Source organism: Polypterus senegalus, chromosome 17 (genome assembly GCF_016835505.1).
Source record: "Polypterus senegalus isolate Bchr_013 chromosome 17, ASM1683550v1, whole genome shotgun sequence".
Taxonomy (NCBI): Eukaryota; Metazoa; Chordata; class Cladistia; order Polypteriformes; family Polypteridae; genus Polypterus; species Polypterus senegalus.
Window position 1 is genome coordinate 57825829 of NC_053170.1, and position 144179 is coordinate 57970007.

Genomic DNA, 144179 nt, shown 5'->3' on the forward strand with positions numbered 1-144179 from the left:
AACAACCTCTTTCCGAGCCCACCCTCTCCCTTTTCTCTGAAAAAGTCACACTTAACCTCGGCCACAATTTGACATCCCACCAATGACAGGAGCCCGAAGGAGCGATCCTGTCTGTCCCAGAGGTGGTCAGTGAAGCACCAGGCTGGACCTCGCTGATTCAGTATGATACTGTGACAGACCCGGGGGTGGTTGTCAGGGAATGACCCTACCACCTCCCAGAGGCAAAACGGGCCGAGGTGGAGCTGGAGGTCCAGCAGATGTTGGACATGGGCATTATCGAGTAAAGCCACAGCCCGTGGTCCAGTTCCATTGTTCTTGTGTTCACAGCTCTTGGAGATTTTGAAACAACTTCCGACGTCATAATCAGGTCTCTAAGTTTGACGCCTATCCCATGCCCCGAGTCGACGAGCTCCTCGAGAGGTTGGGAACGGCACGGTATTTGACTACTCTTGACATGACCAAAGGGTACTGGCAAATTCCCTTAACGGCATCTGCTAAAGAAAAAAACGCCTTCAGTACCCCTAGTGGACACTGGTATTTGGGCTGCACGGGGCGCCAGTGACTTTCTAGCGTCAGGTAGACAGAGTGCTACGGCCTCACCAGTCGTATTGTGCCGCCTACCTCGATGACGTTATCTTTTCTGGCAACTGGGAGGAGCATGTGTTGTGGGTTTACACTTTCCTCCTGATGCTAGCAAAAGCTGACCTGTGTATTAATTCCCATAAATGCTTCTTTGGGTTGAACGAGGCCAGATATTTGGGCTACCTAGTAGGAGGGGGAATGATGAAACCACAGTGTTCAAAAATAAAGGACATCCTGGAATGGCCCCGTCCGATGCTCAAGAAACAGGTGCAGGCTTTCTTTGGGTTAGCGAGTTATTACCGCTGGTTTGTACCTCGCTTCTCAGAGAGGGCAGCACCCTTGATAGGCTTGACAAAGAAGAAGGCCCCTTTGCATGTGGTGTGGAATAAGGTAACGGAACGAGCATTCAGTGACTTAAAAACGGCCCTCACATCGGCACCTATTTTGAGAACACCTAACTTTTCACTTCCTTTTCTCCTCCAGACCGATGCTTCGGACACTGGCCTCAGTGCCGTGTTGAGCCAAAGTATTGATGGTGTCAAACATCCCATGATTCACCTGAGCCAGAAACTGTTGGACCGGGAGACGAGGTATGCAGCGATGAAATGGGAAGCCCTGGTGATGGTACTACCTGCTGGGCCGGAAGTTCACCTTGGTGATGAACCATGCAGCCCTCCAGTGGATCGCCCTCCACAGGGATTCGAATCCTCGGGTTACCAGGTGGTTTTTGGACCTGCAGCTGTATAAGTTCACCGTCACTTATTGTTGGGGTAACCTTCAGGCCAACGTGGATGCCCTCTAAATGGCTCACGACCTCTCAGTTTGGACCCCCTGATCTTGAGGGTCTAGGCTGGAGGGGGGGGTCATGTCACGCATGAGCACATGGGAAGCAGTTTAAGGACCCGGGCCGCATCACGACAGTTCATGCCAAGGGACAACGGCGGCGCACTAACAACGTGGATGCCCTCTAACGGGCTTACGACCTCTCGGTTCGGACCCCCTGACCCAGCTGGGTCTGGGCTGGAGGGGGGGTCATGTCACGCAGGACCACATGGGAAGCAGTTTAAGGACCCGGGCCGCATCACGACAGGTCGTGCCAAGGGACAACAGTGGTGCACTAACCTTTCTTTTCTTATTTTCTCAGCCTGAACGAGGAATCTCCGCTGTAACAATGCTGGGACAAGCCAAAAATCTGCCACACTTCTGGGTTCCCTTCTGCCCTCCAGTTCACTATGATGATGTCAATCACCCATCCTGCATCACGATTTTCCCAGCATTCCACCTACTAATTTCCAGTCCCCCTGTATAAATTGTCCCCCTTCCCTTCATAATATGTCTTATGTTGACCTTGTAAAAAATATGTGGAGACATTACTTTATTTTTGTTGCAGTATACGGGGCTAAAACCCCAAACCTTTATGCTGTGTTGTGCTGTTTCTTCATAGATTGACGTAGTCGGCAGGATAAAGCCCGAAGTTGTCTGAAGGGCAGGACTTGAATGCTGTGTTGAACACTCTGGTGAATGAGCTCCAGGCAGTCAAGGTAGACCAGGCCGCCACCAAGGCGGAGCTCGCACCGACAAAGAGACAGCTGGCGGCCGCTTAAGCAGCAAGGCCGGAACCTGCACCGCCTCCACCACCCCCGATCGACCCCTTACAGAAACCTATGATGATGTCAATCACCCATCCTGCATCACGATTTTCCCAGCATTCCACCTACTAATTTCCAGTCCCCCTGTATAAATTGTTCCCCTTCCCTTCATAATATGTCTTATGTTGACCTTGTAAAAAATATGTGGAGACGTTACTTTATTTTTGTTGCAGTATACGGGGCTAAAACCCCAAACCTTTATGCTGTGTTGTGTTGTTTCTTCACAATGCATAACTATCTGCCCCCCCAGGGTTCCATCTGTGCAGCAGTGAAACAGGGCAAACTTTAAAAATCAATAAAAATATAAAAAAGAAATGTAATAATTTTTATTGAGAAGAATTTATACAGATAGCTTTCGTATCTGAGGGCCTCTTGATATACAATATTTTCGGTTTTGCTATCAGGGGCGAAAATGTAAAAAGTTGGCAAGGTATCTCTGGCCAAGCGGAAGGTTGGTATGCTCCAACGTCAAACGTTGCCACTGTATCTGATCGTGTTCAGGTCTGATGGGAGATCGTCCTCCGTGTGGGGAGGAGAGCATGAGGCCTGCTATCTCTGCCAATAAGCAGATACCCTCTAAAACACACATAGCTGTCATCTCTCACTCAAAAATGTCAAACGTTACTCTTTTAATAATCTCTAGATGATAATATAGATTATAAGTGGAGGCAAGGTATGTTCCAACCATGGTGAGAGGTAGAGTGACTCGAATGGAGGCTGGTGCATAACTGAGGATGGCCCCGCCTGGCTTCCTACTACTGAGGTCCCCCTCCCCTTGGCCCACAGCCTGTCTCTTGGATGCCCACAAATAAATCGGTGCCGCAACCAAACTATAATACTAAGCGCAATGAGAGTAGTCACAAAATCAACTGGAATGTTTAAACAAATTATAAAAAAAAACCTGATCTAAATCCGTTAAGTAGTTCTCTCTTGAAAAGTGGACAGACATACAGACAGACAGACTGACATTGGATTTTATATATATAGAGATGTGATCTTTACTACATTATGTGTCTAATTGTTTGAATGTTTTTCCTTGTTAGGTAGCTTGGTTTTATGTGGCTAGGAATTGCACAAAAGGTGACAAGTTTGCCACTTTTATTGCTTTCAGTACATCCTGTATGATCGATCGATAGATAGATAGATAGATAGATAGATAGATAGATAGATAGATAGATAGATAGATAGATAGATAGATAGATAGATAGATATGCTTCACTTCTGGATACAGCTACTTGATTGAACACCAGCATCAGGCTACTTGTGGTCTTGTATATCGTCGGAGCAGTGGAGGCAGAGTTATCTGATGTAAGAGAAGGTGACATCAGCGTTGTTCCAGACACACATCTTTTCCTCTAAAGGGAAAAAAGGAGAAGGGGTTAGTGATTGTGCCACCTTTCCATATAGTCAAATTACATGAATCATAAGAGCCTTAAAGATTCCTGATAAGGATGAGTATCTGACATTATATTTACTTTTCCTAACATAAGTAATTGATTAAATTGTTCCAAACAGTGGGGACACCTTTCAGCAGAGCCAATTTTTCTGAGTTACAGCATATACATACCAGTGCTTAATCATGCCAAATACCACCTTCTTCTTTTCCCACTTTAAAATGGGCTTGATGTGCTTGATCATACATTCTCAGAACTCCTCGGTCCTGCACCTCCTCGCCAGTCAAGTCCTTATTCTTCTGATCTTCATTTACTTTATTCATCCATCTCCACTTTGTCCTCTCTGACTTTCTCTTGCCCTGTACTTTCAGTGACATCACTTTTTTGTCCATATATTAATTGTCTCTGCTCATCTCATGTCTATACCAGTGATATTTCAGTTCTGATAATAATTTTAGTTTTTATTTTATTTTATAAATTCATCTTTATTTTTATTTCGTTCTAGTTTTCAGTGGAGTCAACAAGTTTTATCTTCGTTTAGTTCTGTGTTTTTTTATATAGTGCAATTTTAGTTTTTTTTTTCTGTTGCAAGACAACAAATGCTGGCCTACACATATTTCAATGCAAGTAATTTATCAACCAACAAAATACACTCACATTTCATAATGCTGTTAAAAACAGCTTGACAATGAATGAGCAAACATATTAAGTGGCCTAATGTGTACAGTCAGCAAGATCAAATGTTTCAACCCAAGAAACCAGTCTGTGCAAGCACATTGCTGTTAAACTTTAAACAAGCACACATTTCGAAAGATTTGTTCCTGCTGCAACAACATACATTGCACAGATAGCCACACAGTTAAAATATTCACTTGACAAGCACCTGTAATGTAGGTGCACAGACAAGGTCCTTGGCACTATAAGGGGCACCAGCAAGACTGTATGTTAACAATTTCTGCTGCCAGTATTGAAGCAGTGACATGCAGTGCGGTTCATGAGACACTGACTCCTTCAAAATCAGATTTACAAATATATGAACCCATATCTTATTCACTATTCAGTTGGCAGCATGTACATTGACTACTGGTTATGTTTAATATCTTATTAGCATTCTTTACACACATATTTGGTTAATAAAGAAAGTTACATTTATAGCGGCGAGAGAGAGCGCATTTGCTCTGCACCCTCCATATGTTCTACATTTGCCGTTGCAATTTCACAATTTATACTCATTCAATACAAATGAAAGTATAGATTGGTGTACAAAAAACTGATTTCAATTTTGACCTTAATTGAACTATTTATTTGTTTTTAAAAGATTTGAATTCTTATGCTTTAATCAATTTTAATACAGACTGTTCAACAAAAAGATAACAAGAAAAGCAAACAAATATTTTATTTAAGGTCAAAATTTAGTCTTTAAATATTGGATTTTTTTTCTTAGTCTGATCCCATTATTTTACAAAATTGAAAACCATTTATGGTCTTACCTTTATTTGTATTTGAAGTTCATGCACCTATCCTTCTCCACGAAAATCTCTATCACTTTCTTGTAAAAGTCCTCCTTGTTTTCCTTTAGTTTTAAAAGTCTTAATCTTCCATTTTGAAGTTGGAAGAAAAAATAAAAATAAACGGACTGCTGCAGTGCACTTGAGTTTCTGATATTACTAACTTATTGGTGCCTCTGTGTAGAAGAACAGCAACAACAAGCACCCATTGGGTTCACATTCGGTCCCTCCAGTGTGGCACAGTGCTGTCTGCCTTACCTTGTGACTTTTCACGGCGGTTTTATGTCCGATCAGCAAGACTAAATATGTTACACACATTAATTAAAGATATTAGCCAGACTGTGGAAAGTCAGGGTGTATAATAAACATGTCTGCAAACATTATACTGGCGACACACAGACAGGCAGCAACAGGCATGTGCCAATTGAATGTATCAACTCCATGCGCAAATTCAGCAATTTTGATGGTGCAAAACATAAAAATTATTGGAATCATACAGAAAAAAGATTTATAGCACAGACCAGTGAACAATTTATTTTATGTTATCATTACAGGGGGTCCTAAGGTTACAAGGTCTCGACATACAACGTTTCGAGTTTACAACGCTCACTCCCATAAAAACTTAAAAAAATTAAGACGTGAGTGTTTCAGCTTACACCATTAGCATCGTAGTTACAGACTACGTGGACGAACTAGTTTGGTTGCACACAGCTCAAGTGTTCTGTTTTTGTAACTTTGTTTGGTGACTTTTTGGCCCTTATCCTGGTTCCTAAACGAACGTCAGAGTCTTCAGATGGTAGTGCTTTGAAGAAGAGGAAAGCCATCATGATGGAAGTGAAATTAGACATTGTAAAGAGATCAGAAGGAATAAAGGTAAGGAATTTTTTTACATAAATTTTTGTCATTTTTTCTGTTAATACAGTACAGTGTACAGTACAGCATATTTATGTCCTTTTTCTTTTACTGTGGCTTAGTTGTGTTTTTATGTTCTAGATTATGATTTTGCAAATGTGTTAGGATAGGTAAGTGACTTAGGCTACGGTGTGTTTCGACTTACACCAAAATTCAAGTTACATCACTGTTGTAGGAACGGAACAGTGTAGTAACCTGAGGATCCCCTGTATTAGTTTTTTTTACTTTTCATGCCTCCCTCAATTGCACGTTCCTGTACTGAAGTGCAGTGATGGTGCCAGGGAAGTGCTGGACTTCCAGGAAGTACTGATCCAGTTGGTCCTGCACTGAAACTTCAAGAATACCACATAGTGAACAGCGCAACGTAACTGAACGCTCAGGGCGACTGAACCGGATTGAACAAAAATGCTATTGCTGTTTTTGTCGTTTTTACTCAACTTTTGTTCTCATTTTAGTTCATTCACATATCACTTATTTTTATTTAATTTTAGTTTCTCTGTTTGCCTTAATTTCAGTTCTCGTTCTTGTAAAATGAAAAACAATATTTTTAGTTCTAGTTTTCGTTATTACTGTTCTATACCACTTCAACCTGCTTTCCTCTACATTTTTAGATATTTCTCTCACTTTTATTGTACCTCTAATTGTCTCATTTCTTATTCTGTACTTTTATATCTAAGCATTCTCATTTCTACCACATCTCCTGCACTCTATTTAATGGCCATGTCTCAGCTCAGTACACCATTGCTGTGCTTACCAGTGTCTTAACAGCCTCACCTCTAATATTCATCTTAATTCTTCGATTACACAATACTCCTGATGCCTTCCATCCACACTGCACTCTAGGGGTTATCTCTGCATTTAATTTTCAGTCTTGGGCTACCACTGATCCTGGATATTTAAATGTATCCACTCATTTCAATAGCTCTCCCTGCAGGATAACTTCTGAATCCTGATCATCATTAAGTCTCATTTATTGTTTTCTTCTTATTTATCTTCAATCCTCTATCTTCCAAAACTCTTCTTCATTCTTCCAACTTCCTCTCTATTTTTTTCCTTCTGGTTCTACACAACACAATGTCATCAGGAAAAAGCCTCCAAAGACCCTTGTAAAAAAATTATCATCGTTGGTTTAGGCATAGCTTTGGTTTTTGGTCATCAATTAGCACTTTTGGTATGTTGCTTTGTAAATGTGGTGTACTAGTCTAAATTTGGCACAGGCTCCATGTACAGGTCAGTTTTCAAAATGTGATTCCCTTGTGCTTAGACATCCAGTTCTCAGTAATTTGTCAAAACCATTAAAAAATAAAAATCCAGTGTTTTACAATATGTTGTAACTCAGAAAAGCATATTAGTTATTTTCAGCTTGGTAAATGAATTTGCATTTCAGCTTCCAGTACTTCAGAATTGCATCCTGCAGTTCTACAACTGTGATATTGTCAACTCCCTGTGATATACAATAAATAATTTGCTTTGTAACATTTTTCATTAAAGCAAACAAGTACGTTGACTTCAGATCTCACAGGGAAGTCCACAGGGTGGCTATTATTTTTGATACTTGCTGTTGCAGAACATGAGTAAAAAAAAACAAAGTTTAAATAAAGGGGATGCTTATGAAGAAATGTGTGCTCTGTCATTTTAAAGTTAGATAAATTCTAGCCATGGTTGTGGGTGGACTGTAGGGCTAATCTGCCTAAGGTTCTTTTTCTAAAATGTAAACTTAGAATCTCGGACAGATTCAAAATGAGTTTTAGTTTTAAAAAAAAGATAAGCAATGCTTATGTAGCCATCGTTTAAATAGCAAAAATGCATCACTTGCTGGGGCTGCATTTGCATAGCATTATGCTGCATGTTTGTTCTCAGTGCCATCAAAATGACTATAATTGGTGCACTTCTTTCATTTTATAAGCTCTCCTGGTAGTTGAAAATATGATGAAAATTAGGTTAGTGGACACTTTTTATGATATGTTCTCAAATTAAAATGTTACAAAATGTTATTCCACTGATGAGTGTTTAGACTGTGTAAACATTTAAAAATATTTCTTCAAAGTCAAATTACCAAGTGAGAATTGCTATTTGTACAGCCATCGGAGCAAGAAGGAGCAGATGTCGTATCAAAGCCTCTCCAAAAATGAAAACATTTTGCAGAAAGTCACACTACATTGGCCAGTTAATTAATTTCCTTTTGATAGGAGACGTACATTGATAGAAGTGGAAACTGGTTCATTTTGACACAATAAACAATGCATTTCAATTTTTCCCTTTTTACAGTAAAAAATCTTAATTTTTGCTTTTTTTAATTAAAAATTTCTTATATATGTAAGAATAAATTTCCACCTTTTTATTTTTCAAGATTCAAACATGATGAGTGTTTTTTTTTTAAATAATTGATACTGCTGCAGCAAATGCTTGCAAGTGAGTGCCTACTCCATAATGAGTACCAAATTTTTCAACACAAAATTCAAGCCCATGTTGTCTGGTTACACTGTAACACTTTATCACTAGTGTTGAAAATATAGAAGGACATGACATTCGTTTTAATGAAAACAGACCATGGCACCCAATTAAATTATTCATCTAATATCTACATAATATAATAAAGGTAAATTTTTTTAAATAAATATTTCAAGTGTGTGTATATTTCATTGTGTTGAAAAACATTCTAACACTTGTGTGAAATGTTTCCTAACCCAACTCATAATTTGAGTTAAAGGTCGTGCATTTATTTATGCTGTGGCCCCATCACTTGCCTCGAAAAGAGACGACTGTTCTAAGACTACGAAGGAAGCTCCGCCTCCTCAAAAATATCACGGAAAAATGTGTCATAATATGTACTGTTGTATTTACATTTCTATTACAAAGAGCATGCTAGAACATGTGCAATTTCATGGCTAGTTCATTCAGAATCAGCAATAATTCTTGTAGGTCTTCTAATGTGAATTTTTTTTCTCATTCAGTCAAGAGACAACACAACCCCCTGAATTGCAGCTTCACTGGACTTCAATGGCACTTCAGAATATGTTTGTTTTCACTGCAGCAAAGTTAGATGTTTATTGGACAAATGCTTCAAAACATCATTATCAGGGAAGCTCAGTATCTCTGGGAGTAAATGGGGCAGTGGACGGACTAGCACGCTGGGATAGTGCATGATGATTGGAGGAACTGTCCAAGTGGCTGGTCCTCTTTTTGATTTGCAGGGTTTTGGCATGGGAGCATTTCAAGTTCAGTCCCATGCTGTCTTTTCAACTCTCCTGGTATAACAAGGTGAGCTGGCTGGCTGGAAGTGCTGTACTGTTGGCCATGCCTCTTAATGAAACCATCTCAGGTTGTTTGGTCAAAACTGGGTTTTGGGGATGTGGATAACTTTAACAGGGCATACAAAAGACAAGAGAAAAGCATTGAACACGTGAGTTCATGTGCAGGGTTAAGTCGTCTTGGCAGGGTCAAAGTAGAACATGCAATTTATGATGGTGTTGACATTCAGGTAGCAAAACACAATGAAACAGAGAAAAACAAGTAGGGCCTTTCTTAACTGCCTAATCGATGTCACTTCACCGCTTGGCTGTCAAGAGCTGGCATTCAGAGGGCATGATGAATCTGCTAACAAGGGCAATTAAAGAGAGTTCACTGAAACATCATCCATATATAATTCTGTCTTGCCCACACACTTTCAGTCATCTTCTGTGTTTTCTGGCATGTCCTGTTCCATTTGGAATGGTATGATTTCTGATATTGTAGCCACGGTTGATGAAATCAAAGGTCAAGTTCCCTGTTTCTCATGGCAAGTAGAGAAGACAACTGACATTTCATGTCATGCACTGTCTGTCATAGTTCGATACTGCAGGTCAGATTCATGAGTGATTTGTTGGATTTTTTGATGCTTCAGGCAGGTGAGATGCCCAGTGTGTCTTTGTTTTAAATGAAAACATGCGGGGGTACAATTACAATGAAAGCCTTGAGGCTCAAACCTATGATGGGGCTGCTATCAGGGCTTCCTCTCTAAATGGACTTTAGGCTAAATTTAAAGCAATAGCCCCCAGTGCAATGTCACGTGTACACTGCTATTTACATAGACTGAACCTGGTGTTGTCTCAGGGGGCAAAATGCTTCTCTGAATCCAAAATGTTTTTTTGCATCTGTCTCTGGGTTTTCCACATTGTTTTCTAAATCTACCAAGAGAATGTCTTTTCTCGAGTCTGCAGGGTGTTCAAGGATACCCAGAAACGCTCCTACTCAGTGGAACTTTTTGTCATGAATAGTGAGCAATGTGGCAAACAACTATGATGGGCCCCTGCAGTCTTTTAAAAAGATTATCGAGGATGAAACCATAGTCGATGAGGACACACTCAAAGCTGCCAAAGACTTCTTAAGGGCACCGGAGGATTTTGAGTTTATTTTCATGTTGAACACATATAAACAAATCTTCTCAAAAACTGATGTGGTATTTGGTATTGTGCAGCAGAGGGCCATGGATGTTCTTTACTGCAAACAAAGAATCGAGGGTCTCCTTGCTTTTGCAAAAGAGATGAGGTCAAAGGAGGCTTTAAAATCTGTTTAAGCAAAAGTGGCAAGTATCACGTCAGACTCGTAAATGAGATTACCCAAAAGTGTCGGCACCTGTCACAATGGCAGGATCCCCAGGAGCGTTAGAGAAATCTGTACATGCCCATCCTAGGCAATCTTATTGAGAATATTTCTCAGCGTTTTTCAAATTTGGAAAGCATACACTTCCTAGAACTAATCAAACCATGGATATTTGATGAAATGAGACAGGTGCTCCCTGAGGAGGCATTCCAAAGTGGCATGAAAAGTTATGGCCATTTCTTTGATTCAGGGAGACTAAGATCTGAACTCCCAAGTCCTATATTCAAATCGTGACTTGCAAGGCAACAGCAGTAAGCTGTGTGATTTCTTGGTGTTTAATGGAGTTGGACAGTGCAATGCCTCAGTTATAGAAACTATTGTCTTTAGTAGCAACATTTGGAGCTGCATTAACAGCTGTAAAGAGGAGCTTCTCCTGTTTAAAGTGAGTCAAGTCATACAGCTGCAACACAATGGGCCAAGACCATTTAAACAACTTTGCTCTGCCTACCATTGAGAGAAAACTGGTTTAAGTCTCTGGAAAAGACTCCCAGTTGGTATGACAGAGTCACAGATCATTTTCTACAAAAAGAAAGGAGGACAGAATTTACATATAAATTGCACAATGCAATAATCAACTAATTTTATGATGTAGGCCTAAAATGTGTCTTCTCTGTTTGAAAGACCACCAGCCAGCACTGGTGTCTAAGTAGCCCCACTTTTACAATAACCTAATTCAGTAAACATGTTTCATTCTGCATTTAGATCCATTAGTACACGGCCCATGTGGTATATTTTTTGAAAGATATTAGAAAATAAAATGTATAATGTCACTAGTCTTTTTTTTCTGCAAAGAAATATATATATATATATATATATATATATATATATATATATATATATATATATATATATGTTTCTGATGAAGTTTTTATTAGTGAAATGACAATCATTAACAAACACAGCAAACCAAACAAAAGAGAGAGAAGGGAAAAAAACAACACTGCTACAGTGCTGCATATAAAAGGTATTCACCCGTTGGAAGGTTTTTTTTATTCTTTTACAACACTGAAACAAAGTGAATTCAATTTGGCTTTTTTGAATGTGATCAACATAAAAACACTCATATAAACACATATAAAGCTCAAAATAATTGATTGTATAAATATGCACACCTTTCGTTCAGTATTTACTAGATGCATCTTTGGCAGCCATGGCAGCCTTGAGTTTATGTGCACAGGTCTCGCTCTGTCTATGTAAGCTTTGTGTATCTGGACACTGCCATCCTTCTGCATTCATCTTTGCAAAAACAAGTCAAGCTCACAAAGTCCCAGATAGATGGAGATTTTGACTCTGACTCAGCCACTCCAGAACATTAACATTGTTGTTTGTAAGCCATTCTTGTGTAGCTTTGGCTTTTTTCTTGATGGCTTTCTGTTGCTGGAAACTGTAAAAGAAAAATTAGACTTAGGGGCCACCAAGTCATTTGGGGTTAATATAGTGTGGTCTTTGGCTTACTTGTCATCCTGGCCAATACCCCCAGGCCGCCAGATGGTGCCCTCCCTGCAGTATGGAGGTGCCCTGTAGACCAGCAGGGAGTCATGGACAATGTACTTTTTATACACAGCCCTGTTGGATACCACAGGGGCCACAAAAGGGAGCTGCAGGGTGGACCAAAGAGTCATATGTGCCCTATAACCCGGAAGTGCGTCATAGAAGGAGCGACGACAGAAGTGGCATACTTCCGGGTTGAAAAAAAGGACTTGTACCTGACCCGGAAGTGATAAAGAATCACATGGACTGGGGATTGGGAACACTTCCGGATCAGGGAGAATAAAAGGACTGTAAGAGCTCCCAGACGGAGAGCTGACCTGGGTGGAAGGGTGGCAGCGCGTCTGGGAGTGGAGGATTGTTTATTGTGATTGTTTTGAGTAATTTAATGAGTATAGTGGAGGAGAGGGTGCTTTCTGCACTGTGCTGTATTAATAAAGTCAACATCTGGACTTTTTCCTGGTGTCTGGAGTCTTGGACAAGGGTTCAAGGGAGCAATAAGGCCCACTATCTGTCACAATAGTTACTGCACATAATGTTTTGGTAAACTTTCCATATTAAAAGGTAAAAGTAGTTAAGTATTTTGGTTTCCAGTGCACATTGAAATATAAAAGCATTTGTTTTAAAAAATGTCATGAAGAGACTGCTGAAATGGTCAAGTAAACAAGCAGAATGTTCCAGGGAGACGGTTCAAGAAACAGGCTGATGTAATGTTCTTTTATGCACCTAGTAAGACTTGCTAGTTTGCATGTACGATTTTCATAACAAAATAAGAGCTGAATTCAAGTGATTTTGAGAAGCAAGGCTATAATGAAGAAAGACATTTATTTTAGGCTGGTTGTGCTCTATGCTAAAGCACCTTGTGTCTTTTAACCAAGAGTATTAACATGAATTCAGCACTGCTAAGCAAATTCATTTGTTTATAAAACAGATCTCTGCTTTTACCTATTTAATTATTTTGTAACAGACTACTGTGATCTGTGCTCCCGATTCATTGCTGAAGAGATAATTAAACACGCAATGGACAAGTTTTCTCCTGCATGGTTCATAACTCAAAGAGGTTTGTCCTAGTAGATGATAAGTTTCTTTATTTAATTAATAATTTAATTTCTACCACAAAACCAAAACTTATACCAGGTTACATGTAGACTGCATCAGGTTGTCCTTCAGGAATTCCCTGTGCTGTATTCATTTTAGCTTTTGTCCTCACAAGCCTTCTGTGCCCTGCTGGAGAGAAGCATCCCTATAGCAGCTACCACCATGATTCACTTTAAGGAAGGTGTCTTTTTGTTAATGTACAATTTTGGTTTACGCAAAGTATGGTATTTAGTTTGATGGCCAAAAAACGTAATTTTACTCTGATCAGACCCCTTGCAGCTAACTTCAGAGTCTACCATGTGCCTTGTGGCAAACTCAGGCCATGATGTTGTGTGTGTGTGTTTTTACCACTTTCCCAAAAAGCTGGGTCTGGTGAAGCACCCAGGCAACAGTTGTTGTATCCACAATCTCTTCATTCTGAAACTCTGCAGCTTGTAACACCTTCAAAGTCATCATAGGTCTCTTGTTACTAATAAGCCTTTTTCTTGCATGATCTTTAAGTTTTTATGGATGGCCTGATCTAGGCAGATTCAGAAATGTGCCATACTCTGAATGACTGATTTAACTGGACTCCAGGGGATATTAAGTAACTTGGATATTTTTTGTATCCATTCCCTGACTTGTGTTTTTCAATAACCTTTCATGAAGTTGATTGGAGTGCTATTTTTGTCTTCATTGTGTAGGTTGGGCCATGATGCCGACTTACTGTAAGTTGGACCTTCTATTGAAACCCCTTGACTACAGACAGGTGATCTCCATTGAACTCATTATGCAATGTCTGAAACCTGCTTGTTGCACCATTAATGGTTTAAGTGTATCACCACTCTCATTGATGTAGCTCTGGGCAAGTCTCGCAGGGGACTGCCATATTGAAATACAAGAACGAGATGTGCCACTAATCCAGACAGTTCAAATGATGTAAGATTAAAAAAAAAACGAGACTTCTTAAAAATCTAAATATACTAAATAGGGATTTCCAACAGAAAGTTAAAACCAGTTTAAAAGCAATTGTGCCTACAGAGAACAGCCTGCGCTGAAAAGGAGAAAGAGAGAGACAGAAAATTTGAGGCGAAAAAGAGATCTAGTAGAACAGAATAGAAGAATAGACAAGGAAAACTTTGATACAGTTTACCTTTAAACCATTATTGCAGGGCATTCACTGAATATGAAGAAAGGAAACACAAAACCCATAGCAAAGTGTCTGCAAGGATTAAACTGGGAGGTAGCAATGCAGAAAGTCAGTCTTTAATTAGGGCATGTCGGTGATGGGGTTTCTTAAATGGTAAAGTAATATCTTTGAAAATCACATTCCAATCAAAGTGGGAAAAACCACACTCCGAAACCAACTGAACAGATGTTCTTGTAAGAGTTACTTTTCAGAGTGTTACTTATACTGTAATACAGAGACATATTTTGTTTACAGAGAGAGAAAACAAATGAAGGATAGCAGAGGATGAGAGGAGAAAGTAAAGAATAAAGAAACACGGTGAAATTTTGAAGAGACTTAATTTGAAAATAAAAGAAAAAAGAAGCGAATGGTACAGAGAATACCGACATTAGCGACTACAATGTTCCAGATACCAAGTTATTAAAAATAGTGCCAAGCTTGGTGATTCCACATCTTATAAAATTATGTCATACATATTATCTAAATAAGATCTTTTATTTCTAAACCAATGTCGATTGTTCACTAATACACCTGTACTTGATCTGTGTTGCACTGAGTTGTGTTATTAGCTGCTGCCATTGATTTTCCTGCAATACATAATAAGCTGCATAGCCTGTACCTTCTGGGATTGACATAATTGTCAGTTTTATTTAATAAGGTGAAATTTGTTAGTTTCAATTTTTTAGGAATTTACTCAGAGTGCACAGATTTCTGAAAAATATATGTTTATGTTTATAATATGTATTGTCTAACATGTCAGTATAGGGATTAATAAAGTTTTTTAATCTAATCTAATCTATTGTGCACATTATTAAGACTGATTTAAGTGGGTACAGCATAAAAGGGTTAAGATGTAACACTGCCACTTACCTGTTCTCCTCCTCCAGAAAGACCCCTCACTGGGAGCAGTACAATGACCTTATCCCAGAGCAACATGTGTAAGTTCACCAACCAAATTTTGTGCACATCTTATACCTTGTCAAATGAATAGACAGGAGCCTTAAAAAGGTTTGGGGTAGCCTCTCATACACGTGAAGCTTGGCTGAAAATTTGAGAATTGAAAGTATAATAGTACAGGTTCGAGCCCACAATAGGACTGCCTGGATGAGGCAAAGATGGCGGCTTTAAGGGATGGCAGAGGAAGTGGCATCATCAAGGCCATATCCGGAACCTGTGTCATCGGACTCATGACTGGAAGTGTCGTCATTGGGCTCATGAACGGAAGTGACATCATCAGGCTCATGACCAGAAGTGGCGGTATAAAAGCCAGGCGGAATTTCCGGTAACTGGCCTGCCACCCCCTGGTCTGGCATGGAAATGCCCCCATTCAAGCCCTTTAGCTGCCTCCCTTGCGTACATGTGTGACAACCTTTAGATAGGTAGAAAGAGGGAAACAGGCGAAGAAGAAAGCTAATACTACTTTATCTTTTCAGTCCCACATCAATAACATCTCTCAGTCTGCTTATTTCCACCTGCGTAACATTAATCGTATTCACCCCTCCCTCACTCCCCACACCACTGCTATCCTTGTTCATAGCCTTGTCATGTCTCGTCTGGATTATTGCAGTTCCTTTTTCTTTGGTCTTTCTTGCAAATCTCTTTATAAGCTTCAACTTGTCCAGAATTCAGCTGCCCGCATCATTAGTAGAACCCCAGTTAAGTTCCACATTGAATTCAAAATTCTTCTGTTGACTTTTAAGGCTATCCACAACCTTGGCCCTCCATATCTCTCCAACCTCCTCCATGTTGCCGTTCCCTCCCGCACACTTAGATCCTCTTCCTCCATCCACTTGACTGTGCCCTTCATCCATTTTACCACCATGGGGAGTAGAGCATTCAGTTGCTCTACTCCCCAGCTTACCTTCTGAGCTTAGAAATATTAATTCATTCTCACTTTTCAAATCTGAACTTAAAACTTATTTGTTTAAGACTGCTTTTTCTCTTTGAATACAATTGCTCTGCCTGATTTTGTATTGTTAGTTGTTTATAATGTGTGTTTTATCTATTGTGTGTATTACCTATATTTATCAGTGTCCTTGAGTTATTAGAAAGGCGCCTACGAATAAATAAAATGTATTATTATTAGTAGTAATAGCCATGGAACAAACCAATTCATGGTGATCTGAAGAAGGTATTACACCATTAAACAAACATGTCCAAAACAATAAAAAGGAAAGAAATTAGGGAAAAGACTGCTATTCATGGTACAGCCAAATTACATCAACTAAACCAGTTATTGTTGTATATACATTGAAGTTCTGTTTTAAAAAGATAACTATGGTTCATTGTTATGAAGAGATCACAAGAATAATTGTCCTCTCCTTAAAATCAAAGAAAATTACATATTCAAGAGTATCCAAGGAGTTGGTGCTCTAAAAATTCTTTTTCTATCTCAGAAACAGACTCTTTATCGTTGACTTATTTGAAGTAATTGTTGCATAATTTATTTCCTGCTGGGATGATTCACATTCCCAAACAAAATAGACTTGCTCATTTGGTCCATACTAACCCTCCTATCCTTTTGTCACCCCAAAGCCAATATGTATTTCAAAGTTATAAATGAAATAAATTAATACTGAATAGTCAAAGACAGGAGAGCAAGGCTGGAGGCAATGTGTAGCCAATACAACTTAACTGCCTCTAACAATTTATTCTGATCTCCATCATCATTGCGAAAGGATCCCTTCTTCTCTCCTTTCCTCTTGTTTCAAATATCATATTCAGTCAGACAGATTTAAAGATAATTGATTTTCAACTTCATTTTATTATAAACTAAGTCAAAGGTGGATAGCGATCACTACAAGTTAGTGAGGCTTAAATGTGGCAGGGTGACAAGTCACTGAAGAGGTTTCTGTTGATGCTGGGAGTCAGAATGTCATTGCATGCTTGAAGGAGAGCCCTGCTTCACAGACATTCCAGCAAAGCTTTTATCTTGACTATATTTTTTGCCAGACAAACGCTGTTAATTTTCTTGCTGTCTCTAAGTTTATTTCAGCATAGTGCAGACATCTGCATTCACACAATTTTTTAACTACGAGGTCTGGAATAGAAAAAGAGAAGAAAAGTTTTATTATTTATGTATTCATCCATCAGTTTCAATTTTGGATCTGTGGCAAGATAGTGATCTGTCAGAGAAATTAAACTTGAATTTTGATATGAAAAAGTATGAGTTTTGTTAAGCAAGAAAAATGTTACCATTTCACAATAATAGGCAAAGGTATGAGACTGTCCATGTATAACAATACTACATGTCATATATGTTTTACAAATAATTGCTTTCTGTTTTCTCAAGAGTTATTTCTGAGACATTTAAAAGAAAATGGCAGCTGAGCTAAAATGGGTCCCAGGTTGGATGATCTTCATTTTACAACGCTACTATTGCAACTGAAGGAGAATTTTTACATTTATTATGGCTGTTTTTTTTGGTTTGTTTTTTTTTTAAAGCTCCAAGTAGAAAAACGATTTCCATCAAAATCTCAATACAGAGCTTAATCACTTGTCACTTCAAAATATAAAACTGCAACACCAGATGTAATAATATTTGAATATTTAGTGCACTGTCCATCGTGGCTTAAAATAAAGTTTCTTGAAAACATTAATGTTGTATTTTAGCCATGGTTCCTCCCCTGCCTGGGTTTCAAATTCTATTTGATTTACTTTTTTGTTTCTTTTATTTACATTAATACTACTTTTCTTAATTATTTGCTTCATTCCTTAAGTCTGTATTATTTCTCTTCTGATTTTTCTCACTTCATGAGTCTGCCCTAGGCCCTGTAAAGTCTATGTTAGTCCCATAGTTCCTTGCACTTCGTTTGAATACACACATAGTGAAGTGAGTTTCTCTAATGATTTTTTGAGTGTTATTGTGATTTACTGGATTTTTGACCTCTGTGGTTTGTATTTTGACTATTCCTTGGATTTTTAAATGGGACTTGTTTGCCTTGGATTGTTTTTTTCCTTTCAGGCATTCCTTGCTATGATTTGCAATCTTTGCAGCATCACTGTTTAACGGAGCCTTTTCTAAAAATAAATCTTTGAACCAGAAGGTGGAACTGTTACCTAATCAATCAATCAATCAACATTTATTTATATAGCACATATTCATACAAAAAAATGTAGCTCAAAGTGCTTTACAAAATGAATAGAAAAATAGAAGACACAATAAAAAATAAACATAAGTCAACATTAATTAACATAGAATAAGAGTAAGGTCCGATGGCCAGGGTGGACAGAAAAAACAAAAAAAACCTCCAAAGGCGGGAGAAAAAAAAAAATATATATATTAAAAAAAATAAAATCTGTAGGGGTCATCACCTAAGGTCATTTTCTCTTTCTCCCTCTCCTTCAAAGGATGATTGACATTCTTTCCACCTCTGACATCACTTCTGGTTTCCAGCCTTACAGGATCGTTACATTGATAACTGACTGAACCACCAATTTGCATCAGTCTGAAGAAGGCTCTCATCTGAATAAGATGTCATTAGTTATTTCTCATTTTGAAAAGTCTTTTTTTTGTCAATCACAATATATGGGGTTCACTTTGGTGTCCCAAATGTTTTTTATGTGTCTCTTTGTTTTCATTGCAGTAGGAAGTGTAGAACCCTCCCCAAAAAAGCACACATGAACAAGAGAATAACATATCTATACTAATAAAAGGCAAAGCCCTCACTCACTCACTCACTCACTCACTCACTCACTCACTGACTCATCACTAATTCTCCAACTTCCCGTGTGGGTGGAAGGCTGAAATTTGGCAGGTTCATTCCTTACAGCTTCCTTACAAAAGTTGGGCAGGTTTTATATCGAAATTCTACACGTAATGGTCATAACTGGAAGCAGTTTTTCTCCATTTACTGTAATGGAGATGAGCTTCAACGCCGTGGGGGCGGAGTTTCGTGTGACATCATCACGCCTCCCACGTAATCACGCAGTACGTAGAAAACCAGGAAGACCTAAAAAAAGCGCTGAAGAAAACATGCATTATATAATTGAGAAGGCAGCGAAACAATAAGAAGCGAGCGAGTGACATATACAACCATATTCATGACTTCTGCTACTTCGGAAACAAAGCACGATGTAAACCTACACTTTAAATTAAGTTCATAGACAGGCTGCCGCTGGCGTTTGTAATTTAGTGCCTGCCCATATAAGGCCGTCCGTCAGCGGCAATCCAATAGCAAACTCCCACTAAATATTCACGGGTTAAGGACTGTGCTTATGCAGAGGAAGATGAGATGGTCAGGGTGGTGTTTGGTACAAACTCAGCGAAACTGCGAGAGAAAGTTTTAAGTGCCAGGACTAAGGTAACATTAAATACAGCCATGGACATAGCACGAGATGGCACCAGCACAGCTGGGAAACTTCGATGCATGTACACCGAGCGGCTCACGTGAACTGACACAGTGCACAGATAAAAAGCAACAGTTCCAAAGAGCTGAACAAAACCGAATTACACAATTGAAAAGGCAGCAAAAATATGAAGCGTTGATACATACAAGCATATTCATAAATCCAAAACAAAGCACACGTTGGAAAAAGTCAATGTCCCGCTAAAGGAAGACAGTGTAAAAAACGTGCATGCAGTGTGTCAGGTCTCAGATAAAGAAGAAGACGAGCTGTTTATTGATGCAGTAAGAAACGAATCGATGAATGAAACCTGTCATCTTTACAACGATTGACAAACACGGAATGTAACTTGAACACAACACATCCTACAAATACGAACCTGATTGAAAGAAATAATGATAATCAAATCCTTGATGACAGCAACACTCAGTAACACTCACAAAACAAATACTGTATATTGACAGTCATGTTACGTTATTTTTAAAATGTTCCCTTTTCTTTTCATAGCTTTTTAACACACTACTTCTCGCTGCGATATGCGGGTATATATATATATATATATATATATATATATATATACCCGATCTACATACTCGAATAATGGATACTTTATTCGCCATCAATGATTGTTTTGGTAAAGCCATACTCAGTGTATTCATTAGATGAGCGGTAAAAAGTAAGAGCGAGGAAGGATGACTTATTGAGGCATGCAGGCTGTAGTCGCGTCAACTCTATCTGAATTGCGCGATCACATTTGAAAAATATATCTTTTCAAGTTCTATTTAGTCCATATGTGTCAAACTCAAGGGCGGGCCACATCCGCCCGGCGTAATTATATCCGCCCACGAGATCATTTTATATACTGTATTATTGTTATTAAAGCCCGGTATATGAAGCGCTGGTAACACAATAAACTACAGATCCCATAATGCAGCGCTTCAGCTGCCTTGCGAACACTTACGCGTTAATCAAGTCTACCTTATGATGCTGCAAGTTATTGCGAAGCTAGCTCACACGATGCTGAAGAGAACAGTTGATTCTGAAAATAGAGCCTTTAAAACTCGATGGGAGGCTGAGTATATGTTTACTGAACCCGTGTGTCTCATTTGTGGAGCTAATGTGGCTGTAATTACAGAATTTAATCTAAGGCGGCACTATGAGACAAAACATCAGGTTAACCTGAATGCAATGCAGAAGATACAGAAAGCAGCATAATTAAATAAGAATCTGACACTTCAGCGGACGTTTTACCCGTGCACAATCACAAAGTGATTTCAAGTGAAGCTGCTTTTATGGGAGACACAAATGCACCAGTGCACCTTGCCCCACTTTCTCTGTTGCCAAGTAATGTTAAACCAAGTCGTCACTACGGTGTTCCCAAATCGCACTTTGCTGATAAACTGAGCGCACTGAGTTTGCACGGCGCTTTGGTGACTTCGAAGAACAAAAAAAGTCCGTCTACATGCGGCTCGAACCTTGTGCATGTTTGGTAGCACATATCTGTGTGAGAAGCTCTTCTCAGTGATAAAGACTAACAAAACAGCACACAGGAGTCGCCTCACTGATGAGCACCTGCAATCCATCCTGAGAATCTCCACAACACAGAACCTCACACCAAACATAAACGAACCTGTGGCCAAAAAAAGATGCCAGGCGTCCAGCTCTAAAATGACATGAGCAAAGAAAACTGAATGATTTGATTTGTTATTGCTGAAAGAACACATTTCATTTATATTTCTAGGTTTTGTTATGCAGCATGTTCATATTTGAATTTGTATCATTTTGACAGGATATATTTTTATGGAGAGCAAAATCTTTTGGGATATTTAAAATCTAAGTTTATTTTTTATATAAAATTACATAAGAGTAAAGAAATGTGAATGTTTGTTCTTTTAACGTTTACTTTATTTCTAACTTGTATAATTTAGACAGGATAAATTTTTATGGAGAGCAAAATATTATAAGTTGTTTAAGGTTTGAGTTGATTTATTCACGAATAATATTCCTGTCTGTTTTTACCATTCCTACCAAAGATATTTCTGTCGACTAAATAAAAATTCCTTCTATTTAAAATTTAAATAGAATTTGAACAAATCGATAGTTCATAATATCCACGCAGACTTGCACGTAAGAGCGGGAGTTATCCGTTTTAACAAGCAGCGTATTGCACTGATACAAAATAGCTGTGTGTGTATATATGTAGATATGTATGTATATGTATATATATGTTTATATGTGTGTGTGTATGTATGTATATATATATGTATTTGTGTGTGTATGTATTTATGTGTGTGTGTATATGTATGTGTATACTGTATATGTAGATATATATATATGTATATATATATATGTGTATATGTATAGATATGTATATATATATATATATGTTTATGTATGTGTGTGTAAATATATATATATATATGACAACAACACTCATCACTCACAACAGTGACAAAACAATTACATTGACAATCATGTTACGTTATTTTCAAAATGTTTCCTTTTCTTTTTCATTGCTTCTTTAACACACTACTTCTCCGCTGCGAAGCGCGGGTATTTTGCTAGTACTGTATATACTCGCGTATAAGTCAGGTCTTGAAACCCGAAAAATCAATCATAAAATCATACCCGACTTATACGCCCATTGAAAAATGCAATAGTTTTTTTTTTTTTACATCTTCTTGCTTCCTTCCAATCTCTCATCAGTTTCTCAGACACATTGAATTTTGTTGCAGCAGCTTAGTTACCAGTTTCTATCGCTATTTCAACGACTTTTCATTTAAAACCAGCTTCATTATTTCTTCTGATCGAATGCTCCATCGTAGATAAGGGATGCTCTTATGATAAAGGTGTATGAGGATGTGAGATACAAAAAACACAAAACAGTGCAAACACCACTTTGGAATATTTTAGGTATTACCATGTGGTCATGTAGGTACAATACACAGAAAAAAAGGCAGTGTGCTCCAGGATTACTCTCTTAGGTGGGCGTTAGCATATCATAATCTCTTGGACCAATAGTGTGAGTTTTCCGCATTCAACTTATACGACCGACATTATAAAATACCAGAAATTATAAGGAAAAATCAAGCCATGACTTATACACGGGAGAACATAAACGCGAGTATATACGGTATATTATTCCCATGCAGTTAGCTGTTTTAAATGTTCCTTCTTTGACTATTAAATATTGGGCATTTTCAGATATGTTCTTCCAGCCAGATAAGATTTTGCTAAACTCTTTGCCAGTTCAACATTTTGATATCCTGGTTGTGCTATTTCATAATATTTTATCAGGGAATTGGACTTTTGTTTTGGTAAATGTCCTAAGGAAGACTGATAGAGTTGTCCTTAGATAACATTCAGCAAGAATTGACTATATAGACTTTACTCTTAGCCGTGTTGTCAAATTCACTTTCTGTGTTGATTAATATATAAGGTACTTTTTAAACTAAAGGTGAATAAATGAATACATTAATTTGTCTCTGCCTTTTGCAAGACTGTATTGAGCATGCAAGGAAGTAAATCCAACATTGGTATTGAACAAACAATTTACAATACCTGTTTTATTTATTTTAAAGTTCAAAGTTAGTACATTGTCTTTTTTTCTGCCAAAAATTAATTTGCATGAATAGTATAGTAGTTGTGACATTATCCTTTAACTAAGGTTTTGCCAGAACAGCCTGAGCAGCATTTTGTCTTGTAATTCCTCAATAAAATGCTGTGAAAGTGACAGTGACAGCATAATAGTTCCTCTTGGGTAAGATTGTATGATCATAGAGGAGGGGGAGAAGGAGGAGGAGGAGGAGGAGGATGAGAGGAGGAAGTGGCAGTGCAGTTTATTTCTATTGCCAAATTAGTTTAGAGTAGGGAAGATGAGATTCTGGGAGCTCAGCCAACATCTCTCTCCTTTATTTTCCCAAAATGGAAAGAAGTGGCAGCAATTTTAAAATGCTTCACTTAAATACAGCGCTGTTTCTCCAGACAATGTTACATAATTTATTTGAATTTCTTTTAATGGGAAAAATTAAAACTATTGGCCGTCTGTCACCGTTTACCTTGTTGTGGCAAAAAATTTATCATCAGAAGGCTTTTTACTTAAAAATAAAGGCTATTAGGACTTGGGATAGACACAAAAAACAACAAGGACTCAACCCAATACGGCCAAATTGAGCTGAGCCCTGAACATTGCAGCAATCAAAGTTTTTATAACAATTTCTTATCAATTTGACCTCGTTCAATTAGCTCATTCTGCACCTGGCTATACTGTCTATTATTCACTCCAGTTTCTGTTTTGCTTATTCTTGATCGGTTCTTCAACTGGGCAGATGTTTTTTATTCCATATATGGTCTTTCATGGTGTCACTTCCTTTTCTAGCCTTTCAAGCTATGTTATAATGGTGCCCTAAAGCTAAGCTTTTATTAAAAAGAAATATGGTATATGCTTTTATTTAATCATTTGCTTGGCATACTTGATTTGCCTTAATTTCTTCACTAAAGTTAATTTCTAATATATTCTTCTATATTTATTGCTAATGCCTGAATATACTAGTGTTTCGTTCATGCATTACATCAGTGCGACCTTGCTTACAGCACAAGCCTTTTGTTGCCTTTCTGCTGATTCAACAACCCAGCTGGTTTCTTTACATGCCTACCATAGCCATTTTGTATCTGTGGTATCGTTTCTTTAGCTTCCTAGCCTTGGACACAGGTGTTCTCAACCTCTTATCCTGTTCTAGCTGGTTTCTGTACATCATTTTTTGTTCTCGTTTTCTGTTTTTACAATCCTGATTCAAGCTTGAAAAATAATGCAATATGACTGATTTTTTTAGTTAACTATTTGCTTGACCTATCTTATTTGCTAAACATTCTAATTTATGCTTAATCTAATGTTTTAGAAGCTTTTAATTACTTTTTATGGCTCTTTATGTTAATTTGCTATTTTTAAGCTAATATACAAAATGTTCCTTCTACAACCTCTGTATGGCATGCATCCTATTCTACATTATATAAATGTACTTGAAATGTTCACTTGTTATAGGTCTGCAGCAGTACATTGCTAGCATAAAAATAAACACTAAGCTTTCTCAAAGAATTGTTTAAAAAGAAAAGTAGCATAGTGCAGCATGAGTAAGCAAGCCCTTCCAATATATTGGGCCAAAGCTCCTTTTTACTTTTTTGTCAGTGATGCAGTGCTATTGTCTTTACGAAATTTGTAGAAAAGATTATATTCTAAGAGAGCAAAGACCACAAAGGAATGAAAAAAGAGAATTCTCAATGTTAGTTAAATGTGGACACATATGCAAGCAGTCCACTATGCACTGGGTGGTCCATTTCATTTCGTCAAGTACAAATATCTAGAAGTGAGTGTCACAAGAACGAGACATGGACAGATAAAGAGTTGGGGCAGCCACCCGTATAATATAGTATCCTGGCTGCAAAAGGTCGTTTTCTCAAAATAATCAGCACTGAAGTGCATTCAACAGAGTCCAGTACAAGACTGAGGAAACAAAGGAAAAGGGGCAGGTTTTAAAGGGGGAGACAGGAAGTGAGGTCATATGGATCTGGCACGTGGTCTTCCACCATTGGTTCGTAGCCGGAGGTGACATCAGAGGGACTGGAGCTGGTGTGGCCGACTTCCATTGGCTCATTCCCGGAAGTGATGTCAGGAGAGCCAGGTGAAATCCCCCGGGGATGGTCTACAGGCAAGGGAGAAAAAGAGTCAGTGCACTCTGCCACACCCCGGCATGCCTCCGAACTGCCTTCACTCAAGCCCTTTAGCTGCCTCCCATGCGCACGTGTGTGACATGAGTTAATCCTCCATTTTCCCAGACGCAAACCTTTCAATTTTTCAGTTCATGGGCTCAACAAAATAATTACACCAAACAGTGATGTGCAAGGTTGCTGGCCAAGGGCTACTCCAATACATCCTTTTAATGGACAAGCTGATTCGTATCCTAAATGATTTTGAGGTGCTGGTTGGGAGAAAAAAAAAAAGTTAAAATTATGGTTGGAAACCAGACTAGAGTCAGTAACAAAAACTTGTAAATGAAGCAAACAAAGCCTAAAGGACAGTCCAAAGGCATAGACAAATGAAGATCAAGTCAGAAACAAAACTACAACCTGTATTAGCTTGGATAAATGTTACCTTCACTATAATACAACTTTGTTTTCACATGTTTTCGATCCACCAATGGATGCAAGTGTGCCTTCATGCCACCATTTTATAGAGGGTAATATCATGCACCACATGATGATTGCCACATATAAGTGCACATCTATGGTGAAGAGGGTGAAGGGCTCCAAAATTATCCACACACAAGGCCTACCCCAGACAGCCTGACCCAAACTCCACATGCTGGTTTCAGCCTACTCAAGCCTAAAGGGGGCTTTTAAAGTTTAAAATACTTCTAAAATATATTAGACTCTGAGCCAACACCTCAATCACACGACCAGCCTGTGCCAAAACTTTTAGAGCCATGAAAAAGACAATGATTTAATTTACAAACAAATTTTATGAAAAATCTTTAGCAGAAGCGTATACACATGCCACAAAATCTTTTAAGTCAGCCAATAAGTCTTCCAAGTTCATTATAATAACTGATATAAAAGTATTTCAGTAAAATCTAAAAAGTTGAAACTTTTAGCATTTGCAATGCAAGAGCCTAGTATGTTTTTACACCCTCAGATATTATCAAAGTATAAAACTGGCCTCTTCCAGTGTTAATGGATTTATTTTCTAGAAAGACTTTTTCAACTTTATGTGAAGTTATTAACCTGCCAAACATACCAACAGTTACAGTAAATTTAAAGGTGGAGATACAGTTAGGGTGTCCAAATGCAAACATCCTTTTTCTAAATGTTAAAATCCAACATTTTCAAATGAGATTATATCAGTTTCTGAACTTGTGCCTCCAATTCCTCAACATTAAAACTGAAAGGTTATAACGTTAAAGAGATCAAAGTGCATTTCATGGCACTGAGATGCAAAAGCTTCACTCAAATGTTACCATCATGTTCAGGAGTGGTTTGGGTAGACAGGGAAGTTTATTGTCTGGATCCTGGAGAGCAGGGGCACCTCCAGAAGATTTTTAATGGGATCGGCCAGACAAGGCCAGTGGATATCATGGGGTGGCTCACTTAAATTCTACAGCACAGGCAAATTAAAGGATATACCACTTATTAATATACAGTAATAATAGGATTGCGTATTTGCAATCCTATATTAAAGAGAGCAGAAATCAGACTATCCATTGGCATATTAAATACCAATTTGAAGGAATCATCTGCATAGCCTACTGGTGATGAATACTGTACTTAATAATTATAATATCATTGGGATATGCATTCTGTATATAATTATTATATAATTAAGAGTGAATTATGACTAATTAGTAATTATAACTAAAAGACACCATAAAGCAGATTTCATTTTCAGTCTATTCCACGGTAAACTACTCACAGTAAAAACATATCAGACATTTAAAAAAGGAGTAACTGAAGTATACTAATATACAATCATACTGTAATATGCACATATTTATGTTCTCTGCATATCTCCCTGTCAGTCAAGTAGTCACTCATTCACAAATGAATCGGTGAAGGCGTAATTATTTTATGTGTGAAAAGAGGTTGAGTATAAGTTTATAATAAACATTAAATGCAGCAACATTATACAGGCAACTTGTGATTTATGTAATGTACCTAAACATAGTTTGTCTGTTACACAAACTGACTAGATAAAGTTACTGTATTTAGATTACTAAATTAACATTACATTTATTACTGCATCTCTTCTGTTACTGTAATTATTGTCATAAGCAGCCACTATTCAAGCAAACTCACTTCAGCACAACTGTCCTCACAGAATAGCCAGCATTTTCAGCAGCAGCACTCACAGCACTGTGAAACAAAGGGGTTTTTAAACTTTTTCATTTGAGCAACGAAATAAGCAAATTGCTGCCATGCTGGAGCCAAAGAAGAGGTTTATTCCCTTAATGACAGCAGAGCCAAAAAAGAATGGTCATATACCGTATATACTTGCATATAAGCTGGGTCTTGAAACCCGAAAAATCGATCATAAAATCAGAACCCAACTTATACGCCCATTCAAAAATATGACACTTACTTTTTTTTTAACATCTTCTTTCTTCCTCCAATCTCTCACCACTATCTCAGATACATCGGCTTTTGTTGTAGCAGCACAGTTACAATTTCTTTTGCCACTTCCACAACATTTAATTCAAAACCAGCTTCATATTTTCTTCTCATCGAATGCTTTATTGTAGATAAGGGATTCTGTTATGATAAAGGTGTATGAAGATGTGAGATACAAAAACATGAAACAGTGCAGATGTCACTTATAAATAGTTAGGGGATTACCATGTGGTCACATGGGCACAATACAAAAATAAAAAGTCAGTGTGCTCGGTGGTTACTCTCTCAGGTGGGCGTTAGCATATCATAATCTCTTGGACTAATACCGTGAGCTTTCCACATTCGACTTATACAACTGACATTATAAAATACTGGAAATTATACGGTAAAATCAAGCCCCGACTTATCAGAGGGAGAACTTAAATGCGAGTATATATGGTAATAATAATTTCCATTCAAGAATATTTCTTACATAAATAAAACCAGATGAGAAAGGCAAATATCCACTTTAATGAAAAGGGCAAGTGTCTGTGTGGTTGTGTATCTATGTGTCTGTCCAGGGCTGTGTTTCTGTTATATGCCATTTGGCGTGGGATTCGCTAAAGCAGTGCTAATATGTGTGATGTGCCATCTGTTGGAATGAAAAATTGCTACATTCATTAACAAATACATTCCAATAGATGTCGCATTGCAAAAGTTAACGCTGTGTACACTGAGGTCTATGTTGATTATTTAAATTTCAACCTGTCTCAAATAGGTAGAACAGCTAGTATTGTTAATAAAACAATCCACAATTAAAGCAGAATAGTTTTCTGAGGTATATCAGTGCCAGTGTAAACGTTTAGTTGTAAGCTTTAGTAAAGCAAAGACAAATAAACACTTTATAACAGGTGGTATGATACGAGAATATTATTTTTAAAAGGGCAGTATGAATGTCACTTGAATCTTGGTGCTGGCTAAGGAATAAAGTAGTCAAAAAATAATTACAGGTAAAATAATGCAGCTTATTTATCTTCTCGTAAATAACATTGTTTTCTTAATACAACATTTTCAAATGACTTTTCAAGTTGTTTAGCATATCCCTATTATCTTTTAACTGAGTACAAAAGCTGAGTCATGTAGCTACATTATTCTTAAAAAATGCTACATTATTTTTAATTTCTACGGGTGATAGGATAAAATGTGATGAACAATTCAATGAACAATCCAATTTAAATTCTTGACGGTACAAACCCACAATGTGGTGAATGCCAAATACTTCATTTTACAGCCCGTCTCATCATTTTTATATTTTCTGGTGCTCTTACCATTATCAATTGTCAAACAAACGTGTCCTTCACACTACCAGGAGACTGATATGTATTGAACCACATAGTGATAAAAAGGAATGCATCCTCGCAGATGCATGTTAAGCTTAATACACAATCTCCTTTGTAGGTCTGTTGCTGATTTGGATTCAATATACTGTAAAGGTGAACGTGCAGTGTGGCACAGAAACTATGTTTAGCATGCAATGATGGCATGGCCTGTGCCAAAATATATAACCCCAGGCAAATGTCTAACCCCCATAACATGCCAAAAAGTGTCACATGCTCAAGCTGCATTTGTTATGTTCATTAGACATTTGAAACGATTGCCATGGTAGCTTCATCTTGTACTAGTGTGTCACCCTTTTCCTTTTACATGTCTTCGCCGTTAGATTGTTACATAGGTTGGGTGAGCAATGTTGTTGCTGTGGAGAATATTAATTAGACCTTTGTACCAATGAAAAGAAAGCTGCTATATTGTGTAGGCTTCAGAATTCATTGCTGTTGTTAAAGCAAGGGTTTTTTTCTTGGCTTATATTTATTTCATGTTTTTCAGTTTCTTTTGTTTTGGTTTTATTTTTCAGTTATTAATTTTCCTGTTTTTATGTAATTTCTGTTATGTTTGTTTATGATTTAGTAATTGTGTACTGTTACTTTCAATTTGCTGCCATTCTGTAGGTGAAGCCCCAGGAGGCAAGGTCACCCTTCTGCTATGATCTCCCTCTGATTGTTTATTGAGTCAACAAGAGAATATCAGCAATGAATCATGGAAAGTTGTTGAAGTCTTTTTGTTAGTTGGATAGTTCTTTGAATTTCATGTTTCTTGTGATTTTTTTTTTGCTCTTTCTCCTGCATTTGCAATTTGGGACTTGTTTACTTTAAATTGCCTTTTAGGCAAATTCTTTTTTTATCTCCTTAAAGTTTTTTTTTCTATAGTTTTTGGTTCATTTTTCTAACAGATATTTTCTTTTATAAAGATTCTTTATTTGGATTGTTTTCACAAGCTATAGCTTTATAGAGTATCTCTCCCTTGTGAAACATTTTTGTAGTTTTGGTCTTTCTTTAAACTTTAAAAGCAACCTCCTTGTTGTTAAGCCTGTGAAGGCCGCAGCCTGCAGGTAACAGTCTGAGAACTTATGCCTTCAAGTAAAGCTCCTTTGGTCTGACTGCCTCACACTCTTTTGCCATGTATGTCACTCCTGTACTAAACAACTGCATTTTGACCAGCATGAACTCGGTCATTTCAAGCACACTCACTTTGAATGAACCTGCCTATCTTTCTAACATTCAATGGAATTTATGTAGAATGCTGTGGAAGGAAGAGTAGAGTATGTAGAGGTAGTGTCCATTTAAAATGGTGACATTCTATATGTTAAAGAACAGTGGAGTGAAAGAGTATTAGAACATGCTGAAAATACTGAAAGCAATGATTTCAAACCTCCTCACCTCAGTGAACAACAGAGCTGGATTTTGTACACTGCAGTCTCCCCAATCTCAGACACGACCACATGGACACAGTACTCAGTTCAAATAAATGATTTATTTATTAGCTAATTCCTTCACAATTGGGTACAATAATATATCTTCTCTCTTTTCTTTCCTCTCCTCCACACCTCTAGGTGAGCTTTGTCTTCCAACTCGACTCCCAGAGGAGGTTGGGTGGCTCACTTTTATGTCAGATCCGTGAGCATTTCTGGTTTTTCAGGAGCCTCTTTAAACAGGGAGTTCCTCTCCCTGCAGCACTCTCTGGCAACACCCAAGGATCCTGACAGGATTGTCCCTGAAGAATGCAGCTCCCATATATCTATGCAGGCATCCTTACTGGGTCCATGCCAGTGGAGCACTGCCATCTATTAGAATGGGGAAGGAACTGCCCCGAATGCATCAACTTCCCCTCATTATCCATTAATTCATTCCTTTGTTTCAGTCCCATCCCAGCCGTATTATGCCTCTTTCCATGCTGTCCTTCCATTATGGCATCCCGATTGAGAACGGTTCCAGCACAGCACTCAAAATAGTAATATGCTTTCACATCAATGATCTGGTGATAGCCACTTACATACATGACTGGTTACAATAATATATTTTTTTTTATTCTTTGCATTTATATAGTGCTTTGCTCACTACTCAAAGTGCTCAGCAATTGCAGGTTAAGGGCCTTGCTCAAGGGCCCAACAGAGCAGAGTCCCTTTTGGCATTTACAGGATTCGAACCAGCAAGGTGGAGTGGTGGCTCTGAGGCTAGGGATCTGCACTGGCAATCGGAAGATTGCCGGTTTGAATCCCGTAAATGCCAAAATGGACTCTGCTCTGTTGGGCCCTTGAGCAAGGCCCTTAACCTGCAATTGCTGAGTGCTTTGAGTATTGAGAAAAGCGCTATATAAATGCAAAGAGTTATTAATTATTAACTTTCCAATTGCCAGTGCAGATCCCTAGCCACTCCACCGTTGACTAACGTAAATGCCTATGATGCATTTAAGAAAAATGGCACACCCTGGGAAAATTCTTCACAAAATGCTGGAACAACATGCAGTCTACTGTATACTTAGAAAATCATTTGTCCAGGAATAAATTCAGGTTTCTAGAGCTGTGAGATAGCCAGGTAGTAAACCATTGTTATCCATACTTGGAATTAATTATTATAAGTACGTCAACCTTCAGAGCCTTCAGGACAGCAACAGTCTTCAAAAAAGTAGATGTGAAATTAGATATATATATATGCTTCTAATTATCTGTTAAGTATGGCTACTAGGCATTGGTGAATCGAAACATTCCACATTTTTTCACTTTGAATACCTTTTAAAAGCCAGCATATGCTTGGTCTCTTTAAAGGTTACTCTAAATCCGTGCTCTGCCATTTTCAAATGGGATGTAATTGTAACTATGTTTTTTAGATCAGTGCTTTCAGGTTGTCATCAGCTCAATAAATCACTGCTCATTCACATGGAAGCTAAATATTATGTTAATACATTGTCTGTGCATTGCTGGAAGCCCTTCAATGTATTTAAATGATGATGACAGAGAAATCATGTCTTTTGAAAAACAAAAGACAGTCATTAAAATTTTAGTCAAAACAGGGGCTTTTAATCTATGGATTTCAGCCAAGTGAAGATAACACACCTGCTGTGGTCTTTCTAGCTATCTAACTCTACCTTAGTATCAATTGAAAATGAAATAACATAAGCAAATTAAAGGTATAAAAATAGTTACATTTCCACTAAAATAGAAAAGAAATTCCAGCAAACCCACTGGCCCTATTTAAGAGGTCTTCTTTGCTTGGTCTCCCCATTAGAATAGCTTTACTGCTTTCCCACTGGCTAGTGCCACAAACTAGTCTTTGACTCTGTCATAAGAATAAGTCATAGACATTAGAAAGGTTTGAGGCCGCCACCTGTATATTGTTTCCTGGCAGCAGAAAGCTGATTTGAAATAAGCATGATGTGCATAGAACAGAGTCCAAAACAGAACTGAATGGCCTTGAGACAAAATGGCCATTTTAAGCAAGAGTTGTGGAAATTATATCACTGGCACTGGAAGTGACATCTTCGTGACCGGAAATGACATCATCATTGGTGCCAGAAACTGGAAGTTATGTCATTAGTGGTTCCGGAATCAAGCAGGATTTCCCGGGAATGGTCTGCAAGAGACTGAGAGAGACAGTTAGCACATTCCACCGCCCCCTTGTCTGGCGTAGAATTACTATTATTTAGGCCCTTAAGCTGTTTCCCCTGCGCACATGTGTGACAACTCACATCTGTTCTCTTACAGTCCCTCTATCTCCTAACCATGACCTATCACTTAACTCAGTGACTCTCAACAATTTGGTCCCTGCTGCCAGGGGGTTGTGAGTTGCCTTTATTTATAATGGTAGTGTGGTGTTACAGGTCCACAGTTCGCTCAGCAAAGGCCATTTTTTAAATAAATAATCACCGCGCTCGCGGCTTCGTGAGGGGGCGTAGTAGTCATAGCAAGCCGCGGGGTGATCTGCGGTGTGGGCGTTTCTCACCTAGTGCACAGGTGAGGGACTGCCCACATCCGTGATTGTTCCCGTGGCTAATGTGCTGCAGCTGCTATGGCCCCTCGCAATATAAAAAGAAGCGCGAGTCAGTTGGGAGGATGAGAAAGAACGAGAGAAAGGAAAAGAAAGGATGGAGGTTACAGGAAGCGAGGAAACAAGGCGGTGCAAGAGAGGGACAGACACGCGGAGCGTGTGGGCGAGCGAATGAGCGCTTGTGGGCAGCTGCAAGAAAGCTGGGTGTTAGGCCGACACCCAGGCGTTGAAGTTGAAGTTGCTCCCGCTGAACGATCAGGTAGCGGGAGTGACCAGGGAAAGGCGACTGGCCGCAGAAGGAAGCGGGAGTCGCGAGGCTTGGTGTTGCAGTCCTTGGTGTGAGCGTCCTGGAGACCATGGGGTCCAAGTCTCAGGTCTGGGATGAGTGCCAGACCGACGCCAGGATCAGGAGGTCTCCAGACCTGTGTTTGTGATAGAAAAGGGCAGCTGCAGAGAGAGAGCGTCTCGCCTGTTGAAGAGCCCATATGGGAGAGCAGGTGAGACGCTAACCGAAAAGTAGCACCGAGCTTAGTATTGTCGTTTGTTTTAAAAACTGTTTCCTGTTGAACGTTTTAACCTCGTTTTGAAGGATTGTGTTTTTTTCTATTGTTTTTACCTCCACGTGTTTCTTTTACGGATTATTTATTTAATGACTCTTTTGATGCACTGCACTTTACTTATTGAACACTTTGTTTTTGGTTGTCTTTTTAATAAAAGCACTTTGCACCTTTTTAAACTATCCCCTTGCTCAATTGTTGTCTCATTGTCTAGCTCATCTCGGTGACATTATCGATGGTGTTGGGTTCAAGGGCTCCCGAACAGCAATGGGAGCATGGAGCAGAACCCGCATCGTCACATTTGGTGGCAGCGGTGGGATGAGCTAGCAGTGGAGCTAGAAGAAGAGATAGAGCAGCAAGCGGGATTGGTACCAGACTGAGGAACCCATGTACCCAAGCTGGAGGAGGACATTTTAATGAACAGAGGTTTTTAAGGACTTTTATTGCTGAGGTTTTTAATTGTCTTTTAAAGTTCTTATTCTTTTAATGTCCTGTCTGGGGTTGGTTTTAAGGTGGGATTTGTTTTAGTGCTTTAATTGTGGTAGTGCAGAGTATAGAGTGGCCAAGCTGTGGACCTGAGCTCCAGTTGCACTGGGTTGGCAGTGGTGTGGAGCGTTCCCGTGCAGCTGGAGTCTAATGGGAGTGGAATGTGGTGTTATGGGTCCACAGCTCGCTGAGAAAAGGCCATTTTTTTTTAAATTGCTTGCTTGCGGTGGCTTCGTATTCTAAAAAAAAGAAAAAAGAATGAGAGAAAGGGAAAGAGAGGCGAGGTGCACATGACCAGCATTTGGAGTGCCTTTGTGATTTAGAAAGTAAAGGAATGGTATGAAAGGTGAGGAAACACCTAAATTGAAATTTCAGAAGTACCAAAACAGAATTCCTCCCTGTTCCCATCTGCTTTGAACACTGGTCCTACTATGTCTCCCTAGTGGAGTCATTCTATTTCCACAGTCTGATAGCTCTTGCTGATTTCTCTGTTGCTAGGAACTTGAGGTTAAGATCTTATCCAGTATCCTAATCATTTATTTTGTATTTTTATGTTACTTTGATGCCTTTCTTGTGCTACTATTTTGTTACCTATTTTTTTATATGGGCACCTCCATTTTCTGAATTGGTTTAATGATCATCACCTTATGACCTGATTTGCTCAACATGTAACTTGTGGCTTGTGATATAATTTAATTTCTCATATAAAAGATGACAGAGCAAGCAATAGTTTGTCCAAATTTTAGGATGAGGATCTACTGTAAAAACAACCAAAATGCTAGCATCACTGAGAAAAAAAGATAATCAGTTAACTTTGGTATTTTTATGATTATTTTGACTATACTGTATATGTTTGCCGTTTTTCTTGTTTTAATTTGCTCTTACAACTACATGCCTAGCAGCAATTCTCTTACTTTTCAATTATAAAGGCCATATTCACACTTTGATTCTTTCCTTATGCCAAAGATTATTTCACAACAACTCCATTATTTGGAGTGTCAAGTTCCCTAAGGATATATTAGACTGTCTTCTGAGAAAATGAGCTCTAACGCTTTATAGGTAGTCTTCATCACCCATCTCTTACTGTGGCGTTCTTGGAGAATTCACTGTACTTCAGTGGCACCATTCACAGTTAGCGGGCGTACTGCCCTCATAAGCCACTGAGAGTTAAAAGAACCTAGAAATGTTAATATGAGTTTGTTATTTTCTATCTTTAGCCCTGTTGGGTCCTACCCTGCTGCTTACTATCCTGTTGCTGACTGTGTCTTTGGTAACATTGACTAAATCAAGTACACATTATCAGTACAGAGTAGTGTTAATGAAAGATGGCTCACAGAGCTTTAGGGACAAATTGATGAATAATCAGTTGCACTCCTTGAATTCTTTTTTTTCAGCCCGTATCTGCTCATGTCTATTTTTGTTGGCTAAAATGTGTAGCTTCCGTATGGCTGCAACTTAACACAAAATTTGAGAAATAAGGGCAAATGACAGCATTTAGTGTAAATTTGTGCATTGTAGCATCATGAGTCCCAAATACTGGACACAACTGACATAAACACAGTCACGGGTTCTGTGGCTGCATTTGACAAAGCTTTCCAAATGGTTCAAAAATCGTTCAAATGCGACTACCAGATAGGCATAGGCACTAGTAAGACTCGCCATGCAAAAATATCTCCACAGTCCAAATCTCTTCATTTTTAAAGATTTTAGTGAAATTCAAAGTAAACAGTTCACACAAAAACAGCGAAAAAGGTTGAGAATGCACTCAAAAAAAGAAATGGAAACATAATATTCAGCTTAAATATGTAGGTTACATTCCTTAAAGTTTCTTTGTAGTGTTCTAGCAACGGACAGTCAGAAAACGTATGTCCTTAATGTCTATCTGTCTGACCATTCATGTTTCTTTCTAGCTGTCTGACTTCAATCTACGGCCTATTCCACTGTCACATGGAGTTACGATTATGAATATTCCATTTTCAGTAGTTTATAGCGGGTTAAACTGAATTTTCCATTATCTGTGTTAAGCTATATTATATTCATATTGGAGGTAAGCTGACTAAGGAAAATATACCATTAACATTAAATTAAAGGGTTTGGCTCTTACAGGTTTAAATACAATAGATTTATTTGTTTTAAAGACTTTTACAGGTCCTCTAGAATTGGTGCCCAGAGCACAATATACATAGGGACAATGAATCCTTCCTCTTCCTCCCTGCTCCTCTTTCTCCTTGCAAGTGTTGTCCGCTGCCTCCCAACTCCAACTCAATAAGGATCCTAGAAGTACTTCCGGTTTTCAACCACAGTCCAAAGGAAGCAGAATATTTACAAGAAGATTAGTTCATCCCTGCAGCTCATTTGGTGGTACCCAACATGCCCCTGTAGTCTCAAAAATGGCAGCAGCATCACAGGAACGCTGCCTTGTAGTGTGTCCGGAGAGTATATGCTCCAAAATGTTTAACTCCCCATCCTTCCATTGTTCTGCCCTCCCTTCCTGGCAAGGGATCATTTCCCAAACTGGTTGGTCAGTTTATTCTTGCCACTCCACTCTGGTCCCCCTTTTTGGCAAGGAAGCACGTTTCCTTCTGGACAGGATGCCTGATAATCCCGCATGACACTTACAGTGTATTTCATTAGCAAATGTTTTAGATGTAGGAGGAATACATTTTCAAACAATTATCTGTTCACTTTTTATACAATGACTATTACCTAGACTTACAGTCTGATTGTGACAGTTTGTGAACCAAAACTCAGTGTACAGCCTCTGCTAACATTTGCCTCCAGGTTAAAATAAATATCTTGCTGTGTTTGGCCTATGTGTAGAAAGTCATTAAAAATAAATCCTAACATGAATCCATTTTCTAATCTTACTTTTTCTATTCCATGCTCACGGAGAACTAGAGTCTATCCTTGTAGCACTGGAAACAAGACAGGAGCCAGCGTTGGGTAGAATGGCAGTTGATAACGGGGCACACACCTAGTAACTCACACAATGCCACCTTAAAGCCACCAGTCAATTAAACCTAAATATTTATTGGTCATGGAGTGAATTCAGAGAACCTAAAGACAGTGGCCTCAAATTTGAACCAAGGATATTCTTCCGCAGCATCATTACAGCAATCTTTAAAGAAATTCCATGACTGTACTTATGCCTTCTATCATGCAATACTTTGCCATTACCTATTACAGTCACTTCTGTTGTTATCATGTCAGTATCTGCAGTGGTGGTTCCAGACCAAATTTACCAGGGGGGCAGGGGGGGGCCTGTGATTTTTCATGAGGGCACAGAACAAAAAAAAAAAAAAAAAAAAAAGGGCAATATTTAATTGTTTAATATATTGAGTGAATTTATTTGGAGCACAAACAAAATGAATTGAATATTTAAAAATAAAACATACAAATGAATTTCAAACAAAAGATTTCACATACTGTACGTATGAGAGATGTTAATTGTTGGAGGGAATGACGTTGATCACAACAATATTCTGTCATCGTTTAATTCAGTTGGAATCACCATTAATTTTACTGAATCAGTCCGAAATCTCGTTCTTTTGACTCTAGCATGTAATTTAAAGCACATATTACAAAGTTGTCCAAATCATGTTTCTTCCATCTTAAAAATGTTAGGAAATTAAGGCGCTTTCTAAATAAACAGGATTCTGAGAAATTAATTCATGCATTTATTTCTAGTAGGATTGACTACTGCAATGCGGTGTTCACTGGATGTTCAAACTGTTCTTTATACAGCCTCCTGTTAATCTAAAATGCTGCTGCAAGAATTATCACAAGAACAAGAAAATATGAACACATCACTCCAGTTCTTAAATCCTTAGTTATGGCAGATTTCAAAGTCCTCCTTTTAACAAATGGGGGAGGCAGCTTGATGGATGAGGTCTCCAGGATCCAAATCCAAATCATATTATGTGATGTCATCCATTGTTAAATTCTGCTACGTACTTCTAAAATTTTTATTTTTATACTGTATTGAGGTTTTGTTCTGTTCATTGTATTGTATTGACCCCCTTCTTTTTGACACCCACTGCACGCCCAACCAACCTGGAAAGGGGTCTCTCTTGAACTGCCTTTCCTGAGGTTTCTTCCATTTTTTCCCTACTGGGGTTTTTTGGGAGTTTTTCCTTGTCTTCTTAGAGAGTCAAGGCTGGTGGGCTGTCAAGAGGCAGGGCCTGTATTGTGGCACTCCTTGTGTGATTTTGGGCTATACAAAAATAAATTGCATTGTATTGTATTGTATATATGCACAATAAACCTTTAAACAAATTTTACTTTTACTGTACAGTAACATTTCTCTTTTTTATGCAAAATATTTTTCTTTTTATGTAGGTATGTATTTATTTTGTTATAAAGTGACTTTTTTACAGCATGAAACTTAAATATACACTCACATTTTCCGTTCAGTAATCTCTCATCCTCTAGCACTGGCAACACAGTAGCCTGTAACATTATAATAACAGTATTCTGCCTTTGTGATTTCTTGCAAAACGGTCCACAAATGCATCAAGGTTCAAAGCCTTGGCTCTTCTGGATTCAATGCTTATCACCCCTAGATTGCTAAGACGCTCATCAGTAATGGTGGACCGGAGGTAGGTTTTTACTAATTTTAATGTGGAGAAACTCCGCTCACAAGTGGCAGAACTCACTGGGAGCGCAACAGCTATTTTGCACAGTCTAAAGAGCTCGTAAAATACCTCTTTGTACGGCTCAGTGAAACGGATCAACTCCACTGTATCGGATGGCTTTTGAATCACACCGCTCTTTATTTTTCTTTCCAAAAGTCTCCTGAACTGATTGCAGTTCATGCCCCAGGTTATCAATATTGGCATCATAAAGACAACCAAATTCAAACAAAGTGGTGTCTTTCAAAAATGCATCACTCTTGGGTTTAAGAGATCAGATACTACTCATCAGCTCACAACTGGTCTTTGAAAAACGTCTGCTCAGTTCTTTAAGCATACAGTCAATGACAGGATACTAAAAGGAAGACCGATATGTTGCTTTATCACAATCTAGCTCCCTCTGACCAACAAAGTATGTGGTACTCATAGAGTCTGGAGCTTGTCTTCCTTTGTCGTTTTGCCCTTCGACTGTGTGGCAGCATTACATTGCTCACAAATGTTCAGTACTTCATTCCACAAGTTATCAAAAAAGGACTCCTGCCTGAAATCTGTCAAAGTTTGAACTAAACCTTCCATTAAATCAGCTGCTCTTGAGAGGTCAACAGTTGATGACTGCAGCATATCAGAAAGAAGCTTTGTTTCCCCAAACAATTTACGGAGCGTAACTAGATGCACAATAAATTCTTGATTGGTCTGGGCCAGAAGACCATGGGCCTAAGAAGATTTTTCTCCTGTGTGCTATTGTGCCATCTCTTGCAGGATACGTTTGAGGGCAGGTAATCTGTCCATTATATTGCATAGAGCTATGAATTAACATGCCCATCGTGTGTCACTCAATTGTTGGAGCTCTCTTGTGCTGCCATACATCTCACTTTGTACAGCCAGCCATTTGGGCTGCACATATGAGCCAGAAGTGAAAACATAAAGACTCTGTAACACAGCAAAGAAGTCCTCTGCTTCTGTGACTGCTTTGATTGCATCGACTAGCACAAAATTAAGACAGTGGGGACTGCAGTGGATGTAAAAGGCATATTTAGCTTTCTCTTTGATTCTAGCCTGGACCCCTGAATGCCTACCACTGATTACAGCAGCGCCATCATATGCTTGGCCTATAAGGTTGTTTTGTAGTCTACGCCATGGTGTTCCAATAAGTGGTCAATCTTTTCAGTAAGTCCCACTGCATCTAGTCTCTCAGCAGATTCAAAATGGAGAAAACTCTCCAAAGACTCACAGACACACATTATAATAGTACCAGAGTACAAATGAAATCTGCTCTTGTTTTGAAACATCCTTTGTCTCATCTGCCATGATGCTGAAATATTCACTATTTTTTACTTTTTCAACAATTTCAGAATAGACCATTTCTGCCAAACAATCCAGAACCTCATTCTGGATTATCTTGCTTGTGTACTTTGCGTTGTGAATGGTTGTCAATCTGTGTTTAACTGCTGCATCATGCTTTGCAGAGAGAATTTCCCTTAAGTTGTCTTTGTTATTTGATTCCTCAGACTCATCATGTCCTCTCTGCGCTATATTTTGTCTGGTTGTAAGCAATATCACTTCACCAATTGTTTTAATATATTCACGATTTTCTTAAACTTGTTTACTGTGTTCCTTGTTAAGGATATCTGCCAATGTTGTATTAGTTTTCACAGCCCTCTGATAGTCCCTCCATGCTATCATTGCTTGCTTGTGCCTGTCAGATTTTGCATGTACTGAACAGTTGCTTTTTTCCAGTTCCTGAAGCCAGATGTTGAGTCAAATGCACTGCCTGACATATTTGGTGGACTGAAATGTCTGCATGCATGACAATAGGCAGAGTCCATAATTACAGAGTATTCAACCCAAGGATGACTTTCATACCAGCTTGGCTGGAAGCTGCATCTCCTGCCCCCCATTAATGTGGTCAGAAATGTCCTCAAATTGGGTTGCACTGGTGGATCATCCTTGCATTTGATATCTGAAAAGAGATGAATGTAGAGTAAACATAAGGGTGTAACTGAGAACAATATTAATTGATCATCATTAACTTATTACTTTATTTTTTCATTATTATTAATTAAATTGAGATCAATAGTCAACACACTTCACAGTGTATGAACTGTAATCACACGACACTCACAGACACACAGGTTTGTTCAACATCACAAACCTGATGGTACTGTACATGGTGCACATGATGGATGATCCACTGGTTGTCCCTCTTTCTGTTCCTCACTCTCTCCTTCACAGCCTGTGTCTTCCTCCTCACACTCAGGATTGACAGTCTCTGTTTCTGATCCCTCACTCTCTGCATCCTCTCCAACTAACTCCTCTGTCTCTCTTTCATCCTGCTCCTCAGCTCCCTCATGATCTTCATCCTCTCTCTCTCTACGCTGTTCTTTGCTAACAGGGGCAAAAAGGACGTAATGTCTTTTTTTCTTTTCATGGCAACTGATGTTGTTCCCATCTCTGTGAGAAAGCAATAGATAATGAAAATTGTGATCCTATCTCATTATGGCTGAAGCTAAAAGTGTAACAACTTCATTTTTAATTTATTGTTAAAGTAAAATTATGAAAGGAAAAAATTAAATTGGTTCCTAACCCTGTAAGGACTGGATTTGTTAAAACAATGAAGCTGAATTTCATTGTAATGAACAAAAGCAGTAACACGCGAAAATGTGCTAAACATTGACGTTACGAAACTGAATCGTATTGCTTACCTCTGTCTCTTCACCTCTTTTCACTTAAGTCGGCTTTAACAATTTGCGCTAGTGGTCTTCTTTCTCCTTTTTTCCTCTTCTGCTCCGAAACCCGCCGGCAAAAGAGCGAGTGTGAAGAGCCCTAAAGAGACCGTGTGGAACGCTCAAGAATGTTAGTTCCGGTTTCCGTGCCAGCGCATATCACCATAAGTAATTACTTAAAATTTTATATCTTCAGCACAGGGGCCATAACAGGAGCCAGGACCAGTTCTACAGGGGCACTGGCCCTTGTTGGCCCCCGTCTAATCTGCCTTGTCTTTATTCTTGTTTGTAAACTGCCTTTTTCCTTTGCACCTCACTTTGCCATACAACTAGCCAGTGCTATGCTGTACTGTAGAAATTTATGGTCTAATAAGAAATTTCTAAACACACAGTTCTGCTTTGATTGATGCACACAGTAGTAATGGAGAATGAATTCTTGCCAAACTCACAGTTTTGTAAATGGCACAAAATTGATTCCCGGTATCTCAGCAAAGAGTCAAAGAGGGCTTTACAGGAATGAATCTGAATATTTTACTTCTCCAAGCCCATCCACTGAGAAGCACATTATATAAGCATAACAATGAACTAAATTTCACCTCAGCTAGAAAGAATCTTACAGTATTGTTCATAGACCGATAGAACTCTTCTTGCACAATGCAACCCTGAATCTAAAAAAGTCATTCTATCAGTCCTAATTCTAAATAGCACCTTTCACAAAGCATATCCTCAAAAGGAATGCAGAAACGAATACATTTCAAGCCAAAGAAATAACAAAGTGTAACAGGAGATAATTAAAGTAAATGCCAAATCACATGAACAAGTCTAAATATAAAATGGGGTAGATTGACAGTAAGAGCTGATAAATATCACAACAAAGTAAACATCAGTACAGAAGAAACAATAGAGAGAGAGAGAGAAATATATAGTTATACCTGGAAAAATTAAAAAGAAAACAATTACGTTTTTTTATGAACCAAAGATGAAGTCTGATTAACAGAACAAATAGTTCCAGAAAGTAGAAATTAAATCATTGAATTTGATAGCAGCTGTTTCCGACATTTTTTTACCCAATTGCTCTCCTCTATGAATATGCATATTTTAAGGTGTCTGATATTATAATGTTGTTGTGTGACACTTTTAAATGTCTTTAAAAATGCACGCTTAATTAAGAAAGCAAAATATGAGCCATATAGTATAACAAAAATATGAATGGATATTTTAGTGTTATTTTCTACAAACATTATTTAATTGGAGGAGCAGCGTAGCAATGATATAGACATATATATACTGCTGTAGTGTTCTTTAAACATAGCATAAATATTGCCTCTTTTACATGCAGATATATTTGTAATTACAATGACAGGTTAAACTAAAAGCATTACAGTTTATTGTGTAAGGCAGCTCATTCTTAAGCAGTGTTTAAATTGGCACCTGAACACCTAGAGGGAAAGTGCCCCTTGTAAATTTTGCATTTTCTATATTTCCGCATTTAAAGTCGAAGGGGAGCAAAGAACAAAAATTGCAGTCAATTTCCAACAAATTAACCACTTTGGCAGCTTTTTTAATGTGAGCTGCCTAGTCCTTCGTACTATCGTTTAAGTGTCCCCCACCTTCTAAATCTCAATTTAACCCCATCGGTTTAGGTCATGAAATCTAATTTAAATTCACTTATTACATAAATTACATTGCTTCAGGGTGCAGTCTTATTTTAGTTCTCTTAATTTTAGTTAAATCTCTTAAAGCTAAAAAGCCCTAATGGAATGGCACTCCAGATTCTGGAACATTTACTGTATTGCTGAGACTGGGTAACTGAAAATTTGGAATTCATTATTCTGTGTTTCACCACAGATTGGCTACAATTACATTTTTTAATGCCACATCATAGTAGAGGGCTGTATTCCTGCAGGCCCCACCGAATCATGGGATAAGCGATTATGTCACTAGAAGTGAATAGGAGTGGATGTTCAGAGAAAAGTCTGTGGGAAGCTGTGCAAGTGAGAAAATGGACATTTCATAAAAATTTCAATCAATATGCAGCTGTTAATAAATGATTCAGAAACAATAGGTATTGTTATTGAGCAAATTGTTCCCCCGGTACAACAACCAATCTAGATGACAATGAGCTTTGTCATGCATGTGCTTCAGATGGTCACCCGCCGTGTTCCACCCAGATACGTAATTCCATCCCGAACCGTGAGAGGGTGGTGCTACAAACTGGGTTGCCTTCCTTTTCCTCTACAATACAGAGAAACCACCTAGTGAGGACATCTGATTTCACCCTTTCTGGTCCCTGGGCCATAAAAGCACAACCATCTGGAGAGAGGTGTCACTTCCAACTGAGTAGCCAGAGAGACGTTGCTCCTATATAACCCAAGAACACATGATTACTTTACCCCCAAGATTACAGGAGACTATCATCTGTTATACTTTTGACACCATCATGCATTTCTTTTCTTTTATTTCATTTCAAGTAAACAGGGGCCATATTTATTTTGTCGAGACATGTCATTACATTGGATGACCACAGGTTATATCACATACTTTATTGCTCTGCCCCTAAGCATGTGCTCAATCGCTATATTCTGAAGCAGGGATGCACTGTTAAATGATAGCGTTTGGTATTTAATGTGTTTAATCTGTAGGTGGATGTCTTTTTTTTCAGTGTCTTTCTAAGAGTTACCTAGTCAAATATGATCTTTCTAACTAAACAGTAGGGTCATTTTTATTAGGCATGAAGAATGAGACACACAATTTTTTTATTCAGGCATAGATTGTAGAGTAGCACACACCTTGGCTCACAATGGCATACCATTGTTTCAAACTCTGCTCTGAGATTTTCCAGATAAGGAAGATAGAATTTTAGAAGTAAGATTATTGTACTCAATAATCATGACATGAATTTAACATGTTAAATTTTCACTATAAACAATTTCCTATAAATCTATATAAATTACCTTGGCTAAGGGATGAGTTTATGTCACCCTTGATGATATTTTACTGCAACTGATGTCTCCTCACTTAAACAAAAATTGCTAGAGGGCTTATCTTTGCAGATTTTTGCCCAAAACTAAGACCATTAATTTGTGTTCTATTAGTGGAACATTTGTAAATGTACAAATTAAGAGCACACTCTGAGCACCCCAATACCTGCACCTATGGTAACAGTGCTGTTTTGTTCTTCACTTATGGAACTGGACGACTGCTTTAAAGGGTGGCAAGCTATGGATCTATTTACATGGTAAACAAAAAAAAATGACAAATGCAGACTCTTTTGATCTGCCTAAAACTTTTCAGAATTTACACTGTCACCCTTTACTGTGATCACTATCTGCCAGCAAGATGTGCCGCTTTTAGATTTTAGAAATTTTCACTCACTTGTGGCAGCTTATCTTCTGCTCAAAATTAAATATTTATCCTTGAGTCCTGAAAGAGCCTAGTTTTATATATATGTATATAAAAAACTTGTTAAAGTGCTTTGGGCATGCACTCAGTTTATAAAAAAATAAACAGAATTGAATTCAATAGACAAACCATTAAATAACTTCATAACTAGCAAATTTCTGAATACTGGAAGCTAGCAAACAACTAAACTAACCAATATTTGAAAAAGATGAGTGGGGCAAATTTGGTTATAATATACTAAGTAGTTCAAAGTGTATTGCAAATAATTAAATAGAAGCAGAAGTAAAAGGAAAGATACCAATGAGCTGTCCAGTGTTAGTGGAACAATAATGGCTGCATAATGTTACTCTGCCATTCAAATATTTTTGATAAAATTCCTCATGAGTGGCTAGTCATTGACATATCAGAGGCTGGAATGTGAATGAGTGAAGGATGGGTTAAGGTACAAAGACCACTTTCTGAATATGTGGACAGTTACAGATACAAATACTGGGGCAAATGCTATTTGTATTTTATATAGATGATAAAAATGTAACACATTATTAAAATTTGCAGATGACCTAGACTTAGGAAGATTTGAAGATGTTCCAGAATGAATAAAATCCCTACGAATCAAAAAAGGACAAACATTTGGATGGTACCAGCTTTATTCAACTCCAGCAGTAACATTTCCATTGTTGCTCACTGCTTGGTGTTACCGCGATAATGTCTTAAAATTAAGACCAGTCTAACCTGTGTACATGGGGGTGTCCATCAGTATAAGTCTGCCTCATGCTATATCAGCTACGAGAATACTGTAAAAAACCTGACGGTAGTGATGATTTAAAACCCTCAATTCCCCATGATACTGAGCAGAGACTGGTCAAATAGTAAATGCGGTTTAAACCTCAACACTTCTAAACAAACACTGGCCCTAGTAATGGACACTGACACTGCGTCCTCAGCTGCCTCCACACTGTTTTCTCAGCCGGAGGTCAGCCTCTAACAGTGTCATGGAAATGCCTGGGACATTGTGCACTGATACGTTATGTCCAGATGTCACGGTAACCCAGGAGGAAACCACGCCACTTGAGGTCGTCTCTGATCCTCTCACACAACAGCACTTTCAATTTAAGCAGAACTAATGGAATAATGACTCCCTTAAATTTGTGAAAAGTGCCACAAGGTCCTCATTTTCTGCTAAATAATGACCTTCTCTATCGAGTAGCTGAACACGAGGGGGAGGTATGGTCCATGCTGTTGGTTCCACTGACTTACTGATGACAGGTCTGTGAACTGGCACATACTCTCCTCCACGGAGCCCTCCAGGGCCCCAGAAAAACTCCAGAGTGTATTAAGCTCTGATTTTTTGGATGGGAATTAATGAGGAGGTCTGCCTCTTTTGCATATCCTGTCCGGAGTGTCAATTGCGACAGATTCCTATGAGGGGCCGTGCTCCTTTAGTTCCCTTACAACTGATTGATATCCCATTTGAACATATCAGGGTTGACCTGGTAGGAACCCTCAGCAAGGAGACATAAATATATAATGGCCCTGGTAGATTATGCAACCTGATATCCTGAAGCTGTTCCATTGCTCCCAGTGAAATCTAAAGCTAGGAATTGGCAGGGGTCTTCATGCAAGTCAGCATCCCTAAACAAATGCTAATGGAGCAAGGGATTTTCCATAAAATACCAGAATTGGCAGGTCCACCACTGGTGCCCTGTGCTTTTCACAGATGAGAGCAGGTTCACCCTGAGCACATGTGACAGACGTGAAAGGGTCTGGAGAAGCCGTGGAGAACGTTATGCTGCCTGTGTCATCATTCAGCATGACCGGTTTGGTGGTGGGTCAGTGATGTTCTGGGGAGGCATATCCACGGAGGGATGCACAGATCTCTACAGGCTAGGCAACGGCACCTTGACAGCCATTAGGTATCAAGATGAAATCCTTGGACCCATTGTCAGACCCTATGCTAGTGCAGTTGGTCCTGGGTTACTCCTGGTGCACAATGCCTGGCCTCATGTGGCAAGAGTATTCATGACAGTTCCTGAAGGATAAGGTAATTGATACCACTGACTGGCCCCCACACTCGCCTGACCAAAATCAATAGCACACCTCTGGGTTTTGGTCCATCCGACGCCGCCAAGTTGCACCTCAGACTTTCCAGGAGCTCAGTGATGCCCTGGCCCAGATCTGGAAGGAGATCCTCCAGGACACCATCCATTGTATCATTAGGAGCTTGCCCCTACTTTGTCAGGCATGCATACAAGCACACAGGGGCCATACAAACTACTGAGTATGATTTTCAGTTGCTGCAATGAAATTTCGGCAAAATGGACTAGCCTGCTGCATCATTTTTTCAAACAGTTATCCTGTCTATCCAAGACATAGTGAGTGAGAAACCTGGATGAACCTCCCTGAATGTGCATGACATTGTGACAGAGCCCGGAGTGATAGTCTGAGAACACCCATTTCGGTTTTCCGAAGCAAAAAAAGCTGAAGTGGAATTGGAGATCAAACAAATGCAGGAACTAGGTGTGATAGAGGAGAGTTATAGTCCCAGGTCCAGTCCTATTGTATTGGTCACAAAGCCTGACAGAAGTTGAAGGTTTTGCAGTGACTTCCATCGGCTTAACCAAGTCTTCCAATTCGACACATATCCAATGCTACGTGTTGGATGGCCTCCTCAAGCAGCTAGTACAAGCCAAATTCTTGACCACACTTGACATGACAAAGAGGTACTGGCAGGTTCCCTTACCACACTCCACAAAAGAAAAGACTGTGTTTAGCACCCCTAGTGGGCACTGGCAGTAGTGTGTCCTTCCATTTGGGTTGCATGGGGCACCCACAGCATCTGGTGGATGAAGTGCTCCATCCTCATAACACCCAACTGCTGCCTACCTGGATGATGTAATCATCTATTCCAGTACGTGAAAGGAACACCTACAGCAAGTACAAACTGTGTTGTGGTCATGTGTACTAACAATTCATTGATTTTTGCAGCCTTATTCAAGTATATGGGTGGCTGCCTCAAACCTCTTCCTTTGTCAAGGCCTATTATTTCCACAAGGTTTTTGGGCTTTGGTTTTAACTTTAGCATAATCTTGATTGCTATATTGATTCTTGTTTTGTTTTAGTTGGTCCTATTTGACTTTCTAGTAATGAACTTCAGTTTAGAATTATCTGTTTACTAGATATTCTCTGGTATTCAATGTTAAATAAGCTATGTATGGGCTATTTTTTACAGACAACTATAGTAAATATAGACGACATAACAGCCTTAAAACTACTAGACAAATTCTAAGGTATGAGATATGATGAAAAACTGGAGGATGTAATTTTTTCTTTCATTCATTTCCTGAATGTATGTAAATACATTATCAAACCTACTCAGTCAAATTCAGAGCTACATGGGGTAGCTCTTGGCAGCACTGGGCACAAGATGGAACTAAGTTGTGTAGTTGAAAGTAGAACCTGAAAGACCTGGAAGACCTTAAATTGAATTCTTCTAAAAGAAATTCTTATGTTTTCATATACATCTTAAGTTTGTACACTGTATTATTTAAGCACACATATCTGCTTTAAGATGGTATTGTACAATATGTGCAGTGTTCATTTATTAATCTGTGGACCCTTCTACGCTCCTGTATATTGATTGCAGATTTATTCTCACTTAATTGCATTGGTTCCAGAATATGTTTTTCATTTTCATCCAAAGTATATTCCACAAAGGTAAAAAGTAATGTAAAACTAAATAACTGAGAACATATAAATAATTAAATAATAAAAATGTAAATGTAACAAGATATTGTTCAGTGCGATACACAAGTGTAAATCATTGGTTTTCTTTCACAGGTTCAAAATCTGTGGCGGCTGGTCAGATTTAGAAACAGCATTCTGTGTTAGGGCCTCAGCTTACATCTTTACAAGCACAGGTTTGTGTGTGTTTTGTCGATATTAAGTGTTCACAGCTTGCAAAGCCAGCATTTATTCCAATGAATGCACAAGCCTCGCTAGCCAGCATAGCACCTGTAATCACATGGATGTACTGTAAACTGACCAAGGCAAATTTATCACAACTGTCCAGACTTTAATGTCAAGTGTTGTTCATCCTCATCTCCCATGAATAACCTTAAGCCTCTCCACGGACTAAGGAGCTGACATGTTTACAGGCTGGAATGAAGATATGTCTGTTTGACCTCCAATAAAGCCACCAGTCAAGGCTTTCTTTTGATTCATCTGAAGGAAAGTCACCTGACTGGAGAATAAAAGGGTGCTAAAGGGTATATATTTAATAGTTCATTTTGTAGTAGTGGACTGCAAGGTGACCCCTGGGAGGGATTTAATTTTGTATGAAGCAGAACAAGTTATTTCATTCGTAGATTTATTTATTTACTAAGGAATTTATTAAGGCTACCCTGAAGGATCATCCCATTTGCAATATAGTCCTAGTGGATGCTTCTGGAGGACATTTATTTACCCTGAGAAATTTCAAAAGCTCCATTTATATATCTATCGATGTGTTATCATCTCCTGAGAGAACTAAGAAACTGATAATACTTTCTCGTTATCATTGTGCTGATTTACAGTTAGACCTTGCTTTATCAATGTTTGTAACACTTTATATAAATTATACATCTTATTGCACAGTGTTAGTTAACATTTCATATGGTACTGTTAATTACTGAGTAGAACGATATGTGATATTGGTCACTACTCACGAGTGTTATGTAAAATAAATTTGAACTGAGTTTATTAAGAAACATGCCGAAAACTAAAATGACTTTTATTAACTTTATATACAGGGGCTTTAAGGGTTTGCTGAAGTATTTATAAAAATTATTGTTATGCAATACAAACAAAGCATTTCCTAATGTCTTGTTACATTCCAGCAAATGACAGATTCATGGTAGATAGTCCCTACTCTAAAGTGCTGCATAATATTTCTTATAAAGGCCAAAGACAGTGTTAGTTACAAAGCTGTAACTAACAGATGCACCTGTACAGCCTCATTCTGATGTGTTGCCAAAACAGGATCCACGTTCAATTTAAAGGTTTAGAAAGCAGCGAATCTCAGTGAATGGATAATGTCTGCACCAGACAAAGAATTGCCATTTGGAGAGCAGCTTTTCAATGTTTATCTACATGCTATTAACCCTTTTGAGCTCAGCTTTGGGTGAGTTGTCATTGAAAAAGTGTCAAGAGAAAACAACTGTTGGCTTAAATAAAGAAACATAAAATTGTTACCATGAGACACTCTGTATTTTGGAATTCCAGAGGAAAACTCATAGTTCATTAGGTATCCATCCACTTTTGAAACCTTCTGATTGGAATTACAGAAATCACAAGCCCATCCCGAGATCACTGAGTATCATCTTTTGTAATGAGGACTTAAATTATGCCCAAAAATGAAGAAACGTGAATTGAGTTAAGGACTGCACAAAAGGCATTTGTTTTCTGAAACACTGTTTGGGTAATGTTCATTTTCTGCAGTTTCACTTTGTTGCTCTGTATTTGTAGCATCTAGCATTTTGTAATAATTGTCTGCACAATGTCTTTACAGGATGAGCTTCAACTGGTTAAGGAAGCAGACTGCTGATAGTAAGCTTTCTGTATCCATATAACTGAAAAGAGTAAAAAGACTCTGAGGCACTATAAGTCCAGTGTTTTTATGAATGTGTGTTTCACTGAAAACAGCTGATGTGTTTTGTGGTTTTATAAGCCACTTTACTATCACTTGCCACCCTCTTGTCCCCACCCAAGTGCGAGGTCTACTTCTGACTGGTTTCTTAAGAGTGCTCCACTATGACCCCTGATGCAAGGCTGTGATAACACTTTCTGAATGCAAGTGAAATGAACAACAACAACATTTATTTAATTAGCACATTTTCATACAAAAGATGTAGCTCAAAGTGCTTTACAGGATGAAGGAAGAGAAAAATCAAGAAAACAAACAAAATATAAAAATAAAATTAGGCAATACTAATTAACATAGAATAAAAGTGAGGTCTGATGGCCAGGGAGGGCAGAAAAAAAAAACTGCAGACAGCTGGAGAAAAAAAAAAACAAAATCTGCAGGGGTTCCAGGCCACAAGACCACCCAGCCCCCTCTAAAGCACACTACGCATTCCACTTCTGACTTTGTTTATAAGAACCAGTGCCACATCTAAGGGCAGAGCAACACAATTACATCTCAGAAGTGAATGAAAGGTGTTGGCTTTTCTGGAGACAAAGTCCAGGACAGGAGAACAGGGATTAGATTTATGAACCCAAGATCAAAAACACTCTGAGGTAAACTTTATAAAGTTAGACTGTGAACTGACTAGAAAATTGCTGACAGCTGATGAAAGTTTTCAAGGCAGAGCACAAGTAACCGAAAATGATCTAAGTTACTGCCTAGCCTTCAAGTAACAATCAGATAAGCGGCGCCTGGATTCAACTCAAATATTAGAAGGATTGCTAATCTTTGTCTCTTTTCAGAGCTATATGCCAGTCCAAGTTGTTTAGTATGAAATGCCACATTCTGTGTTCAGTTTTGCTTATGGCACTAGCTGCTTGTTCATATAATATTTAAAGATTAAAACTTATTAAGCTTGTTTTCCTGCTTGCATTTTTTCTTCTAATTTTATCTCCAGGGGCTAAAGTCTATCAAGGTTAAGGGAGAGAGAATGCTCCTAAGAAATAGGCCACAGTGACAGTGACAGCCATACATGAGTATGAAAGTATAAAAATAAATGATATTTGAGTTGCAACAGTCAATCTGATAAAACAGGATTTATGTTTTAAGGAGCGTTTTTTCCGTAAAAATCTTCCACATTATAAAACATTAGTTTCTGAAGCTTGGTATAAAGTGAGTGGGATCATTTAATTTTAGAGTGCAATAAAACAGCTTCAAACAGGGCATGTGATTATTTTTCATCCATGCATTATCCTACATGATTGCGTTTTGCATACACTCATTTATAACCATATACCAAGGGGCTTTCATTAATAAAAATTGAAGAAATTCTAAAACATATTTTCAAAGATGAAATAATCATGTAATGAATCATTGGTTAGAGAAGAGAACTCTAAAGAATGCCAAATTAATTCATTTTATGTTCCTAGGGATTTAGAGCTTATATTGGCAGCACCGGGTACAAGGTAGGGTTTGAGTCCAGCCAGCCATCCCACCTCCTCACATCTTTTAACTGCAGAGCAAATTAAGCAAATCAAGTCACAGACATTCATAGGTGGGCCTTGTATACTATTCTACAGGCAAAATGTACGGTTAAAGGTGGAGTCTTGACCCAGTTCTGGCAGCCATTTAATGATAAACTCAAAGATTATATAAATAGAATAGGTGAATTTTTATTTAAGAAAAACGTAAAATTTATACTAAGACACAGGTGTCTTATAGGATTTTTTTTCTGGTTCTGTCACCAACAGCATGAGCTGCCATTCCATCTGCTGATCACAACCTGCTGACATTTTAAAAGGACTCTGCCAGTCTCAAGAAACCATCTTTGTGATTAGTGGAAGTAACAGGGCACACTGTGTTTTGTGTTAATGCAGCAGCCCCATTCTTCCCTTTGGACCTCAACCACTTTCTTTGCTTTTATGTTTCTTTTTCACACTGCCTACAGCACTGTATCAAATTCCAGTATATGCTGTGTTCTCCAATACTATCAGATAAGATGTGCTTAACTATTTTAGTGCTGCTTTACTGCCTAAGTGGTAAGTTGTTATGGAGTACAAGACAGAACAGAGGGATTCTTTAAGAGTGTCCAGCACAAGGTCTATGTGCTTGCTTACTGGAAGTACAAAGATCCCACTGGTGCTTTTACTCTCTGATTATACAAGGGATGTCACAGCCTGAGTATTTTGGAAATAGACCTTCAACTCATTTCCACTGCTTAAGAATCTCATCCCAGCCATAAGTGAGGATGGTACATGGTCAGTATCTACTGCAGTCCCTCCGGTTGGAGCCCTTTTTTGTATTGGAGAATACCCACTTCTACTTACAGAGTGAAAGAGATATTTAGTGTAATAAACAGATATTTGGTTGCAGAATTACTTACAAAAGCATTACAGTACTTGTAAACCTATGCCCATAGGCACAGAAGTGTAACCCGAATGTGCCATTCTTAGTTTATAATATTATTGCTCCAATAAGAGCAGGTATTTGGTGTAACTAGGATTCAGGATATATTGGCTATTATCTAAAATTCTTTTTTCCCTTGCCAAACTGCACTGTAGGTCTCTTCATTTTTTTCCGAAGCACAATCTACTTAAACACTTGCAATAGCGGTAATAGATTAAACTGTTTGGAGTTGTGTGATCATTCATTCTTTTTTTAGCTCATTAAAGTCATTTCTAGTTACCCTTTTTAGACAAGGCTGTGGCATCATCTTTTAATATTTTATTCGTCTTCAGTGACAGGCTCTCATTCTGATTAAAAATACATGGTTTTAGAGCTGGCATTTCACTGCATAATAAAAAAAAGGTTAACAACTTCAACTGCTTAACGCAGCACATATACAGTGGCTTGCATTTCCCAGTTTTAGATAAAACCTGGCTGTTTAATATTTTGGAGGCAGACACTGAACATAAGGGCTCATTTTACAACATTTAATTAATTCTAGGTATGTGTCAGCATGGAAAATCTGTATCCCTATAAACATGTTGTGATTCCCAAGGTTGTTTCAAGGGTAATTATCTTTAGATCAAAACCAGAGAAATATAAAGTTAAAATCAAAAAGAATGTAGCATGCTGTAAAAGTAAGACAAAAGATGGGCAAAGTTAATTTAGATGCATGAGGGAATTCAGTCTCTGTTGAATTTCATACAATGATTCTGCAGAAGACCGTCTAGGCAATAAATTCCTTACCGTTTCTTTTACTTTCAGATCTGAGGTTAACAAGGAAGCTGGCCCCGTAGCAAGTGATGCCAACAATTAATGTATCCAGCAATAGTCAAATATCTTCATGACTTTACTGTGTTATTAAACATTCAAAAGCAAAGTAAAAGGCTTACCTGCAAGAATACAGCATGTTGGGAGTATACAGTATATCTTTAGCTACAGACTGACATTAGGCTTAACTGCTGGCTCTCAATGCCATGTTATGTGCTACTGAATGGAGAGAGAAGTAGCAAAAATCTGAAGGAAAGAATATAAATATTACAACTGTACTCCAGCAAACATCAGCTAATTCTCAATATAAGCTAAAGCATTATGTGGAATGCTCAACTGCAGAGTCCATCTCTTAGATTGTAGAATTGTATTTCCTGGATAATTGGCTTACTAACTCAAATTCTGGAACTTAGTGTAAATACCTTTCGCCTAAAGTATAAAACACACAGTCATTAATAGAAAGAACCAGGAGGCAAGTGGGAATGTATGAGATCAGAAGATGGTATATACCGTCTATACCGTATATAAGCATCTCTTATCTACGATGGAGCGTTCGAAGCTGGTTTTAAATTAAAAGTTGCTCAAGTGGCAAAAGAAACTGGTAATTGAACTGCTGCATCAAAATTCAATGCATGATTGGAGGAAGGAAGAAGATGTAAAAAAAAAAAAAAATTAACTGCCGTATTTTTGAACAAGCATGAAAATCGGGGTCTGATTTTATGATCGATTTTTTGAATTTCAAGACCCGACTTATACGTGAGTATATACAGTAGTCAAAAAAACAAAACAAAACAAAATTCCAGACCACCAGACATTTGTCATATCCTTTCACTTAAACCCATACAGCAACCAACATTCATAGTCAACAGCCAAAGCCCAAGGTCAGTGCAAGTCAAACAAAGAAACACACTTGTTAACTTTCAGGTTTTAACTGTATTTTTAGATGGCCAGCAAGATGACCTCTGAGACCACACTCCTTCAATGCAAACAGTACCATCCAGCCATCTCTGTTTAGGAGTAAACTCTGAGATATGCAGGTGGATGAGTTCTGGATAATGGACTATCTGTCGGGCATACTGCAGTTTGTGAGACTCAAGAACTGTGTTTCAGACCACAAGGAACAGTCCTGTCTCCTTTTCTCTTTACTCTATACAACAAGTCAAGATGGGGAGCATGCACCGGTACAGTGCGTTGCTGCACCCACTGCACGACAAAACAACTCGGGATCCTGGTTGGCAACCTCCCAGGAAGACACGCGGTTCAGTCCCACCCTATTGAAATGACCCTCTATCTGCCACAGCCAGGTGTTACGTGGGCGACCCCTTGGCCTGGTCCAGCCCATCAGGTCCCCAACAATGAGGATCTTACGAGCTGGATCACCGTCGGGAAAACACACCACATGGCCATAGTGCCGTAACTGATGCTCCCTCACAATGCAGGTAATGTGCCTCATTCAGGACTCCATAAGCAACCCCTCATTCGACACAAAATCAAACCAATGGTACCCAAGGCTTTTCTGGAGAGACACAGTACCAAAGGTGTCCAGTCTTCATCTCAGGCCACTGGATAGCATCCATGTCTCGCAACCATATAGCAAGACAGGAAGCACCAGGACGCTAAAGACTTGGACCTTCGTCCTTTTGCATAGATATCAGGAGCGCCACATGCCCCTTTCCAGAGACCTCATGACCCTCCATGCTCTCCCAATCCGTCTACTGAGTTCATAGAAAGAGTCACCAGAGATATTAATGTCACTGTCAAGGTAAGTAAACCTCTCGACAAAGTCGACACTCTCTCCGCAAACATACACATTGCTGATGGCTGTGCCCAAGAGGTCATTAAAGGTCTGGATCTTGGTTTTTATCCAGACACTTGCAAGCCCTCTCCTTCTGTACAACTCCAACCATAAAATTAACACCAGGGTATGTCAATTGCAGAAATTCTCAGATGATTCTGCACTTACGGGATATATTGATAAAGGAGATGAGACAGACCATAGGAGTCAGGAGATGTTTGTTTCTCGGTGCAGCAAGAATTGTCTGCAACATAAAATCAGAAAGACATTACTTTTACTGGTCAGTTACTTTCTTTGTATCTGTGTATCTTGTCCTGTATACCAAGTGTTTTTTGGATGGTATACTGCATGGTGACGCAGTAGTTGTGCTGCTCCTTCATAATAATCAGTAATGATGAGCAAACTCCATGGTATTCGCTTTGCCTTGCGTTTAGAGAAATCACCTAAGTGTGTTCAAGAATATCAACAAACTCGGCAAAATGCATTGAAGGCAATGGGGATTTGACAGTATTATGATGGTGCAAGTGTCCTTAAAGCCTAGGGAAACATCTGCCAATCATACTGGACAAATTACTGTAGCCAAAAAGGTGACCTGAGCCGTACAGCAGTATTGCCAACTGTTGCACCACTGTGCCGCCGTGAGATCAAAGAAGAAAGAACGCAGTCAGAGACACCCAATCATATATTTCTTCAAAACAAAGCAGAAATGCAAAAATCATGGTCAAAATTTCAGGAAAAACATGTAAGTCTTTTAAAGGCAGAAAATTCAAAGTGGCTTGTCATAACTGAAGCAGCATGCTGGCTCATTCTATTTTTTGAGGTCATGCTGAAGGCTCTCCAAACTGTCTGTACTGATGCTTTGTACTCTTTCTTCTATCAAAAAGATAGAAACATCTTGTAAATAACAATAAGTATTTGGCAATTATTATTATTTCATAGAGTCTCCTGTGTTTATAGGGGGGAGGGGTGTCAGGCTCTTTCAAGGTTTGTTTTTAATTTGTTTAATTTGTTTTTTATGTCCACCTGGCTAATAATGCATGCATAGGGCACGTGCCTCCTTATCTTATACTGATGTGGGACTCAAAGATCGACCTGGACATTTGGCAAGAAGCAGAGATAACTCATTATACTAGCTAAGTCCCATAGAGTCTGTAATGCAAATGATCGGTATTACATAATCAGAGGACGGTCCCATGCACTGTTGGCTGTTACAGCTCCAGGGGATGTCACGCTGGCCTTGCAAAGCATTATGGGGCACTGGAGAAAAAAAGTTTTCCTAAATCAACCTTATTTTAAGTAAGTAACTCAATCAGCAAGGGCAAGTGTGAATACAGCAAATTCACTGCAAATAACCCATCCATCCATTTTCCAACCCGCTGAATCTGAACACAGGGTCATGGGGTTCTGCTGGAGCCAATCCCAGTCAACACAGGGCACAAGGCAGGAACCAATCCCAGGCAGGGTGCCAACCCACCGCAGGACACACACTAACACCAGGGCCAATTTAGAATTGCCAATCCACTTAACCTGCATGTCTTTGGACTGTTGGAGGAAACCGGAGCGCCTGGGAGAAACCCACGTAGAGAACATGCAAACTCTATGCAGGGAGGACCCGGGAAGTGAACCCAGGTCTCCTAACTGCGAGGCAGCAGCGCCACCGTGCCGCCACTGCAAATAACTCTTTGGCAAAATTCGCTGATAAACACAAGTAAGGACTCCAAGAGTTGCCTCCTGGGGCAGATACCTTTTTCAGAGATTGTTCCTGCCTGTGCACATTGCTTGCTAGGATAGGCTCCAGCTGCCCATTCACCTAAATGGGGGTTTTAAAGGATGGATGGATTAATGGATGAATGAATGGATGGATGAACAAATACTATAATCTGTAATTCCCAGAAAAACTTTGCAAGTTGCCAATCCTTAAATGGATAGAGGAATACTCATTAATTACAGGTTAGATCACTGGTTCATATTAAGCGTGAGAGAGGTTATATAAACTTGAATATGTTGTATTCAGTATTTTCCTTCCAAAAGATGCTGTCAGCAAAACAGATCATTAATAGTCACTACAAGTGATTGAAGCATTAGTGTGCGTGGCTTTGGCTTATGCCTGCTTGTACAAACAGCAATGTGGTGGTCTGAGCAAATCTGCATCACACGTCAAACATACACCTGTTGCAAAATATTAAAAACACAAAAATGTGATATCTGTCTTTTTGATGAAACAAATAATTAACAGAAAACACTCCAACTTTAAAATCAATTACCTAAGTCACCCAAAAGCTATGTGTACATTTTCTAGCTTCTTAAAATAAGAAAGTGGTTATTTTTCCACAATTGAAATACGTAGACAAACTTAAAAACACAATGTTTTCTGTCACTTAAGCATTGTTAATGGTATTTGTGTCCTTATTCATGATGATGCCACTTACAAGTTGATTTAGATGGCCTAAAGCTGTTATGTGCTGAACTGGGGCCTAAATTACAGAGACCATCACGCACAAATCACACGATCCCTGTTCTGTTACATTCTAACAACTGCATTTAGAAAATGAATGGATAGATGAATGGACAGACATCAGAATATGACTGATGTGTCATTCAAATATGCAGTGAAACAAGATTTTGTAACCACAGATTACTTACACCAGACCTCAGCAGAGCTTTAGAAAGGTCTATGAACAAGTCCATATTTGAAGACAATGTGGCCACTTAAAAATGCTGTTCACACAAAAAGACAGAACAACAACAACAAAGAGAGAGAGAGTGAAAATAAAAAAGTCATATTAAAAAATTAATTGAACAATCATTACAATTATTAAAAAGCAACATGACTAGGACTAGTAACGGCTCTATCAGTATTATACTACAATAAAATAATGAGCCTCCATCTTTAATATAGTCTATTCAATATTGGTGGGTGGATCACTGGGGCCCTGTAAAATGTGATGAAAACTGAGCAAATTGTTATGCTGAACTGTAACTCCTAATATAACACAGTTTTGATCATGTTGGTCTACAAAATGGAAAATAAAATCCCAATTAAGCCTGGATTTATGTTATCATCATAAACAAGACAAAAGCTGCTGTGATCATGAATCCCTAGCATGAATTACCGAGGAATACATCTCATGAAATTACAGATACAGAACTGCAAGGTCCTAGAAAATGGAAAAATGCAACTGAGGTCTGTTTTTCTAAAATTGTGCCTGACTTTTTTCTCAATCAATGACAAATTTTAGAAAAAATTTAAGATTGGCTATGAAATGTATAATAATTGATTCAGTGCTCTGCTGGACTGCTACATTTACAACATTTCCCTTGCAATGCAGTGATGAACAAAGGTGTATGCCTGATTTGTTTCAACACAGCAATAAACCTATGAGTGGTGAACTTGAAGACAGACTGTGGCTACTATTAGGCTTATTGGTTTCCTCTGTAATTTCCTTTTCTGGTATTTAGAAGACATGGTCTTCTAGTTCAGATGATCCGCTTTTTTGAATAGACTTCAAGAACTGAATTATTAACAATCGCCCCATTTTGTACCAGCATTGCAGTGTCATTAGGCCTTGTGATTCTCAAGCATAATGTTACACTGGCCCACATTTTACCAAAAAATGTTTCCTTCTAAATTTTACCCTAACTAAAGATCTATCATCTAGTACCACATCTTTGTAATATTTTTGTATTGTGTATGACATTTTTCAACCATTATGCCATTCAGAAATGTTAATCAGAATGAATTGTTATTCATTATACCTACATATGCAACAACAGTGGCCATCACCCCAATGCATACATGCTTGTCCACAGCACTCTACTAGTCTGGATGCAGCAATTTAGAGTGATTGAAAGATGAATGATGATCCAGTGGAAATCATGAATGACTTCAACCAGTCAATTAGACAAAGTAGTTCTCTGCAATAAATGGAAGGCACTACTGCATTGTAGATAGTGTAGATATAGGTAACGTAGTGCATTTCAGTCCTACCACAGTTTTGTTTCTCCAGGCCTCCAAGACCTTTCTTGACTTGAGTCTGTTTTTACCCGTATTGAGTTATTGTGAAAATATACAGTCCAGCTTGTGCTTAAAAATTAGTTAAGAAGTCTTTATAACCCAGCCTACCCCTATGAAACTCGACCAGTTTTTCAGTACAAGTATCCCAAATTCCCTACAGGTTTTCACCCTGATTCTATAAAATCCAAAGTATCCATATGTGTACTAGTGTGGGATTGGTACAAAAATTTTGACATTGGCATTGATACTGGCCTTCGGACCACAGTACCGGTACAAAAGAATGAAATACTCCAAAACCACCCTGTTTTACTGCAGCCTCCCTGGTGCAGCGCACCATCGTGCCACACTATACACACTACACTACACACTGCTTCCCTCTTGATAGACTTGAAGTCTTGATTGTGTTGAAGCACATGCTTTTACTTCTGTAAAGTTTGTTAGTTTTTTCAACGTCTACAACTGCAAGTGATGTTTACTTCTAGTACTGAAAAATTCTGAAATGCTGGTACTGTAACGTTTAAATTTTTTTTTTTGTTAATTCTTTTACAGTACTGGTATACCACACATCCCTATGCAAGAGTTTTACAGGGTAGGAAGGATATCTATGTCTGGTTCCTTCATATAAATCTTTGCAAGACTTTTACTGGGTAGGTAAGTAAATATAGGACAAGGCAAGAGTTTTATAGTGTAGGCAAGTAACAATCAATTCAAGGGTTTTACTAGCCAGGTAGGTAAGTATCAGTCAATTAAAGAATTTTACAGGGTACTGTATGTAGGTAAGTAACAATCAAAACATGAGTTTTACTGGGTAGGTCAATGCAGGAGTTTTACTAGATAGGTAAGTGAGCATGTATATTTAGTACCTCTATATCAATCAGATAGCACATACCTTCTACATTCTAGCCTACTACTTCTTGGTGTGGATCATGACACAATATCTATATGTAGAGTGAGCCCTGTATAAATGAATGCAGTATACCGTACATGTACATGCATTGATGTGAATGATAGTGTGAAAAAATTAGTTTTCATTAAATCAAAATGGTTTCTGCCAGCTCACAACAGTCAGTCTGTAGTCAGTAGTGATGACACCACAACAATAAATTCTGAAAGAAGTGACACTCTTTCCAAAACAACATGGTGCCTTGGCTATTTTTTACCAATTAGCCACCGCTTCTGCAATACATGACTCTAGAGCCAGCATGCTTCATTTGTGCTGCAGGCTTAAGTAATATCTCATAAGTGGTGTCATTAGAATAAATGACATGTCAACCCAAATTGTGCCTACCTATTCATACGGAACTCTCAGAATGATTTTCATTTGAACTGGAACAATGCTTCCTGCTCCAACCATTTTGTTTTTCACAGATTTAATATGTATTAGTGATGGAACTCACCAATCCTGCTTGACTGAAAATTTTGATTTTAAGTAAATACAAAATACCTACAATAATCGAATGGCTACTAAAAAAAGTAGATCATTTACCCCTAGCTGGAAAGTTTGACAGCATAACATTAAAAGGCAATAGTCAAAGAAAGGGTTGGGATCCTACATTGGAAAATTTTGTTTAATTGCCATTTTTGAGGCATCAAAAATTGATGTAAAAAACACATAGTCATTACCACCAGTGCATCTTTCAGTGTTATCCCCTCAAGTGATGATGCCTTCCTGTCATTGCTCATTTTTAGCAGTAGGCACTACAAATTGTAGATTCAGCGGCAGGTTGGTGATGACAGCTTTAGTCCTCTTTTGGGAGTGGAAGAGGAAATTGGGTCAGTGAAAGTGTAGCATCTCATTGACTCCCTTGTATAATTCCCAAAATTGGTTCCAAGCATGTTTGCGTGACATCAGTTATTGGGTATCAGCTGTCACCAGACTGCCCTGTACAGTAACATTTATCACAGAATTGACTGTGCTATAAACGTGAGCATGTCCTCTGTGTAATAAATGTGTTTGTCCTCATGGATCAGTGTTTGTAATGAATCTCTCAGAGTTCCAAAGGTGATGTACAGGTTATGTGAAACACAAGAGGGTTCCTTTTCTTGCCTGCACAAATCCATTCCTTAGCCCAAGTGAGTGTACTTTATTTAATAATAAATGAAATGATACCTAGGATGCAAGTGACTGAATTTTTGCCTTAAATAAGTCAGGAGCTGGATTTGCTAGTGCAGAAAGGTTTCACAGCGAGACATAAGTTCAGCCTCGCTTGCTGCAATGTTTCAGCCAGCAGGAAATAGGAGATGAAAAATATTGAATTATAAATGATTTCTCTTACAGCTCATAGATCAGAGCAAGGCACTGATTAGTATTCAGAGTGGTCCCAAGTCTTGTGGGGGGAAAAATCCCTTAGCAAGCTTTAATAGGCTTTATTGCATGTGGAAAAAAATTAGAAACACAAAGCTTTTCAGCTTCTCACCTTGACTGCAGACAACTGTGGGATTTTTATGGGTGATGCCTGTGGACAGAAGAACTAAAGTAACTGAACAGAGCTGCCAGTGGAGCTGTTAACTGTGAGTTTAGCCATCTGAAACGAATAGCTGAGGTGTCAATGTAGACTCATCACAGTAGCCCATGACTTGAATCTCAACTACCTAAAATATGAGTTTCTCCTGGTTCGGCACAATCAATGTTTGATCATGGGTTACAGAGCAATGCAGTGCAATTCACAGTTGTTTATTTATTTATTTATGGCAAATGAGTATGATGAGTGGGCAGAACTGGCAGTATATATGTCCCATTTACATATGCCACTTAATAAGGCAAAATAAAATAAATGCAGTTATGGGAGCTACAAAAATCATCTGTAATGTTGACATAAATAGAAATACACCTTAGAAATTGTTACTCAACAATAAATGTGCCATATGTGATACAATTATATAATATCATGTGAAAATTTACACATATAGAAGTATATACTTTTCAAAATAATCATTGCTTATGACAGGGGACCTCAACTCCAGTCCTGGAGGGCCACAATGGCTGCAGGTCTTCATTCTAACACTTTTCTTGATTAGTGACCTGTTCTTGCTACTAATTAACTTCTTTTGAATTAATTTTATTTGACTTGCTCCTGAAGATTCAAACCCCTTAATTGTTTATTTCTCCTTAATTAGCAGCTAAACAATAACGAGATACAAAATGAGCCAAAACATGACCAGCAAACTGTGACCTTCATACAATATCTGAAAATAAAGAAAGGGATCTGCTCAGGTCCCCAAAATGTTTTAACAGTGATCTTAGAAAAGAAAAAATCAACAATTTCAGAAATGTATGTTATTGCCCAATGAGAGAAGCAGCAAGCTATGAAATTAAAGAACAGGTTTAACTAACAACAAGAATCAGAGCCTAATTAAGCAACTGCTTGGAGTGAAATTGGTTGGAGTATGAGGGCCTGACTTAGTTGGTCTTTTGTTGGCTCACTGGCTTCACATTTAATTTCTGTTTGGGTGCCATTTAAGGAAAGTAATGAAACAATTCAGTGGAATGAAGAAAAAATTCAGGGGTACAAATCTTACAAAACAAATCAATTAAAATGAAAGGAAAAGGAGTTAATTAGCAGCAAAAACTGGTCACATATTAACAAAAGATTTAGAATGAAATCCTGCAGTCAATGAGGCCCTCCAGGACTGGAGCCGGAGACCACTGGCTTATGATATCACAAGGTGATTATATTACCAAAATAATAACTACCATGATGCTATTGCTTTAAGAACCAGCACTGCTGCGGTACAAATGTAGTATAGGAGAGAATCCAATAAAGTGCTCTGAAACCAGAAAGACTGGAAATTACTTGAATACTCAGCCTTACCATTTTTGGTTTTCTTTGTGACTACAGAGTAAAGACTTTAGAAGTAAACTCAGTGTTTCTTGTAATATAACTCTGCTTTACTGCTCCATTCCAAAACCATTTAACCTGCTCCTCTTCTTTATTGCAGGTGATAAAGATGGATGAATTGGTGGAAAGATGGATAGATTGATGGATGGATACTTAGGTATGCATCAGTGCCATGTGGTTCTATAATAGAAAACACAGATGATCCTAGCAGATCATAAGGAAAACTCATACATATACCCATACTCACCCACACCAAGCTGATTTAGAGTCTTCAATTGAAATGAAAATCACTGAAGGCGAATGGAGAATGTGCAAACAGCAAGTAGAAAATGATCAGTCCTGGTAGTGAATCTGAATCATTGGTGCTGTGTGGCACCTTGCTAAAGAGTATGGTTGTTTTGTGGTAAGGAATATATAAAGCAACTGATCACCAGGGGCCTCATGTATAAACGGTGCATATGCACAAAAATGTTGCATACTCCCATTAACATGGTCAAATTTTGCAAACTGGCAGCACCCATAATCAAACCAGTGCTACTGTTCCTGTGTGGTTTCCCTTTCTTTTTTAGAGCTACGTCCCTGACGCAGCTTTATCATGTACACTGAAATTAACTGCATATTGTTTATTAGTTTAATTCATCTGATTGTAATTAACCTATAACAATATAATGGTCCACGGAATAGCCAGACTATTCCAAATACAATAGCTGCTTTAGTGTTGTTACTCTCACTGCACCTTCTTCTTCTTCTTTCAGCTGCTCCCGTTAGGGGTTCCCACAGCAGATCATCTTTTTCCATATTACTCTCTCTGCACCACTCAGAGTATTTATATCACTGTATCTGAGTGTGAATCACAGCTGAACAGCAGCTGATTGGAAAGAGAATTATCGATATACAGCATCAAGCACACGCTGCCTCAACCATGCTGTCTATTGAACTACTCCCATACGGCAAATGCTTCAAAGCCTTTCCTGTACTGACCTTGCGGTTCAGAAACAGTTTCATCCCAAGAACTATAAACGCAATCAATCAGTCCATCAAGTGCTCCTTGTAGAACTGTTTGTACTTATTATTACAATTACCTCACTATAAACTTGCGATACTTATAATATTGCACAACCTGAGCCACTTTATAAAGCGTATATTTACATATGATGTCGATATCATTTTTAAGATGAAATGCAGCAAAATATGTATATTACATTATATACAGAAAATGTTAACATCATTTAAATAATCTATATTGTTAATAATTAAACATGTGAGGACACGGTGTTGCAGTGCTAGCAACAAGCTGGCGCCCATTCAGGGATTGTCCCTGCCTTGCGCTGTATTCTTGCTGGGGCTGGCGCGACACTGGATGGATAGATGGATAGAATAATTAAACATGTTCTACAAAGATAGTTCAATGTTCCATAAAAGTTTTGAAGAATCTGCGTTCTAAGCTTACAGATGGCTTGACATCTACTACACAGCTGATTGTGTGGCGATTGGGTACTTGGAGAAAGAAAAGGAAGGACAGGAATAGGGGGTTAGTATATTTGAGAGAGACAGTACTGCTGCAATAAATTATTTCATCGAAGGTCCTGTACGATACAGCAAGCATCTTGCATGAGGCAGGAACAATCACTGCGCCACCGTGTTCCCATGTTTAATTCCTATCATCATGAAAATGATATCAAGTATACATCTCAGTATTTAAATTATTCAGAGAGCTATAATATCATGAATGTAATGGATTCTGTATCCTGTCGGAGGAAGAGAAAGCCTGTTTAAGAAGCATGTACTGCTTCACACACATAGAGCACACAGAAGAACACATACAAAACAAAGTTTTTTATGTGCTACTTTAATTATGATGGCATTTGAGAAACTAGTAAATTAACGATTGTAAGATGAAGTTTATGATGTTCTGCTTTAATGACAAAATAAACTATGTGATTAAAGTGGAAATTTCAAGATTAAAGTTGACATTTTGAGCTTTTTTTCCCACTGTGTGCCTAGTTTTTTCTTTTCTCTGTACCCTAATAAGCTTCCATATGACTCTCAGACGATGGGCTATGACTCGCCTTTTCAGACAACTTTGATATCTGACAATTTCTTTTTTATTTCGGGCACTGTGCAACTTTGTGAACTTGAGTATTCGAATTTCTCCAACACTCTATGTCACTTGATCAACTTCCTTTTGTTGTTTATACCACTGTTTAAGCCAACAAATAGTATGTTTTTCCTTACCTTCACTTAGTATTCTCTGAAATTCTTCTATTCCCTCACCCCGTGCTTTTGCCATTCCCTTTTCACAGAACACTGAGCTTAAGGGCTATTTATATTGATTTGCATATTCAAAGAGGAATAATTCTGGGATGAGTTTGGGGAGTGGCAGCAGGCGTGGGCATGTGTTACTTTTCTTGCTGACCTGGATTTAGGTAGCAGAAGAATGTGGAAGATGGCAAATGCACAGATTTATGTATCTAGATTTTTTTGTGCGTACGAACATTTCCGCTTTTGTCCGTACGCCATGTTTTAGTGTGAAGTCTAAGCACAGCATTATGCATGAGGCCCCATGTCATTGTGCACAAAATGCTCTACTTCACACACCCAGACCCTCCTCATATTAATTAACATGAACTCATACCACAACGTATTTCAGTTAAAAGAACTAAATGGAGAGCTCCTTTTAGTCAGCTGCAAAGACTGTCTCTGAACACTGTGAGTGGAGCACATCCTTGTGATGGCATATGATCTCTCTGTCTGTGTCAGCCCTCACCTTTTGCTTTTCTTTGCAGCTTCAGCGCTACACTCCAATCATCCACAGTGCAAATCCTTGTTGACAAGTGAATTGTCATGGACTTGCACCAGGAAGCATTTCAGTTTGAAGATTTGCTCTGTGGTAATTCAAGCTGTAGAGAGTTTGCTTCTGATTCCAATATTGGTTCCTGGTTGGCCACCGACAGTTACCACAGCATAAACTGAGATGCTTTGTGGTGTGTGCCCACGGCAATACACCAAAGCTCAAAGGATGGTTTGGTCAGGAAGTGCTTATTATCCGGACTTTTAGCTGCAACGTCAGTTATGAGGTACTGACCAAGCTGTATAGCTTATGCCAGTTAAAAAATTAGTCAATGTGCTTTTAAGAATACTCTGTAAATGTTAAAAGTTTTGAATACTAAAAGTGATATTCTTCTTGAATTTTGAATAGGATTAGCAGGTTTGCCTTTTCAGCAATCTTCCACATAAAAATAAAAATGGAATTAAATGGGCTTAGACCCGGTTAAGACTACATTTCCAATGTATTTCTCAACTTGACTTTTCACTGTAGATTTCAGTTCTGTTATTTTCTTTACATTCTTTCAAACTCCACTGGAAGGCTGGCTTCTTTGTTTCTCCATTCATCCTCCTGTAATATCTCTGTTGTCAAGGACAAAAGAAAAAATACATGGTGACAAATGGAAGAAAGATATGGTGAAGACTTTTATTGCAAAAGGAAATTACTCACAACCAGGCAGAATATGAGAAATGAAGGACCACAGGTCACTTCAAGCTTTAGGGTGAACTGTAAATATAGTGGAGATGCCTTAAAAGGGAACTGTTTTCACTTTATTATACCTTGTCAGGTGAGATTTTCTTGTACTTGTATTTACAACCTGCTATCTCTCTTTACAGTGAGAATATACCGTATATTTTCTGTGTTTCCCCTAATGTTATCATTAATGCAAATTCTTATTGATATTTCAAAACATAAACACATATATATCTTTAAAGCATGGTATTAATTATCCTAAAACTGGAATTTAGAGAAGTTGTATTATAGATTTAAAATATTACTAAGCAAGGATGTCAACAGAGAAAAAGCTGAAATGTGCACTAAACAATACAAATAGTGTCACACCTCCGTATTTTTCTCATGTACAATCCTAATCTGAAACAAAGAGCTCTAGAATCTCTTTTTTTACCATAAATGGATGTTTTATTAATTAATAACAAATAATTTAAGGGAAAAAACAAACAAACAAAAAATAAATAAATAAATAAAACAGAACAAACTCGGTCCTCCCCATGTACATTTGGGTCCTTATCTGTTAGGTGGGGTGGTTTGCCCACTTATTCATTGCATTGTCTCAATATGTTACCTATACGAATTTCATTCATTTCGACTACATTGTTTGGCAGTCTGTTGCAGATTCCAACGATAGTTTTTATGTTTATCAGTTTTTATTTTAAATGCAGTTCTCAGAACATGTTTTACTACTTACCTGACAGATTTTTGCTGGAACTACAGTATATATGCTGATCAGCCACAACAATAAAACCACTGACAGGTCAGGTGAATAACATTGATAATCTTGTTACAATGACGCCTGTCATGGGGTGGGATATATTAGCCAGTAAGCAAACAGTCAGTTCTTGAAGGTGATGTGTTGGAACAAGGAAAATTGGGCAAGTGTAAGAATCTTACTTTGTCAAGGGCCAAATTGTAATGGCTAGATGACTGGGTCAGAGCATCTCTAAAATGGCAGATCTTGTGGGATGTTCTGAGTAATCAATGATGAGTACCTACCAAAGGTGATCCAAATAAGGACAACTGCTGAACTGGAATCAAAATCATGACTGCCCAAGGCTCATTGATGCACATATGGAGTGAAGGCTAGCCTGTCTGGTTCGATACTGCAGAAGAGCTACTGTAGCACAAATTGCTGAAAAAACGTAATGCAAGCCATGAGAGAAAGGTGTCAGAACACACAGTGCATCACAGCTTGCCACGTACAGGGCTGTATAGCTGCAGACTGGTCAAAGTGCCGGTGCCAGCCCCCTGTCCACCACAGAAAGCACCTGCAATGGGTATGTGAGTGTCAGAACTGGATCAAGGAGTAATGGAAGAAGTTGGCCTGGTCTGATGAATCATGCTTTCTTTCATATCATGTGGACGGTTGAGTGCATGTGCTCCTTTTACCTTGGGAAGAGATGGTAGCAGGACAGGAAGAAGGCAAGCTGCCGAAGGCAATTGGAAATGCTCTACTGGGAAACCTTGGGTCCTGGAATTTATGTGGATTTTACTTTAATACCTACCCACTTACCTAAAGATTTTTTGCAGTTTATGTACACCCCTTCATGGTAACAGTATTCCCTGATGGCATTGGCCTCTTTCAGCAGGATAATGTTCCTGACCACACTGCAAAATTATTCAGTAAGGGTTTGAGGAACATGACAAAGAGTTCATGGTGTTGACTTTACCTCCAAATTCCCCAGATTACAATTCGATTGAGCATCTGTGGAATGTGCTGAAAAAACAAGTCCAATCCATGAAGGTGCCACCTTGCAACTTACAGGACTTAAAGGATCTGCTGCTAACATCTTGGTGCCAGATACCACTGGAATCCTGTAGATGTCTTGGGTAGTCCATGCTTCAGCGTGTTAGAGCAGTTTTGGTGCCATGTGGGGGACTTACACATTTATAGACAGGTGATTTTTGTGGCTGACTGGTATATACCTTTAAGAAAAGTATGAGCACTCACTTGGGCCATAACACACTAGAGAATTCAAAGGGGTGACAAAGTGGTCAGGTGGCCTGGATCAGATACATATTGATTTGACATTTTCTTATAGCCAGTGGCCTCAAATATTTATTTTATTTATAAATATTTGTAGAATGAAGCTTTGTTTTCCTCATCTCATTTACCAGTTAGCTTAGATTATGACAGAGTATTTAGTTATTCCATTTAATTTGTATTGTTACTATTAGATGCTCAAAGAACCTAATAAAAATCAATATCTATTGTAAATGTATACTGTAAATTTAGGGCCTAAATCAGTGTTTTTCACCCGTTATGCTGGAGTGGAACCCTGCGCTAATGGTTACCTTGCTCACAGAACCCTGTGCATTTATCCACCAGTATGCCCTATATCATTAGGACTTTTTCAGCGGAACCCCAGTTGAAAAACACTGGCCTACATGATGGTACACCTGTTTTGGTATCTATTCTTAGCTTGGCCACTGTCTGTGTGGATTTCATATATTCTCCTCCAATATTTCTCCATGCACTTCAATTTCACCACATCACAAGTTTACAAGTTAAGCTGACTAAACAGGCATAGTTGGAGGGAGTGTGTTCTGTGATGGACTGGCGTCCTTGTTCAGGACTGAACTCTGCCTTGTGGTCAATGGCAAAGGAATTGAATAAAGTTTCCCTTGACCTTGTATCAGACAAATTCTAAGAGTACTTAATTTTCAAGGAATTGCACAAGGAAGATTTAGAAAACTAAAGATAAAGTAGAAATAGAAATGTTCTTAATGCGTTCTTGTTATTTTCAAGAAGCAAGAAAAATAGTTATTTTAAAATAGTTTTTAAAATGGCTAAAAAAATCCTTTTAGCTTGCTGACCCTTTCAGTTCATGAAGAATCACATGCAAATTGAAAGGAAATGAAAGGTATAAAGCCTGTTGGCTAACATGATGACAATTTAGTCTTTAGCAGTGACTCATTGTGTGTCCCTGTGTGTCACATAATCTGCCTAGACTGCATTTGTGGAATAATATATGAAAACAAATATAGTAAGTTTATAATTCAGTTCTTGTAAAACAGTTTGTTCACATGAGGAGGTGCAACATAAAATGAAGTAGCCTATGTGATTACAGTCTTCATTTTTGTATGATTAATCTTAACCAAAAAAAAAAACAAATAAAATGATGCCTTAAATTAGAGGAGGTTGAAACCAAGACAAGGAGAAAGTCTACATAAAAATATAGATATGGATCTTTTGCAAAAAGTGAAGCAATAATTAGATATGCAAAAGTATGGATCAGGTGGGTATGGAGCAGGTTGGATTTTGATAGCATTTACTGTGTTGCCATTTGGTTTTAGTTCAGCAAAGAGAAAGCAAAGTGTAAATACATGTTTTGAAAATTAAATATTTAATTGTCAAAATATCAAGAAATTAAGAAAGAGTGCAGAGTTACATTAAGTAAAATTTACTGTAAGTAGTATTATCACATCATTAAGAGCACAACCTCCCTTTCTTGAAGTATATAATAATTTCTGAGGGTCAAAGGTTTTACTTTTCCCAGTACTACTTAGATGCACTGTATTCAATATTACATGTCTAGGATGCAAACATTAAAACTAGCAGCACCTTTGGACAGCAACAAGAAAAAGGCCTGTGCTATAACAGTTCAAATTAGAAATAAATTAAGACCTAGAGCAAAAATAACAAGTAAATGCAACAACAAATTTTAAATAAAAGTTAATTATATTTGGGTAGTTGCATTAAACTTAATTTAAACCAGAGTTTGGCAATGATGCATCTAAAATGGATTCAACAACTAAACTGGTTAAAATTTGACCAGCATTTGTTCACAGTGGATCACTACCCCACTGGCATTACTCCCAGCAATATAAAATACACAATACCTGCTGAGCGTCAGTAATTGTTTTTCAGTGCATCTTATATCATATTCCTATTTTCAGTGCATCTTATATCATATTCCTATTTTACTGGATCAAATCTACAAATGCTTCAGTTTGCATTTTCTCTGGAGACTTTGTCCTGAGCAAATGGCCAGGCTGGAATACTCGAAAAAATGTAACATATTGCTATGTTCAAAATAGGGATTGGGAAGTCACCATGCAGTGACTAGGGAGTTCATCAACACTATCTGTTGTGAAGAATGCCATCATGCTCAGTCATTCACAAGGGTGTCAATGTGCTATATCTATATATTGAAAAAACCTTGCCAGTGATAAAATTATAGATGTAAATAGTTCAGCTAATGCAAGTTCATTGTCCTTTTCTAATCCTCTATATCCTGCATTTCTGTCTAGCTTCTTTTCCAAAATTGTACCAGAATTCATCTCCATTTATCAATGACATGTTCTATAAAAGAAGGTTTGCTTCTTGTGTACTGAACCCCATCTCCTTCACAGTCAACAATATCTACTGTACCTTCATGTCATAGTCCAGGCCATTACAATACATTACATCTCTTGACTCTAGGCCTGTGCCACCTAGTTTGAAAATTGCTTCTGTAATTCCAATGCTAATCAAGTCTTGTCTTAATGCTAGCAGTCTAAACAATTTTCATGCCATCTTCTCAAGCACATTGTGGTTTATCAACTCATCAGTTACATAACTCGAAATAGAGTGGTGAAACCCTTTCAAGCTCGCTTCATGGCATATAACAGCAGTGAGTACGTACTTTCAGCCAATAAATTATTCAGAAGAACTGTATCAAGAAACACTAATGGAGCTCCTTTATGCCAAAGGAAATACACTAACATAATGTCTCACTGTGACTGTTCAATTTATCTTTAGCTAAGTCAAAAGCTTTGCTTTGTTTCTTTTCAGTCACTTTGTTGTGTATTTATTGTTTGTCATATTTATTTATTTATTATGTTTCTGTAAAATGCCAAATTTGACTTACTTACTTGATTTACTTTTTGCAGCTATCTCTGGACAAAACACATATTAATTCTGCTAGACCTTAGTGCACCATTTCATAACATAATTACAGTATTCTACTGTCCAAAATGGAGAGCATCCTAAAAATGAAGAAAAAAGAATACTTCACTCAAAAATAATGTTTTTTTTTTATATATATATTACTTTCTCCATGTAGTTTGTAGTGGTGGGTGGAGAAAAGCTATTAATTTCTTGTTTTCATGAAGAACAAGAAAAAAAGGAGTTTATAATGAAATATAATGGAAACTGCCAAAAATGTAAATCAAATCATAAAAAAATAAAAATTCTCACGTAACTCATGTTGTATAATCCACATGTCCATTGTCTATTTATATGCTCAAAATGTTGAAAACAAATTTATGTTTTAGTAAAATATTATTATTACTTCTAGAAAACGCACCATAAAGAATAAGCAGGAAAGACACATTACCATAATACTACGAGTCTGAATTGAAGACAGGACTCTTGACCACTGAATGAGAAAAGAGGTAGATCTTTAATTAAAACGCTTTGTATATGGACATGTGGTCTTTTTGTTTCACAACTAGATAAAAAATGAGCAAGGTGCAGTTTGTGTTTGGTTAATTATTTTATTCACAAACCTTTCTTAAAGTGAGAGTGTTTTAGTCCTAATTGACTGACCAAGGAAATGTTCAGATTTGTACAAGTGTTTATAGTGTTTACTTCTTCTTACTCTTCATCTCTTCCACATCTATGTGGGGTTTATGTGCTTGATCAACCTTCTCCAAATAGCTCAGTCTTTTGCCTCCTCCCCAGTAAGACTTTGTTCCTTCAAATCTTCTTCTACCTCTTCTCCACTCCCCCTTCTCTGGTGATACAAACTCAAACTGCATGCAGTCATCTTAACTGTCATTGTTTCAGTGAAGCAGCTTGTAGAATCATTATATGTTCTCATACATTTATTTTATTAGTGCAAATTATCCACTTCAATCTGGGATACAGCAACATGGGCTGCAAGTGAGAAATCAACTATGGACTACTGTTTTATTGTAATATTTCCCTGTACTTACCCTTTACCTTTTTTCTTTAAGGGTAAGTGTACTCGTCAAGTACCGAGTTGGTCTAATGTCGAACTTAAAGATTAACACACACATACATAGATATACGCATAAACAGAGCCCGACCCCTGTCTGCACCCTCAACTTCCTCCACACTGTGTATTCAGCCAGATGAGAGACGGACTTCAGCCTCTAATGATGACGGCGAAACTCCGGGACGTCTCAGCAGGACACATCATCAATGAGCACTGAGCCAACTCAGAATGAGGTTAAATCCGATCCTCTCACACGTCTGCAGTTTCAATTTAGGCACTGCTTCATTTAAAAGGGAGCAGTGGAATGATGACTCCCTTAACTTTGCAAAGAATGCAGTTGTTCTGATAGACGGCCAATGCACAACACTTCCTATGCCACAAGGTCCCCACTATGTATTGAATAATGACCTTTTATATCAGGTAGCTGAACACGAGGGAGAGATGAGGTCACTGCTGTTAGTACCACGGACTTACCAGGTCTGTGAACTAGCTCATACCCATCTCCTGGGAGCCCATTTGGGCCCTGAGAAAACATTGGAAAGGATTAAACTCCTATTTTTTTGGCCCAGAATAAATGAGGAGGTACGCCAATTTTGCACATCCTGCCCGGAGTGTCAATTGCGACAGATTCCTAGGAGGGACTGTACTCCTCTAGTTCCATTACCCCTCATTGATGCACCCTTTTGAGAGTATTGGAGTCGGCTTGGTGGGACCCCTAGAACCCTCAGCCGGAGGTCATAAATATATAATGGTCCTGGTAGATTACACTACCCGATTTCATGAAGCTGTTCCGCTGTGCTCAGCTATTTCAAAAGCTATCATACAGGAATTGGTGGGGGCCTTTTCGCAAGACAGCATCCCTAAAGAAATCCTGATGGGTCAAGGGACACCTTTCATTTCGTAGAAGTTCAGGAAGTCTGCCAAGCTTCTACAGAGAAAACGTGTAAAGACCTCGGTATATCATCCTTAAACCGACGGTCTAGTGGAGAGGTTTAATCAAACTCTCAAGCAGATGTTATGTAAAGTAGTCAACGAGGATGGAAGGAACTAGGATCAGCCCCGCCCCCTCGTCCTTTTTGCATATCAGGAAGTCCCACAAACCTCCACGGGGTTCTCACCTTTTGAACTGCTATATAGAAAAAAACCCAGGAGCATATTAAACATTATAAAAGAAGGCAGGGAGGAAGAGGCCCTCCCTTCAACAAATAAATTGGAATATATCACGTAGATAAACGATAGATTTGAAAAATTAGACCTATACTAAAAACACACATGGAGAAGGTACAAGCAGCCCAGGTATGATGTTATAACTGGGGCACGTCTCTTTGGAAGTTCTGCCTGGGAGATCGTGTCACGGTTTTACCTCGCACTCTAAATTATTGGCTCATTGGCAAGGCCCTTATGAAGTTAAGGAGAGGAAGGGGCTGGTCGATTATATGATTAAACAACCAAAGCGTTGTCCCAGCGAGCGGATTTATCATGTCAATTTGCTAAAACCGTGGAAGGATAGGGATTCCGAACCCGCCTCTGGACAGCACCTCTCTCTTTTCTTATAAATTAACCCTTAACTTTGGAGATAATTTGGCTCGCCAACAATGACAGGAGCTCGAAGCAGTTATCCTGTCCATCCCAGAGGTAGTCAGTGAAAATCCAGGATGGACCTCCCTGGTTGTGCATGACATTGTGACGAAACCAAGGGGTTATAGTCAGAGAACGCCTGTACAGAATTCCCGAGGCAAAAAGAGCTGAAGTGGAGCTGGAGATCAGATGAATGCTGGACCTAGGTGTGATTGAGGAAAGTTATAGTCCCTGGTTCAGTCCTATCGTTCTGGTCAGCAAGCCCGACGGAAGTTGGAGGTTCTACAATAACTTCCGTCAACTTAACCAAGTATCCTAGTTTAATGATAATCTGATGCCGCGAATAGGCAACCCCCTCAAACAGCTAGGACACGCCAAGTTCTTGACTACATTAGATATGACAAAGGAGTACTGGGAGGTTCCTTTAACACTAGAATTACCAGAGCCTACAGAAAAACTCGTAGATCTGTCCCACCTTAAATCGCTTCTTAAAACCGTTCTCACCTCTCTGCCAGCGTCTTTTGTAATCTAAATGTGCTGATAAAGAAAATCTGCAAGTAGCCGGTTATGCCATCCCCCCACCGACTTAGAACATGCACAAACTTCTCCCAGCTCATGCCTTGATTGATTATCTGGGAGTGAAGTGGAGTTTTAGAGTGGAAATAATAGATCGTTATTTGGAATACACGCATTTCACATGTGTTCCGTTTCTACAGTAATCCGTGTAAACACATTTTTAAAACAGAAATGTTTTTCATATTGTAGTAGTAAATGACAAAATGTAGGCATAAACTATATAATGTATGAAGCCTGAAGTCCAAATATCAAAGAAACACTTTCACAAAAGGTACAAATATAACAGAACAAGTATGCTTTTATTCAAAAATTTAACTGGAGAAAAAAAGCCGCCTTGGCATGCGACATTGACACACACTTAACACAACTGCCACGGTAGCGTAATGGTATCAGCTGCTGACTGGTAATCAAAAGGTCATGAGTTTGATTCCACACGACTCAATTTTGAGTCTTACTATTTTAGAATAAAAACATATATTTGATTTCAGTGTGTAACAGTCAGTATAATTTATGATACTTGTAAAGGTTGGCTTTGTTTTTTTTTTATTCACTTTTCATTCTCTCAGTCGTGTTCAGGATCCTTCCCTACCCCTCCCCCCATCTGACACTGCTGTTTTCAAATAAAGGTGCGCTATAGCTCTGCAGTGTACTTGTGACTGCATTCTCGTACCAATGCTTGTGAACTGAAGTGCCTGCGTGCACTTTTCATGGCATTACATGTCTATTTTTTGAGCATGCCCGTGTCACTCAAACTCAGGAACATATGTTGGTGTACAAGTATAACAAAACAAGTGCACTTTTATTCAAGACTATAACCGAAGAAAAAAGAAAGCAAGTTACAATAGGCGGTTGATACGACAGCTTGTGTGGGGCAATGCTAAGAACTGCTGATTTCCGATCCATGCTATATAAAATCATCACATTCAAATATTAACAGTTCCCACACACCCTTCCTACATTTACAACATGTGTGCTTGTTGAAGTGTACACACCTCTATGTGCTATGGTTTCTATTACACTGAATGAGCACCTGACACTGTACTTTCTTCCCTACATAAATAACATTCAAGCTATAGCACGTCTCCAAATAAATCACATTCGAGCTATAGCGCATCCTTATGTGAAAACAGCAGTGTCAGATGGTGAGGGGGGGATCATGAACGCGACTGAGAGAATGGAACCGAATTAAAAAAACCTTTACAATTATCATGCATTTACACTGGCTCTTACAGACTGACTGAAATCATATGTATGTTTTTATTCTGAAATAGTACAGTACATGCAATATTATTTGAAAACGAACAGCGTCAGATCGGATTTGAATACACGTTGATGCTGTTACAGAAGGCATCAGCTTATTCAGTGCAGCTGCTTCAACACACAGTACAAGCAATATTATTTGAAAACGAACAGTGTCAGATCGGGTTTGAATATGCACCGGATCTGACGCTATTCGTTTTCAAATAATATTGCATTAGTGCGATGATGTTTTTACATATATTGTCTCTTTCATTCATCTTGCGGTTTGTAATCAGTGGCCGCGTGTTTTTTTCCCCGATCTTGCCAGTTTGCACATGCTGCTGTATGGTGGTGTTTCTTTTGTACTCCAGGACATGCAGAGGACAGAATAGTACAGAGCAGTAAGTTCAGCGCTATATGCAATCAGACAGACAGACTGGCAGAGAAGGCACTAGATATATAAATAAACAGGGACGGCACTGTATAATAGATATATAAAAATAGAATAGATAAAATATATAGATAGATAGGAAGGAAAGGCACTATATGATAGGCAGACAGGGAAGATCCTATATAATAATAAAATTACTGTTATTACTATATAGATAGACAGGGAGTTCTGGCAAGCAGAACACCGAAGGCTTAAAAAAAAAAAACATTTTCTCCCCAGTGAGGAATCAAACTCAGGTCTCTAGAGGTGCAGCAGTCTGCTGCGCTCTAAGTGACGAAATATTACCAGTACACCACAGATGCTGTTGTAACATTCTTGAACCTTTTATGAAAGTGTTGATTTGATCTTTGGCCTTCAGGCTTCACACATTTTATAGTTTACGCCTACATTTTGTAACATCCATCCATCCATTTCCTAACCCGCTGAATCCGAACACAGGGTCACGGGGGTCTGCTGGAGCCAATCCCAGCCAACACAGGGCACAAGGCAGAAACCAATCCAGGGCAGGGTGCCAACCCACCGCAGACATTTTTTAACATGTATTACTAAAATATGAAAAAGTTTCTGTTTTAACAATGTGTTTACACAGATTATTGTAGAAACAGAATACACATGAAATGTGTGTGTTCCAAATAACAATCTATTATTTCCACTCTAAAACTCCACTTCACTCCCAGACAATTAATCGAGGCATGAGCTGGAAGAAGTTTGCGCACGTTCTAAGTCGGTGGGGGGATGGAATAACCGGCTGCTTGCAGTTTGTTTTTATCGGCACATTTACAGGACAAAGGAGGCTGGCGGAGAGGTGAGAATGGTTTTAAGAAGCGATTTAAGGTGGGACGAATCTACGAGTTTTTTCGTAGACTCTGATAGTTCTAGTGTTAACAGACTCCTCTAAGGAAAAGACAGCGTTCAGCACCCCTAGCGGACACTGGCAGTACCGTGTTCTCCCATTTGGATTACATGGGGCACCTACGACATTGCAGCGTCTGGTGGACAAAGTGCTCTGTCCTCATAATTCATATAGTGCTGCCTACTTGGATGACGTTGTCATCTATTCCAGCACCTGGGAGGAACACATACAGCAGGTCGGCTCTGTATTGCGGTCACTAGCAAAAGCCAGTCTTCATATTAATCCGAAGAAATGTTACTTTGGGTTAGTTAGTCGAAGCCAAATATTTAGGCTATCTAGTGGGCTGGGGTATGATGAGACCACAGTGTTCTAAAATAGACGCCATTTAAAATTGGCCCAGTCCTTTGAACAAGAGGCAGGTGCAGGCCTTTCTTGGCTTAGCGGGTTACTATCGCCGATTTTCTGAGAGAGCCACGCCCTTGATTAACCTTACAAAGAAGGGGAAACCTTTCAAAGAAAGGGGAGACAGCAGAGGCTGCATTCATTAACCTAAAAATGGCGCTTACATTAGCTCCTATATTGAAAGCACCTAACTTTTCTATGCCTTTCATCCTCCAGATGGATGCTTCGGACAAAGGTCTTGGAGCCATGCTGAGCCAAAGTGTTGAAGGAGTGGAACACCCTTTTATGTATCTGAGTCAGAAACTGCTGGATTGTGAAACCAGGTATATGGCATTGGAGCGGGAAGCTTTGGCCATTAAATGGCCGATTACTCAGCTGAGATACTACCTTTTGGGGTGTGAATTCACTCTTCTGATAGACCATGCACTGTTACAAAACCTGATTCAACCTTGAAGACATCACTTCCAGTTCTGGCGCCTAGAATGATGTCACTTCTGGTGCCTCGACTGACATCACTTCTGGGTCCGGCACCTAGAATGATGTCACTCCCGGTTCCGGTGCCTCAACTGACATCACTTCCAGTCGGACAATTTAAAATCACCATCTTTGCAACTCAAGTTCAGTTCTGTCTTGGACTCAGTCTTGTGAATATCTCTGTTCCTTTCAAAGCCTTTTGCAGCCAGGGATATTATATAGATGGTTGCCCCAAATCTTTTTAAGTGTGTCAAATCTGATCTTTTTACACCATAAAAAATTGTATGAAAGATTTATACACATCCATGTTATTCGCTAGAACTTTAACCTACACAAGTACCGTATGAATAACACATGCACAGTCTGCATTCCCTTGTACTCCAAAAGACTTACTTATCATAGGCGTGAACAACATGCAATGTCTTAGACATATCTCAGACCTAAACATTACCTTTGGTCTCAAAGAATATATTCAAACATACAAAGGCTCAACATCCCTGTCTACAGGCCATTTACCAAACAGTGAATGTTTTACTTTAACACACTGTTCATTACTGGACAGAGGTCTTCATCCGCAGCTTCATAAACCTTGCAGCTTTGATCATATGGCACTTACACACTGCTCCAGGTACTCAAAGAAATGTACCTTATTACTTCAATCACTCTAAATATGAAGCCAAAGTATAGAAAGTTAAAAGCAGCGTGTTATTTATTACATGATTAATAATACCAGTAGAGAAAAGCGTAAAAGGAAATGTGGATAGCAAAGTCTGGATATATATATAGTCTTCAGAAAAAGCTGATGAAAAAGTAAAGATGACAAGGATGAATGTCGCAGACGGCTTGTGATCTAGCACTCGCAGTTGTTTATTAGATGCTTTTCTGATGATCACATGGAAACAGCCGCACATTGTAAGCACTCCCCTCTGACATTTTTCTGTTATCTTCTTTTCTTCTTCTGTTCTCTTCTCTTCTTTAGCTCAGATGAGGCATATTAATTATAAAATTCTTGTGGTGGGGGGGTCACAAGATGCGATTGTTAGATATGGCGCTTGTCTGGCTATTAATATGATAAATGAATTCACTTGTTCGTTTTCCCACACAATAAAACTTTTTCATGTCGCTTAGAACCTACTAGCATGTCTTCCTTTCCTAGGTTGTAAACCCATTTAGCAAATTATTGTCCCAGATGCCCATCCTTTCTCAAGTTATAAAGTAATTGACAGCCTGAGGAATTGCCATGTCTTTCTCTTTTTGTCTGAACAGCTGTTTTAAAATTGAGGTACAATTCGGGAAGAGAATATGCTTTGATGTGTCCTGTATTTAAGTTTATCTAATGTTGTCTTGAACAAAGTATAATGAAAATATAGACCAAAATTTACAGATTTTGTACCGCACAACAACAACAAACCAGGTGGGGCTTTAAAGTATAAAGAGCTATACATATTCATGGGACCCTTATGGGGAAATATACCATAAGAATTGAAAACCATTTAAAAAAATGTTCCAGCCTAAAAAGACTCATGTTTTCAGCAATCTTACTGTAGTTCAAGTCGTGAATCTCACAGGGTGTAGGACTTTCCAATATGGCATACACTACAGAGATTACAGGAAACTTCTAAAATATAACGTGGTAATTACGTATATGTAAATGTTTAAGAATAAACTTGAATATCAAAAATAGAACTCAAAACTGATAATGCCTTGGATGTAGGATGCAATTTCTGTTTCAGTCACACTGTGCAAATCCTGATTACTGGGCATTCAGCACAAAAAAATACTGATTTTTGTTTTTTTGTTCAGTGCTGATTGGATAATCCTTGTGTCCTCATTATCTCATACTTGAATAAGGAAACTAATGTGCATCTGTTCTATGAATATCTGTCTAACTGATAGAAGAAAAAAAAACCAAAAAAAAAACCTTGCTCTATGATATTTTGTATTGTTGGTTAATTTGTTGTTAAATTAAGATTAATTGTTGTATTGACTGCAATACGTGATTGTAAATTTATTAGTCATTACATCTTTTCACTTGTGGCAACCAACTTTTGTTACCTGCTGAACAAACAGGCCCAGGCCAAATGTTACTCAATTATGTTTTCCTCTTGTTCAGATTAGGCTCCAGGCCCTAGGCTCAAAACTAAATTAATTTGTTTAAAAAATGGATGGATGCATGGATGAAACATGCTTTCATTTTAACTAAAATTGAATTCCGATAGAAACAGATGTGAAATTTTGTAGCAATGTCACAGTTCCAGTATTAAAAATTCTCTCATCACACTGTGATAATAATGAAATCAGTGCAAGTACTGTACGCTCCTTTAAAGACTTGTTAAAATTGAAGTTGTATAAATCCCATAATAGCCATGAAACTATTGAATGTATTCAATCAAGCATTCTCTCTGGTCTGAATCTGAGCTTTGCTTTGACAATACTACTTATAATTACTGTTCACATTTAATATTAATAATGTTTTATATATAGATATACAGTATATATATATATATATATATCTTGTCACACACGTGTACATGGGAGGCAGCTAAAGGGCTTGAATAAGGGCAATTCTGAGTCAGACTGGGATGTGACAGAGTGCACTGACTCTTTTTCTCCCTTGCCTGCAGACCATTCACGGGAGATTCAACCTGGTCCTCTTGACGTCACTTCCGGGACCGAGCCAATGGAAGGAAACCTTGCCGGCTCTGGCCCCTGTGATGTCAAGTCCGGGCTCGCACCAAAGGGCAAAAGACCTTTAGGAGCCCGAACCCTTTGACTTCACTTCTTGTCTTCCCCTTTAAAAGCCTCCACCTTTTCACTATTCCCTCAGTTCTGTTTTGGACTTAGTTTTGTGCACATTAGTGCGGTATTCATTTGATCAGCTTTGCAGCCAGGATATCAATTCTATGGGTGGCTGCCTCAAACCTTTTTATGACTCTTATGTCTGGTTTTTGCGACATTGGCACAGTTGGCAGGATGGAGAAGTCCCAGAAGAGAAGGGGACAGGACCTGCAATACACCCAGGTGGGAGCATACTGGGGCTGAGTTTTCAGGGGGGAGAGTGAATAGAGTGAGAAACTGGAGGTTCGACTCAGAGCGGCTGACCCCTCAATAAGCCTGGTCCTTATGGGCAAAGGTAGGGCAGTGGTTACGGCCACAGGAGAACAAGCCCTCCCACATAATAGAACAGATGGCCTGCTACCTGCTCCTGAAAACATTACCTTGTGGCTTCACCTAGCCGGTCTGGGGTAAACAATTCCAAAATATGGCAGAGCTCATAGAGCTCATAAAGACACAAAGGATGGCCTCGCAATCTGGGGGAGATGAACCGTCGCTTAGTAAAACTCGACCAGAGTACTTCCAAAAACCTAGCCCCCCTGTACAACCCAGAGCTTGTGCCGACGTCCCTGGAGTCACGGGCATGCAAAGAGAGCAAGGAGGAATGCAGGTGGAGGGGGAGGAGGGTATGGCGTGCTCTGACTAATCTGTTGGCGGTCCCACACACAGGCGTGGTGATCGTAAATGGGCACAAAACTATTGCTTTATTTGATTCTGGCAGCAATATTTCCATTATTGCCCGCCGATTTGTGCTACCACGACAATTGTTATAATTTTAGACCAGTATAACCTGTGTCCACAGAGAAATCCACTGGTACAGGTAAGCCTGTTGTGTCATGAGCTACGGAGGATCAGTTTAGAAATAAACCATGGCGGTCCTTCCAGATCCTCCACACCCAGTGATACTAGGGCGGGACTGGTCTAAATTAAAAGCGGTGAGACACATACCAATCCTGGGGTTAACTTGGGCCTAGATACAGACGGGAATGAGCCATCTCAAGCTGCCTCCACGCCATCTAACCAGCCAGCAGAGAGAGATGAAGCGGCCGCCTTGAGTGACGTGGCAACTCCCGGACCATCGTGTGCCGATACGTCATCCACCAGCGCCGAGACGAAACAGGAGGAAACCACACCCCTTGATGTCGGCCCTGACCCTCTCTCCCTTTTGCGGTTTCAATTTAGAGAGACGCTGGCTTCTTTTAAAAGGGAGCAGTGGAATGATGACTCCCTTAAGTTTGCCAAAAATGCAGTGGTCCTGGTCAACGGCCAGCGCACGGGGTCCTCACTTTGTGCTAAAAAATTACCTTCTCTATTGCGTAGCTGAGCATGACAGGCAGGAGAGACAGCTACTGCTAATCCCGCGGACCTTCCGGCGGCAGGTCTGTGAGTTAGCACATGCCCACATCCTAGGTGGTCATTTGGGCACCGAGAAAACCCTGGAGCGGATCAAGCTCCGTTTCTACTGGCACTTCTTGCCCGGAGTGTCAATTGCGACAAATTCCTAGAAAGGACCGTGCTCCTCTTGTTCCTATTCCTCTGACTGATGTTTCCTTCCACAGAATTGGGGTCGATTTAGTCGGACCTCTAGATTCCTTAACCCGAGGACACCAGTACATTTTGGTCCTCATGGATTATGCTACCAAATACCCTGAAGCTGTTCCGTTACGCTCAGCCACTTCCAAAGCCATCACACGGGAATTACTAGGGGTCTTTGCGTGCGTTGGCATCCCCAAGGAAGTCTTGACGGACCAGATTATACGGGTGGCTGCCCCAAACCTTTTTATGACTCTTATGTCTGTTTTTTGCGACGATATATATATATATATATATTTAAATATACTGTATACTGTATATATGTATTACTAGCAAAATACCTGCGCTTCGCAGTGGAGAAGTAGTGTGTTAAAGAAGTTATGAAAAAGAAAAGGAAACATATTAAAAATAACATAACATGATTTTCAATGTAATTGTTTTGTCACTGCTATGAGTGTTGCTGTCATATATATATATATATATATACATACACACACACACACACACACATATAAACATACATACCTTGTAGACTTATCTCACAAAACCAGAGGCTTAACCAAGACCAATGTCCTCTACATGTGCTAAATCTATATGCTGTTATCTTTGCTAGAATTCACTTAAAACCCACTTCCATGTTTTCTTTTCTACATTTCTCCAGTTATGTTGGTGCTATGACTGATGAAACTCTCCAGAGTCCTGGGTTCAAATTTCCACCCTGGCACTGTCTGTGTGGAAGTTCCATATTCTCCTGGTGTAAAGCTGACTTTCCCATGGGATCTGTGGTTTCCTCCCACACAGTATAGATGTTAGGTTGATTTCACTGTAGGAGTGAAAGACAGTGTTGTGCAATGTTACTTTTCTTTTTTGTTTCTTTCTGAGCCCCTTTCTTTCCGACCATGTTTATGTATGCCTGCATATACTGTAGTAGAACACTCAGCTTGGATAAATACAGGATACCTTGGGATAATAGGAAATGATAGAAAAAATAACACCCCTGCTAACGGAGCTCCGCTTCAGACGTCCATCTCCTGTAACAGACGAGACCTAAATGTTACTTTTAAATATAACTTAGTTATACTATTCACTACTTATCAAAGAAAGTAACTAAATATGTGATATATTTACTTATGATAAAATATAATGTGGTACAGTGTGTTACTTTTGTGTTAATTTTTCTTCTTTTGTATGAAAAACTGCACATTTTATTGGCCAGCATTTGTTATTATATCTTAAACCTTCATGAAACTGACCAGAAACATATTTACTTTTGATAGTTTTCTTGAGTTTTTCAAGTACGCTTAGTTCTTCATATGCTGTGAAGTAAATAACATCCATCCCATTTCTCCAGTCCCACCCAGAGCCCGCAAATAGTCACGTTATGAACACTGGCTGCTGTGCCAGCTAGTGTTAAAACATCTATATCAAATAGCTGAATTAAAACTAAATTGATCATTTATTTTTAGGTTTTTGTTACTGGTGCGCACACAACACAATCTTTTCTGGTTGTGTGTGTGATTGAGCCCCTCAAATGACTGGTGTTGTGTCCACCACATTTGCTTTTAACCTTACACTCAGTGTTGCTACAATTCTCTCTGTTTCTTTGTGACCCTAAACTGGGTCGGATAAACTTACCCCTCAGCACATGCAGAATAAATGTGCACTTGTAACTTTTGTTCATTTCTTTTCACTTGATTGCACGCTACACACATGCTTAACCTCTTCCTCAGCTGCCATCACATGACCAGCAGCAGGCAATTTATTTGCAAAAAAATGCAACACTTCTACAAATTAACTTAATTTATTTTTGTTTCAGAATTGCAGAAATAAGTTTCTATAGTAATGTAGTCATGCATACCTATATCTGATTTTGTTTTCTACTTCAGTAACATAAGTATTACTTTAGATTACTAATTACTTTAAAATGTAATCTGACTACATAACACACTTTTACTTTTAACACATCACCCCAACACTGGTGAAAAGTTGTGTTCTGTGATAGCATAGCCTGGCATCCCAGTGAGCATTGAAACCTAGACAAAATTGTATGGACAACACTGTTGAGATTAAGAAAGTGAGTAATTGAATTAAATGTATAACTGTGTTTTTTATGCAAGATTATTTTTACTGTGAAACCCATCTTCCACAGTCCTGAACCTCTTGTTCTCTTGTCACTTTTTTCCATACACTTAATTATTACTTTTCCAGTCATGCTTTAAGTGCCCATAAATCAGGCATAATTATTCAGTAGCTACCTAAGCAAGTATAATGTTAGCTATATAGTTTTATATTTGTAAACACTATGGGGCTCTTCCCCTTGCCTGCTTTGCTCGCCAACCCCCGTGCGGGTGCTACACGCTAGCCACTTTGTGGCTCTTCCACTCGCGTATGGGGAAGCGGATGTACAATTTAAACAGATTGTTATTTTCATGGCAATTGTTACATATGCATAATAGACCTAATTTACCATAGTAAAAAATAGTAAAACGTAATAAATTTCATGTTGTGTTAGAGGTATTTGTTGCATTATACATTTTCATTTCATTTGGCTTTGAAATTAACACGCAAATAGTTTTTAAAATTACACTTTAACTGTAAAACTTCAGTAAAAACAATATTTTGAATTAACTTTTTGTGAATATCGCTTTGAATTTTGATTCCATGTTTAGAGTTACATCGTGACAACGCAACATATAACTGCCCATGAGTGAATATCATTTCTTTCTCTCTAATAAATAAACCGAATTTTTTGAATGTTTGTCCCTGTGATTTGTTAATTGTCATAGCAAAAGATATTCTAATGGGAAACTGTAAAAGTTTTAATACGAATGGCATATCAAGATTTTCTTTGGTGTCTAATGTTATCCTCCTGTCAAAATTTTACTTGTCAGAATTGTTCGACCAATTTTGAATACAACTAATCTTCTCCTATTGCACAGACCATCACGCTTACATAAATTATGCAATAACATTACGATACATCCTTCTTTCAACAGTAATTTGGCCAGTGTAAGACCGGACAGTGTTAATGATTGTAGATATTCTAGGTGATATTGTAAGTTGATGTTTTCACCTTCTGCACAGTCACCACCAACTGTTTCAGCATAGTCTATTGATGCACATTTAGCCAATTTGCCGTGTAACCGATCAACAATTTTCACATTAATTCATTTGACTTCATCGTTTCCCAGTGCTAAGATTGCCTGTATACTCATTTCTTCTGTTGATAACCCTTCGGGATGAAATTCTTCATTAAGGTTTGGACTTAATACGTATTCTTTTATTGGGAACTTAAAGTGAGGAAAACATAAAATTTATAAGAGGTGAGAGCACAGAAACTATTTCTGAGAAAAGCATTGAGGTGAGAGGACCGTGGGCATGGGCCAATTAACAGTAAATGGTTGAGAGGAGGGCGGGACTTGAAAATATCTCTTGGCAATGGTCTCGTCTTGCAGGACCTCAAAAAATCTCTTGGCAATAGTCTTGTCTCGTCTCAAGATTTTCCTTTATAATAGAGAGACTAGAAAGAATTATTGTACTATCCATGGACCCAGAGTAAAACCAAGGAAGCTGAAGTATGCAAAAAAGAGACCTTTGTAGTAAATTTATTTGAAACTAGCTGTGTATACCCAGCCTTGCCTTGGAAGTTTTCTAAGTCAATGGGCCTCAGGAGCTACTATTATTAGGTCACTTTAACTGCTTACTGTTGAACATGCTACATACAGCCCTTGGTGGTGTTGTTGTGAAAAAGTTTGCAGCAGAGCTCCATATAAAAGCAGTATTCAGTAATGTTACAAAGGTGATTTAAAGTTAAAACCTGCTAAAAATCTTGACTAGCGATAAGCATCAAAGCCTAAAATTATTAGTGCCTCAGTATATTGTGGACTTGAATATATCTACCAACAAATGAAAACAAAAGTTACTAGTTAGTTTTATTTGTTCAAAAGCACCACTCTGTTCTCTTCTTACCACATTCTGCAAAACATCATCTCTGTCAGCTCTAGAAAAAATCATGCTTCATTCTGTTCAATTGTATCTTTGGCTCCATCAGTTAATTTGCAGTGTTTCTATTCTTTTTGTCTTTTTTAACTTCACTAATCTTTGAATGGTATTGCAAACATAATGACAATATGCATGTGAACAACAGTGTTGGCTTTTTGGAAAATGTAAGGCTATGCACTTAAAAAAGTAGTGTAATTATTGTATGTCAGATTTATGAGTACAAATCAACAACACAAAGAAATTAAAAACCCTCATCCTCCCTAGGCCTTACTAACCAGGGGTGAGGGGTTACCCACTTTCCCACCTGCAAGTATCTTACAGGTCAGTTACTCCTTCCTTTGCTGTTTTCACCTTGGTCACTCTAACTGTGAAAAGCTGAGTGTTTGCCAAACTCTTCCTTTCAACTCCACACTCCCTGGAGTTCTGTCTAGAAGAGGCTATCATCTCTAAGCCCAAGACCATGTCATTGCTTTTTGTATCAAGAATGACTTCTTGAACTCCTGGGATCATCTGGCTAGAACTCCATCTAGTTGTCTTAGATGCCCCTGCATTCCTGAATCACAGGACCAGCTTAAAGGGCAATTCCTACTTCAGGTCACATAGCCATAATATTATGGAGCAGGGACCTATAGAGTATAGCTGACAGGGTGCTCACATAGAGTGTAGAATGGCCTTCCTCACTGTCCTTATTCAACATGATGGTTTTAACTATTACAACTTTCAAAGCACCTTAAACAACTAACAGGTGTTGTGCCCTCTCTTGGTGGCTACCTTTTGCATACTACAGGGCCAGACAACCCCATAAAGTATTAGACCAACTGGTCTCTTCTGTTCTGGAAGTACATGCTCCTAATCCCTTCAGGGGTCATACCTTTAACTACTTTGATGGCACTTTCACCCATTAACTTTTACAGGCACTCATGTTTATGGGAATAGCAACCCTTGCTAGTGGCAGTCCAGTGTCAATGTCATTACCAGTGTACATGACCAGGATATTTTATGGCTCAACTTCTGCCTAGAAAAATGTATCAGTTGTTGCATGTCCAATTCTAACTTTGTCCACAGTCAGACAATGTATCAAATCTATTTTAGTACTCCTATTAACTGTGTGGAGGACGGCTGGGGATGCCTGAAAAGTGGAAGGACCAGGAGAGGGACATTACATCCCCTGGGCCATGAGAGGGCAGCCATTCTGGTCTGCATCGGGGTCACAGGATTAGAGCTTAGCTTAGCTCAATCCTTTTGGGGCCCATGTCCACCGCTAGTGGGTGCCCAGAGTATTACAAAGCCTTGGACTGCAGCACTTCTGTCACACCAGGAAGTGTTGTTGGAAGATCATCACAGAGCACCTGGAGCACATCTGGGGCAGTATAAAAGGGGCTGCCTCACTCCATTTGGGGGCTGGAGTCGGGAGGACAAGGGTGGAGCTTGCAAGGAGAGGAGTAGAGGTGGCAGAAGAATTGAGAGAGGGAGTGTAAATGAAAGAAGGGACTGTGAGCAATTATAGCAGATCTGTGCATTGTGTGGTGTTGTAAAGCCAAAAGGAATATTAAACGTGTGTGTTTTTGGACATCTGTTGTCTGTTTGTCTGTGTTCAAGGGCTGAAACTCCACAACTGTCTTTAGAAGAATGTTGAATTCATGCTTTACACTGACATGGCAAATCATGCTTTGTTTAGATTCACAATTAAAGATGAATCACTTATTATGCCAAATCTATGCTGAAGAGAGAAAGCTCATTCTATCAGTCCACAAAATATTTATGCACCCTAGATCAAAGATAGTGCTCACGAAAAGGAATCTAGATCAGAAAATCTAAAAAGCTGTCACGGTTCAGGGAATGAGTTTTTGTTTTTGTATATCTATGTGGCTTTTAGGTGTCAGAATCTGACCTTAATAGACAAAGGTCACAGTCCTGTCTGCTTTCACAGCTGTTCGATCGAGTTGTGTAATGCTTTCATATGGGATTTCTTAAATGAAAGATTCTTGGTAAAATCTTCATCTCTCATGCTGAATTAAAGTAATGAACATACTTGTCTACAAGTGATTCCACACTCACAATATGTTTAATTATGTTTTGGGAAATGCTTGGTTCATTTTTTTTAATGAACTTCATTACCATAAAAGCAGTGTAACTATGAAGTAAGCATAGAAAGATAAGATTTTGTGCAAACATAACTCATTGTTATATTTTCAACTAGCAAAATACCCACGCTTTGCAGTGGCGAAGTACTGCTTTTAAATTTTTATTAAGAAGAAAAGTAAACCTTTTTAAACTGAGGGAAAATATACCAATAATTATTTGTTAAGGATCTCTTTGTATACCACGTTGTCAGTTCGGCCCGCCGGTTGTAATATGACCAAGCTGTGCGCTGAGCTTACTCTTGAGCATGCAAAGTATAGTTGGCCATGTGAAAAGCAATCTTGCCTCAAATCAATGCCAACCTTTTGTAGGGTCTGTCCTTGGGACTTATTAATTGTTATTGCAAAGCAGAGCCTTACTGGAAATTGGAAGCATTTGAATTGAAATGGGAGATCAGAGGGTATAATGGGGATGCGAGGAATACAAACTCTCTCCCTAGAGCCACTGCCACTAAAAATATTTGCCTCAGTTAGGTTCTTTTGCAGGTCTTCTAATTCTTTAATTAATGTATTATTTAGCTAAAGTACAGTGACCAGATTTTTCTGGGGGCAACCTGGGACACCAGGCAGGGGGGCTGGGGGGGGGGGGGCCCCATAAGCCAGATAGACTTTAATAATGGAAATGCCTATTTTCGTGTTTCCTGCATCTTATTCTGTATGTGTTTCTTCCATTTGAAACAATCATATTATTAAACCACAAACATATACCCATTTTCAAAGTAGGGTTCTATACCATTGTATGCTATTTTTCATGAAATTACAGGCTAGATCTTACCAAAAACAGTTCGTGAAAATTGACTGAAAGACACGCTTTCCTGAAAAGCAAATAAACTCATTAGTGTACATTATTAGGTCAGTTACACTTGCAGGATAAACGTGCTTCATTCACAGTATTGCATCCCACGTACATGTGCTACTGCATGTCCCGACTTCAAAAGAAGAAACAGCAAACCAAATTCTAAAGAGGCAAGGGAAGAAGCAATGTCACTCTGCACTCTAAACTAAAGGAAAACAAAGTAAAATACAGCTGTTAGTGTAAGGAACAGGAAAGCATCCGCAAATGTAGTTGTGACTTGTGTCAAATATTCATTCATTATTAATATATAAATTAATATTATCAGATTCACAACTACGATGAAATTTACAGAGAGTACAGTCTGCAGACTTGAGACTATACAGTAAAGTGTGTACAGCAGTACTTACTTAAAGAATAAAGATCTAAAATTAAAGTAAAAAAAAAAAACTTTGTCAGCACTTTCAATTTTGTCCTACAAAATAAATTGGCAAGTTTAACTCTTTTAAGTTTAAGCTTTAACTTCAGTGAAAATGGCTCACCTCGAACGCTGTATTGACGAGTGAATGACTGAATCAGGCATCAGCTCTTACATCAGGCTCAGAGCAGGAATAATAAGATAATTCCTGGCTCAGAGCATAACATAGCCAAAACGTGTCGTATCACAAGGCACGGCCAATACCATCCGACGATGCGTCTGCTTCTGCCTTCTCAGCTTCCGTGCGTTTCCATATTGCAAACAATGGCCACCTGCAGGCGTCAGACTCAGAAGAAGGTCGACTAACCGTCTGAAGTCATGATGGGTAGAAAGTGTGATTTGGAATCAGAAAGACTGAATGGAGTCTAGGCCTCTAGGGAAAAGTATGCATTTCATCGGAAAATGCCACAGGCCGAGACATTTCCTGATCTTTCGGGGATGCCGCAACGGGTGATCCAAAAATAGGGACTGTCCGGGGTAAACCTGGACGTCTGGTCACTGTAGAAGTACTTGCAGCTGTTGATTATTCAGTGTTGTTTGCCAGCGTGTCTGCTCTGCTCGTTTAAGAGGACGGGGGATGCAGGACGCAGGACGCAACCGCTCCTCACACGGCGACCGAGCTGCAGGTTATGGACTTATATATGTATGTAATTAGGATTCAGTTATGGTCGTTAAGCAGGTTTAATTTTGAAATTCCATGCGTAACTTTTGTAAGTAAGCTGTAAGGAATGAGTCTGCCAAATTTCAACCTTCTACCTACACGGGAAGTTGGAGAATTAGTGATGAGTGAGTCAGTCAGGGAGGGCTTTGCCTTTTATTAGTATAGATGTGGGAAATTTGAAAACTATCTCCTGAACCCATGCTTTTTAGGTTTAATCTGCTCTTATGACATTTATTTTTGCCTTTGATCCACTATAATAATAACAACTTTAAATACAGTAAGTATTATTGAGGGGTGAGCAGAGCTCACCTAATTTGTTATGGGTTGGCTGACTCTGTTGTTCAACTCTCATGCTTAAGCTTAGCATTCTCACTCAGAAAGACACCCAAGACACCCTATCCACCTAAGCACTGATTATGAGTGACTTCTGCACAGCCCATCACTCCTCAGTACTCTACTAGACCAGATGGCTTTCTCTTAGATACTGTAGGGCAGTGTTTCCCAAACTTGGTCCTGGGGAACCACTGTGGCTGCAGGATTTTGTTCCAGCCAGCTTCTGTTTTTAATTGAAGTCCTGGGCTAATTAAGTGAACTGATATTTCCCAAGTTCTGTGTTTAGGGAACAATATAGAAATTAGAAAACTAAGTTTGCTAAAAAAAATATATTAAAATGTACCAAGCAGTTATATAGGAATAATGTATGTTTTTTTTTAACAGTATTTTCATCTTGATTTTCATCCTACTTTTCAAGGTGTTCTAATTGTTTAATTAATCCATTATTTACTAATTAGTGGGTCTAACCCTAATGTAGTTGCAGCCTTTGATTATTCAGTGATGTTTGCCTGTGTGTCTGATCTGCTCGTTTTAAATTCTCATTAATAAGATACAACAAAGGGGGGAAAACTGCACAGAGAAAAGGGCAACGTATAATGAAATCAACAAAAGAGAGTTAAGCATTAAAATCTATAGCAAAAGCAGAAATATTTATAAATGTCTTATGAATGTAAAAATCATGCTGCTGTGCTTTTCTGAATGTCGAATAAAAGAAAAATAAATACCAGCTAATTAAATGAGCTTAGTGTTATCAAGTGTTGTCACTGATTAGGAATGTGGTTGGAACAAAAACCTACAGCCACAGGGGTTCCCCAGGACTGAGTTTGGGAAACAATGCTATAGGGTGACACACCTTAATTATTACCACCTGCTAACAGTCTATTACTCTTTTTGGTGCTGCTCACTATTGAAAGTGTCTCTCCTCAGCTGCTAATTCATTGGGAAAGAAGCTCCCATCTACCTACACCTTGTGCCCTCTATTTACATTATTACCTTACTCACTCAAGATAGACAAAGTATTGAAGTATAAAGCAAAGTAATATTGGTTAAAATAGAATAATAGCAGCAAAAAATATAAATGAAATAAAGGAAAATTAATAATAAAAAAGTTTGGACATAAAGCTGTAAGGAATTTGGAAGCTGAAGAACAGCACACAAGGTTATATCTTGTCATGGTTGGGTCACAAAGTTGCACAGATACACACAGGAGATTCTAGAGACAGAAACTTTATTCAAACACTTCAAACAAACATAAGTCTCTTTTAGGAGTGATCCGAGCTCCATGTGTACCCGGAGGGCACAGCTCCGTCTCTCAATTAAAAGAACAGAAAATCATCCTCTTCATAGGGGTGCACCGCGGGAGTAGGAGCCCCAACAGGAGCAGAGGATGTCTGGGGGAGAAGAGAGACAAGGCAGTGAGACAAAAGGATAGCTGCAGTACAAGCTTGTAAATGTTCAAAGTGCCGCGCGAGATGTAAATCACACAGCACGGCGGCGGCGGCGGCGGCGGCGGCGGCAGCAGCAGCAGCAACCCAGAAGCTGGTTAAGCAAAGAGGAGGTAAAAAACTGTATTTGTTTCCGATTGAATCACCGTTTAAGAGGGGGTTTCGACCCAGTCTCCTTGGAGTGCGTTGAGCCCCTCTGTTCACAATCTGTGTGCAGGAGGAAGCAAAAGAGAATGAGAAGGAGAGCTTGTCATCCAGCCGGCTTGTCTTGGTCACAAATTTAGGTGTAAAACACATTATCTTGTCAAGAGTGTTTATCTATATGGAACCCAGTTCTTTTCAGATAGATACTCCCACCTGTCATTCTAACCAAAGATTACAATTTGAGGTATACACTGAGATAAAGTGAAAAGAAATATAGACAAGCTATAAAGGATTATAAACTAAGACATGAAACAGAAATTCAGTGTTTCTCCACATGAAAAATCTGTGAGTAAAGTTCCAGATTTGCAGGTTAAAAGAAAAGTTCTGAGTTCAAATACAGTTCACCACAGCTCATCTGAGCAAAATCATCCACTGTGGTTTTTGGGCATGATGTCTGCAGTTACAAAATAGCGTTTTGTATCTCCATGACACCATTTCTCAAAACACAAGATATTAAGGCAGTGTGGATAGGGTAAAATGTGATTAACGCCCTGCAATTTAATCTTTCTCTCTCTCTCACACACACTTTTCTTCATAATCAATCAAAAATTGATCACTTGTAATGATTGTTTTAAAATTGAACTTCAGCTGCAAATCTCATTTTTTTCACACTAATATTACAGAAGTGTTATGTGTCAACTTCTCTCATAGTCAATAATAAGTTACTGGAAAAATAATTACATTTTTATAGCATGGAATTTCAATACCTCTAGACCAGTGGTTCCCAAACTTGGTCCTGGAGACCCCCTGTGGCTGCATGTTTTTTTTCAACCACCATCTGATTTTTATTGGACTCCCAGCCTAATTAAGTGAGCTGTTATTTACCAGTTTCTATGTTTTGGGATTAATGTAGAAATGACAAAGCTAAGTTTGGTAAATTCTTATTAAAATACACTGAACAGTTGTATGGGGATAATGTAGTTATATCATTTACTAATTAGTTGGTCTGACACTGAAGTAGTGGCAGCCTTTCACCATCAGTGCTGTTTGCCTGGGTATCTGTTCTGCTTGTTTTTAATTGTCATTATTAGGAGACAATGAAGAGAGCAAACTACACATAAAAAGGGCTAATGTCTTATAAAAGTAAAAATCATATTGTTGTGCTTTTCTGAATGCAAAATAAGAAAGAGAATAAGAATAAGAAGAGAAAAAAAAAAACAAGCTAAATAAATAAGATTGATAATTATCAAGTATTATTACTGATTGTAAATCTGGTTAGAACAAAACCCTGCACTCACAGTTGGGGTCCCAGGACCAAGTTTAGGAAAGAGGACCTCATGCATAACGTTGTGCGTAAAATTCATACTATAACAAGGCGTAAGCAAAAAAGTGGAAATTTACTTATGCACAAAAAATATCCAGATGCATAAATCTGTGCGTTCGCCCACTTCCACCTTCTTCCACCTGCTGTCCCACCCCATCTCCTCCCAGAATGATGCCTCTTTGAATATGCAAATCAATATAAATAGCCCTTAAGCTCAGCGTTATGTGAAAAGGCAATGGAGGAAAGGAAAAACGTACTATTTGTTGGTTTAAACAGTGGTATAAACAACAAAAGGAAGTTGATTGAGTGACACAGAGTGTTGGAGAAACTCGAAAGCTCAAGTTCACAAAGTCGCACAGTGCCTGAAATAAAAAAGAAGTTGTCACATATAAAAGTCGCTGTGAAAAGGCGAGTCGTAGCCCACCGTCTGAGTTTCATATGAAAGCTTATTAGGGTACAGAGAAAAAAAAGCATGAAATGTCAACTTTAATCTTGAAATTTCCACTTTAATCACATAGTTTATTTTGTCATTAAAGTAGGACATCATAAACTTCATCTTAAAATCGTTTAATTTACTAGTTTCTCAAATCCTATCGTAACTAAAGTAGCACATTAAATGCTTTGCTTTGTATTTGATCTTCTATGTGTGTGAATCACTACGTGCTCACAGAGCTCTAGATCATGAAATCTGGAACCTGATCTCATGAATAATTAATCAGGCTTTTAAAGAGTTTGTTTCCATATTACATGGCAAGAAACGCCTTCTATTGATGAATGTTCTGAAAGCAATTTTTCAATAACTCTGAGTTGGATCTTTTCCTGGTATTAGACAGAAGGCTAGAATTAATCCTGGAATGGAGGACCGTTCATTACAGGGCACACATGCATACAGCTATACAGTATTCACTCAGTCTAACCATTTACTTAACTAACCGTTTTATCCAACATTGCACGGGAGTCTGACAAAGTAGCATGAGGTAAGATGCTGGAACCACCATTAGATGGAGTGGCAGTTTATTACCGGGAATACAAACCACAGTCCCTCATACTTGCTGAAGTCCTCCTCCAGTCAATGCTAAGAATGTCATTATCCTGTGAGAAGAAGCCTCAGTTCTCAATAGAAATCCTACATGAACACTGTGAGTGCCATAATTTATATTATTGTTTGGGGAACTACATTATAGAGCTGGTTATTTTTCCTCCTTCTGCCAATTGTTCTGCCAATTGTTTTGGATGACATTTTGTGAGATTGATTTCATTTTCAGTAGCCATTTTGGTTGTGACTTAATCATATCATTTTATTCACATGACCTCCTCATCTCAAACCTATGAAATGGCAGCTTGTGGCAAGGATACACATCCTATATAGCAGCAATGACAGCATTAATTATTTGTTTATAGTGGGAGAAAAAAGTTTGAAGTCCTCTCAATCCTGTTGGATCATCTGTTTTATGTTTTGGAATATACAGTTAGGTCCATAAGTATTTGGACAGTGATACAGTTTTCATAATTTTGGCTCTGCGCGCCACCACAATGGACTCGAAATGAAGCAAACAAGATGTGACTGAAGTGTAAACTTGCCATTTTAATTTAACAGTGGAAATACAGAGCCTATGAAAAAACTCGTAGATCCGTCCCACCTTAGATCATTTCTCATCTCTCTGTCAGCGTCTTTTGTCCTTTAAATGTCTTGATAAGTAGCAAGCAGTCTGCTATCACATCCCCCACCGCTGCACAGTTTTCTCAGCTCAAGTCTGTTTACCTGCGTGTCAGTTGCTTGGAGTTGTATAGAGTGAGAAGTCAAGCAAAATCATACCTTTTATAAATACTATATCGCTATTTGGAACATATGCATTTTATGTGTATTCCATGTCTACAATGATCTATGTAAACACATTGTTAAAAAAGAAACATTTTTCATGTTTTAGTAATAGTTGACAAAATGTAGACATGATGTTTATAATGTGTGAAGCCTGAAGTCCAAATATCAAAGAAACACTTTCACAAAAGGTACAAGTATAACAGAACAAGTGTGCTTTTATTCAAAAGTATAACTGCAGAAAAATAACATGCGTTAGGGTGTGACATTGACACACATGTACTATGGCTGCTTTATTGGCGCAACAGTATCAACTGTTGACTGGTAATCAAAACTTCATTGGTTCGATCCTCAACAAGTCCGTTTTGAGAAGTCAGCTGCTTTTATTCTTACTATTTTAGAATAAAAACATACGTTTGATTTCAGTCTGTAACAGCTGGTGTAAGTGTATAATACTTGTAAAGGTTAGCTTTGTTTTTTTTTTATTCAGTTTCATTCTCTCAGTCGCGTTCATGATCCTACCCTACCCCCTGCCATATGACACTGCTGTTTTCACATAAAGATGTGCTATAGCTCTGCACTCTGTAGAAAGTAAGTAAATAAATCCAAATAAATAACATTTGATCTGGCTTTTATGTAAGTAGCATATAAATGTTGATGTACAAGTATAACAAAACAAGTGCACTTTTATTCAAGACTATAACCGAAGAGAAATGAAAGTCACAAGTACATTGCAAAGCTTCCTGTGTTTGAGTGACACGGGCATGCTCAAAAAATACACGTGTAATGCCACAAAAAGTGCACACAGACACTTCAGTTCGCAAGCATTGGTACGAGGATGCAGTCGGACTTCTTTTTAGGGCAGTTTCATTTTGTCAGTCGCGTTCACGATCCTACCCTATGCCCCCCCTCCCCATCTGACACTGCTGTTTTCACATTAAGACATTCTTGTACCAATGCTTGCGAACTGAAGTTTCTGCGTGCACTTTTCGTGGCATTAAACGTGTATTTTATGAGCATGCCCGTGTCGCTAAAAAAACAGGAAGCTCTGCAATGTACTTGTGACTTTCTTTTTTCTTCAGTTATAGTCTTGAATAAAAGTGCCCTTGTTTTGTTATACTTGTACATCAAGGGTTAGGTGGTATTATGAGTTAAGCAAATCCGTGTTAGAATAGAAGCTGGTATGTAAAAAACAGAATGGAAGCAACATAGGTGGCAGGGCTGAAGAACTGGTACACTGTCTTAAATGCAACACTATCATGGTATGAATGACGCTTGTAATTTGCCAGGAATGGAGGGACACATGCTAATGGTTTGTCCTAAGTATTGTATGGGGCAGATGCCAAGAACGTTAAAGAATATAGTGGAAAACAAAGAATGATGTGAAATGACATAGATTTAAGGAGCAAAGAAAGGGTCCAAAAAGGTATGCAACGCTGAAATTGAATGTTTAGTTATAAAAGGTAACATCTGAATTCAAGATATCTACCTCACATTCCTTTATAACAGGTGACAGCAATACATCTTCTTGTGGGGTGTGAGCCGCCACAAATACAAAGAAGAATCAGAAGAAGAAGATGAAGGAGGAGAATGTTAAATATCCCTTGGTGGACCGAAGACAACCTCTATAAAAACCTTTAGCATAGTTAGTAAAAGAATTAAAGTCATTGTTTTCAGGTTGTTGAATCCTTCTTTTATTTTGACATCCTTTGTTTTCAAGTCCCTGATTTTGACCTTCACCTGCAATTTTTGCCTTTTTTTTATTGCTTTGCCTTTTTTTTGTCACAAAATTAATTTTTTTAAGCCTGCCCTCAACGATGAGACAACTCAAACTCATGTCCTTGTCAGATATCCAACCAGGGTCCAGATGCTGTGAGGTAGCAACTTTTTTGTACCCTGCCACTTTGGCAAACATGAATAAATAAATAAATGAAAATATGTTTATGATGTACTGGATACTTGTGTTTGTTTTAATATTCCATCCTTAAAATTATTGCAGAACATTCACCATACTACTGCAGGCAACAGTCTGTGCATTCCAAAAGGTTAACACAAATTAAGCACATAAACAGTAAAAACAATGGTGCATATTTCTTTATATTTTTTCTGTGTCTTACTCATGCCTTGAATACTGTAATGATGAAATGATTTGCAACTTTCTAGTTGTCTTTTATAACTGACATGACAGACACAGTACCATAGATTGTAGAGTTTTTCTTTTATTTTTCCTGCACATTACTCATATTTTTCCACTGTGTTCATAGCATCTTTTATTTTTAAGTCCTTTTATTAACGGTGAACTATAGATAACAATTTGATTAAATGTAATCAGTCATGGGAAGCACAGTGGGTAATAGTTACTGCTGCTGCCTTGCAGCTAAAGTGTTTTAGATTTGTTTTCTGGATCAGTTGTCAGCTTCAGTATGTGCCTTTTATAAGCCAGCTCTCTGTTCTCAAAGGTTTTCTCTATATTTCTGACTTTCTCCTGCATCTCAAAGAAGTGTCTTGGGTTGATTGACAATAACAAATTGACCCAGTCATTAGTAATGAGGGTGTGGGTGTGTATGAGACATACTGGTGTGCCCATAGTTGGTTTCTGCCTTATGCCTAATACCACATGGATAGATTTTAGCTATCAGTGGGCCTGTTTTCCAGTTTAAAAACTGGAGTTCCCTTACATTCAAATATTGTTCATAAAGTCAGGTTCTTAGTTTTCAATATTAAGATTTTCCCTCACACAGTACACTAACATGAACAAAAATGGTTATTATATTTTGTGCTTTGGCAATAGGAGTTGAAATCATTCTGAAATCAAATTAATTTCTATTTCTCTCATTTTCCATTGCCTTATGGCAGCTACTGTTTTCCATTGTGGACTGAGCTGACTACAAGGGTGTCAGATGTTATTGTGGTTATTTTGTTCAAGATGGTGGGATTTTTAGTCGGCTGTTTCATTCAGGTTACAGGTGGTCCAAATGTGTTTTTCCTCATTTGGCAATTTACTAGTGAAGGGTTCAGAGATTCATGATTTCCTATACCCACACTTTCATTACCTCCCCTTCAGCATTGTGGTGAAGGACTAAGGAAAAAATGCTGATTTAGTTATATCTCATTTTTGGTTGTTTTTCACTGAAAATTCTTCTCTTTCAGCTCCCTCTGCTCTCCTATGAGGCAAAGAGAAGGCACCATTGTTAATTAGATTTTTGAAATAATTACCCTGAGGAAACTTGTCAACCTTTTTAATACTTACTAAATGATGAATTGTCCTTTGTTTAGTGTAGCAGCAGGAAAGTTTTATGACTAAACGAACGTTAACACTCAATTAAGCTTTACTCAGGAGTAAGCTGGTGACTTACACTGAAGGTTAATTGGAGGTTATATGAACCTGCAAAGCACTGATTAATTACTAACAAATAACTAATAGATTAGCTGTATGAGTTAAAATTTCAGATGAAAGATATAAGTTGTTTCTGAAAATTTCATACAATCAATTAACTTTTTACTTTATAAACCTGCATTTAGAGAAGACACTACTCAGTGTTGCTTATAATATAGTACAAAGAAGAACAACATTAAAAAATGATGTATTCACATTTTCTTTTTATTATTTCTTTTTTACCCCAATATTAAAATTATAGAATATCTGTAAGAAAGGAAATCATTTGCAAATCATATGAATTTTATGAAATCCACAATTTTTATTTGTTTTTAAAGGGGATGGTAGCAGAATAGAACGTTTGGGCCTCATTTTCTTTAAAGCCATTAATGCGATGTGGTAAATTATAAATAGTCCACACACCCTTCTGGGGTCAGGTTCTTTTATTTAGTTGACAGGAAATAAAATGCTTGCTAAAGTTATGATATCTCACAAACATTTCCCAAGTAATTTTTTCTTTGTGTATTCCTGAGACAGATCTGCAGCTCCATCATGTGGCAAATGGTAGCTCTGAAATTCCACTGAAAACCTTGACCTACTTTTTTCTGAGAGTGGTGCTTCTTATTAATCTCTCCCAATCAATGAGGTGTACACAGTGCTAATGCAAATAGATGTGCACAGCTATTGGTGGCACGATATTTGAAAAATGATTCATTTTCATAAGGCTGCTGCAAAACCAATCATCAGATCTCCATTACATTTAAAAATAATCTCATTTTCATCAAAACTGTGGCAAAGTACTGCAACAAGGCATTTTACTATCTGACTTTTTCAAATGTGGGTTATTTCATAAGTGATTCCTCCTCTTCTATTGAGTCCTGACAGCCCTGGCCATTTAATAAGCCAATAGCAGGAGGCACAGCATCACAGAACATTAAGAGACTGCTGCAAATGTGTCAGTCTTACTCGAAGTCGGAGGCAATTTCTTTTTTTCTTTTGCTAGTCCTGACTTTCAACTCCTCTTTTCTGTTATACCTGTATTACTTGTTAGGCACTGTCAGATATTTTATTGCATGTTTATTGCTTACTTTACCAGTCACCTATCTAATTCTATGCCAACTTTTACTCTCAGTAACTTGTAATGAGTGTTAGTCTAAAAGTAATCTCAGAGAGGCGACATAAAACTAAAGAGGCACCACTAGAACCCAGAGACCACATACAAAGTATTGCAATGTCAACTTAATGTAGTCCGTGAATGAAATGCTTGTGCACTGTACACGCACCAAATACATAACTGTTACCATCAATTTTTGAAAAATTCTGTATCTTATTTTGTTAAAAGATTAAAGCCCTGTTTTATCAAATATATGCTGAATAGAGATCAGAATGCCCAATGCATTCATGTTAGGTTAATTTGTTAACAGTACTGGTCAATTTCGAACCAGGCACACATGAGAAATCCTAAAGTTTTTCTGTTTTTCAGCTACTACTGCTGACCATACTGAAAGATCACCATCAAAAATAAAAGTAATCAGCAAAGACTTATATCGTTAAACATCACATTTTCATATTTTTGTTCTTACAGATAAACAGGAATAATCATATTATAACCATTCCATACTTCAGTGCACACACTGCATCATTGCTCTTAGTCCCCATTTCTCATATCATCCTTGTCATTCTCCATGTAAAAAAACATACAAGTTAAACATTCCAGGCTATTTTAACACAGCATTAGAAAATATCCCCCTGCCACTTTACTGCTAGAGTTATCTTCTTCTCCACCTAGTTCAATAGACAGCATCCACTCTCTGTGTGATATACAGAAAAGCAAAATGCTCTCTTCCATGAACTGAGCATACATCCATGCTGACAGTGCACTGGTTTCCAAATCCAGGCTCAGATCACATAATAAACACTTTCTTTACTAGTACAATTTTATCCTTATTTTAGCAGATCTTGATACTTAATATGCAGTTATTAACTAGAATATTTCTTAGTTATGCCTGCATATAGGCAGACTTTCACAAATTGACCTTGTAAAAGTCAGTCAGGGTGTAGTGCCTTTGAGTCACAGATCCCTCATACTGACCTAATCCCTGCCGTGTGGAGATAGAAGAGGATACAACTTTAAAAAAAAAAGAAGATACTGACCACGTCTTTACACTGTAGTAAAAATCTGGCCTACCCACACTGACTCTAGAAGAAACTCAAAATACCCCATTTCAATATCCTATGTGGCCACAAAGATACAGTTTAATCACGGAAAATTGTTTCTGATATCAGTTGATATCATGAAGACTTAAAAAAAGGTTGTGACTAAATACATCTGTCGGAGGAAAGAATAGATAAAGATTAATTCTAAGGACACCTCTCTACAGTGAACACTATTCCAAGGTACTTATAAGTACGCTGCTAGTAAGTTATTTGCATGTATTTTTAACCACCAAATTGCAGGAGGGCTGCGTGACTTGTTTGGGGTAAAACATTGAGTCAGTGCAGGGGATAAAACCCAACTTTGTGTCTTAAAGTCTGCTGCCCCAGACACTAGGCAACACTGTTTAGCTGGTAAAGGCACAATGTTATTTGTATTTCTGCCCACATGAGGTGCCAATGTGCTATGTGTTATGACCCTGGTTAGTTCTCACACTGATCTCAGTGCTGCCAGGACATGCTCCAACTCACAGTACCCAGAATTGAATTAGATCAATTTAAAAATGGATTCATCCTCAGTATTTTACAGCACCTTGCATGATGAGTACAACCTTAAAGCTCTTTTCATGCACTGCATATTAAAAACACACATTAAAAGATACTTGACTCTTTAGACTGAAGAGAGTGGGTGTCAAGGATTAAGCACTTGTCTTTTCAAGTGTCACTTTTCCCTTGTGTTGTAGATATTTGACACAAAGAAGCTTACTCCATTATATAATTTAGATGTTAAAGATGCACATCTTGTCCTTTCTTTATCTTGAAGCAGGTCGCTTCACCTCTTTGTAGAGCGTTTTCTTATCTTTCTAGGAGGCACACAAGGAAAATGTGGTTGAGCAGACTGTCATGTTCAGCTCTTTAACCACTGTGATGGCTAAATCTCCTACGTCCAGAGCAATATGACATGAAGGAATGTACTTTAACTTTCTTTATAAAATGGATGTTTAAACCGAGAGTAGATGCCAGTTCTAGTCCAGTACCAATTCTTATTAGTAACCAGTAAAATCAAAAATGTCTTCAAATCTCAAGCCACTTGAACTAGCATGTTATAAACTCCTAAATTAAGTATGCATTGTCCACTTTGTAGTTGACAGCATGATAACAAGTTTCACACTGATGTTATACAGTATAATCTCATAAATAATTTGTGTTGTTGCAGTGACTGCTGGACTTCGAATCTAGAGTTGCAGATTCAGGCGTGTATGTGATTTTGTTTGTTTCAGCAAGCCTGCATTTCGTATAGAACACAGCAGCTTTCTTTTTTTTCACTTCCTTGTCCACAGTCTATAAGGTGTAATCATCAGTAGACTCATGTATGGTGAAAATTAAAATGTTAGCAGCATAACCTCTTCTTCTTCTTTCAGCTATTCCTGTTAGGGGTTGCCACAGTGGCTCATCTTGTTCCATATCTTCCGTGTCTTCTGCATCTTGCTCTGTTATACCCACCACCTGCATGTCCTCTCTCACCTCATCCATAAACCTTCTCTTAGGCCTTCCTCTTTTCCTCTTACCTGGCAGCTCTATCCTTATCATCCTTCTCCCAATATACTCAGCATCTCTCCTCTGCACATGTCCAAACCAATGCAATCTCACCTCTCTGACTTTGTCGCTAAAATGTCCAACTTGAGTTGACCCTCTAATGTACTCATTTCTAATCCTGTCCATCCTTGAACTCTTAGCATCTTTAACACTGCCATCTGCAACATATCATCAAACCTACTTAAACCAATTCTAGATTGTGAAGGACTGGAATCTATCCCAGTACCACTAGCCACAAGACAGGAACCAGCCCTGGACAGAGCACCAGTAAATTGTATAAATACGATATGTGATAAACACAAATTAGTAAATATTTGAAGTTTTGTGGACTTTTATGGTATACTCAGGTTTCCTTGAAGAGTTGTGAGTGATTATGGCCACTTGAGTATTTTTGTTCTTTCTTAGCCAGAAGTCTTATCTAACGTTCACTTTGTGTTGCATCTGAAGCTGATAGAACAGCCCTCTGTGACTTTATAATTAAGAGAAAATTGGGTGCAGGAAATCATAGATGTTATAACATATTTAAACAGTACAATGCCAATATAGTTTCTTTATATTTTAAAAAGGCATAACAGTGATAATGCTTAACCAGACAACAACAGACTAATAATAATTTGAAAAAGGCAATATATCATACCAAAAACTATAAAAGAAGAAGCAATCTGTGAAGGAATTATGCAGGATGTTTCAGAAGTTTCTCTTTTGTATTACACATATGTGTGCAGTTACTGTTTTTGTAGTTTTTCTTTTCTTTTTTTTTTTTTGTCAACCATGTACTTTTTTCTCCGCAGAGAGTCTCCAATTTCTCATTATTGTCAACTTATTGCCTGGCATATCCTTGGCATGGGGTAACATTGCAATAGCAAAACCAATTCATTTGCGACAGTGATGGATTATTTTCAGCGAGTAGCCTAACAGCGGGAGAGTGTGTTGGCAAGTGAGTATATTCCTTTGTCTGGGTTACAAGGAAAGGTGACAGAGTTTTTCACCCTCACTAAAATCTTCACATGAAGAAGGACAAAGAGGCTTACGTTTTAGAAAATGTACTAATGAAACAATTCTCCTGAGCAAATGCAGGTACATTTCTGTACAAAGGTATATAAATCTTACAAGAAAAATAAGCAACAGTTTATACTCAAGCCAACAATATTTTGGGTCAGTCAAATTGAATCATACATCCCTGTTTATAGCTAGTGTGCCTTACTAAATGACACACCAATCTTATTTAGAGCCCCCTATCTCACCACCACCACAACATCCAAAAACCTACACAGTTGCAAAGAGTCTGTTCATATTTCTTTTCAACTCCATAATATCTTGGCCAACTGTGTGGGGCAGAGCTTAGTTTGTCTGTCTTGCAGCTGCAAGGTTCTCTGCTTAATTCTTTATCCTACCATTGTCTTCTCTGTAGAATTTGCATATTCTGTCTTTGTTTGCATTGAGTATTCCTTCCTAACTCCTTTAGGCGTAAACAGGGGTTTGCAACATTGGTTTCGGAGAGCTGCAGTGGCTGCAGGTTTTTGCTCCAATTAGAAACCAGTCCTCACCAGTAAGAGATTTGATTTAATTTTATGACTTGTTAGTATCTTAACTCTGCCATGTCAGATTATTCTTATATCATAGATATTTTTTCCTTTCCAGGGATATCATTCAAATGATTTGAAGCCTGAAGTATAAGCATTAGGATTTGTAGCTTGAGATGAAAAACATTGGCTGGTATGTGTGAGTCTGCTGCTTGGTAAAATGTCGTTGTGTTCTGGATTGGCCTTACCTTGCCAGGGTAGACTCTGTTACTATATGAGAAAGCAAACGAAAAACAGAGTGCTCAAATATGGACAAATGAGTAAGAAAATACTGAATCACTACTTGGATGCAATAAATTACTTGATTGCCAAATGGAATTTTAATGACACAGATATCACCTCTAATCTGGAATACATTGTTATTTGTAGCAGAGTGCCATTGTTCTCTTTTCAATGCATCAGCTGAAGCCACTCACAGCTCAGTCTTTTTGAAGCTGTGGTAAGTCCAATTATTACTTTTATTATGGATATTTTCACTTTAGTACTAAAGCTACATGTGGTTACCCTGGCTGTCTCACAATGTATGGACCTATATCAGGGGAGATATCTGTGTGGAAGTTGCATTGTCACTCCAAACTTAGGAAAGTTTCCTTCTGGGGCTCGTTTTTTTTTTTCCATAGGCCAAAAACTTGCCACTGTCTTGTTTCACCTTATGTGACAGACCCTTTGAATGTGTTTGTGTTCTGTTATTGTAGAGCTTCCCATCCAACCTTTAGTAAAAGTAGCCATAGTTAATAAGTGGAGGCATCATTTAATTTAATCATTATTTATTTTTGTATCGCGAATTTGACCAGGAATAGGCTGAGAAGGCTTACACATTTGTACAAATAAAATATTACAAACATAAAATACAAAACAATATTGAACAACATGGGGAAGGGCACTATTGTGACAGGCCTCCATACTCAGAACAATTTCAAGGAAGCTAAGGTCAACACAATTTAGCATGCATTTCAAACACACAAAGGATGAAAGAACAAATGCAAAAAAAGTGTTAATGTAAACATAAATAAAACAAAATGCTGCAGCCTATCTGTTCCATAATTTTTCAAGAGAGACAGATGCTTAGAATAAAGAGATCGGAAGAACAACAACATTCATTTATATAGAATGTTTTCATACAAATGATGTAGCTCAAACTGCTTTACAAGATGAAGAAAGAAAAGTTTATAAAACAAATAAAAATATAAAAATAAGATTAGGCAATACTAAGTAAAAAGAATAAAGTAAGGTCCGATGGCAAGGAGAACAGAAAAACAAAACAAACAAAAAAAAAAAAACTCCAGAGAGCTGAAGAAAAAAATAAATAAAATCTGCAGGAGTTCCGAGGCCACAAGACCACCCAGCCCCTACTGGGCAAGAAGAAAGCAAGATGAAAATGTCAGGGTCATAAACAAAAAAATCGAAACTGCACAATCATTAAGTTTAAAATGCTAAGCATAAATCAAAGGCCTTAATGTCAGAAAGATTGCTTGGTAGCCGTAAAGTATTTTGAAGTACTAATGGCATTTGTATCCAATACATGGATAGTTCAAAACCTCACGTGCTGGTCTTTAAATGGTCATACCAATAATGTCACAAGTTGTACATTTCATGGGGTTGGTGGGTAATTTACCATTTTCTCATCGCTTATGATAAAAACAAAATGGCATCACAGAAAGAGAATAAAATTTTCAACTTTTTACAAATGCAAGTCAGAAAGAAATTAATATCAGAATTGAGTAAGAAAACCCCAGAATAAACATATAGATTGTAAAAATCCATCCTGGATTTCTCACAGAAAAAAAATTACAATTCCAAGCTGAAATCAATACACTAGTCATTTTCACCTAATTTTGTGGGCTGTTCCATTTGTCTGTTTCTTGGGGTTTGTTTTAATTTTTCTGTCTTTTTCCTTGATGATTTAATTGCTTTCTGTGCTCTGAGTTTATACAAGCTTTCCCTTTGCTGTGGTACTGATGAACATGCATCAACTGATGACATGTGTGGCACCATAATGCTTCTGGTTGAGCGGCTGCAGGTTTTGTTGGCTTTACCCCAAAATATAGGATATACACTGGAAAAAAGAAATAATAATTTACACTTTTGTTTAATTACAGCTTCTCTACCCAGTTCTCCAGGCCATGGGCTTTTTGAATTTGCTAAATTGCAAATTTCTTTGTAATATTGATCAACCCCTGCTTGTCCTACAGTTTTGATTCCCATTGTGTTTTTAAACCCCTTTCACCTCAGTAAATTCCAAAATAAAAATTCCATCCAAATGCTGTTTTTCAGAAGGTGTTTTAATGGGGCAGACATGTACAGGTTGTGTATATCAGTATACCTGGTGAGATGGATCATTGACTGCCCTACTCACAGTATACACAAAAATCACAGCCCCCTCTTTCTCTTTCATATACTCCCTCTACATACTTACCATCCACCTCCCTATCACTGGTAACATATTACCCAACTCACCTCTTCAGTTAAGACTTAATGTATCCCTCTTGACCAGTAGTTAGACTTCAGGGGTGAACATGCCCACTATCAAGTCCTGAGGACACCAAGTCATAGCATTATCTGTAGACTCCTGAGACCACTGTATTTCTAAGCCTTCTTCGGAGAGGACATGGTTTCTTTACTGCCTCACTTAAAAAAGCAGCAATATCTGAACATTTATGCGCTGTAATCAAGAGAGTAGTAGTGAAATAGCTACCTTTTTGCCAGCCCTAATTTTGAAAAATCAATCTGGTCTCATTTGTGTTTTATTGGAGTGATGTTCTGTCCGCAATAGCCCAGGAGGTATTATATCCTCCTGGAGAAGGTTTTACACCCCAGGCAGTTACTGGGTTGCCTATCCTTTAGCATTCCAGAGGAGTATTCCTCAGTTCCTTCCAGGACTTGATTCTGTCTCCATCTCCCTATCTCTCACTAGTACTTTGGTGTATTGCCCTTCTGGAAAAACCAGTATACACATAGGACATACTGACTTTCGGGGTACTCGTCTTCCCATACTGAAATGGCAAAGTAACTTGCCACTGTTTTTTTTTTTTTCTTTACTTTTATTTTTCACCCTGGAAATTTCTTGCCTTCAAACATGAATATGCATATCAAGATAAACAAGCAAAGCTTCAAAAACCAATATGCTTTTTGTGTTTTTAGTAAATATTTTTAATTCACTTTTATTTTTATCATCAGATGTAATCAAATTAATGCTAACTTATATACCATCTAACAACAGTTCTGGCCAATGGATAACAAAGGAAAGGAACACAAAAATTAAACTGCCACCATATACAGATTTATTGTTCAATACAATACAACTTAGTTTTTTGTACAGTGCTCATCACTGATTGAAGGCACAGAATACTGTGAACAGTTCTAAGTTAAAATACAAGCATAAATTATACTAATTACTACATACAGAACTGGAAAACATATAAATACAGGCTTGCTAAAACACATTGAGAGCAACGTAGCAAATGATTACACATAAATGGAAACCAACAATATCTGTCCATTCATTAATTGCTGAACTATGGCCAATTGACAGCCAAGAAGATTAACATTGTAAAAGAAAAGTCAAAAACCCAATCACAGTCCTGGAGACCTTGGCCGACTGGCCATTTACACCATTTACACCCTCCTGGGTTTTCTCTGTGCTGGCTGTCTCTGCTGGAATGTTTTCATTCAAGGATTCCAAAGCTCCTTTATCTGAGATGACTTTTCTATATGCAGGAGAGCAGCCTGGTAGGTGAGCAGTGATGCTAAGTGCCACATCTAGATATTGAAAAGAGTAACAGAATTGAGGAGGGTATTTCTATAAAAATGACAAACAAACAGAAATGCAGTATACACAGCTAATCAGCAGCTCTAATTAGGGTATATGAGATTAAATTAGTGTGTCTTCAACAAGTCTTCAAGCTAAGACTGAAGAGGCATCTCTGACATTATCAAGCAGATCATTCCACAGAGTTGAAAATAAAAGCTTAATCTCCCATTATTATTTTATTAGTCTATGGAATCTTATATAGGGTGGCATCTTGAGATCTCGAAGTGCACTGTGGTTTACTGTATAAGTAATGATAAGTTCAGATAAATAAGCAGGGTCTTGGCCATTTAAGGCTTTATATGCTAAAACGGTGGAATCTGAAATCGGCAACCAACCTTAGCTTAACTGGGGGCCAGTGCAAGGACTTGAGATCTGTGGAATGATTTCCAAAAACATTTTTTTATTTTATTTGCTTGGATTTCTAAAAGACTGATCCCATTTTAGGTTAAGTCAGCTAGAGAATGTTATATTTTTCTTTTAAAACTGTTCCTTTTTCAAAGTGAGATAAAATGTGCTATGTACTGTTAACGAGTGTCACCACTACATTTATAATTTTCTAATTTAAAAGTTAAAAAAACACAGATGTACTTCTCATGAGTTCAAGTCTTTTACTGCTTTTGTAATATTTCCTAAGTTCAAAATGAAGTGATATATTCTGTTTACAATTTTAAACTATTGAAATCATTTATTATAAATTATTATTTTCTCGACACTAACTAACTTAGTATAGACTTAGCAGACTAAACCTAGTGCATGTCTCTATCTTTTCCTCACAGCTTACTTAACAGCCTCCAAAGAAAGGTAGCCACATACTGCTTTCCATCCCTATAGCAATGCATTTTATAAAAGGCTTTACTCTTTGTGACAGCATATTACAAATGTAATATCTGTCTGAGAAAATGTCTCACTAGTTATAATTATGATGGAGCCAGCTCATTTGAAAAATTATTAGGCTGTGTCTGCTATATATGATAGAAAACAAATCCTTTAAAGCACAACTATGAATGAAGCCTTTTTTGTCTCATGTTAGACTCTGGAATCTGATGGGACTCTGTTTGCCACCTGAGTCTTCTGACATTACTGCTATAATCACAGAGCAGTAAAAAGCAAAGGAACGTTGTTACAATATATTCAGCATTGTTTTAAATTCTGGTAGCAAATGACAGCAATTTACATGCTGTCATTTCCTACTTTTTGTTTCAAATTATGTACCTTTTAAAGGTCCTTCCCATGATGTAATTAATATATGTCACTTCAATAAAACCTATCATTCTAGTGTTGCATTGAAGAATTTGGTTTAAAAAAAAAAAAGGAATCACAGAGAACTAAACTACTTGGTAAAATTAAATGCATAATAATGTTGCTTTTTAATTCAACATATTCAAAAACAGACTTTTCAATTTATTGTAATAACTGTGTATATCCTGGGATTCATAAATTAATGTATATTTTTATAGGGTAATAAAGATACCTTAAGAAGGAACCTTAAATTGTATTCATTTATTTGTTCTTTTATCATTGTGATATCCAAGATCTGTCAATCTGTGTCATCATCTCTAAAATCTTTCATCTGCTCTGTGCTCAGCATATCCTGCTGTGTTCATCATTGCCAGTATGTCTTTTCTGATTTTCTTTCAAAATGGCTTTGATTTCTCTCTTTGATATTGTAGAGGGTCTTTTTTCTAACCCTACTCCATGTGCATTATGTTAACTAATATTTTAAAAACCCCTTTAATATGTGAACATTGTTACTGTAGCTCTGTGCTGTTAAGCATATTTGGGTGGTGTTCCCTACACCAAGGTGTTATACATTGTTTAATGGTTTCAGTAGTCACATTTATGTTTTTCTGTTTATTTAGTGTGCACTTATGTGATCCAAATATTAACTATAAAATTAATTAATTCGTGTGCATTAATGTACCATGGTGTTCTTTTTTTATTCTGTTTGAATGCACATTTTCTCTAAATTTATCATTATGTGTTCTTAAGAATATCAGCAAAAACAAATATCTTTCTCACAGATATACCTGGAGTTAGTTCTAGAAAGCAGGATTAGGGTGGAATCCAGACAAAGTAAGTCAAGATTCATGAGAGTTCAGGCTAATTCTGTTCCAGAAAACCTGCATTTCTAGAGTGGATTAACGCAGAATTGTGTGACTCATAAAACCAAAAATGCAGATAATTTGCTAATCCTACTTTTTGGAATGGGATTAGGATTTGCCTTTTCCAGAAAGGAAGTTTTGACAAAATCCAGCTCAGTTACAGGGCCAACAAATGCTCCAAAACTATCCTGAAAATAGCAGGTTTAATGTGAAAGATTACACTTTAAGGTCACAATAAAATAATTATTGAACGGAGCATCCAGTCAAAAGATCGAAGATAATAAATGTCCTGTCAGAAATGCTGATCCCAGCTGCATTATTTAAGAAACCGAAAAAGCAGACAAAATCTTGACAATGACATACCCCTTCCTGAACGAACATTCAACATAAAAGCACATCTCCTTCACCAGACTCTCAGACATTCTGGATGAACATTACCTTTTTACATCTGAAGCTTTAATATATATGAGCAGCCTTGTAGCAGTCCGGTGCTCCACAGAATCACACCACCATGGGAAAGGTGTAAACTAATAAAGCTATATATTGACCAAACAAACATATGAGCAACAAATAAAAAGCTAACCCTCCCTTTTCCACATGATGATATTAAATACTAACACAACAATAAACATATAACAATAAGCACTAACGACCCAGCCTATAAATAGTCCAAATGCAGCAGTAACAGATGAAGTGGAATGGAGGAAAAGATGACGATCCAGGGAACAGCTTTCTGTAAGTAACGTATTAAACGTCCTACTGGTAGCCCTGATGCCGTGAGGGGTGATGAGATTTAGGGAGCGCACCCTCCAATGAAGTACAATGACCACTCCAACACAACCCATACGACAGGCAAGTACAAGACAGTCCATACATCCATACAGGTTTGACGATTTAGGATAGAAACGATATTCTACAGGTGGTATTGCAGACGAGACAAATGGGTGAATACAAACATAAAACAATGGGGCTCCTTTGCTGCTTAGCCAGCTCACTTTTAAGATTCCTGAAGGCCTCTCTTGTCCCCAGCAGCCCCTGCATTCTCTTCAAACGTCCAATCAGGGCAATAGCCTCGGGGCAGCTGGAAAATGGAGTCCTTTAAGTGGTGGCGCTGCTAAAACCTTCTAAAGCGCACACACACACACGCACACACACACACAAACACAAGCTGCCTTCCAAAGATGGAAATACATAACCACGATGCCACCATCAAAGACAAATTTCACAGATTTGCAGAGAAGGCAGTCAAGTTTAAACAACATTTTGTTAAACAACACATTTTTGTATCACAACAAATGATAACAGAACTCAATGGGCAAACAAAGTTGACCTCTTTCAGCCATTCTTTGGAGTCTCTTGCCTTTCAAAGACATATTTCTGAAGACTCTCATCTCTAGGCAATGCCTATACCCAAATATACTTATTAATACAGTTTTGATTTGGGGTTTTTTATTGGAATAAGGCAATAATATGACTTTTGCTTTGTATTTCATTCGGCTGATGGCTTTTATGAATAAAGTGTACATATGTTTATCAAATACTCCGTACAAATATTGTGTTCATTCTTTAACACTTTAAAACTTTAACAGCGGAATAAAGCCTAAAGCCTACGAAAAAATGTCATAATCTTGGGCCACATTAAATCCCTTCACACCTCAAACTTTTCGTAACTGATCTTTTCCTAAATAAGGAGTGTCAGTGCACGTGTACTTTGTCAGTATGCCTATGTCAGTCAAACTGCAGTCTACTTGTCACTTTATGCTGTGGGAAGATAAGTAAATAAACATAGGTAAACAACATTCGATGTGGTGTTTATATAAGTAACATATACTGTCTTAAGACTGCTGTAGTAAAATCCCTACTCAAGAAAAATAATCTTGATCCCTCTGCTTCTGAAAATTTTAGACCCATTTCTAACCTGCCTTTCTTAAGTAAAATTCTAGAGAAGGCAGTCATTATGCAGCTAAATGACCACCTCAATAAACATGCTATTCTTGGTAAGTTTTGTCGTGGCGCAAAATTCATCATCAGAAGGCTTTTTACCTAAAAATAAAGGCTATTAGGACTCGAGATAGACAGACAGAGTTTTAAGGCTTTACTGCAATAAATCAACCACACGGACTCAACCCAATTCGGCCGAATGAGATTGAGCCCTGATCCTTACAACAATTGAAGTTTTTATAACAATTTCTTATCATTTTGGCTCATTCAATTAGCTCATCCTGCACCTGGTTTACTGTCCATTATTCCTCTTGGTGTCTGTTTGGCTTATTTTGATTGGTCTAAGACTGGGTGGATGGTTTCCTCCCAGCCTCTTCTCTGACCCCCTTCTTACTCCTGTCTGGCCAGACCTTGAGTTTCCATGGGAACCCTTATTATCTCCTTACTTTTCCTATTACTGGCCCCCTTATGGAATTTGTAATCTTTCTATGCTGTTCTATTTTCTCTAACTGACCAAGGCTCCAATTCCATATATGGGTTTTCCTCTCATCGTTTCCTCTCTTAAGCCTTTCAAACTTTTTACAATAGTGACCTGAAGCTTAAGCTTTAATTAAAAAGAAGTATAGTATGTGCTTTCATTTGCTCATTGCTTGGCATGCTTGATTTGTCTTAATTTCTACACTAAAGTTAATTGCTAATATATTCTTATAATATTTTTGCTAATGCCTGCATTTACTAAGATTTTCTCTTCATGCATTAGGTCAGCGTGACCCTGCTTATAGCCTTTCTGCTGATTCAGCAACCCAGCGGCTTTCAGAGGCATCTTCTCTATGTTATCTCTTCCTAGCCTTGAATCACAGGTTTTCTCAAACTCTTATCCTGTCCAAAACTGGTCTCGGTGTATCAATTAGCTGTTCTTTTCTTTACTTTGGAAATTTGAATGTAAGCCTATAAAATAATGCAATATAACTGATTTTTAGTTAAATATTTGCTAGACCTATCATATTTGCCTTATCTTCTAATTTATGCTTAATCTAATGTTTTAGAAGCTTTTAATTACTTTTTATGACTTTATATGCTAATTTGCTATTCTCTTATGCTAATAAAAAATTTTCCTTCTACAGTTTCAGTCAAGTTTTAGAACAAATCACAGTACAGAAACTGCACTCGTTAAAGTAGTAAATGACTTGTGGGTAAATGCAGACAGAGGCCATTTATCTGTTCTCATCCTCTTAGATCTGAGTGCCACATTTGACACCATTGATCACAATATTCTTAGAAATCGCCTTAGTCAATGGGTGGGCCTTTCTGGTAGTGTCTTAAATTGGTTTGAGTCCTACCTGGCAGGTAGAAAATTCTTTGTTAATTGTGGTAATTACAACTCAAAGACACATGATATTCTATATGGTGTTCTACAAGGCTCTATCCTGGGTCCGCTGCTCTTTTCGATCTACATGCTTCCATTAGGTCAGATTATCTTGGGGCATAACGTGAGTTACCATAGCTATGCTGATGTCACATGGCTGTATTTATCAATAGCACCTAATGACCCAGACTCTGTTGTTTCACTAACACAATGTCTTACTTGTGTTTCTAAATGGATAAATATTAATTTTCTCAAGCTAAATAAAGAGAAAACAGAAATTTTAGTGATTGACAATAATGGATATAATGGGGTTATTAGAAATAAATGATGCATTAGGATTAAAAGTCAAGACGGAGGTGAAGAATTTAGAAGTAACTGTTGACTGTAACCTGAATTTTAAATTGCATATTAATCAGATCACTAGGACAGCATTTTTTCACTTAAGAAACATAGCAAAAGTTAAACTTCTTATATCATTGAAAGATGCTGAGAAATTAGTTCATGCTTTTGTTTTCAGTCAAATAGATTACTGTAATGCAATCCTCTCAGGACTACCCAAAAAAGACATAAATTGTTTGTAACTAGTGCAGAATACAGCACCTAAAATCCTAACTAGGAAAAGAAAATCCAAGCACATTTCTCCAGTTTTGATGTCACTACACTGGTTACCTGTGTCATTCAGAATTGACTTTAAAATACTGCTTATGGTTTATAAAGCCTTAAATAATTTCGCTCCATCTTACAGTATATATCGGAATGTCTGACACCTTATATTTCAAATCATAACCTTAGATCCGCAGATGAGTGTCTGCTTAGAATTCCAAGAGCTAAACTTAAAAGAAATGGTGAGGCAGCCTTCTGCTGTTATGTACCTAAAATCTGGACTAGCCTGCCTATAGAAATTGTATATTCAATTAATTATCATAACTATTCATGGTGGCTCTAAAATCCATACTAACCCCTACTCTCTCTTCTGTTTCTTTTCCTGGTTTTCTGTGGTGGCAACCTGCGCCACCACCACCTAATCAAAGCACCATGATGTTCCTACATTAATGGATTAAAACCCAGAAATCTACATGACCATCATCATCAAGTCCTTCCATGAGAACCCAAAATACAAAGAGGAATTGTTTATTTATGTTAGGTAGAATGCCCAGAGGGGGCTGGGTGGTCTCATGGTCTGGAACCCCTGCAGATTTTATTTTTTCTCTCCACTCCACTCCAGTTTTTTTTTTTTTTCCTGTCCTCCCTGGCCATCAGACTTTACTCTTATTCTATGTTAACTCTTTCAGGGCTGATGTTGACTTTTGTCAACAGGAGGATTTGACGATAATAATCAACTGTAAACTGTGACAAAACCAACCATTGTGTTTTAGTTGGAGTCTTGTTGCTAGAAGAAAAGTTAGCTTTGTGGGTTTTGACCAAGATATCCTGCACTCCCATGAGTAGCAAGGCACAAACAATGACAAAAATGGCCCTGGCACCTGGCGAGAGATCAAAGCGGATGTATAAAACAAAATACTCCGGGGATGACGTTTTGCCTGTTGTCTATGAACTGGACTATGACTTGTCGGACTCCAATTTTGATACAAGCGATCAAAGACAAATGTGAGGTTCCGGCTTCAGCTGATTGGCCCCCAACTAGTCATGGTGCTGAGCAGGTTGAAGTAGCTGACATGCCTATGGCGCTGTTCGCCTGGGATTACTGCCATTTAACAGTAATAAGAGGTGGAAACCAGATTGCAATGCATTGCGACAGTGACCGCTGATACTGCACCAGCCACGTAAAGACAGCCTGGCAGTAAGCCTGCCTGACATTCTTGGCAAACTGGCAGCCACAGCATGCAGCAACAGATATTTTATGTTGATTTCTGTGTGAATCAATTGCTTTTCAGAAAACTGTTTTATGGAAAAAATATTCAGCCCTCAAAGAGTTAATTAGTGTTGTCTTATTTTAATTCTTACTTTGTCTTTTTTTCTCTTTTCTTCATCATGTAAAGCACTTTCAGCTACATTATTTGTATGAAAATGTGCTATATAAATAAATTTTGTTGTTGTATTTCATATAAAGATCATCAAAAAACATAATTGCAAACAGAACTTTGTACCATACCTTGGTGAGCTCTGTAAGCCCTGCTGTTTCATTGAAGAACATTCGCGTAGCAGATTCACTGGCAGAATGACACCCATGCCTGTTGCTGCATCCATACAGTGCCATCTTTTGCCTTTATACATGGTGCAGCTGCATTGTTCTTACTGTATGTATGAGTGGATGTTTCTTGTGAGGAGGGCTTCTGTTTTCTTTCTCCGATGTAAAACCCTCATTTTCATCTGCGTTCACCTCTGTTATAGTACGTCTTTAATTGAAAACAGCAGTGTCAGATTGGGGGGAGCGTGAACGTGACTAAGAGAATAAAACTGAATTAAAAAAAAAAGCACTAACCTTTACAAGTACTATAAATTTACACCGGCTGTTACAGACTCAAATCAAATGTATGTTTTTATTCTATAACTAGCTGTGTGCACGGAGTCCTAGAAAGTACTGAAATCATCAGAAAAAAAATTGAAAGGTAGAGATGTCAGGTAATTGAAAGGATCTACTTTTGGTATCTCTCTCCTAGAAGGTTTCATGTTGCCGAAATGCTTACATCATTTGTGCATTAGTGTCTAAGCTACTGTCTTTCTCTAGAGGTTTCCTCTTGCTGGTGTGCTTGCCTATGTATCAGCCGCTAAGAGAGTGACCCTTTCTTCTGAGGTTTCACTTTGCTGATGTGCTGGCCTTGCTTGTGTATCCTCAGAGGTGGAGCCTTTACCCTGACTGCACCTCTCACTTCCAGGCCAGACAGACACACACACACACTTCCACAAGTAGATTTTTATATATAAGATAATAGCAATAATATAGCTGACTACTTAAAATGGTAAAGCTAGGAAGTGCCAGGACTCAAACCAGCAACCTCTTGATTATGAATCAGCAGTTGCTGCACCACCCAAACAGTCGTGTCAGCGTCGTACACTTATCTGATTTCTTTTCTTCAGTTATATTCTTGAATAAAACCACACTTGTTTTGTAATACTTGTTTATTTAATATTTGGACTTCAGTCTTTACACATTATACACTTCCATGTCAAAATGTTGTCATTAGTACTGTAACATGAAAAAAGTTTGTTTTAGCTATGTGTTCAACATTTCTTGCCTCACATTTCCTGTCATTCTACATTTACACAGATCATTGTAGACACGGAACACACATGAAATGCATGTGTTCTAAATAACAATATATTACTTACCCTATACAGCTCCAGGTACCTCACTCCCAGATAAATGGACTTGAGCTAGGAGAACTTTTTGTCCGACTTGAGCAGCATCAGTGGGAGGAGGATGGGACAGCAGGGTGCTTGCTGCTTGTGCTGATCGACACATCTGGAAAACAAAAGATGCTGATGGAGAGGTGTGAAGAAATTACAAGTTTTTTTGTAGGCTTCAGGGATTCTAATGTTAAATAAAATGGGATGCCACACATATAATTACTGTACAAGCCATGAGGCCAAATATCTGGAGTGACAGGTTTGAAAAGGGTAACTATTTAAAGAGTGGGCCCTGCAAATCTTTTGTTGCAGATTTGCACTTAAAAGCAATTAACCTGTGTCTTTCATTTGGCATGTGACAATAAGGGGCTCAGTGCAAGCAGTGTAAAATTCAAAATCTCACACAGAAATGACTAGGACACCTTGATGTCTGCTGAACACTTAATGTCACATGTCTTAAACTTTTTTGCTATCATTGATATTGCAATATGTTCATTGATATTGATATTGAGGGCATATAATATTTCAAGCAGAGTAATATTGTCAGGGTACATTTTCAACTTTGCAAGAACATACCACACAAGGTGTACACTGATTTCTTCTTTTATGTATTCACTCTGTCAGTGATATTCCTTCAGGCCATCTCCCTTTCCTTGGCAACTCCTACTGCTGTTTTGCTCCCCCTTTATCAGATATGATAATTTTCATGCACTGCCACCAGCACCTCTTGCTCTGACTTGTAGTTGGTTGATCAGTTGTTCAATGCTCTTGTAAAGGCTTGTAAATTTTGTTGTAAACATGTTTTACGCTGATTCATCCTATCCCGAATTGCATGAACTGATTGAAATCCAGTGTTCTGGAATCAGGTAATCCCCTGTTGCAAAATTGCATTAAAGCAAGCTGGAATTCATTCTGAAATCCAGGATTATCAAATCTCTTTTTCTGGAACAGACCCCGATAATCTAAGTATTATTGGACAAAACAGATCTAAGAAAACATCATAAGGAAAATAAGGCTTTAATAGCTTTAATATTTTACTACATGTTGAAAAAAAAGTTGAAATCCTATTGCAATTAACATTGACACCAGAAGTAACCTACAAAACTGGTCCTCAAGTTGATTAACCAGACAAAAAGTGCAGATAAGAGGAGAATGATCAATGTGAAATGTGGTAATCAGTGAAGTCCCTCTGGGGTCTGTCCTGGGACTGTTAATTTTCAGATTTTATATTAATGACATAGAATGTGATACGGTTACTAAATCTGCAGATATCTTCTAAAATTGGAAGAATGGCAGACACAGAAGAGGTAGCAAAAACAATTCAAGAAGCTTGAGAACTGGGTGAACTCTTGGAAAATGCAGTTTGATGTAAAAAAGTGCAAAGAGCTCAATGTGGACAAAAGAACTGTCAATTATAAACAAGATGGGACACACTCTTCTACAGGAAGCAACCACAGAAATGGAATTAGTGGTTTATGTTGAAACAACATTTTCATCATATAAGCAATGTGCAGAGCTATTAAAAAGACAAATAAAATGTTAGGTTATATCATAAAAACTGTGGAATAGAACTTTATTCTCTGAATATTTAATACACTAGTATTGAGTATTGTGTGCAGTTCTGGTGACCATACTACAAAAAAATTAACAATCCTTGAAGTGGTGCATAGGAGAGCAACCAATTGCATCCATGGACTTAAAGACATGCTTTACTCTGACAGAGTCAGAGAATTAAACCTTTTAAATCTCCAGGAAGGATGACAGGGACATAACACATGTCTTCAACATTATTAAAAGAATTGATAAAGTAGATCTAGCAGAATTCTTTCAGCTCTACGGGTGAATTACATACAGGACATCAGTGGAAATTAAAGGGAAGTGCATTCAGGACTGAAGTCAGGAAGTACTTCTTTTCACAAACAGGTGAGGGATTCTGGAAAAAAAATCACCTAGGCATGTAGTTGAAGCAGAAACCTTGAAAACCTTTATGAAGTATCTGGAAGAAATATTGGAGCGCCTTAGCTATTAGCCAAACAAAATAGCTTGTTAGCAGAACATGTAGGTCGGCAGCAGCAGCAGAAAGACAGAAGCTGATCAGATCTCCTTAGCGTGCGTTCAGCCACCAACCCCTTCACAAAGCGAGAGGCAGGAACATGAAGTGGCTTGAGCGTAGCGTGCCCGCAGACGGGAGGGGAGATTGGGTAGCGAAGCAAGATTTAAAATTCTTAAAACTTCCCTGCTTTTACCTGTAAAGAGAAATAAACCAAAATCAGACTGTATCAAAACAGTGACAATCACTAATTTTTTGTAGCTTAGTATGGCTATGTCTGGACCTTGTTTAATATTTAATCACTGCTGATGTGGCATTATAAAAGTATAAAGTACACTTATATGCTAGGCGATTAACAAAATTTCTACCAAATTAAATGTTTTCTTTGAATAAATAATTTTGGCTTAACTGAAATGTTATGTTAAGGATCAAAAAGAACACTTCTTAGTGGAAACCACTTATGTGTATCATAAACCTAATAACATTTAATTTGTTGAAAATATGTATTTTTGCTATAAATATATATTACTCTTTGTTTAGAACTTGAATTTTAAACTTAGTGGCAGAACATTTGAAAAATATATTGTTAAGTGTCCATTCAAAATCAACAATACCAAAACAAAACAAATCAAGACCTTTATAAAACCTGGGTATATTGTTCAATTTGGCATTGTTTATTTCTACAATCAAAACATCTTACTTATCTATTAATATTTACATGATGTTTGACCTGATTCAAAATTCAGACCCTTTACGAAAAATTCAGTCCATAAATAAACTTTTACTTTCTAGGGTGTTCATTTGCAATACAGTAATCCCTCCTCGATCGCGGGGGTTGCGTTCCAGAACCCCCCGCGATAGGTGAAAATCCGCGAAGTAGAAACCATATGTTTGTATGATTATTTTTATATATTTTAAGCCCTTAGAAACTCTCCCACACTGTTTATAAATATTCTCCGCACAGTTATACAGTAAACCCTTGTTTATTGCGGTTAATCCGCTCCAGACAGATAAATGAATTTCCACGAAGTAGGATTCTTTATTTATAAATCTAATATTTTCACAGTTAGAGCATAGAAAACCTGTTTACGACCTTCTAAATACGTTTTTTAACATTATTAGAGCCCTCTAGACATGAAATAACACCCTTTAGTCAAAAGTTTAAACTGTGCTCCATGACAAGACAGAGATGACAGTTCTTTCTCACAATTAAAAGAATGCAAACATATCTTCCTCTTCAAAGTGCGTAAGGAGCGGAGAATGTCAGAGAGAGAGTAAAGTAAACAATGAAAAATCAATAGGGCTGTTGCGCTTTTAAGTATGCAAGCACCGCGATAAAGCAGCGGCAATGAAGGGATCGATGCGAAGGTAGCCTTTCAGCATTTTTACAGGAGCGTCCGTATCTTCTAAGCAAACAGCCTCTGTGCAAAAAGCCCCTCTGCTCACATCTCCTCCGTCAAGCGCAGAGAACGTCAGAGAGAGAGAGAGCGCGAGATTAAAGCAAACAATCAAAAAATCAATAAGTGTGCTTTTGGACGCACCTCGATAAAGCGGCATTTCTTAGAGGAGCGTCCGTATCCACTAGGCAAACAGCTTCTGTGCAAACAGCACCTCTGCTCACACCCCCTCCGTCAGGCGCAGAGAATGTCAGAGAGGGTGAGATATGTAGAGGCACAGACAAGCAAACAATCGAGCACCGTGCAGGAGGCATATCTTATAGCATTGAGGAGTTTTAGTTAATATGTAATACGTGCTCTGATTGGGTAGCTTCTAAGCCATCCGCCAATAGCGTCCCTTGTATGAAATCAACTGGGCAAACAAACTGAGGAAGCATGTACCATAAATTAAAAGACCCATTGTCCGCAGAAATCCGCGAATCAGCGAAAAATCCAAATATACATTTACATATGCTTACATATAAAATCCACGATAGAGCAAAACCGCGAAAGTCAAAGCGTGATACAGCAAGGGATCACTGTATTACCATTGAAATTAATAGACTACTGCAACTAATAACGTATATACAGATGATAAAAATGAATATTTATTATACTGAAAAACATTTTTTTAAAGTTTTGCTTCCTAAATTATGGCGAGTACTGTATGCTTAAAGCTAAATGCAAGTGTGATTTTAAATCACAAAGGAATGTAGAGAAATTTTATTTTTATTGAATTTTGTGTGTTTAATCACTTAATAGTACTGATATTTTGCATTAGTTTAATTGAGCCAAAAATGTTTTGGTGCTGATTTTCATCTCTACTCAGCTTCTGATGTTTCTCACTTCAATGTCCAAAAATAATCGTCCAGCAACGATTGATCCCTATTGTTCCAATACAGCTTTTCCGTTGTTACAATGTCCTTATGAAACTTTTCACCATGTTTATCACTAACTCTACTAAGATTAGCAGGGAAAAAGTTGAAGTGTGAAGGCAGAAAGTAAATCTTTAGTGACATGATGTACTTAATGGTTTTGTATGCTTGAAGCATGTTGTCATCCAGATGGAGGTATTTTTGTGCTTTGTAGCTGGCAAAATAAAATCTGAACAACATCCTTGAATGTCTACAATGCAATTTCCTCTGGTCTTATTAGCAAATAATCAAATCTGTTCTCATGATGATGTGTCATATTTGTGGACCTTAACCAAAATGTCTTTCAGTTATTCATGGAAACATCTGTCTCAGATATTAAAATCCTTCATCTTCTGTGTTCATCGTTTTCATGAAATTTTTCATCAGTCCAAGTTTTATGTGAAGATGATGACAGAAAAATGCCTTTTGTGTTGAGAAGTGGTTTATGTCCCATGTTTCTCTGCCCTAGAGCCAAATGCCACTGGTTCTATTTATGGCTGTACCATTTGCAAATGAAATAGTAGTATGTCTAAACTCCATCCCTAGTAACGGTGCCACTACTTTTACATCACCACAGACCCTCCAGTTGTAGTTGTTATACTACAAATGTATAATTATAATATAAGAGGGAGTTTCAAAAACAAACAATTGCAACAAAACAGTCTATGAAAGGAAAATTTAAGAGATTTTTATCATCTGCAGGCTAAAACCCATAAGATACACCCAAAAGTGTTCAAGCAATAACTTGTTGTCCAGTTTTATTTGTTATGGATTTTAATGGATAATTAACTATGTAATAACTGAAGTATAATTTGGGTTTCGTAATTAAAAACATTAATCAAAATGTGAGTATTTCTAATCACAAGGTGTAATCAAAAATTACGATGAATGTTGATGCAGAGCACCATCCAAAAGCAACGCAAAAGAATTCAATGCAGGTTCTGACAGGTCCATCCTAGAGCCTAGTTTGTGACAAATTTCAACTTGTTTGATACTGTGAGTCGTTTGTGAGCCACTGTTGAGTTCAAGTGTGTTTTTCAAGTTTGTCATTAATAATGGATATCTAGCAACACATTAATATGAAATTTTGTTTCAAATTGCAAAAAGTTCAGGAAACCCATGTTAAAATCGCTTAATGGTAACACTGCACCGACAGTTAAGACTGTTTACAAGTGGTTTGATCGATTTTGTAATGGATCTGACTTGGTTAAAGACGAGAAAAAATCAGGATGTCCTTCAACATCAATAACCGAGGAACATGTTGAAACGGTGTTATTCTTCATAATGACAACGCTCCTTGTCACACATCCCTTCTAGTACGATAATTTCTGTCTGTCTGAATAAAAACATTATGCTGTACCCACATCCACCTTATTCGCTGGATCTGACACCATGCGACTTCTGGCTGGTCCCTAAATTGAGAATGACCATGAAAAGCAAACTATTTCAATCCATTGAGGACATCCAGGAAGCCAAGACTGCCCAACTAAAGACACTCTCGAAAGAAAACTTACAGAACTGCTTCGCAAAGTGGAGGAGAGTATTTTGAGGGTGACTAGTAGCTGTAAATCTTTTAATGCATTAAACGTTACTTTTTTAAAACATTCACCGTAATTTTTGATCACACCTCATTAATATCAGAGATGGCTGGGGTGGCGACCCAGCCGGGATGCCCAGAAGAGGGCTTACACCTTCTCCAGACCATGTGGGGGCAACCACCCTGGTACCTTTGGCGACCATGGGTACAGAGCTTTGAAGCTCAACCCTGTAGGGGCCCGTGGTCATCGCCAGGGGCGCCCCAGTGCCTTGGAGACCCTGGACCTCAGCACTTCCGCCACACCTGGAAGTTCTGAGGGGAAGAAGAGCAGGGACACCTGGGGCGTGTTGGTGGGAGGTTGCCGGAACACACCTGGAGCACATCTGGGTGCTTATAAAAGGGGCCACCTCCCTTCATTCAGGGCTGGAGTCGGGTTAGGAGAAGGACAGAGCTTGGTGAAGGAGGCAAGGAGGCGGCCTGAAGAAAGTAAGGCATAGTGAAGAGTCCAGGACTTTGGGGACTTGATTGGGTTTGTGGTGCACTTTATGACCTTGTAAATAGCAGAATGTATAATAAACATGTGTGTGGTGAAACCAACGTGTCTGCCTGCCTGTGGCCAGGCCAGTCTCTAAAATGGCATCCCAGATAGGACTTTCTGCCTGTTCCAAGGCGGAGAGCCCCGTTACAAAATAATTTTGTGGACGGCCCGGCACAGCATGCGCCACGGGTGCAGCGTGCCCACAGCCCCAAGACTAAGAGTCGCCCAGCAGACCGCTACCGGACTGCGGAGGGATGTTTCTCACCTGGTGCGGAAGAGAGACAACAGCCAGGGCAAGAGAGCAGCGGGCTCCGATGAGTGTGCCGGCGCTGGAGGCACCCGGGACGGTGTGTCGCCCAGTGAAGCCATGCCAGGGACGTTTCCTCGTGCAGACGGGATCTGGAAGGTATGTTGCCTCTGGAGGAGGCAAGGAGGTGGCCTGAAGAAAGTAAAGCATAGTAAAGAGGCCAGAACTTTGGGGACTTGTGGGGTTTATGTTGCACTTTATGACCTTGTAAATAGTAGAATGTATAATAAACGTGTGTGTGGTGAAACCAACGTGTCTGCTTGTCTGTGGCCGGGCCAGTCTCCACAATCTCTAAATGGTAACATAGCCAGAGAAAATAGTAATGGTTACAAAACTGGACCATGAGGGGAAGCTTAGCTGACTACATAGAGGAATGCTCGTACAAAAAGTATATGGAGTAAAACATTGAAGAATAGTATTAAAAAAATTGTAAAAGAGAGCATTTCCCAAGGAATAATAAGAAAATAATAGTAGAAAGGAGGGCATTGAGATGGAATTTACAAAATCAAAATTGAGGTCCAGACAGTGCGGAGCAGAAAGAACCAATAAGCAATATCCAATACACAAAATATACTATGAAGTCATGAAAACAAAGAACAAGGTCATGGCTCAAAATTCTTCACGGAAGCACCTTTTACCTTCAACTGATACAAAAGGGAAACAGTTCAGCGTTCCTTGATCCAAAAATACATGCCTGATGCTGTATGCTGCCATCTGTAAATAATTGTCACATGACTAGCAATCCTAGATGATTCCCACTAGTTGGAATTCCAAAACCATCTGAAAACAACACAAAATCATTGTCAGTGATATTATAAAGTATGATTATAAAAATATAATTACAAGAATAAACCAGGTGAGTGCTTAAAACCTCATCTGAAAAAATCATAAAATAGTGCCTGTGTTATGGAATGCTGCAGCCAACAGAATTAATTGCTACTCTTTATTCTAAAAGCATTCTAATTTCAATATTTCCTGAATTGTAGAGTATTTAGTATAATAGAAAAAAAATTAAGGCTGTTTCTCAGTTGTGATTAATGTGAATGGCAGACTGAAGCTTCTTATAAATACAGTACTGTGCATTACATTTAGACAGGGGTTAAAGGGCTTCATTTAAAATGGGACTTTAATTGATACAAATATTCATCCTAATTCGTAATTTCATAACAGCTGAACAAACATTCTGCTTTGGAGTGCTTGGTAGCCATGCGTATCTGCTAAAGAAGATACCAGTTAAATCCCTAGTCAAACTGGGTTATTTGTATGTCCTTTTGCTAGGACCACTAGTGATCTGTTTTTCACAGTTTTAATATAGAGATGCCGGTCTTCTTCTAAACCATTTATCAGTGATTTAATGTAATATTTTATTCTCTCTCACCATATCTCCTTTGAACTGCTAGCTGAAAAAATCTCTGAATTCTCTGGGGCTGTACTAGTTATTCATTGTCACTGGCTAAATCCTTCAAGCTAAAAACCTTTTGACACAATTTACCACAATGTTTTCCCTGGCGACTCAGCACATAAATAAAAAAGAGGAAAACGTATAATATTTTTAAGTGAAGGTGTGCAAACCTAACAGTGAACAGCAGCCAGTTTATTTACATTGGCAATGTTTTTAAGCAAAACAGGTACATTTCTCTCATACTATTACATAAACCTTAGGTTGTATTGATCTGATGAGTTTCTGTAATACTCTTAAAATGAACAACTACTATATTCCATTTGCAGTGTAGTTCTTATTCAGATTTTTGTGTTAATTTTAAGGAGTTAGTAGGTAAATAGTGTGATAGATTAGGTGCTCTCTCGTCCCCTTGAACCCTCATTCCACTCGTCAGACACCAGATAAAAGTCCAAATAATTGATTTATTATAATAATTATGTGCACAAAGCACCCTCCACTCCACAATACTCAATAAATCAATCCAATAATCAAATAACCAATCCTCCAATCTCCCAGATGCTTAGCCACCCCGCCTCCCAACTCAGTTCAATTGTCTGGGATTTCCCACAATCCTTTATAGTTCTCGACCCGGAAGTGCTTCTGAGCCCTCAGTCCATGTGATTATCCAGCACTTCTGGGTCAGGTAAAAACTTCTCTTTTTCTTCAGCCAGAAAGTATATCATTTCTTCCATTCCTGTGACTTGGAAATACTTCCGGGCTATACGGGAAATATAAATCCCTGGGCATCCCTGCAGCGACTCCTGGCGGCCCCCTTGGTATCCAGCAGGGCTGTACATTATAATTCCACTGTCCATAATTCCCTGCTGGTCTATGCTGCAAGGAGGGCTCCATCTGGTGGCCTGGGGGTATTGGCCGGGATGAATGGCCAGCCATATCTCACAATAGGTATGTTTGATGTTGATTCTAGCATATATGTATTTTAAATCAGCATTAGCAAAGGCTGTGATGAGGAGCGCCAATGAATATATGGGCAAAACAATTATGGAAATGGAAGTACACAGTAAGAGAAAGCAAGGCAAGCCACGGCAGAGGTGGATGGATAAAGTAAAAGAAAATCTGAAAGAAAAGGGTTTGACTGAGGAGGAGGTGCAGGGCTGAGCTGTTTGGAGAAGGTTGATCAAGTATATCAACTCCACATAGTAGAGGCAAAACTTAAAAGGAAAGAAGAAGGTGGTATGATCCTAAGCTAAGATTCATGATCAATGATAAAATGCATTTTTAATTTACTTTATTGGTTTCTAATTATTCATAAAGCACAATACCAATCTTATATGTCAATGAATGACATTATTAGAAATTTAGAAATTCAATCCAGCAGACACTACAAATCCTCTTTTCTGCCAAGGTAAATAAAATACATACCATAAATGTATAAAGATATAAACTGTAACATTCTCAGACCTGCTTGATCCAATGTAAATTAGAACTACAAAGAAGTATATACAGGTTAAAAAAAGATGGGCAAAGGGCTTGCAATGATTAAAAGTGGTCAGCAATTATTTTGATTGCTTTGAGGACAGTGCAGCTGAGGACAGCACTTGCTGAAATTGTTTTGAGTTGTTCCTTGCAAAGTGATTTTCTCAAGGAAAAAAATGTCCTAGTATAGTAAAGAGTGTAGTCTAGGACTCCTCTAGTTGATAAAAATCAGGCATCATGCTAATAGCATTGTGAAGGCTATTATGATATAGAATTAAGTAGGCAGTGATGCCACATCTGGCATTACCCTAAATAGAACTATTAAAGGAAAAGGGGATATAAAATATAGCACACAATCATTAATGGTAAGGGAAATTTGTTGTCTAGAATGGCTGAAACCAGAGCATGTGGCTCAGCTCATAATCTAAACATTATCTTTGAAACTAGAAGGATACTGAGGAATTAATTTGTGTATTTATTTCTAGTAGGGTTGGGTACTGTGATGTGGTGTTCACTAGCTGCTATAATCATTCTTTATACAGCTATAATTTAATTCAAAAAGCTCAAGATGCCGGTCTGCTTATGATTTCAAGGATTCGTAAAATAACAGTGAGAGGTTGAGCTTTTAGTTACAGGGCCCTGAAGCTGTGGAATTGGTCTGCCTGCTACTATAAGAGATATCCACTCAGTCTCAGCTTTTAAATCCAACAAGGCAAAACACTCACTATTTCAATTTAGCATACCCTGACTAGAGCTGCTGATTAACTCTGCCTACTGCATCTCTGTTAATCATTAGTACTAAAAATAATTAATACATATGTACAAACTTTTACTACCACTTGTCTATTCTATTTCTCTTCTCAGTACTCATATGTGGTACTTAAAGGAGCACTGGAATCATGGGGTAGAAGGGTCCTTTCATGAGAATATATTTGAACAAATCTGTATCCTAATATGTGAGTTCTGTATTTAGTAAATGGTACAATTTATTCTTGCATTCTGCCTTGTAGTTTGTACTATTGTATTGTATTTCTAAGGTAGCAATGATAGATTGGCCATCTAGCTCTGTGAATGGGATTACTTGTGCATTGTATTGTGTATTGTATTTACCCCATTTTTTGACACTCATTGCATGCCCAACCTACCAAGAAGTGGGTCTCTGTCAATTGCCTTTCCCAAGATTTCTTCCCTTGTTTTCAGTACCAGTAATTTTTTTTTGGTTCTTGTTTTTTTAGGGAGTCAAAGCTGGTGGGCTGACAAAAAACAGGGCCTGTTAAAATCCACTGAAACATTCCTTGTGTAATTTTGGGCTATACAAGAAAAACGTTGCTGTTGCTGCTTGGTAAAGTTGCTGCTTGCCAATTACCTGTTTCTTTTAGGCTTAAACCCTGAAAACATGTTGGACAAGTTCAAGTTGGGAGAGGTGCCTTTTTGGCCAGAGCTACCATCAGGGTTACTTGGGTGTTTATCCTGGGAGACTCATCTCGCAAAGGAGCCTTAGCATATGCAACCCAGTATCTGGCTCACAACCGTACCCCACTTCATTACTAAAGACCAATCAAACCTAAATATAAACTTTTTTTAAATAAATATATGAGAGGATACACAATCAGAGCAAGTGACTAATAAGACACTTTTATGACATTATACTGTAGATTTGATGTGTTACTTTCTGGCAATAGAAACAAAAATGAATGGTTATTCAAAACAAGAGGCCAGTGGTGTAGTGAAACAAAAAACTAAAGAAAGAGAAGCAAAAGACTATTTTCCTGAAAGGTATAGCAGACATTTGCTGTTTGTATCACTGCTTCTAGCAACATTAGCATCAATTCTATAATTGTGACACAGATGTGAAAAACAATGTGAAATTCAGCAAGACCACTGCTAGAGATAAGATGCACCAAGCCATGCCAAACCCAAACACAGGCATTCTCATATGGTCTTATATTTTATTTAGTCCAAATATGCAACCCAAACCTTTCAGTTACATATTAAATTTTTGCCATAAGGTTGCATAGGCCTCTTAAAAATGTTTAATTGATCTTTGTTAACTGTGCAATCAGAAGGAAGTTGATTTCCTGCAGATGTGATGCATTCATCAGTTTGTTTGATTAATTTGTTGTAATACACTAATGAACAATAAAGGAACAACAACATCCTGATGTAAAGCTTTAGAGTTTTCTTCTAATTCAAGTCCTGTACCTGATTTATGATTGACATATGTGATGCTCATAATTTGTGTTTGGTGGGGAAATGAGGTATTGAAGGCTTTTGAGTTTTGACACCTTGGGGCCTGTGAGGGTCTTAATCCAGCCTTGGATGTGATGTATATTTTTGAGAAAAATGAATCCTTGTCTCACACAGATTAAATAAGAACACTGTGTTGTCTCTTTGCTTGATTTCCATTTTTTATCTGGTAAATTTATTATATTGTATACTTTCAAGTGCAATCTCAGATCTGGCAAATATATTATAATGTTCAGTTTCAAGTACAATTTCAAATGAACTAGGGATGTATTTTGTTATTTAAATTGTAAATGAAAAAATGAGAAGGAGAACGCTCATCAGCCAGCAGGGAGCCTCTAAACATGGTATGTTCTTTCATCACTTGTTAAAATTTTATGCAGGCCTGCTTCTAGTTCAGATCTGCTCCTGCAGCTGCTTTAAAAAGTTGTGTTGTGTACTTAGGATGTCCCATTCATCCATGACAGGATCTTCTAAAGTATATGTAAAATTCTTCATTACTCAATTATCAAATCATGACTTCTCCATAAATACTGAATTTGTTATTTAAAGGTATAGTACCATATAAAAAAGTATATCTGCAATTGTTTATTTTATTGTGGTTTGAATGTTTTTCCTTCTTTTGTTTCCTTTGCTTATGTTTTAGATTTTTTTATTTTATTCTTCATGATTTGACATAGTTTCTGAGGTTTTAAGGACACGTTCCCATAGCAAGGCCACCACTAAATGCAAGCTAGTATTCAGCTAATCTTTAGGATCAATGGATATTTTTCACATTGCCTAACACACATATTTAATTCAAATAAATAATTTCAGGTTTCCGAGTTTGCTTATTCTTGCATGTGTTTACAATGGTTCACCTAATTGTTTGATCCCGGCCCTTTTTAAAATTTCTGATTTCTGGCTAGTAATTCCATATCTGTGCCACTCAGTTCACTATTAGGTAATACTGATTATTCTCTGAATCAGTGTTTTTGCAGATCTTCCATGTGTTCAATAGTTTGTTTTAGTTACAAATCTGAAACAAAGATGCATTTTTTATGATTTAATTCTTTAACACTAACACATTGGTTGCCATGAAGAATATTTATGTCATACTTGTCATTTTCCTATTACCGTATTTACTCACAGATAATTTCTACCGCGGATAAGCCAGGGCTTGCTTTTAACGTATAATTTCTGGTATTTTATAATATCGGTCCTATAAGTCAATTGCAGAAAACTCACGATATTGGTCCAAGAGATTATGATATGCTAACGCACACCTGAGAGGATAACCACGGAGCACACTGCCTTTTTTTTTCTATGTATTGTGCCTACGTGACCATACGGTAATACTCACATCCTCATACACCTTTATCGTGTAAGAGCATTCCTTATCTGCAATGGAGCGTTCGATCGGAAGAAAATATGAATCTGGTTTTAAATTAAAAGTCGTTGAAGTAGTGAAAGAAATTGGTAACTGAGCAAGCAAGAAGATGTAAAAAAAATAATAAAAATTAAGTGTCACATTTTTGAATGGGCGTATAAGTCAGGGTCTAATTTTATAATTAATTTTTCAGGTTTCAAAACCAAACTTATACGTGAGCATATATGGTAGTCATCAGTCAAGAATAATTTTTTAAGCAATTCATTTAGGTAAAACATAAACTGTATCTAGAAATAGCAGCCCATTGAAGTCTCAGTACTTGTTTCTTTATCAGAAGACACAAAAAAGACATGAGACTGGCTGGGTAGTTTACAGTACAGGAGATCACAATTCCACATAGCAACATGGAAGTATCATGGAAGGTGAAATGTGCTATTAAGGTGCTGAAGACAAAACTGTGTTACCTTTTCTCACAGATGATGTTTAACATTAAATGGATCACCCTATTCTGTATGCGTAGCAAAAGAGATAATGCCTAGAACTGTTACAAAGAATTTTAAACATAGCCATATGATGTTGCTATGTTGCTTTATGTACTATTTGATTTTGTACATTTGTCTGCATTGTCTTTCTGCTCAGGAAGACTGAAAGCCATATTGCAGTGAAATTGCTTGGCAGGCTAGCTTTCATTTCCTTGTGTCCTAGATAATCTCTGTTTGCAGAGCAAAGCTCCACGATAATAACACACTTATACCTGCTACAATAGTTTTTCCACTTTTTTTTAACCTTCTCTCTTTTCTACCCCTGCTGTTTCTGTCTTTATATTATCTTGTCATTGCTCTTGTTGCATTTACGTTTTTTACACTGTGTTTCACCAGCGCTAATAGCCATCTTGTATTCTGGCTTTTCTTTTCAGCAATTTATTTGAATCCTAACAGGAAAAGAAGATATGGGAAACGGGGCAGATATCTAGCATAAGTGTCTGAATGTTTTTCTCTATGATATTTTTGAACCAGAAGCAGGAGCTTCTGATCACAAAGTGACTCTGTCAAACTTAAGAAAATGCAGAATCAGTTGAGGGAAAAAGAAAACCACAATTTTCCAATCTGTTCAATCTGTTTTTCAAAAGTAGACTTAGGATCCAAAAATATTAAATACTGACCTGGGCCACAGAGCGAGAAGCTAGATTTACCAGCCATATAATGAGTGTCAAATATGAATAGAGTGTGAAAACAGCACAGAGGAGAGAGAGAATACATTTGACATTCATTATTCATACAATTTCTGCTTTTCTGATGCACTATCAGGAGATGTATATAACTCTGAAGTGCACTCACTAGGGTGAAATAATGCTCAGGAATTGATCTCAGCACACCTACTCAGTACCATGTAAATTAAATAACTCTGTTGAGCAACAGGCATTGTGTTACTACGTGATGTTATTTGTTTGTTTTTAGTTACAATATACTGTAGAAAGTGGTAAACACTTTTGAAAACGTCAATAAGCTCTGTAAGCTAACAGATATTGGCGTAACACCATTGCCAGACAAACTACAAATAAATTGATCTGAACTAAAATTGACTGTTTTTGCACTAAAGTTAATGTCCCACTGTAAGGCAGTATTGTCTAACATGCAGCACACTACAGACCTGAACTCCTTCCCAGTCTCTCTGTGTCTTCGATTTACTGTACATTACATTTATGTTTACATTTTTACTTAGTTTATTGCCATTTGCATGGAATTTTATTTGGTAAAGGTTGCAGAAATCCATTGTTCTCAGTTTTTTAAAAACAATTTGAGAAAACCACTTGACTTGTTTCAGAAAAATTTAATACTATGATTTTAAGTTCATGTATCATACAGCTAATGTGTAAGAACAAATATAAAGCCTGATCCATTCAACCTGGAGCTGCTCTTCAAGGGTGACCCTGGAGTGAGATGCCATCAAATAAGATGGAGATGGAGTATTAGATTAGCTAAATAATATATTTACACACACCCTGTCAAGAATATTCCAGATAGTCACGATCACCTCCAGTATGCATATTGCCACAGAGAGGATGCAATATCCGTTGAACTCATGCTATTCTGGCACATCAGGATAATAAAAAAATATTATTTTAGAGACCTGTTTATAAACTACAGCTCAGCATTAACCACTGTTGCACTAGCACAGCTAACCATAAAACCCATCAGCTTTAGACTCAGTGTCATCCTCTGCAACTGGATTTTGACTTCCTAAACAGCATACCTCAACATGTGCAGATTGGCATCATCACATGATCCTTGCTGAACCTCAAAACAGGCTCTTCACAGTGTCCTGAGCTCTCCTTTTTGTACTCCTTCTTCATTTCTGTCTGTGGTGCTAAACATCGCTCTAATACTGTCATTAAATTTGCTGATATCACCAACATCATAAGTCTGATCACTTCAGCACATTACAGACCACATAGACATCCTCATCAGAGGGGATGCCATTGAATGAATAAGCAAAATTAAATCTCTTGGAGTGACTATCATTGATGAACTAAAGTGGCCACAACACAATTCAGCTCTTGTCAAAAAGGCTTACTAAACTCTCTATTTCCTCAAATGCCTGAGAACGGCTAGCTTTTCTTTACCTGCTCTCACAAAGGTCTACAGGTGTGCAATGGTGTCCATCTTCACTGGCTGCATCACATTGTTATGTGGTGCCTGCTTACTTAAAGATCCTATATACCTAGCATGTTCAGCCCTGAGAAAGATTGTGAAGGTGGCACAGACCATTAATGGCAGACAGATGAGTTCTTTAAAATGCAAACTGCATAAGTAAAGTCCTCAGCCATCCTGCATTCCCAGTTTTTTTCACCAATTTGGGAAAATGTTACAAGGCAAATGGCACTTGCACCAGTAGAACCAGGATTCAGGTTGTCAAACAGTTAATCATAAGAACAAATATACTGAGAACATGCCTTACCCAGAGTGGACAGAAAGGCATCCCAATCAAGAGAGGGAAGGATGGCTCACATGGACCAGACTTTCCTAATGGACAGACAGCCATCCCAGCCAGAATAGAAGATGGTTCCTTACCTGGGTTGGGAAGCCCCAGACACATGGACAGGCATCCCTACCAGACATGTGTGTAGCACCTTCCTTGGTCGGGATAAAAGAGGAGGACAGAGATGGACGGTCTCTGGAGGGTATTTATTCTCTCCAGTTGCTAGATGGCAACGGCCCTCGATATCGGCGCCCATTCAGGAGCCAGCAGGAAATGCCGGGAATTGTAGTCTAGCAGTGTAGCCCTGCTGGGGTACGTTGGTGCTGCAAGAGGGTACTACAGGGAGATGTACTCCCTGTTATGTGGGACTTTTGCGTGACCTGAAAGTGCTTCCAACAGGCAATAGCTTTGGCACTGGAAGTACTCCCTGGTCGTCAAAAAAAGGGACCTCACTGCCTTTTCTAGGTGAGTCGGACCTGGGGGGAGGACGAGCAACACTCTATTGGAGGACAGCAGTGCTGTGGAGAATGGAAAGGTGTTTGGAGCAGAGAAAAATTGTGCTTTGGTGCTTTTTGTGAGGTATTTGTGAAATAAATACTCATTTATTTGAAAGAAGAACTGTCTTGGTGTGTTTACATTGGGTTTGGGCACTCTGGTACCCCTGAGCTTTCATAATATATTGCACTCTATGTACTGTATACTTTTTATTTATTTTTTGTATTGTATTTTTGTTAATGCTTCTGAGGAGCCCTGGCAGAGTCCAACTCTCACTGGAAACTGGCTCGACTTACTGCGTATGCAGACCAAGCTTTGACACCGGTTGTACAGGGACCGAACAGCTCTTATCAGGGGGTCCGGTACCCCATACTCCCGGAGCACCCCCCACGGGATTCCCTGAGGGACACGGTCGAACGCCTTTTCCAAGTCCACAAAACACATGTAGACTGGTTGGGCAAACTCCCATGCACCCTCCAGGATTCTGCTAAGGGTGTAGAGCTGGTCCACTGTTCCGACCAAGGCGAAAACCACACTGTTCCTCCTGAATCCGAGGTTCGACTATCCGATGGACCCTCCTCTCTATAACCCCCAAATAGACTTTTCCAGGGAGGCTGAGGAGTGTGATCCCTCTGTAGTTGGAACACACCCTCTGGTCCCCCTTTTTAAAGAGGGGGACCACCACCCCGGTCTGCCAATCCAGAGGCACTGTCCCCGATGTCCATGCGATGTTGCAGAGACATGTCAACCAAGACAGTCCTACAACATCCAGAGCCTTGAGGAACTCCGGGCATATCTCATCCACCCCGGGGCCCTGCCACCAAGGAGTTTTTTGACCACCTCGGTGACTTCAGTCCCAGAGATGGGAGAGCCCACCTCAGAGTCCCCAGGCTCTGCTTCCTCATTGGAAGGCATGTTAGTAGGATTGAGGAGGTCTTCGAAGTACTCCCCCCACCGACCCACAACATCCCGAGTTGAGGTCAGCAGCGCACCATCCCCACCATACACGGTGTTGACACTGCACTGCTTCCCCCTCCTGAGACACCGGACGGTGGGCCAGAATCTCCTCGAAGCCGTCCGAAAGTCTTTCTCTATGGCCTCTCCAAACTCCTCCCATGCCCGAGTTTTTGCCTCAGCAACTACTGAAGCCACATTCCGCTTGGCCTGCCGGTACCTATCAGCTGCCTCCAGAGACCCACAGGACAAAAAGGTCCTATAGGACTCCTCCTTCAGCTTGACGGCATCCCTCACCGCCGGTGTTCACCAATGGGTTCGGGGACTGCCGCCACGACAGGCACCGACCACCTTACGGCCACAACTCCGGTCAGCCACTTCAACAATAGAGGCACTGAACATGGCCCATTCGGACTCAATGTCCCCCACCTCCCTTGGGACGTGGTTGAAGTTCTGCCGAAGGTGGGAGTTGAAGCTACTTCTGACAGGGGACTCTGCCAGTCGTTCCCAGCAGACCCTCACAACACGTTTGGGCCTACCAGGCCTGACCGGCATCTTCCCCCACCATCGAAGCCAACTCACCACCAGGTGGTGATCAGTTGACAGCTCCGCCTCTCTCTTCACCCGAGTGTCCAAGACATGTGGCCGCAAGTCCGACAACACGAGCACAAAGTCGATCATCGAACTGAGGCCTAGGATGTCCTGGTGCCAAAGTGCACATAGGAACACCCTTATGCTTGAACATGGTGTTCGTTATGGACAATCCGTGACAAGCACAGAAGTCCAATAACAAAACACCGCTTGGGTTCAGATCGAGTGGGCTATTCCTCCCAATCAAGCCCTTCCAGGTCTCACTGGCATTGCCCATGTGAGCATTGAAGTCTCCCAGCAGAACGAGGGAGTCCCCAGAATGTACGCCCTCCAGCACCCCCTCCAGAGACTCCAAAAAGGGTGGATAATCCAAACTGCTGTTCAGCGCATACGCACAAACAACAGTCAGGACCATTCCCTGGGAACGCCTTGGGATTCTCCCGGAAGAGCTGGAAGAAGTGGCCCGGGGAGAGGAAAGTCTGGGCCTCTCTGCTTAAGCTGCTGCCCCCGCAACCCGACCCTGGATAAGCGGAAGAGGATGGATGGATGGCTTCTGAGGAGTCATAGAATTAAGAATTTTCATTGTGCAATGTGCACATGTCAATAGACTTGGCTTGACTGAATCCCACATTTAATACTGAAATAGTCTACAGACTGAAATATTGCCCAAGATATGCTGGTGTTTGGAGCAAATAATTTACAAATAAAGTTAACACATTGTTTAATAATATTAATTATTTTGAAAAGGAACTCATTACAGTTCTGTGCTATTTTAGTCATTGACCGATGAAGAGAAAAGTTTTCTAACCATCCTGGTTAGAAGATAATGCTGATACTTCCTTTAATGGTCTAGGCTATGTGTCCTAGTTCACTCCTCCTTCCTCTTGTGACAAACAAGTTGGCACCACAGTAGACTAGATAAGGTTTTCCAAATACTTCAAGAATCTCTGGTGAGCATAGCTTCACTTTATAGACACCAGAAGTCACAAAAAAAAGGGTCTGCCCAGTGAGGTCAAAAGAGACCATAAGAACCCTGATCACCTAGTCACTTGGTCACAGGACTGTGAATAAAAGGAGATGCCAGAAATCAAGAAGACAGTGGTAGTTATAAATTGGCAAGAAGAACTCTGAAGTGTAGGGATACCATAGAAGGACTGTATTGGGCAAGAACTCTAGAAGTAAGGAAACCTCTTGTGAGAGACTATGGACTACAGGCACCTTAGGGCATCTTTTCACTAATTAACGTTCCCAATATTGACGGTAGATATATTAAAACTAGTTTATTTGCAATTCGTTAAAAGTTGTTCCAATAACTGTCATTTATTTTCTAGAAGTACAAGAACTTGTCAATGAGTTTATGGTTGGCAGAGTGCTCTATTGGAGTCTCATATGGTAATTGCTGTAGCTGTCAAAAAAAGTGCTATTTAATGGACTGTGGTGGATGGCCAGGGCCCTTACCCGGTTGGGACACCTCAACAGTGGAAGGACCTGGAGAGAGAACTTACCTCCCCCGGAGAGCTAGGTGGTAGCCCCGCTGGTTTGCAGTGGTGTACTCAGTCTTCCACATGACTCCTTGGGAATTGGACTTTGGTGCAGCCTTGCTGGGTTATGTGGGCACCGCCAGGGGGCGTTGCAGGCACTATTGGGCCTTTTGTCGCTGCACTTTCGCCACACCTGGAATTACTGCCAGAAATAGGACATCAAGGATCTGGAGCACTTCTGGGTGCTGTATAAAAGAAGCCAGGCAAGGAAGAATAGCGGAGGATGTGACTTGAAAGAGAGAGACAAGAAGAAACAGGAGACTGTGTATTTGGTGCTGCTTAATTATACTGTACTGCTGTGGAGAGTGAGGGAAAAGCATTTTCCAACAGAAATAAATGTATGCTGTGTTGAACTTGTGTCTCTGCCTGTCTGTGTCGGGGTTGGGGATGCTGGAGCACCCCTGGTTTCCACAGGACATAAGGAAAGCAGAGTCATGTGCTACTCTCATAACTTATCATGAGATAAGGGGCTATGTCTTTATATGTCTACAGTATATATGTCTATATCTTTTTGAACTGTGAGAGATGATACAGGACCTCATATTTCCTTCAAATTGTTGTACCTTAACACCGCTCTTAACTGGGAAGATCTTGGTCATTAAGGTCCTAAGCGGGATGTTCCCTATTTGCTTCTCACTGTTTAAATAATCCATCCCTGGCAGGATTTACCACAGGACAATGGGTCATAATATAAATAATCAAAATCTAAAACCCTCTCTGATAGGATATTCTTCTGGGAATCTGATTTTTTGGCTGTATGTATACTTTTTCTTTCCGAGTTTTGGATCCTGTCCCATGTACTTTTATTTTGGTGACAGGCTCAGTCTATCCATAACACACACTTTAAACTGGGGGGTTTGATAAAAATACATGGTATGTTACTTTATATTTAACACTTGATTGCTGAAAATTGAACACTAATACAGAAGCAAAAAATATACTGGGCTTTGATAGAAATCATCTTGACAGAAATGGGGAAAAGAGCCAAAGAAGATTATGCTAGTTAAAGGGAAAGCCAAGCACCAGTTTTATTACCCAACTGTTTATTTTTGTCCAATTAGCAAATGTGCTTGTAAATGTTTGATTACTTGCAAAACACATCTGCTTTTAGTGAGATGAGAGCCTGTGTACTATCCTCTTTTAAGTACTGGTATTTATTTTTAGATAGGCACTTTGTGTTAATAACCTTGTTTTACTCTGACCTTGTTAAAAGATTTAAAAAGGATTTAGGAAACAACCTGCTTGGAGTAACTTTTATACCCTGTATGTTAAAGGAACTCAGCCCGCTTTCACATGGTACATTTTTCACAAAGCTGCTTGGGAAAGACACCAATCCAACATCCTGTCAGACAGTTAATGAGTTCAAAATAAAATTTCAGACGTATTCATCTTTCTTTCAGGAAAACTCAGTTTTGCAATCAATTCTAAGCATGTACTGTTCTCCTGATTCCTGCCCTCTAGCTAACTGACTCTTTCTCTGTTTCATGTCTGACAGGTAAATATATTTGTAACAGATTGCAATGCGGACTGGCAGATAGTGTCCACACACCTAGTGCAGTACCCTTGTTTCTTTGGGCAATCTCTCAGATTTGTCTCCATTTTGTATCCTTTAGGGGAAATAACATTACTTTGTCATTTTCAATCAGTACTGTTCACAAAAGTCATTGGCCATGTGTAGCCCAAAGTAAAGAACTAAGTAAAGGCTTGATATTATCCAAAATGTAATACTGAAGTACAGCCTCCACTAACAGTGTTACATTCAGTATGTCCGTCAGCCAAACCTGCTCAGCACCAGGAATTAAATTGTCCTTTGGGGGCCTTTATGGTGTTTTAGCCATAACAGTTCCATAAAGTTTTCAAAATAGGAATTTTTGATTACCCAAGTTGATGCCTGATTTGTATGTTTTAGAGGAGTCATGTTTGGCAGTACACCATCTGTCAAAACCCAGTCTCTTTGTCTCTAGCAGGCTTTTGTTTTCATGTCCATTACGCTTTATTGCTTCAAAAATTAATTTGTAAAACCAATGCCATGAGCACAGAGCAATAAATCATGTTTGCCTTTTTTGTTCAACATCAAACATTAAGTGTTTCACATGAACATCTCAGTACTGATCAGAAGGCGACATTGTTTCTGTAGCAAATGGGGGCAAAGGTGACACATAATATCCATCTTGTTGTTTAAACAGTAGCTTACTACTTCTTTGTTCTTATGACAAAGGAGAAACATCATTTGTGCAACTTTTATACAATCCTTAAAGACTTCAATTAAAAGTAAGTTCAAATGTTTTTAGTAATGCACTATTTCTTATGCATTTACATGACATGAACCAAAAATACTCAGCATTACTTTAACTATAGTTCTCATAAAAATGCAATAATTTAAATTAAATGTTTGGTATTTTTAATATCAAAGTTATATATTTTCAATCCTATTATTTTGCCACATAAAATCATATCGCAAAGGGAACCATCTTTTATAAATTAAAAAAAAAAATAATAACCTTTTCTTGCATTTTAAAATGGAGGTGAAGGGGCACAAGTCCAAATATGAACAAAAAAGTCTAAAATCTACCAGATCCATCTACTGTAAAGGAGCAAAATTCTTGATTTAAGAAAATGTGCCTTCTGTAGTTCTGAGACATGCTTGTGGCAACAAAAGTAAACTTGTGTGATTTTGGGCTATACAGAATACATTTTATTGTAAACTGTAAGTAATCACTTTTATCACAGATTCTTGACATGATTTTCGTGAGGTATGAATACTTTTCCTGTTCACCTGGCTGCTCCTCATGGCCATTGTGGGTAGAGTTTTGACAGGTGCACCCCCCAATTCATCAAATTTTTCATTACATTTTCTTAAAATAAAGGCTGACACCTTTATCCAAGGTGACTTACAACATTTATGATATAATTGGTTACATTTCTTTTGGTCTTCTAATTGGAGCACAGGCAGGTCAGATGACTATATCGACAGCTTCAACAGGTTTATTCTGACATTGGGTTGTAAAAGTGTGCCTAGATGTTGTGGCCCTGAAATCATCTAAAATGAATATACATCTGCTGTGATGCAAAACATGTGCCAGCACAGGTGTACTTAAATCATATTATTCAATGCCATGCACAGTCAAATATGCAGGATTTCTTGGCTCACATAGACACAGTAGTTTAACAACAGGTACACACTCAAATCATACAGTAATATGTTCCCTACTTTTTGACTATTACAGTTTGTGTTGTTATTCTACATAGCCAACAGAGCTAAATTCACACCAGCTGGCAGCATGCACATAAGAGTTTCATTGCACTTTGTACTCATGACAATAAATCTGAGCTGAAGAGAGAGCCAAGACCACATGCATGTCAATGATAAGTTAACAATGTCAGTTAATATTCAGCATAACATACTTTCTGTGTGTGTCATGTGCACACATGATAAAAAAAAAATACTGAGAAAATGAAAATAGCAGGACAGGCGACAGAGTCAAAACACAGTGGTATAGAGTTGAAGTTCCTCAAACCAGTTATGGAATTTTATAGCACATGCTGAGTTGCTCTTTCTGAACATATAATAATAAAAAAAATGTTGACAATTTTTTTGAGTGAGTAAATGTAATTACTAAGTTTCACTGTTTCTTCCTGGTAGACATTTACTCATGCCCTTTATTTAATGAGGCAGCAATCTGAAATCAACTTTAAATTATTTTTATTTTTATTAATGTGCAGTGAAAGACTGTGATTGTGTGACAGTAAGACTCCTTGCTTGACAAATTAACATATTTAGTATGTTTTAAGGTTTTTGCTTTCAGAATTTGACACATGCTCCATCAGCTCTACTTTAAAATACAGGCTAATAATTTTTAAAAGTTAAAAAATGCGCTTCACTTTAGAATACAATTTCATGTGGAAGATTTAAATATAGCATGATTGCAATGAAATAACTTGTAATATATTTTTTATTTGTCTTAAATGTATATTTAGACAAGTTATGTTAATTTATATCAGTCATTTTATTCAAAACATACTTTGTTGTATCTTTCGTAAAGGAATCTTTATTTTATAAAGCAGCACTAAAAGAATATACTATCAGATGTCACCTTGCAGAACACAGAATTATATCTAGCATGAACTTTGCCAAACTTGCATATTTTCCCAATGATATTGGTTTTAGGGTTTAGCAGAGAGAATTGGTCAAAGCCAAGGTTAGATATGTCAGAGTTATGTGTCTAACATTCCGATGATAATGGACCCCCACCCCTCAAAGTTCATAGGGCTGAGGTGGACCAGAGGTGAGTGACAGACATAAAAAAAAAGGTCTTCATTAAAATTAGTCTTTTTAAAAAGAGCCAGCAAACACCAAGAAAATAAAATTTGACAGCACCAGAGATTAAACCCACATTTCTAGGACATCATCCATCTGTCCTAAGCAGCCAATAGCACACTTCTTTGCTCTAGTAAGTTTTGCCTAGCCACAAGCCACAAACACTGGCACTCCAGTAGACCCTAACATATTCCTAACCACGATCTTCGTCTCAGCTCTGTGGCAGCTGGGTTCCTAATCGCCTCACCTCATCACACCGTACCATCAAGTAGTATTTCCAGCCATTGTCAGCCATTGACTTCGGCTCTTGGCGGCCTGATCTACCTCAACATATTCCCAGTGGGGTTTCTCATCTCCCACCTCATTCCGTCTCCGACACATTCCGAATGAGAATTCGCTGCCTCACCCCCACTGACTCTCCTTCACTTGTAATTCTTGAAGTCAGTTTTAAAATTTCTTTTGTAGTCACTTTTAAAATAAATGTCCCTCTCTTTCTTGATCAAAGTTCATCATCGTCTCAATCACATCCATCTTGTTTCTTTCACTTGTGAACCTCTTGACTCCACACCCTCTTCTCCTTTCACCATCTAATCTTTTCATGAATTTATGCCTCTTTGCAATTGCTGTTGCATTGTAAAGCATTTCTACAACCTCTACCCCAAGCACCTCACCAAAACAAAGGTGATTATTCAATTTAACTAAGACCAGTAAGGTGATGGTGCTTCCAGGATAATGAGCATCTATCTAGAAAAAAAAACACAAGTTATATATAAAAAAAAAAAAAATAACAAAACATGTCACTAAACCCATTTCATACTACACCACAATATACATTATAGGCAGAGATTCCTAACCTAAATTTGTAGTCATATAACAAAATCAAAGTACAAAACATCCCAAATCCTTCACAAGATCTTTCCTTTATTTTGTAACAAAAATCAGAGATGTCTGAATTCGAGCATTCAACTAAAATAAAATGGCTGCCATGGGTCATGTGGTTCTGCATTATGTGCATCATACCAACTAGACCCACCAAAGATCAGTGCCATTAAATCCAAAAACACCAAATAGTGGCACCCATGCAAACAAATAAAAAAATTGCCTGCGCCCATGATAAACAAATAAATGAAAAAATGATAGCAATATGATATCAAGTAAATAACAGGAAAAAAATAACTAAATATTTCAATAAAAACACAAAAATAAAAACAAAAATTTCCAATAATACAATTTAAACAAAATGACCCAACTCTAAATGTATGCCTGCAAGATTTTAAATCCAAGGTTAGAATGATAATTTAAACGTGTGTGAGCGAGTATGGGTGTGTTCCTAAACCCTAACCATAACCCTGAAATTGAGCGGTGATGAATGAACGATGCTAAACTGCAAGTACAAAATTGCAAAGAAGGGTAAAGCATTATAACAGTTCTAGACAAACTACAAGAACAATATGAAATATAAATAACTGGGTTGTGCTTACAAAAGGTGGTACACAAAGTAAATTTTGTATATACAGTGGTAGTGGCAAATTGTTCTTTGTTAATAGAAAGGAAACTAATAAATAAATAATAATCTAATAAAAAGTCAGAGAGAAAATGTTTATCTTCAGTATAGATTTTAATGGTGAGATTGATGAAGTCTAGTCTTGCAGGGCCAGGCGTACAGTATATAATACATGTCTGGTTTCTGACTAATTCTTTGCTAATTGTGGTAATTATACTTCAAAGACACATGATATTGGTGTTCCACAAGGCTCTATCCTGGGTCCGCTAATCTTTTCGATCAACATGCTTCCATTAGGTCAGATTATCTCGGGGCATAATGTGAGCTACCACAGCTATGCTGATGACATGCAGCTGTATTTATCAATAGCACCTGATGACCCCGACTCTGTTGTTTCACTAACACAATGTCTTACTTGTGTTTCTGAATGGATGAATAGTAATTTTCTCAAGCTAAATAAAGAGAAAACTGAAATTTTAGTGATTGGCAATAATGGATATAATGAGGTTATTAGAAATAAACTTGATGCATTAGGATTAAAAGTCAAGACGGAGGTAAAGAATTTAGGGGTAACTGTTGACTGTAACCTGAATTTTAAATCACATATTAATCAGATCACTAGAACAGCATTTTTTCACTTAAGAAATATAGCAAAAGTTAGACCTCTTATAACACTGGAAGATGCTGAGAAATTAGTTCACGCTTTCGTTTTCAGTCGGGTAGATTACTGTAACGTACTCCTCTCAGGACTACCCAAAAAAGACATCAATCGATCGCAACAAGTGCAAAATGCAACTGCTAGAATCCTAACTAGGAAAAGAAAATCCGAGCACATTTCTGCAGTTTTGATGTCACTACACTGGTTATCTGTGTCATTCAGAACTGACTTTAAAATACTGCGTATGGTTTACAAAGCCTTAAATAATCTCACTCCATCTTATATTTCACAATGACTGACACCTTACATTCCAAATCGTAACCTTAGATCTTCAAATGACTGTCTGCTTAGATTTCCAAGAGGTAAAATTAAAAGAAGTGGTGAGGCGGCCTTCTGCTGTTATGCACCTAAAATCTG